At 41.3% G+C, this 127,320-nt stretch overlaps 6 protein-coding genes across 10 annotated transcripts; 2 read left to right on the top strand and 4 right to left on the bottom strand.

Annotated features, from left to right (window-relative positions):
* Window positions 1-1,115: 1,115 nt before the first annotated feature.
* rwdd3 (RWD domain containing 3) lies at window positions 1,116-6,180 on the bottom strand. Of its 2 annotated transcripts, none has more exons than XM_071472964.1 (5): window positions 5,943-6,174; window positions 5,278-5,510; window positions 4,876-5,097; window positions 1,612-1,730; window positions 1,116-1,519 (listed from the first exon to the last, which is right to left on the bottom strand). In XM_071472964.1, exons 1-5 carry the CDS (start codon window positions 6,025-6,027, stop codon window positions 1,405-1,407), a joined length of 774 nt encoding a protein of 257 aa, XP_071329065.1. In that variant the 5' UTR covers window positions 6,028-6,174; the 3' UTR covers window positions 1,116-1,404. The 2 variants fall into 2 exon arrangements, with proteins under 2 accessions (XP_071329065.1, XP_071329066.1); XM_071472965.1 differs by having other exon boundaries at window positions 1,266-1,519; window positions 4,876-5,094; window positions 5,943-6,180.
* Window positions 6,181-9,006: 2,826 nt separating this feature from the next.
* On the bottom strand, window positions 9,007-19,692 carry LOC139615108 (apoptosis regulator BAX). Its single transcript, XM_071472942.1, has 6 exons — window positions 19,463-19,692; window positions 15,908-15,956; window positions 14,274-14,435; window positions 12,809-12,941; window positions 12,379-12,483; window positions 9,007-12,292 (listed from the first exon to the last, which is right to left on the bottom strand). Exons 1-6 carry the CDS (start codon window positions 19,533-19,535, stop codon window positions 12,194-12,196), a joined length of 621 nt encoding a protein of 206 aa, XP_071329043.1. The 5' UTR covers window positions 19,536-19,692; the 3' UTR covers window positions 9,007-12,193.
* A 14,374-nt stretch (window positions 19,693-34,066) lies between these two features.
* On the top strand, window positions 34,067-107,362 carry ano1a (anoctamin 1, calcium activated chloride channel a). 4 transcript variants are annotated; one of them, XM_071472888.1, is made up of 27 exons: window positions 34,125-34,195; window positions 36,244-36,576; window positions 46,911-47,065; window positions 64,632-64,979; window positions 69,497-69,595; window positions 70,407-70,558; window positions 72,760-72,814; window positions 73,302-73,353; window positions 73,634-73,689; window positions 73,854-73,895; window positions 76,493-76,557; window positions 76,899-77,033; window positions 79,997-80,157; window positions 81,736-81,821; window positions 82,789-82,800; window positions 84,821-84,892; window positions 91,458-91,532; window positions 93,082-93,283; window positions 94,733-94,844; window positions 95,028-95,085; window positions 96,197-96,297; window positions 97,420-97,562; window positions 102,191-102,343; window positions 102,550-102,602; window positions 102,929-103,113; window positions 103,298-103,403; window positions 104,296-107,362. In XM_071472888.1, exons 2-27 carry the CDS (start codon window positions 36,507-36,509, stop codon window positions 104,536-104,538), a joined length of 2,991 nt encoding a protein of 996 aa, XP_071328989.1. In that variant the 5' UTR covers window positions 34,125-34,195; window positions 36,244-36,506; the 3' UTR covers window positions 104,539-107,362. The 4 variants fall into 4 exon arrangements, with proteins under 4 accessions (XP_071328988.1, XP_071328989.1, XP_071328986.1 ...); XM_071472885.1 differs by lacking the exon at window positions 34,125-34,195 and adding an exon at window positions 35,149-36,096; XM_071472887.1 differs by lacking the exon at window positions 36,244-36,576 and having other exon boundaries at window positions 34,067-34,195.
* On the bottom strand, window positions 49,340-51,586 carry LOC139615126 (uncharacterized). Its single transcript, XM_071472966.1, has 3 exons — window positions 51,429-51,586; window positions 50,477-50,793; window positions 49,340-50,349 (listed from the first exon to the last, which is right to left on the bottom strand). The coding sequence occupies exons 1-3, from the start codon at window positions 51,461-51,463 to the stop codon at window positions 49,982-49,984; spliced, it is 720 nt and encodes a 239-aa protein (XP_071329067.1). The 5' UTR covers window positions 51,464-51,586; the 3' UTR covers window positions 49,340-49,981.
* Window positions 107,363-108,296: 934 nt separating the features above from the next.
* Window positions 108,297-112,441, top strand: fadd (Fas (tnfrsf6)-associated via death domain). Its single transcript, XM_071472902.1, has 2 exons — window positions 108,297-108,737; window positions 111,861-112,441. Exons 1-2 carry the CDS (start codon window positions 108,440-108,442, stop codon window positions 112,136-112,138), a joined length of 576 nt encoding a protein of 191 aa, XP_071329003.1. The 5' UTR covers window positions 108,297-108,439; the 3' UTR covers window positions 112,139-112,441.
* Window positions 112,442-113,265: 824 nt separating this feature from the next.
* LOC139615080 (high choriolytic enzyme 2-like) lies at window positions 113,266-120,610 on the bottom strand. The gene is made up of 9 exons (XM_071472903.1): window positions 120,542-120,610; window positions 120,333-120,336; window positions 120,109-120,186; window positions 119,828-119,983; window positions 118,194-118,314; window positions 117,764-117,942; window positions 115,990-116,071; window positions 114,214-114,338; window positions 113,266-113,386 (listed from the first exon to the last, which is right to left on the bottom strand). Coding segments are annotated over exons 1-9 (807 nt in total). The 5' UTR covers window positions 120,602-120,610; the 3' UTR covers window positions 113,266-113,384.
* Window positions 120,611-127,320: the final 6,710 nt, after the last annotated feature.

The raw sequence follows: 127,320 nt of genomic DNA, 5'->3' as shown, positions 1-127,320 counted from the left end.
TAATTCCCTTTTACCTTGGAGTCCCATTACCACGATGAGGACGAGGACTGGGCGAAACATGACGAGAGTAGCGCCCGGTGCGGACTCTATCGATCAGTCAAATTATCAGCGAGTCGATCAATCAATCGGCGGCTGTACTGAACACGTACACATGCTCTTCACTTTCTGCACACCTTGATAAAATCACTGGGATTAGTTTCATACAGCTCCTGCCGCTACCGCTAACGAATAAAATGAGATCCCTCTTCGGGCGAAGCAGAACGTCACAGGGCGCTGACACACTCTGCTCCACCTTTCCAAACTTTTTAAAAAATAATCTTTGTTGTAGTTTGTATGACAGTACACTGCAGATGCAGACCAACCATCTCCTTCTCAAGCTGAACAAACTTTCTTTGGCTGTATGAAACATCTGTGGTCATCACACAGCAGAACGATCTCTGGTTCTGACAATTTCCACATCTAAATAAAGGTTTATCTACAATAAGTTCACATTTTATATGAGAGGAAAGACTATGTCTATTATCACACAGGATTAAGATATATATACTAATCATGGGGCAGTTCTCTTATAATTCTAGACATATTTCTAAGATGTTTGCCTCAGCCGCCCACCCTGAGCCCAGTTGTTGGAGGTTTCTTCCTGTTAAAGGGAGTTTTTCCTCCCCCCTGTCGCCAAGTGCAGCTTTTTGTGGGAACTGTTGAGTTTTTCTTTATAATAAAGTCAGGTCTCGACCTAACCCTGTTAAGTGTGGTGAGATAATGTAGATTATGATTTGGTGCTATACAAATAAAATTGAACTGAATTGGATTGATTGGTGGTAGAACAATGACTGAACACTATCCATGCCTTTATCACAGCTCCAGTGTACTGTTACTCTTTATTTTCAGGTCTTCCCCGGTCTTCATGATCTAAACTGCGGCTGGATGAAAGTGAGAGCACATCACTCCAGTCTTAGCATCTCTTCACTGGCTACTGTACACTATAGAATTCAGTTTAAGACCTTGCTGATGACTTTCAGTCTTAATGTAGGCATGCTACAGGCCTGAGTCCTCAGTCCTGAGTCTGGACACATGCAATTATGAATGTGAATTGTTATCACTGACAAATCAACAGAAACAGCTGAGATGAGCTTTAATGGTACAACACTCATCTGTACAGTTAACCACAGATATCAGTAAAGATATGTCTGTTGCTCCTCTCTCAGGGCAGCAGTCATTCATCAAGGAGTCAAACATCAGCAGTGATGCTGTCACTGTGTCTGTTGTGATACATTGTGTTGTAGTTGTGTAGTGATGTATGTTTATGTTGGTTGGTCTTCCTAGTTGTGCTGAATCTGGATTTGTTGAGGCTCTTCTCAGTCCAGGTTCAGTCACCATGGTAACCCTGGTGACCGTGGTGTGCTCTCAGTCAGTTAATGATGGCAGTATCTGGTGGTAGAGCTCCGTCAGGTGGAGCTCCTGGAAGACTGCAGTCACCTCTGCTGATGACTGGTACTCCTTCACGACAAACCTCTGGAGTCTGACAGAGACACAGACACACACTGTCAGAGCCTCAGTGACACCACTGCCCTTATTCCAGGTCTCTGCTACATCAGAGTCACATGATCATACCCATGGCCACAGGAGGAAGACGAGGGGGTTTCGATGACAACCTTCATCATCCTCTCCTTGCATTTCTTGCCTGAAGAATCCATGTCCACCTTCACTGTCTTCAACAGGCGACAAAACTCCTGATGAGACAACGATTGAAACAGTCAGTACACACTGCACAGGGCATGGCAGCAGTCATGGCCAATTTAGCAGTCGTGGACTGCCCCCATACACGTCCCAATACAAATTTATTAACCCTTTAAGCACCATAATAATAGATATATTTATTAAAACGGCTGGTCTTTTTTGTCTATTTTTGTCGATAATTGTGTCAAAAAATGCCCTATGTGTAAATAATTTACACCCTTTTTCCAGGAGAAGTAGAACTTTCAAAATCTGTCAAGTATTTACCATTCTTATGTAATTAAATACCTAAAAAGCTGTGTGTTATGAGAAGAAAAAGACAAAAACAGAATTGAATTTTCTTCAACTTTCTTTTTATAAATTCTTGAAAAGTGCAGATTGAACATTTCTGAGATTGCAAAAATCTAATTCAGGAGGAGTTACGGTAATTTGAAATACACATGCACCGCGGTGTCACCGGTGATCCCCGTGGTTGTAAAAGGGTTAAAAATCTGTTGTGGCCAGTGTACTCTTCTTTGCTGCAGTTTGTTGGGGTAGCAGCATCAGAGCCAGCAACACCAACAGACTCAATAAACTGATAAAGAAGGCTGGCTCCATAATCAGCTGCAAACAGGACACTTTTGAGGCTGTGGTGGAGAGGAGGACACGGAACAAACTGTTATCCATCATGGATAATCCTGACCACCCTCTCCACCACACACTGGACAGACAGCAGAGCACCTTCTCCAACAGACTGTCACAGCTTCATTGTCACAGTGACCGATACAGAAAATCTTTCCTGCTCCAAGCCATAACACTATACAACAACTCACCTCACCTCTGTCTAGTATTGTTTACAACCCTGGTCTTGTATTTTTCATATTCATATTATTATTATTTGTTATATTTCTATCTTGCATAGTTTATTGTTGTATATATTTTTGCATTCTATTTTATGTTGTACAGTGTGTTCTTTATGCCTGATCACCTGCCGCTGTAACACAAGAATTTCCCAGTTTGGGATCAATAAAGTAAATCTATCTATCTATCTATCTATCTATCTATCTATCTTTCTATCTACAGTCAGGTCCATAAATATTGGGACATCGACATAATTCTCATCTTTTTGGCTCTAAACACCACCACAATGAATTTGAAATGAAACGAACAAGATGTGCTTTAACTGCAGACTTTCAGCTTTAATTTGAAGGTATTTACATCCAAATCAGGTAAATGGTGTAGGAATTAGGAATTGTATTTGTGCCTCCCACTTTTTACAGGACCAAAAGTAATGGGACAATTGGCTGCTCAGCTGTTCCATGGCCAGGTGTGTGTTTTTCCCCTCATTATCCCATTTACAAGGAGCAGATAAAAGATCTATAGTTCATTTCAAGTGTGCTATTTGCATTTGGAATCTGTTGCTGTCAACTCTCAATATGAGATCCAAACAAACCCATCAGAGAGATAGCAAAAAGATTAGGTGTGGCCAAATCAACTGTTTGGAACATTCTTAAAAAGAAAGAACGCACCGGTGAGCTCAGCAACACCAAAAGACCAGGAAGGCCACGGAAAACAACTGTGGTGGATGACTGAAGAATTCTTTCCCTGGTGAAGAGAAACCCCTTCACAACAGTTGGCCAGATCAAGAACGCTCTCCAGGAGGTAGGTGTATGTGTGTCAAAGTCAACAATCAAGAGAAGACTTCACCAGAGTGAATACAGAGGGTTCAACCACAAGATGTAAACCACTGGTGAGCCTCAAAAACAGGAAGACCAGATTAGAGTTTGCCAAACAACATCTAAAAAAGCCTTTACAGTTCTGGAACAACATCCTATGGACAGATGAGACAAAGATCAACTCGTACCAGAGTGATGGGAAGAGAAGAGTATGGAGAAGGAAAGGAACTGCTCATGATGCAAAACATACCACCTCATCAGTGAAGCATGGTGGTGGTAGTGTCATGGCGTGGGCATGTATAGCTGCCAATGGAACTGGTTCCCTTGTATTTATTGATGATGTGACTACTGACAAAAGCAGCAGGATGAATTCTGAAGTGTTTCAGGCAATATTATCTGCTCATATTCAGCCAAATGCTTCAGAACTCATTGGATGGTGCTTCACAGTGCAGATGGACAATGACCCGAAGCATACTGCAAAAGCAACCAAAGCGTTTTTTAAGGCAAAGAAGTGGAATGTTATGCAATGGCCAAGTCAATCACCTGACCTGAATCTGACTGAGCATGCATTTCACTTGCTGAAGACAAAACTGAAGGGAAAATGCCCCAAGAACAAGTAGGAGCTGAAGACAGTTGCAGTAGAGGCCTGGTAGAGCATCACCAGGGATGAAACCCAGCGTCTGGTGATGTCTATGCGTTCCAGACTTCAGGCTGTAATTGACTGCAAAGGATTTGCAACCAAGTATTAAAAAGTGAATGTTTGATTTATGATTGTTAATTTGTCCCATTACTTTTGGTCCGTTAAAAAGTGGGAGGCACATATACAAACTGTTGTAATTCCTACACCGTTCACCTGATTTGGATGTAAATACCTTCAAATTAAAGCTGAAAGTCTGCAATTAAAGCACATCTTGTTTGTTTAATTTCAAATCCATTGTGGTGGTGTTTAGAGCCAAAAAGATGAGTCATTGTCCCAATATTTATGGACTTGACTGTATCTATCTATTTAAATAATCAGATATAAACCAATATCCAATTTTAAAACTGGTATTGTAACTGAAACATGTCAAACTGACCTGAATCTAATATAAATCAGAACTCAGGACTTGAATCGAATCAGTGTCGATATTCAGCCTCATTGATGAATCATTCAAGTCAATTTTGATTTAAAAAATCCAACCTTCTCTGCTTTAAACCAAAAACAATTTAACAATTGATCTGTGATGAAGATGATGTTAACTGCAGCAGTTTCACACTGTGATGCCTGGTGCATTCACTACAGCACATGACAGGACAAGGGTGTTGTTCTTCTGGTTTATACGAAACATCTTAATCCTGCTGTGAGCCACATGCTGCCTTCATCACACTCATCTCTCTCCAGGATAAATTCACGTTAGGATGATAATAATGCAGTAAATGTGTGTTGATGTATTAGTGACATACCCTTTTCAATCAATAAGCCTCAGAGTTAAACATGGGTCAGTACCTTGATGTCAGCTCTGGCTCCCTGCAGAATAACCAGGATACCTCGTCCCAGTAACAACCTCCCAGTCAGCTGCAGTTGCTGGGTCCAGCGCTCCAGCAGTGCGATGTATCGATTCCTGGATCGGATGTGGTCCAGAGACAGCACCGCAGTCCACCTCTCCTCTCTCTCTTTCACCTCCTCCTCACCTCCTCTGCAGTCCTCCGTCACCTCCGCACTCTGCTGCTGTTATACATCACACATCAACAACATCCTTCATGATGACTGGCTGATATCCTGAACTTGTGGCCACACTTCGAACATACAGGGGCTGAGAGTTTACACACAATGTTTATCAAATGAATAAACTGAATGCTGTGTTACAAGCTGAACTCCCACAGCTCGTCAGACATCAGCCAGTTTTACCTGTAACCAGTCTACCAGCTGATGCACCATTGGCTCTGGTGGTAAGGCTGCAGCTTGGTCCAGCAGCTTCTGTCTGATGCTATGACACTGGGTCCTAGAGAAAGCAGTGGAGGAGACAGAGATATCGGGGGGGGAGGAAGGGTAACAGGGGTGCAGGTGGAACAACAGACTCAGGTTCAGCCCTGTCTCCCCTCCAGCAGTGGTATTGATTTGGACCAGGAGTCCATCCTGCGCTGCAAGGTGAACACAGTCATGTTACAGCAGTGCTACAACACCAGACAGCAAAATGAAACCTATGGCCCACATACGGTAATTCCAAATCTGGGCAGATTCATGTCTGTGTGGGCACCAGAATTGTTCCTGATGTGGAAGTAGCATCTGGCAGTTATGTTGTATATGGCCCAAGTTCAGGCCGTGGAACCAGGCGTATACTAGGCCAGAAGAAAACAAGCAGGTGGCCCATGTATGGGCCGGATTTATTTTGCTGTAGCTACAAAATGGCAGAGTTCACCCTGGAGGTTTGAAAGTCTAACGTTTGAATGCTCAGTGTGTCAGGAGCAGCTGCAGCGTCAGGGTTAGTTATCTGTTCAGTACATTAGCGTTAAAGTAACAGGAAACTTGTAATTTGTGTTGTGTTTTTGACAGTGAGACGTTCATAGACTCACCAGACTGCTGGATGAGCCGGAACTCTCCCTCTCCGCAGTAAATGGCCGATAAAACTGAAACCTCCTCTACAGCAGCTTCAGACATGATTAATGCCTCAGCACCATGACGTCATCTTCTATTTAACAGCTTTACACAGGTGACATGCCGTTAAACACTGATACATTTACTCATTTTCAGTGAATCCACTCGACGTGTCGCTACTGCACTTGTCCGCACCTCCGTTGTCCGGGTAATTTCAACATCGTGATCATCAGTTCCGCTCCACAGGGAACAGGAAGCTGCGGCCGAAAAGTATTTAAAAAACATTTTTTTTCTCTCCTTTGAATCAGAAAATTCTGATAATTAATATGTCATGCACAACTATTTGAAAAAGTTCTACCGGGTGAAACAAAAACATTACACAGATCTGACAGTTATCTCCTTTCTCCCCACTTTTCCTTTGTCCTAAGTGGAAAACGTCATGAGGTCAAAGGAAAGATGTGAAGAAGAGTTCACGAGGAAAAGACACCTTGGAGAGTCACTGCAATGATACTAAAAAATGTTCTTTTATGACAAAGCTGAAATTATTATTATTATTATTATTTTTAGCACGCCCCAGAAAAATCTACAGGTTTAAAAAGTTCTGTAACAATATCAGAATCAGAATCAGAATCAGAATCAGAATCAGAATCGGTTTTATTGCCAAGTATGTTTCCACATACAAGGAATATGTGCTGGTGATTGGTGCAATTGGGGGTCAGGGGGGATCAGTGACAGTGGGGCTCTCTGGCCTTGTTGATAAGGCTGATAGCAGATGGGAAGAAGCTATTTTTGTGGCGAGAGGTTTTGGTCCTGAAGGACCGCAGCCTCCTGCCAGAGGGGAGTGTCACAAAGAGTTTGTGTCCAGGGTGGGAGGAGTCAGCTACAATCTTCCCTGCACGCCTCAGAGTCCTTGAGGCGTACAGGTCCTGGAGGGATGGGAGATTGCAGCCAATCACCTTCTCAGCAGAGTGGATGATACGCTGCAGTCTGTTATTGTCCCTCTCCGTGGCAGCAGCGTACCAGATGGTGATGGAGGAGGTGAGGATGGACTCAATGATGGAGGTGTAGAAGTTCACCATCATAGTCCTTGGCAGGTTGAACTTCTTCAACTGCCTCAGGAAATACATCCTCTGCTGAGCTTTTTTGATGAGCGAGCTGATGTTCAGCTCCCACTTAATGTCCTGTGCGATGGTGGTTCATATCAATATCAGTTTTACAATATGTGCTAGCACTGTGTTGTACTCAAAATGAAACCCTGCTAATATTAAAGTTTTAACAAAGAAGATAAGTGTTGCTGAGGAGTTTAGATGTGACGGTGGTGACAGGACAGGATTTATCCTCAGAGGAGCATGAAATATGTTGGTACTATGAAATAACTCCTGTCAGTTACTGAACTAAACAATGGTGAATGAGAACACACCAATTGAAAAGAATTTTTAAAAAACTGTTTACACAAATAAATCCAGGTTATGTGGAAAAACAATCTGGAAAAATAAAATTATGTATCTCAGCAGCAAACAGCAGATACACACAGTCAAGTCCTTAGTACTTACTATTTCAAGTTTAGGTTTCTTTATACTTCCACTCCACCACATTTCAGAGGGAAATGTTGTACTTTCTTCTCCACTACATTTATTTGACAAATTTAACGTGATTACTAGTCATCATAAACATGGCTATCAATAAATCAGTGTGTAGCTGTGGTGCCATTTCCCCTCTAAACTTTACCCCAAAAAAGTTAATGATTTTATTTTATTAAATGATCCAGTATTCTCTGAAAAGATTTATGTAGGAGAACTTTTGTTTCTTCTTTCCCATGAATCATGAGACAGCCCCTCAGATTTATCTGGTGACCCTTTGGAGGGGTGTGACCCTTAGGTTGAGATGACGAATTTAAAGCATCTCCACTGCATTAGTAAAATGACTTGGGATCAACCATCTGATGATGTCAGAATCGGTCACAGGAGACGGTTACCATGGTGACTGCTGCTGCTGATATGTATGTACTTTTTTAATGCAGGACTTCTGCTGACGATGAAGTATTTTTACATGAATGTTTTGGTGCTTTTACTTTTACCACTGTGCAGAACTGGGCTAAAGAGAGGGAACATAGTGGTGACAGACTCCACGTGGATCAACACAGTGATAATGTGTAAACAAGACAGAGTTTGGTAATTATGTGCCCATGGTTTAACAGCTTATTTCTGTGCTTATAGAGAATAAGTTAGCTACAGCTGCTGCAGCTTGATAAAAGATCTGTTACAAATTCACAGAAAATATTGACCAGACACACTCACACATACAAAACACACAAAAGCAAAACTTTTTTTTTATAAGGCCTAAACGCTGAGTCAAAGCTGTCTCCACACCACCAGAAAAACATTCTGTGGGGAAATACTGTATCCTTTATTTGATCTGAACTTTAATTCATCAAAGTTAAAGAAAACTGAGTTTAAAATATGCTGGAATTAGCTCAGTCAGTAACTTCCAGTGATTAAAAAACAGGAAGTACTGAGGATCTAAGCTCAGCAGTTATGGCCTTGCTGGGGACTTTTTAACCCTTTTTATATACAGTCTATGGTTAAGACCTCATGTCAGGGCTCCACTGGACCAGAACACATACACACACATACACACACACACACACACACTTATACTTCCATCTTTGTGAGGACACTCATTGACAAATTTTTTAATTATTTTTTGGGGCTTTTTATGCCTTTATTATAGCTTAGTGGAGACTGACAGGAAAGGGGGTAGAGAGAGGGGAATGACATGCAGGAAAGAGTCGGACCGGTCGGGAGTGTGCTCAGCATGGTACACGCCCTAACCACTCGACTACCGGGCCGCCCCAACCTAAACCTAATTCTAACCATAACTCTAAAACCAAGTCTTAACCCTCAAAATGTGATTTTAAGGTGTCTCAAAAAGTAAGGACCGGCCAAAATGTCCTCACTTTCCCAAAATGTCCTCACTCTGTCAGTAGAATACTTTTTTTGGTCCGTACTATGTAGCAAGTACAAGTACACACACACACACGAGTGGTAAAACACATGAAATTTATTCACAGAAACAAGAAGATTCCAATCGGATCATTAAAATAATCACCAGGTTACATTAAACCACAGAACAGAAGACAAATAGTGTGATTTCCCTCTTCAGAGTGCAAGATCACTGGGTAGTAAAAATACTTGACACAAGCTTATGTGGTGCTCGATAACACCACAACTCAGTTGCCATTGAAATCATCCAGTTTCCATCAGACCACCTGATCCTGACACACACACAGCGAGTAAAAAACATCCGTTTAAATAATCACCTTTTATCTATAAACCAGTTTCCCCACAGCTGTAAAGAATGTTCCCTGTCCTCAGGTGTGCACCTGTTTTATGCAGAACATTATTAAATGTAAAAACCACAGGACATAAATAGCTTTTTTTTGGCAGCAGTTGCAGAGGTTGAAACATCTACCAGGATCTGTTCATCATGAGAACTCACTGGTGTGAGAATGAAGTTTGAAATACTGCACAAAGCAACCGCTGGAAAAAGAGAAGTAGACTCTGACAAACAGTACTACTCTGTAATATTGTAAAAACTTTTACTATGAGCTACACACTGTTTGTCTCCGTATGTAGACAAAGATGATGCAGGCGATGCAGGTGACCACCTCAGCTCAGGACACATCTGTAAACACTGATCACATGATACAGAAGAGGAGCTCACATCCACATTATTATACAGATGATTATTTTATCAGCGTTCAGTGAGAGACAGAGTGTCAAACAACAGGAGGAGTGTTACTGTGACTGTAGGTGGTTGCTCTGTTTTCTGTCAGCAGGTTAAATGTCGACACTTTGTTCTGTAGCTTCACCTCTCGTTCTTTAGTATTTTAATCATGTGACATGTCAGTCTAACAGCAAATTCTTCCTCACTCAGATCGCTGATGATGATGATGCTCATGCTCAGAAACATCTGTCACACTCATTGTGTGAGTGACAACATTTGCGCTCAAAAGGAAGACGATCACAGACAGACAGGAGAGGGAATGAGCTCCAGCACTTCAAAATGTCTTAGCACAGTGGGCTAATGCTAACCTGACTCCACAGATCTGGAGAGACTCGCCTACATATTTGAGCTAGATGTGTTCACAGTACAGTAGTAAGTCAGCTGATAGAGTGAGTCTCTGTAAACAGAACCAAGACCAGGACTAAAGTGTCTGAAACAGAACTTCACTTCTGATGAGTTGCAAGGTGGAAGGATGCATTCGGTGTCCACAGTCAGTGAGAACTAAGTCACATTCATTAGACAAACGTTAGACTGTTAGATGAAACTCTGGTTGAGTCGGTATAAAAGATTAAAAGAAGTGCAGGACTGTGTGCTTCAAGGGTTAAATCCTGTAGCCAACACAAGCTTAAGATGACACTTTGTAGAAATCCAATGACACAAGAATCAGAAACTTCAGATACTGGGTCAGTGTGAGACTAGGGCTGGGTGTCGTTCAAAAAACAACAACAACAAAAATACATTACAGAGGCAGAGGCTAATTGTGAAGAGAAAAAAACAAAAGATAACTGCTGTTTAACCAGGACAAGTCAACGGACAAGCACAAGCTAACAACCGTATGTTAGATAAAGTTGGTCACTGTTACTGTCAATCTTAATGCATTTCACCTTTTGATTTTCTAGCTAGCTATATAGCCATATAATGAGCTAAATGAGCTATACGCAAACAATATTCCAGATAAAGTTACATCCCAGTTTGTGATTGGCGCTGCATCCATGTTAATTTCAGTAGCCTAAACAACAAAGTACAAGTTAGCTGAATTTGTTTGCTAAATGTTAGCTTGCCTGCTACAAACACAGCCACTGCGCTGTCTTCAGTAATATCAGATGATGAGGAATCCAGTGGCGATGAAGGAGGCAGACTTGACTGAGAGGAGAAAGGCTTTGGTTTGTTGTTCTTACAGTCGAACAGTAGATCTTGACACAAGTATACTGCATGCTTACTGGCTCACAGACGCTGAGATTTAATGTTTGGGTACTGAAATCTGGCACCGAGAAGGGAGAGGCATAGGTGAAACTAGTCACATGGAGCTGGTGAGACTAAATGGTACACAGCCATTGTTAATGTGGTGCTACCCATGCTATGACAAGCCAAAATGCCTGCTGGGAAAACAGCCAGCTGCAACAGTGAGTCACTCTGAATGTTTTGCTTAGCCATGGTGACCAAGGAGCGATGGAAAATCATGTTTTCATACAAATGAAGCACAAATAATTCAAACTGATGACACTTAGCCAGGACAGCCCTGTTTCCATCCATCTTCTTAAACCAGAGCATCCTCCCACTTTGCAACTCTTTTAAATCCTGTTGAAGTCTGTGGAAAGATTTATACCTGAAGCACCTGTCGTGACTATCTACCTGAGCCTGAGATGGCCCCGCCCACTGAGAGAACAAATAAACAAAACAAAACAAAACAGGAGGAGTGGTTCACACAGGTTTTCCTCCAGATGTTGCAAACCACTGGCCATTATGCAGGTCTCAGCAGTTAGTGAAACCATGACGTGTGTAAAAAAAAAAAAAGGCACCGACCTGGTTCACTGAGGAGCCAACATAGAGTCTCTCGCCCAAAAAACATCTTTAAAATCTGAGGCACAAGCTAACGTGATTCAACTACAGTACATTCAAGTCACTGATTTGTGGAGGTTTCATTGGCTGAATTAAGATGCAGCAGATGTTGGTTGGTGTAGTGAAGTGTTTTCATGTCCTCTCAAGACCAATCCAAATTCCCCTCAGACCCAGGACCTGGGAAAACTTCAACTGGTGAAGACCTGAGACCTGGTCCAGGTAGGGTCAGGTCCACTGTTAAGAAACACCTTGTTCTGCTGACAGCCACTGGTGCACAAGAGCTGAGATCCTCCATCGTGGCTGCTGGACGCTGTGCTACAACCGCTCTTGTAATTTCATGGAAGGCACTGAAGAGTTGTTGGTGAAGGTGAGAGAAATGCCCGGAGCTGAGCCAGATGGTAATGCACTTTTTTTGTTCTTGGAAACCTGAGAAGAGAGGAGGTTTTCCCGCCTCTAATTACAGTACTAGACCTCCTCTGGTTAACAAAATGGAGGTTGAGGAATGGTTGTAATTAATGTCCAGAAACCGTCTTTATTAACAAGCTGCGTTCACCCTGGATGTGGGACTGCAGCGCTGATTGGGGGGTTGTGAGGTCTGACGGCCTCAGCGTGTCTTCCTGTAGTAGACAATGGCCGCCACCAACACTACTGATGCTACAGTGGCGAGTGTCCTCCACCGAGAAAAGCCACGGATCACCCCCTCCTGAGAAAATCAAGAGAGCAGAAATTAAGGGCTTTGGATCCTGCAGACCAGTTCTTAAAACTCTTTACGGAGAATGCAGCACTCACCCAGCCTCCCTGCTGAATGAGCCAGGAGTAGAGTTGCTCTCTGATGACCTGCAAGACCCAGCTGATGACCATCCTGATGTTCTCTAGATGGTTTGTGGTCAGCGCCTTTAAAAAAAAAAATTAAACGTCCAGTCACAACAGCCCAGAAGTTTTAGCTACTAAAACAGCTACTCAACATGTTTCAGTTGATTTTTAGTCCAAGAAAAAACTATAGGTAAAACTTGTGAACCCAACCTTGACAGAAATCAGGATTTCCAGATCTAAGTGGCACTAAGGTGAGATATTTCACTAGGGAAAAAAATCCAGATTTTATCTCTTGAAGGGTGACACACTTGTGAATTGGGTGTCCATTGGGTGTCCCTAACCCTAACCCAGCATCATAATGGAAACTGCTACCTGGCTCTGTGACACACCTGTGTCAGTGTGTTACCTTGTGTATGAGTCTGTAGGCCAGATGGAAGAGGGCCACCACCCGACCCCAATTGATGCCATCAGCAAAGATGCTCCTTGACACCTGCATGAAGATGTCCTGAGCACAGTTACCCTGGACCTGGCTTATGAGTCTGATGGGAGGAAAAGGACAGTTTGAAATTATTTGATTTGACTTCACTTCAGATTTCTCTCAAGTTTGTCTTGCATCACAAGTAGTATTCAGTAGATACAGACAGGTGACAGCTTAAAGCTCCATCCAGTCTAAAGGTAGATGTCCATGTGTTTGTGATTATAAAGCAGGTCTAGGTTCTATATTAATACTGTGAAAGTATCAAAGCCTCAGTCCACAGAAAAAAATGCACACAGCCTGTATTCAGAAACTGAGCCTTAAAACCAGCCATCAGGACTTCTGGAACTTTGTGATGTCACAACAAAGCAGTCACCTCACTCAGCCACGCCCCAAGCCCCGCCCACCTGGACCCACCATCCAACCTTGCAGGATTTGGTTTCTGTGAGTGTTTATTGGATAATTCAGAAAACAGTCAGCCAATCAGAAGAGAGACTCAGAGCCTCTCTTCTGAAAAAAATGTGAAAAGAAAAAGAAAATGTGATTAAATTCATCTGTCTTGTATGTAGCATTGGAGCAGTGTGTAGCTGGACTTTGACAGAAATGTCAGTAAAGTGTTTGATAAACACCACAGACACCAGAGGAGTCTCTCATCAGCTGATTTGAAACAGCTGTTTGTCCTGCAACTGCACTCAGACGTTGATTTCAGTTGAAAGACACATCTCAAACTCAGGCTTCCCCGTTGTAAGTCAAATATGGTAAGTCTTATCCCATAAATGTATATATTTTCTGAGAGAGGGGATTCTGCTGAACACAGTGATATAAAATATTTGTCTATGGTGTCAAAAATGTGGTAGGTGCAGCCTCACTTCCTGTTTTTCTCCTGATTTTCTGATTTCACATTAGAGTGAATGGGGCAGTCGGATGATACTCCTGCCACTTTGAAGCTCACAGTTCAAATAGTGTAAGTCACTGAGCTTTGGTCATCACATTGTATGAAAGAGGACAAATCTGAAAAATGAAAATGATGGGTAAAGAGTGAAATTTGTGGCCGAGAGCACAAGGTAAACAGAATTTTCATTGAGCAATTTAATGCCTTCTCCCACTCTAGCTGCGATGTCATCCACTCTAACCTCCTCCCATATAAACTGCTTTGTCAGCAGTCCCACCAATAAATGGAAAACAATTATAGATAGATCTGTGTTCAGACGACGGCCATCATCCAGCATACAGACAATTGTTCTGAGGAGTTTCTGCCACAAGAGCTTTGTGCCAATCAAAGAGTGTGAAGGAGACGCCTGAACTGTAGACTAACATTCAATCACTGTGACCATCAATAAGCAATGAAATCTTGGACGACATGCAGAGTGATGTATTGGTGCATGATGCCGCTCACCGTTGGAACTCAGCGTTCCTGTTCAAATCATCTGCGATCTTGAGCAGCTGTTCCACCACCTCTTTGATTTGTGGATCCTGGTGTTCATCCGGTCTTCCTCCCAGATCCTCGCAGCTTACATGTCGAGCGGGGTCATCCGCATTTATACGCTCAACCACATACCTGCAACATAGAAAACAATTGTTTTGTACATGACTACAGAGTCCTCTTCTCACAAACACGAGGCAAGTTTTTTCTTCATGCTATGCTAGCATCCTAACATTAACCGCTGTTTACCAGTCTAGAAGAAACTTTGTGAGTTGAGCATCAAACATTCCTTTACTCACCAACAGCTGTCTCCAGAGGTGGAAAGCAATGCTGATGTTCTGTCTATCACTTTTCTTCTACCACTTTTCCACCAAAATGAGCAGGTAAATGCAGGTTTTTTAAAGGTGGGTCAACCAGCTAATAACAGCCAATTGACCCCTTTTCCACTGCCAGTCGAGTTTGTCTTTCTGTTCAGACTGAGGACACACACAACTGCAAGGAGTGATGTCATCACATGCACTTAGAGTACACACACAGAAGCAGTGCAGAGAGAGTGAGATGCTAGCCGCCCTGCAAACTAGTAAAACGGATCTGTCAAAGTGTAGGAGCCTCTGTGTGAGACACTGGTTTTAAAACTTATTTAGACAGCTCATTTTGTAGGTACACTCACTCTTTCATCGCTGAGCGCAGTGTAGCTGCTGTTTGTGGTGTACCAGCACCTGCTGGACAGGTGACAGGTGTGTTAACAGTGTCTGTGCCCTGAAAGACGTTACAGCAGGAAAAATGGTGAAAATTAGCAGGTTTTGTCCGGGTGTTGTGTTTACATCGATGCTGATCAGAGCAGGAGCCAATAAATACCCTCATTTATTGCAGAGTCATGTGACTCGTGTGTGAATGCCGACTGTAGCCTTTTCCAATGCCGACAAAAGCCAGATGTTAGCAGGTTTTTTCACCAGTGGAAAAGAGGCTTTATTCTACTGCAGTTAGCATGCTAGCCAGCTAGCCCCAGTCTGGTCAGTCTGTCTCATCAATTTCCAATACCGAGTCACTGCAGCTTCAATGCTGCTCTGAAGATGTAGCTGCTCAGAGGTGGTGCTATAACCTCCTGTGTTGTAAACACAACTATGGCTGAAGCACTTGATAACACTGGTGAGTAAACAGCTGTTAATGCTAACATTAGCTATGAAGCAATAGCAAACAAATTGCTTCTTTAATGGAAGTGTTCTGTGATCAGTCAGAGACGTGGGCTGGGGATAAAAAAACCAGTGCTTTCATGTCATATATTATATAATTATAGTGAGTCCAGCTGGGATCATGAGTAAACTCAGATGAACAACACACATTTTTATAGTGAGGTGACTGCAACAAACCAAATATGGGGAACAACATCTGGGGAAATAACTGGTAACTAATGATAAATAATTAAATGAAACTAAGCTCCAAATTAGGAATAAAGATTAAGTGTTCAGGTGGTTTACTGCTCTGACAAATATTTCATTGCTCAGCTCACAGCTGAACAATGAGCCATTTTAAGACACAGAAAATCAATATGTGGCGGTCAGTGTTGGCATACAATTGATGGTGGCATGAACAATGGTGAGACTTACCCTCTGAGGACCACTGCTCCCTGCTCCAGGATGGGATCATCGATGACATCTGGAACAGTCAGATCAATCCACACGATTACTTCAATCACTGGACTCTTGTTCTGTTATTTTACCTTTCCAGGTGATGCAGACGAAAGACGTGTCACACCACTTTCATATTCTAAATCATCTCAATACTCAGAGGTAAAACACTGACAGTCTCCTGCTGCCACTGTGACAGAGAAACAGAAGCTTCTTGTTATTGTGGGAAAAGATGTGTTGATTTAGTGTAACAAGAAAGCATATAGCATTGACCATCATGATTTTCATTATTATATACTACTACATTATATATTATAATCACAAATTGTTATTATTACTAAGCTGTTTGTGTATATACACGTACACTTAAATATATGACTATATAACATTTTGCTCATTATTTCGTTTGTCACATTGCCACTATTACCACATTATTATTATTATTAATATAATATAATTGTTATCATATTTATCAGTTTAAACTGTTCAAAAGAGCAGCGACCAACACTCAGCAGTCAGTTAGCGACATTTACGTTGGCACTGCTGTTGTGGTCCGGCCAAAAACATACTGTTATAATGAGGAAAAAAATTAAAGGAAAGTTTACATTACAGAAAAGAGTCAGAGTAGCTGTTTTATTGTAAAGTGTGTTCTTGGTCTCAGCACATTCTTGCCTGTGAACGTCTCCTCCTGGGCTATCAGAGCCATCAGCTGTGCGGGACTGCACAGAATGCACAGAAGCATCAGTTTCATGTCTCAAGTTTGAGAGCAGCAGCATCACCGTTGTGTGTAAATACAGACAAATCTAACTGATCACAGGAGGACACTAAAAGATGCTTCCTGCCCTGTGGCTTGATTCCTAACAGAAGTTAAATTCACTGATGATACCACCATCATTGGCTGTATCACAGATGGAAATGAGACAGCCTACAGGGAGGAGATTACAGCATTAACATCATGGTGCAATGCCAACAACCTCCTGCTCAATGTAAGCAAGACCAAGGAGATGATCGTGGACTACAGGAGGTTCCAGAGAGAAGGACACGCCCCCATCTACATCAAGGAAGACACAATGGAGAGAGACAGCTACTTCAGGCTTCACTGATGTCATCATATAGACAGCAAGACAGCGTCTCTTCTTCCTATGGCGAATTGGCATGGACACCAGGATACTCACTTTTACAGGTGTACCATCGAGAGTATCCTGGCCAGGAACATCACGGCCTGGTACGGCAGCTGAACCAGTCAGTGCTGACTACCATCGAGGACATCTATAACCAGCGCCGCAGGAGGAAGGCACAGCGGGTCCTCTCCGACCCCAGCCACCCCAGTCTCATAACCCAGCGCTGTTTCAATTGTTTGGTCTTAAAGTTTATTTATTCGATCAAGAGTTGAGGTCTATTCAATTTATCTAGTGTTTTATTCTATTTTATCCAGAGTCCTACTTTATTTTATTTTACTTACTTACTTATATTACTATATTTCATTTACTGTATAAATCCTCACTATTCTCTTATATTTCTCTATCTTTCTTCTTATGCTGCTACACAAGTTGAATAGACACTGTACACAAAGAATTTCATTACTAGTAATGTTGTGCATGTTACTCTATATGACAATAAAGAAAAAAAAAACTTTCACATGGGAATTGAACACCGCTCAATGGCCACTAGATGTCGCTCAGCAACCTAACTATGGGTCATAATAACCCGCTTCACAGACAACCTGTGGGCTCGTCTTCTACAGGACAGTCTCCGTTTGCCTGTTGATTCGCAGTTACAGACTTCATGTGACATTTGGCAGTTTCCATATGATTTCAAGGAGGATCTACTTTCAAGCAATCACTGTAATGAGACAGTTCATTACATTGACATGACTGATTTTAGTGTATGAAATTCACCTACAATAGCAGAATTAATCATGTGCTTTGGATTGACAATCAAAGTATGAAGATACAGTTTGTTTTGAAATTATAATAGTGTGATATTAAAATGGACAAACAGAGGTCTAACCTGTAAAATTGTACAACAGTGCTAAATATTTGTTTGTAGTCGTTACTTGTTCAGTTAGGACATCTATGAGAAGGACAGACTGAAGACAGACTGATCTGAGCTCTGTTTGGGAATGAAAAACTACCTCTGGCTACCAGACGTGTGGCTGAGGATGAGTGAACAGGTGTGTGGATTCTACTTCATTCAGTCTGTCCACATCAGGGAGATAACAACGGCTGACAGCTGTCTGCACACATCAGGCTGATCGACACAAACAGTGCAGAGGAATCAGTGACACACTTTCAGTTTCTGTCATTGAAATGTGTGCCTTTATTTAGCTGAATCATCTGCTGCTGACCATCCATGGGTAGCTTTATGGGAGACATTTATTTATTTTTTAAATATAGGCCTACAGATGACAATGTCAGTGATGGTTTGCACTGATGTAAACTTAGAGAAATATATTTGTATCATGTTTTAGCTGTTTTGAATTTACCATGAAAATAAACGACTGCTCCACAGTAAGTGAGGAAATGTGTTTTCACAGCTTGTAAAGCCCTGCTCTGTACATGGTTTTAAAATTAAGGAAACAACAGGAAACATTCAGCGCTATGTAGAAGAGCTTTGGATTTCCTGGATACATTCTGAGAAGCTTTAGGAGGTCATCCTCAAAACTACACTGTTTGCTGTCTAAATGTTTCCCTACATCTTTTCAAATATCTGTGAAATTCAGAATTGTATTAAAATTGTCTTTCAGAAGTTTCTCTTTCGCTGTTTTCGTGTGACGCCATCTTCCTGAAATGAAAATGATCGAAGTGGAAATTATCCTATCGGTCGAAATCCCGTGAGTCATCTTCATTCCCGCCCCTTAACCCCGTAATAAAGCTGTCGTCTTTGTCCGATGGTCACAAAGCTCAGGTCTCAAATGTTTTCCTATTTAAAAGATCAGCTGTTCATCAAATAAAGTCTGAGGGGAGCTCTCCGACAGACCCGCTGTCCTCTCTGAGTGGTTCCTCACCGGCCGCAGTGAGCTGACCCGGGGCAGCGGGCCTGGGATCTCATCGGTTCTTTATAATGTGCACATTAAATCGGCATACCGCCAGTAAGCGAGAGTTCACATTTGTCCCAGTTATTTTGATCAACAGTAAGTTGAACCAGCAGCACTGAAGCGGCTCTGACAGACAGCTGCTGATACTTAAAGCTTTTGTTTTAAGGACAGAAACTCTGACCCTGCACTGACGCCGGACCCCTCCAGGTGTGTCCTGTAGGTCCCCTTCCGCGGTCGGGGTTAGATCCTGACGCAGCGCAGGTAACCAGTTGAGGGTCGGGGAGAGGTTGGGGTTAGGTTAAACACCGGGAAAACCGCCGGGTGGGGTTAGGTTCAGGTTCACATCAAGAAACATGTCAATGGGGACACATACTTCGGCTCATCGGGGCCTCCATTCCTTTCACAGGAAACTACTCTTTGAGTCAAACACTGACGGAATTCAACAAGTTGGTCGGTGCCGCCTCGGCTGAGAGTAAACCTGACATGGCTTCACATACCTTCTCCGCCCGCGGCGCCGTGAGGCTCCTGCTCTCCGCCGTTTCTCTCCTCTTCCCCTCGGCCGTCAGCCATGTCTCGTCACCGTATGTCCACTGCGAACCAGGAATCAGAGGTTTTCCTCCAACATCTAACGTCAGCTCGGGCTCCTACACCGAGCAGCGTCGCTGTTCCGGACCGGTACTCTTCCGTGAGGCTTTCAGCTTTCCACACGAAAACACGGAAGTGACGCGGAAGAGAGTGGTGGCGACCGGCCCACTGTACACACACTGTATGTGTCTGATGTTTTCAGAAAATAAAGACCCCCCTCATTTCAAACATCCCCGAAATTCCCTTCGCAGTTCCTCATGACATGGTATATATATATTTAGGAAAATCACATTTATATGATTTATATGGTCTGATTTTAATCCAGTATGTCCAAGACCTAACCTTCTCCTTTTCCCTTTGAAAGTCTTCACCTTAATTCGTTTCTGTATGCCGTGATAGTGTCTCTCTTTTATATCTGTGTCCCACTCACTACCTGTCTTATTAACCATCAAATTGCCCAAGGGGAACTATTAAGATTTCATTTAAATTATAATTTAATTTCAGCACTCTCTTTACAGCCCTGTCTGCTTTTCATGACCTCCACACCAACATGAGCAGGAACCCTTTGGTGCATTAGCTCAGCATCATTTTAAACTTAACTCTTATTGTTTCCTATAACTGAAACTGTTAGAAGCTGCAATAGAGTCTGAATAAACGACATCTCAGGCTTTTCACGTCTTTTATCCATTGTGAACCTAAAATTATCGAATTATCAGACCCAGGTGTGTTCATCCTTAGTCCCGCATGTTCACTCCCTGGATCTTTAGATCTATCAGTAAATATTTGCATATAGTTATATAATAATTCCTCTAAGCATAATCATGAACCAAATGTCCCCTTTTGTCTAAATTCCTTTCAAACCTACTCTCTTCTGTTCCATTAGTTCAGTCCACACTGGGCACAGAGAGGAACATGAACCTACACACAGTATAGGGCCCACACTTTAACAATATTCTGCTGCTGTATTAATATTGCAACCAAATTATTTGTCTGCATTAGTAGGAGTTCTTTAATAGCACCAATTGTTTGTTTGATCATTGATTGATCGTTTATCTGCTCCTCCTCCATGAGATTCAACACTGTTTTACATTTTCTTCAACATGAGTCCTCCATATACAGTTCTCATTAAAGCATGACCCCTCTCCATACTGTGACCATATAATCAAATTTGCACTTTGTCTGACCTTGTCTTTCTGGTAGAGAACATGCAATTTATTATACTCTAACAGAATACCTTAAACACATTTTATACAATTTAAGAGAGATAGGAAGGTCAAACAGCAGCAGCAGCTGTGGTACTTCCAGCTAACCTCAGCTGCCACTGAATTACCACGGCAGCTGCCATCACTGCAGAGGAGATGCTGCGGCATCATTGACATATTTGTGGCATCTGCTGGTGGTGCCTAAGTTTATAGCACACACACACACATAAATTCTAAGTAAACAATATTTTAGTTATGCAGTTTCCACGTGTGTAACATTATTTTAGTGGTGTTTAAAGATCTCTGCAGGAGATGCCATGGTGTCTGGTGCATCTCCAGAGGCTGTGGCAACTGGTGGTAACTGGTCTGAATGTTGTGGTTGATCGGTGTACATCTGTGGACTGGTGTGAAAGAGTTTATTCTGAAACATCAGTAATGTGATTTAAATCCTATTTTGTAGTGTCAGTTATTTTCACAGCTTCATGGCTTGACTAAGTAAAAAAAAAAAAATCGTCAACCAGCCACAACATTAAAACCAGTTAAACCAGTGTTTTAATGTTGTGGTTGATCAGTGTGAAGTTGCCACATGTGTGTAACATTATTTTTCACATTTTTAATAGTGTGGGGAGGGTGGCAGGTGGACCTCAGTGCTTGTGTTGTTTGACAGTTAAGTGTTAAGCTGCAGTACCTCCAGCAGAGGTCAATAGTGTACTGTGTTCCAGTGCTGTGCCTTGCTATAAGAAGATTATAGCCCTGTGTTCAACTGTTTCACAGCTTAGTGGGAGATTTAAGGAGTCCACTCACCTGCTAAAGAGTGTCAAGTGCCACTAGATGATCTTTGTGTCCCTGCTATAATCCTCATTTCAGACTCTCATAACAGCTGTAAGGCCAAACTCTCACTCCCCATCATTATGCAGCTAATGCTCCTGCAGGTGATGCTGCACGTTGTGGCACTAGATTAGCAAGTGTTCTGCTGATCAGGGACGATAATAATAATAATAATAATAATAATAATGATTATATACAATAATAATGTATACTGTGACTGAGGTACTACAGCTGTGGCCTTTGTCCACCTCTGGTCTCATTTGACCTAACTGATGATCTGAGCTGAAGACCTTGAAGATGCACAGACCACATTAAAATAACTAACTCAACCAATTCAACTCTTTTCATCATACTGTGATTCTGCTGATTGCTACACTTTATTAAATGACAGTGAGACAGATCTGATTTCATGGGTTGATATCTAACAATATATTTAACAATATAAACCCACTGTAAGCCACCACATGATGGCGACAAGGAACCACAGATCTAACTCTGTGTCAACTTCAAACACCTTGATGGACTGAACACTGTGTAGGTGAGTGCTGGTGGAGCAGTGTGATGATGTGGTGATCCCTGGTTTATCTGAACTGATCTTTACTCCAAATATAGACCTGTTCTCCACCAGTGGCTCCAGAGCTTGAAATAAAAACATGAACCACTTGGATTGACTTGGTTGTGTTACAAGACTTCAAATCACACCGACTTGGAGTGACAGCAGGTTTGATTGTGTTCTGACATGATGAATTATTTTAATTCATTTTCAGTTTTCTTTCTGTGTCACGCGTTAGTTATGTGCTGGACCGAGTTCTGGGTGAAGCGCAGGTGTAGTTTCCAGGTTGCCAGGTTTGGTACCATAATAGGTGTACAGAGACCTAGACCTGTGCTCACAGACTGTATCTGGCAACCAGTTTCAGCACTTTTTGCAAAACCAAGCTGTTTTTACGCTTCTCTTCATGTTCAGGTTGTATAAACTCGTTATAAACTTTTATTATTAACAGATCAAAAGTGTGGAGGTTTTGTGCTGATGACAAGATGACAAGCACTGTACTTAAGTACAATTTTAAGGTTCTTGTACTATTTGAGTATTTCTATTTTATGCTACTTTATACTTCAACTCCACTACATTTATCTGACAGTTTTAGTGAAACAAGTAAGATACTGTATGGACTGTACCACTTAAGTTTACTTAGCCTCATTAAGGCATGCACCTGTAATGTACTGGGTTTCCTATAATTGACCTGGAGAAAAAGTTGACCCCCCTGATTGTCCTTGTATAATTCTCCCTCTGGCCATAGTTGAAAACACCATCTGAAGCAAAGCATTTTTGCAACAAGCCATTAAACAGACCAGACTGATGAAATCTGTAAATAACACTCAAAGACAAAATCAATAATGTAGTCAATAACAATAAATTAAAAACAGCAGCAACCACAGAGCGGGCGCTCTCAGAAGAGTAAAGACCATTGGCCAGCATTAGCAACATTAGCATGGAAACAGAAGTAGCATTCAGACAAACCAAACTGCTCATAGACAGATTAGCTCTCTCTCTCTCTCTGTCTGTCTGTCTCTCTCTCTCTTATATATATATATATATATATATATATATATATATATGCCTGTTTTAAAACTAAAACTTATTAGTGAGGATGTAGCCTGAGTGATGACTGATAATATACACACACACACACACACACACACACACACACACACACACACACACACATACTTGTACTTGCATCTTTGTGAGGACACTCATTGACATAATGCATTCCCTAGCCCCTTACCCTAACCTTAACCATCACACCTGAGAGCCTAACCCTAACCCTGACCCTAACCTTAACCTAAACCTAATTCTAACCATAACTCTAAAACCAAGTCTTAACCCTCAACATGTGATTTGAAGGTGTCTCAAAAAGTGAGGACCAACCAAAATGTCCTCACTTTCCCAAAAGGTCCTCACTCTGTTAGTAAAATACTTTTTTTGGTCCTTACTATGTAGCAAGTACAAGTACACACATATACACACACACACACACACACACACACACACACACACACACAAACACACAGATGCCTGTGTGTTTGTGTGTGTGTGTTTGAAAATGTGTGTGATTAAATAACTCTGTTGAATCTGCATATAGTAACTTGGCAGTCATTTCAGTTGTTGCACTGTATGTAAAACACACACAAAGTTGCCAAGTTGTGTCCCATCACTCCAGACCGTCACTGTCTATCTGTGAAAGACTGTGAGAAAATGCCCCTAATCTCACTGTCGGCTGCGAAGGGGTCCAAACTAACAGCATGTTTTAATTTCAGCCTTGTCATGACAGGAAGTCTCTGTGTGTGTGTGTGTGTGTGTGTGTGTGTGTGTGTGTGTGTGTGTGTGTGTTTATGTGTGTGTGTGTGTGTGTGTGTGTGTGTGTCTGAGAGCGAGAGAGAGCGACGGAAAGATAGCTAGAGTGTGTGTTTGGAGGAGTGAGGGGATAACAGGAAGTGGAGAGGATGGTGCATGGGAAACAGTTAATGGAGTTATTTTTGCTGGGGACACTGGTGTGAGGAGGGCTACTTGACCTAGGTCCTGTTCACACTGATGCTAAATATGGCAACCAGTACTAATATTAGTGTAACCAGTCATCTGTCACTGGGTGTTCATAGTTCAGCTGTGGTAAGAAATGAGCATTAATGAAAGACAAGGACACAAATGAGCTTCAAAAAAGCAAATTAAGTTTGTGATAAAAATATTACATAACGTATGATTTTACTTACAGGAGTCATTTACACTGGGACTTACATATTTCTGTAACAGTATCATTAAATCAGGTTAACAGAGACAGTTCCTTTTTCAGTATTTAATCTACACAATGCGCAAATGATATGGGGGAAACTATACAACTTCAATAACAACTGCTGTGAGTCACACTTTTTGCAGAGTCACTGTGGCATCAGTGTCAGAAATAAGGAAGAACGGAGCCTCTTCATTTTAAATGGCTGGAACAAAACATACAGTAACTGCAAACATAGAAAGAGATTTTCTTCATCTTCCTTGTCTTTATGGAAATATGTTTTGAGCTTGTCGGAGTTGTGTGTGTACCTGCCACCGATCTTCAGGCTGTATCCTGCCTGAGGCTTATAGAAGCACCACAGGCAAACAAATGTGGGAGAGGACAGACGGTTCAGCCAAAGTGCAATAAAAATAAAAATAAAAAAAACACAGTTTAATGATCGGTGTGATTTAGAATGAACTTTTCTTACACCACACCTCCATGCCTGCAGAAATTGCAGATTTCCCACAACATTGCAACACCACTGGAAAAGCCAGTTTAGGGAATGAAAACACTGTTTAATGTAAGAGCAATTTCAACACTGTAACTTTAAGAACGTTTTCTCTTTGGAGCCACAACAGGAAGTGGTAGTTATAGATCATCAAGACCCAGGGTTAGGAGTCCCCTCTCTCTCCCATTCCCGCACTCTGCCTCTGTGTGTATGTGTGTGTGTCTGTCTAGATGATTCACTTTCACATGTATTGATTGAAAACAGTCATGTTCAATCAGCCATCCCTGCTCATCATCTTGACCCTAAAGCACATTCACTTTAAACTGTGGGATAGTGATATAGTTAAAATGCATTCATTAATATGCATCTGCCACTTAGGACACAGATTTCTGGCCTTCAGTCATTGAAAAAGAGCAGTGAAAGGGTTCAGTATTCATTCAGTGGAGACACTGAAACATTTCCTAGAGCAAAGTCTCCTGGAAAGAACCTCAGAGCAGGGTCTTGTTTATTCATCTGTTTGTGCAGAACATTTCCACACACAGCACAAATATCTGCTTCACACTGATTTGAATTCACTTAGATTCAAATGAACAAGTGCAAAATAATTGTTGCCTTAACATCAGAGTGTCTGAACTGTATCAGCTGCCAAGTGTAGCAAACACTATATAAAGGGTGAGTGAATTTGACTGTGTTGAGGTCAGAAGCACAATATTTCTTTGTTAAGGTGGAGGATGAGAGATTCCTGAGAAAATCTCACCTTTGCTCTTCAAACACGTGTGTTCACTGTTTTCCCTCATAAACAGCCTCATGAGGACAGAGAGGTGGGGATGTTCGGGTCTGTCCATAACCCTGAAAGACGCTGCTGTGCATAAAGAGTCAGGTGGTTGGATGTTCCAGGTTTGGCGACAAAATCAGAGTCACAGAACTGTTCCACATGCCTTTAAGTCACCAGGCAGATGAAAGATCGGTGGCTTGTTGCCGCCGAGGTGCAAGCCAGGACTTGATAAACCCCGGGACCTGATGTTGAAATTTAAGTAACCCAAACTACTTGACAGAGAAAGGTTATAATTAAAAGACACAAACCCTGACAGCTGAGAGAGGGAGGGACAACAAGCAGAGGACAGAATCAAACTAAGAAACTGGAAATTGTGTGGTTCAGCTCTGTGTTGGAGAGGCACGACTGATTCCTTGTTGCCACACTCCCCCTAACCCTGAGCTTTCATTTTAAGGGGACAAGCAGACCCAAACAATGCCAGTAAGATGCCTCTGTACAGTAGTGGTCCAGCATTCAGGCCTGTAACGCTCTCTCAGTGTATGCCACCCATGACCTTGGCCTCTTTGGAGGATATGGTGAAGGACGATTCATCTGACCACATCAGATCTGCATCTCTGTAGAGCACCTCTGAACATGTGGACTCATCTCTGTTTCAGACTCAGTCTGACTACAGTCACATCCTCAGTCACCTGAGGAAGAGATGCTCTTCCTCTTCTCTTGCATATCTCGCTAACACACGAAATGTCCCTTTGACTCTGTTTACTGACATCTGTCCCATAGACCTAAATGCAGATGTCACTTCAGTCTCTGTTACTATGGAAATATGAAGCAGCTTCATCAATGAAACCTCTTACAAAGTCACTCAGACCTTTTCCTCTTGATACAGAATCAGAATCAACTGGACCTTCCCCAGGGCATGATGGGATGTTAACTGCTTCATTATACCCTGCAGTTCACCTGTGTTGAAGCATTTGCATTTATGTTTCTCCATTGCCACTGATTGATTCTGAGTGGCTGGTGTGGACCAACCAACCACCAACAACAACAAAAAACAAATCAATCAATTAATTAAAAAGACAAATATATTCTCACTGAAAATGATGTAATCTTAATTTTAAATGTGTTTTATTTTTGTGGTGACCTGGATCCAAATCAGTAAACTTTAGAGGAGGTGGTATTCCTCACTCATGGGGTGGGGGGCATGTCCACCTGAACTAGCTTCTGTGCAGGGCAACATGTGATGTGCTGACATGAGCAGCCACAGACTGACAATCTGGGGGCAAAGTCAACAAAGGTGCAACAACCTGTTCTGTGTACTTGAAGTAACAGGACTAACAGGGGTAGAGGTACAGAGAGCGCCTGTGCAGGTGGAGTCTCCTGAGGCTGAAGAGGCACACAGAGGACCAGAAGACACTTCTGCTACTAATTTATTTTGAAGACTGTCCTCCTTTCCCACACCACAGTGAGGACATGTTAATGATTAGGACAGCGAGTTAGTTTATTTTATTTAATCCTGTGTTCCAGCAGGCTGAGCTGCGTTAACACAGCCGCCTGCTGTTCAGCACAAAGACAAACAAATCTTCCCTTTTATTGTGATGCTGCCAACAGCACCTGTTCTGAGGAAGCTGCTGTCATCAGAGCCGCTCCCACTTCCTTCACCACACCTGGTTTAAATGCTACAACTCTTGGCTCAGCTTCAGCGATGACTCTTCACAGCTCTGACTCACAGGGTTGAATATACTTTATATATGTGTAGTGACAACAGGACAAAAGACTTGTCTTGAGAATATGTGTGTGTGTGTGTGGGACAATGTAGGGGAGGCCCAGGATGGTTGTGATACATATTGTCTCAGCGCCTGTCACTCACAGAATCTTTGTGATAGAGCTTCACCTTTTGACACAAAGTCCCTTATTTTTTGTTTCCATCTTCACCCTTAGCACAGAATTCATTATTCATTGATCATTTATTCAAAGAGTTGCTACAACCTGCAAATTTAGCATTTAGCAAACAAATTCAGCTAACTTGTACTTTGTTGTTTAGGCTACTGAAATTAACATGGATGCAGCGCCAATCACAAACTGGGATGTAACTTTATCTGGAATATTGTTTGCGTATAGCTCATTTAGCTCATTATATGGCTATATAGCTAGCTAGAAAATCAAAAGGTGAAATGCATTAAGATTGACAGTAACAGTGACCAACTTTATCTAACATACGGTTGTTAGCTTGTGCTTGTCCGTTGACTTGTCCTGGTTAAACAGCAGTTATCTTTTGTTTTTTTCTCTTCACAATTAGCCTCTGCCTCTGTAATGTATTGATTTAAAAACATTGGTATCGAAAAAAGTACTGGTATTGAAAAATTTTGAACGACACCCAGCCCTAGTCTCACACTGACCCAGTATCTGAAGTTTCTGGTTCTTGTGTCATTGGATTTCTACAAAGTGTCATCTTAAGCTTGTGTTGGCTACAGGATTTAACCCTTGAAGCACACAGCGGTATCAATTGGTATCGAAAAAGTATCGTTCAGGAACTTGTATCGGTACCGGTACTGGTATTGAAAAATTTATCAATTTATTTACATTTTTAACAATACCCAGCCCTAAACCTTCCCCCACTGCCGGGGTAAACTGTAACACAACCCAGGTTAAGTTGTAAGATTGAGGAGTTAAAAATTCAGACCACACCACAAAATCAAAGTAAGTTTATTGCACATGTGCCACCATTTCACCATCTTCTTGTGGTTAAAAAAAAGCTCATCACTGACTTTTAAAGTTCTTTAAGGATGACTGTGATCACAACAATCAGCTGCTGTCAATACAATACTAAAACTTTAAGATTTAACTCTCACTTTTTCTCACCCACTGTCTTGGCTGCTGAGAGTAGATATAAGTGTTTGGTTGTCATTCAAGGAATGAGCACAGATGAACAGATGAGACTGTCTAATCTGAAGTGTCATGTTACATCATTCTAACTTCAACAATATCAGTTCAAGTCAAAATATAGATTTGACAACAAAAAACATGTATCTCACTCAACCAGAACTGAAAGCTAGTGTAAAAATATGCGTTTCAAGAAGTTTTTTAAAAATGTTCCAGAGCTTTGGGGCTGCAACTGAAAAGGCCCTGTCCCCTTTGTTTTTCAGTCTAGATCTGGGAACATGTAATAAAAGTTGGTTTGATGACCTAACAGCTCTAAAAAAAATTTAAAGATCTGCAAGATACGGTGGCGCCAATTCATGAAGATCTTCAAAAACAAACAATATGATTTTAAAATGAATTTTATAATGGACAGGAAGCCAATGCAGGGAGGCCAGAATCGGAGTAATGTAATCATGTCCTTTTGCTCCAGTTAAAAGGCGAGTGGCTGCATTTTAAAGAACCCGCAGGCAACGGAGTAGAGAGTGATCCAGCCTGACCTACAGAGAATTACAATAATCTAAGCACGAGGAAACAAAAGCCATGGGTCACTCCCAAAGTCCTGTTGTGGTAGGTAGGCCTTCACCTTTGCGAATAGCCTCAGTTGAAAGTAGCCCATCTTAAGTACAGAGCTAATCTGAGTTTCAAATTTATCACCTTTATTTAAAGTTTAAACCAAGGTTTCTGGCTGTTGGGTGGCAAAATTAGGCTAATGGACCAACAGCACTGTTATAGCCATCTTAGAGAGTAGAGTGCCCACATACAATAATTTCTTTTTAATTTGTTTAAATTAAGGAAATTTATCTCTGTCCAAGTACATATGTCTTTAAGACAGCTCTGTAATGACTGAATTGAAGCAGAACTATTAGCTTGAATGGGCAAATAGATCTGCAAATCATCAGCGAAGCAATGGAAGGAGATATTGTGTTTTCTGAATATTGATCCCAGTGGTAGCAAATATAATGAGAAGAGGATGGGGTCTAAAATAGAACCCTGGGGCACCACACAGCTAAGAGGGGATGCTGCTGAGGAATACTGGCCTGGATGAACAGAGAAGCTCCTGTTAGACAAATAAGACCGGAGCACTTCAAGTGATTTCTTTATATTGTTGGTAAAGTGAGTTGTTGAATGAAATAAATTACACATTACATTATAAATTTACCAAATATAAATAGTCTTTTAAAAAGTTGAGCTACACAAGGGAAAGAAGGCTGGGGTCATTTTGCAACAACACATGGTCTCTTCCGTGTGTAAGGTTAGGGTGTGGCGTGTAAACCAACACCCAGGGCTGTGAAAGTCTTGGTATCAGTGAGAAAAACAATAGGCAGACTAAGCTCATGCTGATGCACAATTCCCTTCTCTCCAACTCCGCCCCACCCTCCCCCTTACCTGCAGCACCAGGGGGGCTTGAATTTCAACCTGCAGTCCCCCCACTAGTGTCCACACTGACACCTATTTGGGAAATATTTTGGATTTGCTTGGATTTGCTCTGTGTGTGAACAAATGGCTGAAGCTGTGGTCAGTCAGGTTTGGTCACTTTCTGAAATGCATTCTCTCTGTGAGGATTCACGGATATATCAACACTGTATGGATGAGTGCACGAGTGTGCCCTGAATACAGGCAGAAAAAACTCTCAGTCCTCTGCAGGCAAGAAACACTGACTTTACGTTGTTATGACCTGGCTCAAGTGATTAGGATTCATAAAGAATATTTCTATTAAACTAAGTTAGACTATGTTAGGAGTAAATCTGGAGTACAGTGAGTGGTACAGTTCAGTTCAGTACAGTACAGTATGCATTTCCATTTGTGAATGGTACCAAAACAAACCGACCTGTCTTGTACCATTTTTTGGCACCCTTCCGTTGAGGTACCAAGCATAATGGTACGGTGCCTAAAGGGTAGAACTAGACCAGGCTAGACCCACTGTAGTCCATTGTTTGGACAACAGAGAATCGTCACTTCCATGCAACAATGCACCATTTTTAAATGAAGAAGGAGGACTGATGCTTTGTTGAAATGAACAGCCACATGCTGAGCAGAAAAGAAAGAGCAATGGATGTCCTCCATTGTTGTTTGTTGTGTTGCATTCGTTGTCGTCACAACTTTATGATGACACGCTACTCATCTTGCTGACGCGACTATCAACATCTGGCATGCACCCATAGACTGTACACCCTGCCTACCAAGTAAGGGTACTGTTTGCAGTCGGAGCGCAAGCCAGGTCAGGGCGAACTGTGCCGTACTGAACTGGTACACTTGGTGGAAACACACCATAAGACAACATAACCAAACCCAAAGCAAGGCGTTCCTGCAGCCAGGACTTGTACACACACTGAGCTGTTCCAGATCTACCAACCAGCTCCCTGCAGGCCAAGAGACACAGATCAGTAAAGGAACCCCAAAGAGGAGCCTAGGCCTCAATCCCAACGTTTGTGTAAAATTCCTCACCGGTTTGACATCTGCTCTCCTCTGAAGGGATCTTTCACACAGGCCACCTCACTAAGCACTGGCAAGCTTTCATCCATGTGATGACACAGGCACACAAAAATAACACACAGATTCTTCCTCCTCCTGTAGAACCCCTGCTGCTAAAATGGTAAATAGAGTGTTGGGGAGTTACTCATTACATGTAACAGGATTAAATTACAAAATAAATTTAATTATAATCTGTAACTGAGAAAGCATCATAATAAATTAGGTACTAATCAAAATGTTGATTATAATGCTGATTCTTTTAGCAGGAACTCCTACTGTCAGCAAATGTGTGGACAACTCAGGTCAGACAGGTGACAGGTGTGAGGTCTAATGACATCACTACCTTAATCAGCCGTGTGTTTTCGTTAGATGTGAACTAGGAGATGTCATCATATGCCACCAGAAACAACTCAAAGAAGCTTTGACATGAGGACAGGAGGTGGAGATGCAGGTCGAACCATCAAAGCCACACACCTGCACAACTCCTACGACTGTAGCAGTACTACTGCTACTATGGCTACTACCACCTCTGCTGATACCTCTACCAGGATTGCATGATTAGAGATACTGCTACTGCTCTCCTGTGTTAGCTTCTCTACATTGGCTCCCTGTAAAATCCAGGATAGAATTTAAAATCCTCCTCCTCACCTACAAAGCCATTAATGGTCAGGCACCATCGTACCTTGGAGAGCTTATAGTTCCCTATTTTCCCAATAGGACACTTCGCTCTCTAAATGCAGGTCAACTTGTGGTTCCCAGAGTTTGTAAGAGTAGAATGGGGGGCAGAGCCTTCAGCTATCAGGCTCCTCTCCTGTGGAACCAGCTCCCAGTGTGGGTTCGGGAGGCAGACACCCTCTGTACCTTTAAGATCAGGCTTCAAACTGTCCTGTTTAGTAAAGCTTATAGTTAGGGCTGGCTCGGGTATGTCCTGACCCATCCCTGAGTTATGCTGCTATAGAGCTAGACTGCTGGGGGATTCCCATGATTCACTGGGCTCTCTCTCTCCCTCTCTCTCTCGATTACTTTATGCCATTAATTTGTATTTTTTTCTCTCCCGTAGTTTGTGCTTCTCCTCTCTCTCCCTCTCTCTGTCCTCATTCTGCAGGTCTCTCTGCCTCTGGAGCAGCAGGATCCAGATCCACCACTACTCATCTTTACTATTAACCACTGTTATCTATCATTATTATTGATAACACCATTACCTACACAGCTGTTCCTGGTCTCTCTCTCTCTCTCTCTCTTTTCTCCTCTCTCCTCCCCCCACCCCCCCTTTTTTATCTCCTCCTAAACCCAACCGGTCGAGGCAGACCCCCCCCACCCTGAGCCCGGTTCTGTTGGAGGTTTCTTCCTGTTAAAAGGGAGTTTTCCCTCCCCCCTGTCTCCAAGCGCTTGCTCTTTGTGGGAACTGTTGGGTTTATTCTGTAACAAAGTAAGGTCTTGACCTGACCCTGTAAAGAGCCTTGAGATAATGTAGATTATGATTTGTTTGCTACCCTAACTACACATGCAGCTACCTGTGGCAGTACAAAGAGGGGAGGTGCAGCAGGCAGTGGGATGCAGGCCTACCTGGGCTGCAGGTAGTGATGCTGGTTCGGGGCTGAGACTGAGTCTGTAGTGGCCTCACACCTCATTCCATGCAGTGGAGAAAGTGCGGGAACAGCTGGCAGGCCTGGGGGCTGTTTCCTGCGCGTGATGCTTCATGTAGTGTTTCAACCTGTGTGTGTGTGTGACACTTCAGGTGTCAGGATTAAGGTGTGATGTGGCTGTTAATGTCTTTATGGATTTCAGACCTGTTTATCTGAGGGCATCTGGAAGTCAGTCGGAACGTTCATCAACATACCAGGTATTTCTAGTTTTTTTTACATTTAATCAGTGTGTATTTTAATCTTTGTGTGCTGCTGATTTTTGTGTGTCTCTCTGCAGAGCGTCAGTGGTCTATTGGCTACTGTGTGTGTTTTTTGTCTCTGCCTGCTCCACCCTGGAAGGTGAGCTGGTGGTGGGATCTGGGTGCTGCCCTGGAGACGGACCAGTTCTCTTTCCTTTCTTGTGTTAATCTGCTGCTTCCCCCACCAGTCAGTTTTACTTGACGGTTTTGGCTGCGTCCCATCAGGCTGTCAGGGCAGGTTTAAGTTGTCATGTGGTGGATAATTGTTTGTGGTAAAAATAATTACACATGTAAACCTGTTTGTGTACAGTGTTTACAGTGTATCCAATATTAAGATGTGACATTCTGTAATGAAAACTCTTTACCTGTGATTCCTTGTGCTTTGACCTGCTCTGGTTGTAACATACAACAATGACTGCACTGCTGTTGTGTTCATATACCACTAAAAACAACACTCACTATGTGTCTTAATGTCTGCTGCTATAATAAATACAAAATATTTATCACCATTCTCTCCAATTAGGATGAGTATTCAGTATTAGTGATGTCATTAGTCTGTAGGTGATGTCATATGGATCCAGATCAGATTCAGGACAGGTAGACGACAGGTAGACGTCCTGCATGTTGTGCTCCTGCAGCAGCAGGCAGACACACTTTGAATATGTAAATATGCATGAAACATTTGGTAGGAAAACACACAGAGGAGAGACTTGTTGTTGCTTGATTGTGTTGCCGTGTGCAGTTTGTGTGATGAACAGCGACATCCCACATATAAACTCTACCTGTTTGTTTTTGCACTGGATTCTGTGTCAAGACCTCTCACAGGGAGTTCAGGGGTGGGGTCATGTTTCGGAACTGGAAAACTACCAGGCAGTCCCTGCAAGCCCACACATGTTTGTGCAAGAATGTCTTAGCAGACTCCCCCACGTGTGTGTGTGTGTGTTGGAAATTACACTTTAGTCACATTATAAAAGATAAGAAATAACAGCAGGTCTCAGATCAGCTTCCAAGTAAAGGTGTGGACCTTACAGGATGTATACAGTAGGTTTATTTTAGAATCACAAGTCTCACATCTGTACAAAGTCACGTTGCATAACACCCCCCCCCCCCCCCATCAGTGACTTCATGTTGTGTGGGAGGAGAGACTCTACCTGAGGAGGCCGGAAGCACTGCCTCCTCCGCCCTGTCTGCACACAGGTGAGTGGGAAGTGTTACCTGGTGAATACCTGCTTATTCCTTCTTACCTTCCCTACACACAGCGCTTCTCTTCACCTCTGGAGGAAAAAAGGTAAATATTCCCTTCATCTTCTTTACCTGTGTCAGTACCCCCGGCACAGTTTTACTGTGCTTTCATCCATTTGTTCTGTGCAGCTGTGCCCAGTTTGACATGATTTCTCGTGATCTGCTGCTTTGTCTTTGAATGGCTGCTCCACGGTGCGTGGACCTGCGGGCTGACCGCAGTACAGACAGGCTCACGTGAAGCCTGATTGACGCCTTTAGCCCGAGGGGCATTTCTGAGCCAGGAGGTTTCCCGGCGCTCCATGACGCAGAGACGCGTTTATTGGTCGATCAGAGAATAATGGGTGGGAAATTACGATATATATAAATAAATATGACAGCAGGCAGACTGAGTGGAGAGGAAACAGTGAAGAAATGTTCCCATTAGAACGTGAAGTAGAACGTAGATATTTAGAACACACTGTGTCTGTATCCAGCAGCTCATTGATCATATCAGGACCAGAGTGAGTGTTTTAAAGATCTTAAGAGCCGCGAGCCGCTCCATCTCTTCGCGAGACCGCACACGCTCGTGCGCTCCGATCACCCCCTCGCGCCCACTGGGAGAGCTGAGCGCGAGTGGGCGGCACCAGCTGGCGCGCTCATGCTCGAGCTGGAGAACGATGCGATGCTGCCTTCGCGTCCCATAGGAAGTAACAGAGCTCACATGAAGAAACCGGACAGGAATGTTCATTTTCCCATCTCTCCTCATCTTTACATGCTTGAAAAAGGAGGGATGCTGTGCAGAGTATCTGGGGCCGATTGCACAAAACACCTTAAGATTTCTACTTAAGTATGGCACTTTAGGTTTAGTTTCTCCTTAGGTGAGGGAGTTACACATTGCACATATTGCACATAATCTCTTAAAAGGTTTCCTTAGTTAAGGAAAACAGTTAAGGCATTTGCAGCAGTGACAGAGAGTCAGAGGCACCATTAGTTTTTTTTATTACTTTGGTCACTAAGGTATTTTGTGCAAGAGATTAACTGATTTGATGTGATTCCTTAAGTATAAGACTAAGGTAAGGTAAAAACCTTAAATACTTCAGGGAAGGGTGAAACCTAAGGGTGTGTTGTGCAACTGTTTTTATTTTAAGGAAACCTTAACTAAGTCAAGGAAAATGGGTGTTTTGATTAATTACCCCCTGACTCTTAGAGAAGTAAATACAGGTGATCTTTGACACCCTCAGAGGGTTAGGGTTAGGGTTAGGGTTTGTTAAAAATATCCTTTTTCACACACTATAAACTTTAAATCTGCATCACAAGTCTCTACTCTGCCATTCAAACGTTTTTGAACATTTACATGATCTTTTGTAAAACTGTATTATGTGGTTACAACACTTCCTGCTGCTCTTAACGCTTCCAGAAGCTTCAACCACCCACATGAAAAAATAATCCAATGCCTGAACAATAAAAAAAAGATCCTAGGTTGTTACAGGTCTAATCGAGGTAAATCACTTGTTCTTGCTCTTTTTGTGAAACACAAGCAAAACAATGTTAGAGGAGTCTCTTGTAGTTGTTGTTGTTAAATTACGTTATCTATTAAACCAGAACAGTTGTTTATCATTGATCAAAACAATTTCCTAAAATGGTCCAAAAGAGCAGAACCTGTGTACTCCAGCTGAACCAAACAGAGGTTAAAGTCATGAGCATTTGTGGAAAGCTACACAACACAATGCAACGCAACGCAACACACGTTTCATGTGATATCATATATCCACTGCTGTAACATCTGATCTTTTTTTGAAAATTGCAAACTTGGCCGTGAGAAGCAGGTGAACAGTCTGGCAACCGAGTCGTGGAAAGTTAGCAGAGAGTCCCGCATTCCTCGCTCTCCTGTGGACCTTGAATGCAACACTACTGAAGCTCGTTTTGGCACGATTTCTCGCTGAGGCTCTGCGCGTTATCTCTGCTGCTGTGAGTGGATCAGCTCATTTACTCAGCGCGGCTCCTCACACACGGAGGAGACGCGTTTTAGAACAGAACACAGTCAGAATGACAGAGGATGTCATTTATTCTGGTTGATTTCAACATGAAATAGCTGCTCTATTCTTCCATTGACAGAAATAGACATAGACACTTCATCTGGACAAAATAGTTTGTTTTGGACACATCTGACAGGAGACACTGCGGTCTGTCAGCTCTCCATCAGCTCTCCATCAGCTCTCCAGGAGGATGAACAAGTGGTAGTTCTCCGTTCAGCGTTTCCATGCAACAAGCCACATAGAGCACGGAGGAATAGATGCTGGTGCAACGAGCGGCGGCGCAGTAGCCTGGATCTGGTTTGGGGGGTCTCTGTAGGAACCCGGAGCGGCTTTGCAAACCCAATGGAGCGTCAGTGTGATGGAGAGGAGCCGCTCGGGGGCTTAAACCACCACGACAGAGCAGAGGAGCCCGGTAAGCGAGCGCTTTGCTCCTGCGCACGTTTCTTTACGAATTTTGCAAGAAACGCAGGAATATGATGATGATGATGATGATGATGATGATGATGATGATGGTTTGTGCGTGCGCGCTGAGACATAGCGTAGCGAGAAAATGAAAGCTTTGGATCTGTTTCACTTGAGTTGAGATTAGTGGGAGACATCCTCTTCACATCCCCTCTGATTGGCTCAGGTGGACGTGGCTATTTTAATGAGGCACATGAGTCTACCTGGTGTTGATGTGGAGGGAGCCCTCACGTCAGAGCCACCTGAGCTCATCCCAGTCATTAAGATGCTGAGTCTGACTGCTGGTCATTTTAACACGCAGACATAGTGTAGGCCTTTTCCTTTAACCTTAACCTTAAAGGGATAGTTTAGGTTTTATTTGTTTCGCTTTGCTCCACTGGAGCCAACCTGACCTCATGGGACATTTGAACAATCTATATGACAAAGGATTTAATGTGTTTACGTGTAAACCCAACCCACAACTAAAAACCCACCTTAAGGAAAACAGTTTACCCTGAACCTTAAAGGGACAGTTCAGACTTTTTCTCATAGAGCAGAATGGTGGTCACACACGCTTACACACAGACAGTGTGTTAGGGGGAGGTGAATGATGGGATATAATCTTGGCTCTCTGTGTTCAGTGGACAGACTGGTCCGCTGCTTGACGCAGGAGCTGGAGGTGTGAGGAGGCAGCAGCTCCTGATTATTCCAAAGTTGTTGCTTTCACATGTTGTGTTTTCTCAGCTTGCCTACATTAGCCGCAGCCTGCGTTATGGAGTAGTGAACTACATACATCAAACTGGTAGTTTAACTACATTTTGCAGTAACTTGCTGGTGTTCATAGTGATTCAAGTAGTTCAACTGTTTTTTTTACCAGTTTTTGTGTAGTTAACAACTGAAACTATACAAACAGTTAAAGGCTATAAAAGGAAAGATTAAAATTTTTTTTTTATTTCACCGTTGATTCTCTCTTCCATCCTGACCGCTGTGAAGGCAGCCCAGGCAATGCATTTGTTAACGGTTCACTGTCACACCCTTGACCATTGTGTAGTTCATGTGCAAAAGCTGAGGGCTTGCTCAGTGCTCACACAGTGACAGCATCATGGATGAGGAAGAATCACCATGTTCACACTGAAGCTGTGACTGCTTATAAAACCAAAGCTGACCTTACACCACTTTCCCATCAACACTGGAGTGTTTTACTTTTTGGTTTATGTTGCAACCTGTGAACAAGAAGGTACTTTTTGTGACTTTGTATAGTTTTGTATCACATGCACATTTCTTTTTTTAACACAGTAGTTTGAATAACTTTTTATTCGCCAACACTGGTCACAGGTATACCTATCAGGAGTCACCCAGTATTGAGTTGGGGGGTGTTTGAATTGCACATCTTGTGGAAAGCTGTGTGCAGCAACTGAGACTAAGCTAGCTGCTGGCTGGTCAGTAATTCCCTCCCCTCTGTAGGGGGTGCTACTTCTTAAATCACAGTGTCTGGTTTTCTATTTCTATGTGTGTTCAATATAAAAATGCAACCTGTGGGGTGGATGGATGCAGAGATGTTTAAAGGAACTTGTGACAGAGACAAAAGTAATGAATGATGTAATGTACTAGTTTGTTGATGAGTAATTAAATTAGTCATTGCTTCTTAAATCAGTAATGTATAATGAGTAATTTTACCATTTCCTAGTAACTTGCCTCTGAAGTTCACATGGTGACCATGTTTTGATCTCCACCAGCTCCTGAGGGAAACATCTGGCTCTTTAGCTGCTAAACGCTCCACTGTGTTCACCAGCTGCTCTCTGACTGAGTCTGTGCTTAGCAGGTAGTGAACTAACTAAAACAATGAGCTTAAAGAGGTTTAAATTCTCCATAGAGTAACTGTAGAGTTATTCTAGTTGTGGCAGGCAGGTTGGTATGTGTGATATGAACACTTTTTAATTTTCTTGTTTTTTTGTTTTTGTTAACAACTTATGACAAATTTGTGCCACAATTTTACCAAAACTTTTAACTGTAACCCTGAAGTGTTACATCATCATGCACCATGGACTAAACACATATCAGCAGTGTTGGAGGGGATTCATTGCCTCCTCGAACATTTCCATTTGTCGCTCAGGAGGAAGTGAGTTTCTGTCAGAACAGTATGAGTATAAGCTCAGGTTACAGTATAATACAGAATAATATACAGTGGTCATATGGAGAAATGCTCTAAAACTGACATTTCAGTTTCTTCTTCTAATTGTTATACCAAAGTGTAACTAAAAAAGATTTTATTTTGACGACTTCCTGTTCCATGTTTGGCTTCCTCAGTTATTAAGAACAATTATTGATGCACTTTTTACATAGCAACATTACCATGGAATGAGATGTTCACACGCTCATGTTGATGTAACCAATATTACTGTGGCTTTACAGAGCATTCAAACAGATGTACACCTGTCACCCCCATCGTAACCATCATTATCATCATCATGATCGTTTATTTAATCCTCAGTTTATTTCATTTACAGTGTTGCCGAGATCACAAGGCAGTATTGCAATGTAAAAAACTGAACAAGTATCAAAAATGTACATTTGAAACTTGGAGCTTTTGTTCCAGCAGTTGCTGAAGGAGTGTAAGTAGTTGAAGTATTAGCTGTAGGACTAGTAGCAATAGTTTGGAAGTAATGTAACAGCAGCAGTAGAAGTACTTTTTTAATGTAATTGTAGTGTAATATTAGATTCTAGTGCGACAGCAGTATACCACAGTGGATACAGGACTGTTGGTCTTGTTTACAGACCAAGTCCTGTTAGCATTAGCGGCTGTTTAGACGGACATGACACGATAGTATTGTAGCAGTATATTTATATGTGTTTGGGATGTCTAAGATCTGTGTTTGGAAACGAGGCTGTGATTAATGGCTTACATATAAAACTTGACTATACTGGCTTTATTGCTGACTGCTAAAACAAAGTCTGAAATTGAGCTTCATCGATGGAAATACCAGCAACTAATCTGCATTGTTGGCATAAATGATGTACAGAGTAGGTGAAGCTGCCAGAAGTGAAACAGGACAATATATAATACAAATATAACTCAGACACAGCCAAACAACCATTAAAATGGTAAGATTTTGCCAGAATTTTAGTTAAAAAAGAAAGAAGTAACACTATCAACGGGGGGGGGGGGGGGGGGTTGAAATACCGCCACCTATGGATGTGAAGAAAGTAGCATGGTCTTACACATTATACCTTTAAATATAGAAAACTTATTTTTAAGCAACATGTTATATATCCCCACAGTTACCATGATTTTTTTGGTTTACATTTTTTTGTTTACTGCAGATTAACTTCTGGCTCAGGCTTGTCACCTGTACCGTTATTACTGAATGGACGACATGATGAAACAGTTTGTCTGAACATTTTTATAACATATCCTCACAATTACTTCAGGTCTGGTTTACATTGTGTAAATCTATTGAAATTGAGACTGAACTATAGAGAAATAGCTATTTGTGTGTGTGTGATTCTGTGTGTGTGTCTGTCTGTGTGGACTCAGAAGTTGTCTAATCAGCTGATCTGAATTAGCTGAATATTTGTCTGTGGTGTGAAAAATGTGGCATCTACAGCGATTTTTAAAAAACCCTGCTTCCTGTTTTCCTGATCTTCAGTTTACATTAGAGTGAATGGGGAAGTTGATGGTACTCCTGTCACTTTGGAGCTCATAGTTCAAATTCTCAAAGCCTCTGTGACTTGGTAGTCACATTGTATGAAAGAGGACTAATTTTCCTACAATCTGGGAAAAAATGATGCGTGTAGAGTGAAATTTTATGGCTGTGAAGACAAGTTAAACTGAAATTTTGCAGACCAGTTGAACACCTCCTCTCAGCGTGATGTCTCCACTGTAGCTGCGAACATTGTCATGAAAATGTCACTGTGTGGAAAACTATGAACAGGATTTATAAGTTGAACAACAACCAAAACTGAAGGAAAGTTTCTGAACAAATTGAAGTTTGAATGGATTTTTGAGCTGAAAGTATGAATGAGTATGAGAGGCTGAAAAACATATGAAAAACTGTGAAACACTGGAGATTTCATCCATTCACCTCAATGGAAAAAAGTTTCCTGCCCTCATTTTCTCATTACTCATAGACTGAGAATCATAGTTGACCCCTGTAGCATCTGTCTACACTGTATGCTTAATTCTGGTTGAAGCGGCAGTATGGACTGGAGACTCCCACTAAAGACTCAGAGTCTGGAGGTCTTCATTTGTGAACGTTTAATGATAATTCCTCAGCAGATGATTCAGGTGATGACCCATATGAGGGACGTGCATAGATGGATATGTTGAGGTGAAGATGTGAGGATGTGGTATGGAAATAATACAACATTATACTTTAATTCACCATGAAACAGTTGTAAACAATTAAACTGAAGACTATCTTGTAAATCATAAACATTCAGTAGTCATAAACTGACAGGGATGAACATTGTAATGGCTCCAGTCACGATATTCTAGCGTGCTGCTAACTATGGAGCTGATAACGTAACCTCGCTATGAATGAGAAAGTCCGCTAGCATAATGCTAACGAGCGTTACAGAGTGACATAACTGCCATTTAGCGTATGAAATACAGTAGGATTTACGTCAATAAACGGGTGGAGATTAACAAGAGTCAGTGAACATCACTTAATATAACTTACATATCATTCAGTGACGTACATCAGGAAAATTATGTTAGCGACTTCATAGCGTGTAACACATTGACCAGACGGAATGGAAAGAAGGACAACAAACTTAAGTTCTGCCCCCAGTCTTTCTAACAACCCCAGACATGTTTATTATTCAATTATATGTCTCTTTTACTATTTTCCCAAGTACTGAGTTTAAAGGACTGGAATGCTTTGATAAGTTGTTTTACAAGTGTTACACATGTCATATGAATATTTGTAGTTGATATGTGGTTGAAATCGGTGTTGATGGCTGTGTAAACACACTGTCAGTTCACATCACTCTCAGAGTCAACACTACCAACAGAGGCTGTGACATCCTGCTGTCTTTATTTGTCAAACCAGCCCTCTGTAACAACGGGAACAGCAGGAAGCTGTGCCAAGTTTATACTTTAAGAACTTTTTGTGTGGAAATGAAATGATCTCTTCTTTAATCCTTTTTTATTTAATGTGTTTAAGTGCTACAAATCCCGAAATGTTACCATCCTAACAAACTGATTTAGTATTTTTGAAGTGGGTATAAATATTAAAATAACACCTTGTACACAGCCAGATTTAAATGTCAGACAGGTGGACTGATCCAATGTTGATTTACACTGAAAATATATTGTGTTGTCAAAGTAAATACCAGATCATCTATGCTGGTTGGCGCCTGTCTGGGCGATGATATCATGTCTGAGGCAGGGCTGTGTTGTTATGCAATAGATGTAACTACATATAATAAACCCTAAAATATAACAGTTTGATATTGTTATACATTATACAGTATCTGAGATAACTTGTGACTTGGTGCTTTATGTATAAAAACCAACACAATTAATCTACGAAGTGCTTTATTCATACAATGAAATGTACATAAATTACTAAAACATGTGGTGAGAGTTGCATGCTAGGATTACATGAAGTATGCGGAGGCTTGTGTACTGTACAGAGTCAAACTTGTCATGCCAGACGTGTAACATCAAGTTGGCCTTAGGTATTCTAATCTGCAGCATCTAAACAAACCATATCTGTTCCTCATGGTTTCACCTGAGGCACCGTCTTACCTGGGCGTTACCTCACAGCTTTGAGGTCAGTGTCGCATAAACGCTCAAGATTTGGTGTCAAATTAATTGTGATGCATTGGTTTAACTGCTGTAAAGAAATAAGCTGGTGCAGTCTTTGTCCTCTTTTGGTTCCAGTGAAGGATTTCCCTCTAACTACTGATGCCCACTGTAATGCAGTGAAGGCTGGAACACTGTGTGGTCTCATGTGGAATAACCAGCTTTATCAGAGAAGGGACTCTGGTCTAGATGAAACTCTTTCTACTTGGCTCCATTAAAAATCCAATCAGCAACTTTGTGCTGTTACTTAATTATTGTTGGTTATATTTACTTGAGGGTATCCATAGCAACAATACTTAGGACTGGTCACGTGGTCTTGGCTGGGAAGCCAGTGAGGGATGTGTCTTAATGCTGTTTGTGCACATTTGTAGCCACTAACGTGAAGCTGAAAAGAACCACACAGCTCTTTTGGTGTTGTCTGGTTCTGGAGGTTGGAATTTAAACAATCCACTCTGACATTAAGTAATCTAGTGCTGCTTTCAAGGACCACAGTCTGTGTTTTATGCCATTAACTAAATGGCTCATACTTCACTTGCAGCAAGTAACTAGCGTCAGGTCAGGTCAAGATGCTTTGAAAATCAACTTGCAGGGCCTCAATACAGTTCATCATTGATTGTCCAGTCGCTCTTAAGGTTCACTATGAATGAGCATCTGTCATCGTGCAAACGTTTTTTTAAAAAGTTCATGTTTTACTCTTCTGTGTTTTATCTGAAGTGTTGATCTCCATCAGAAGATATATTTGTGGTTTTAAGAACCAAAAACCATCTCAGTGTAGTTTTACATCTCCTCTCTCAGGCTTCTCTCTGGAGCTCTAGTAACAACAGGTCAGTGAGCCAATCAGAAGAGAGGATCTGAGCCTCTCTGTGGACTGAGGCTTTGATACCTTCACAGTAATAATATAGAACCTAGACCTACTTTATAATCAATAATACATTAACATCTACCTTTAGACTGAATGGAGCTTTAAAGTACATGTAGTAATTTTACAAAAACAAATTGACAATTAATTTTTACTGTATTGATTATCTATTTGCAGCAATGTTTAAGTGATGACAAAAGGTCAAAGATCAGCATAATGTAAGGGGCGGCTGTGGCTCAGGAAGAGCAGGTCGTCCACAAATTAGAAGACTGGTGGTTCGATTGCCAATTTGAGGCCCCGTGTCGAATTGTCCTTGGACAAGATACTGAACCCCAAGTTGCCCCTGGTGGGGCACCACTCATGGTATGAGTGTGATGTATGAATGTCTGAGTGAATGGGTGAATGTGGCAAGCAAAAGTATAAAGTAAAGTGGTCAGCTTTATGAAGCTTTCAGCTCATTGTTTTGGTTTTACAGCCCACAACTTTTCGTTCCCAGCACCAGCAAGAAGCTATTTAGTAAATAATCTCTGATGAAGCCTCTGTCCTTCACCTGCTCACAGCCAACAGCAGACACAGTCAGTCAGATAGCAACTGGGGAACACAGTGGAGCATTTACTGTAGATATTTCCCTCAGGAGCTGGTGCAGAGCTAAAGATGGAGTGAATATTGGATTTAGATTCATCAGAAAACTCTCAGCAGGTATTCAAATTATATTTGATTTATAGTTTGTTATTGTTAAAGGGCACCAACATGCTAACATGCACAGAACGGTCCTCTCAGCTACACTGAATTTTAAGCAGACGCTGTTCCAAAAGACACTGTTACCATTTGCCTGATTTCATTGATTCTTGCCACAGTCACACGCTCACAGTGTCTGGAGTGAATGTGTGGGAATATCATTGTGTGTGATGTAAAGTGCATCCCTCATCCTTCAGATGTAGGTGGACAGCTGAATCCAGACCTAAGGAGCTGGCTCTCCAGCTGTGTACACTACACTGCTCTGCTTCTGCCTGGTGATTGGTCCTGTCCTGTTTGGTGTTTGTTAAAGATCCTCCTGAGTTTTCAGATACTCCAGCACCTTGAGGAATGACAGATGGTGCTGTTCTGTTTGTTGTTTTTTTCTTCTCTGTCTGTTCTGTACCTCCTTGTTTTTTTGACGAAGGCCCAGTTGGGTCACCACACATCTTGACGTGTTTACCTTAACGCTGAAAAGGGGGCGGTGCCCGATCTTTGAGTCCGCCTACAGGCTCAAATTGGGCCTTAAGAGGGACTACATTTATATGGCGCTTCTCTGGCCTTAACGGCCACTCAAACTGCTTTTGGCTCCGAGTCACATTTACTCATTCACACAGTACATCTCTATCACATATGCATACACCAATGGCACATCGGGACCAATTTGGGGGTTAGTGTCTTGCCCAAGGACACGTGTTCCTTGTCCCTCCCCTTGGCTTCTGTCCTTGTTCTGGGCCTGATGGTGGAGCGCTCTGTTATCCCAGCTCATGCTGCAGTAGGTGGTAAGAATCAAAGAGTGAATATTGATCTGTTTGTGTGTGGGTTTTCTCTACAATTCAGTGTAGAGGCTTCTGTCATCTTCATGTACATGGCACAGTCCAAGAAGTCCAGACTATTTCCTCTAATGTCCTCCCACTGTCTTGTGAAAGCTTCCACCTCCTGGGTTCTGACTTTGACCCAAGTATCATCCACAAATCTAAACCAGTGGCTGGGAGCTGTTACTGTGAAGGAGACCAAGGTTCTGCTCTCTACTTCCTCCAGGTAGAGATTAGCCACTACTGGAGCCCATGGTACAGCCATCTCTTTGCCTGTAGGTGGGGGTCAGGCAGAGGTGGTGCAGGGCACATATGTGGTCTGGGGGGAGGTTGGCTCTGTCTGACAGAGTGCTGCTGTCCTGCAGCAGTCTGCACTCTCTCTCTCTCTCTCCCTGCCTTTCCTGTCTATCTCTACGACCACTTTCAAAAAATAAAGGCAGAAATGGGAACTGACAGCACAAAACTGTGCAGGTGAAATATTTCTGGCACGTACCTGGGTCCTTTAATCACTAACAGTATTTCACTTACAGCAGTTATGAAGCTGTGTAAATACACTGTATAAATATGTCAGCTGTAACAACAACAACAACAACAACAATAATGATAATAATAATAATCATCATCATAATAATCATAATAAGCTACACAATTAAAGGTGCTGGACAGAGCCAGGCTGTCTTTGTGTTGAGCTAGGCTAACCATGTCCTGACTCTGCCCCTTGGGACTGCGTCAGGACTGCCTCATTTCCTGCCTTGTGTGTTTCCTGCCCTTTTGATTGCCTGCCCCGCCCTGATAGCTTTCACCTGTTCCCAGTTACCCTCTCCTTCCTGGTGTGAGAGCTTCATTTCACAGTGATGAAGGTGGTCCTGCTGAGCGGTCTGTGTCACCTGCCTGTCCCTGAACATGACAGCAACAGTCACCTCATTAATCACACTGATCTGCCCTCAGCTCATTGAGTAACATGATCAGACTCATGACTCTGGACCACTGCACAGAGGGAACTTTCTTTACAGAGGAACATCTCCTAATACAACAGGACATCAGTATCCATGGTAATAGCTGTTTCCTGTTAATGGCACATCCTGCAGAGCGGCATCATATGAAGTCTTATTATGTACTGAAGCATGAGGACTTACTCTTATTAAGGACTTGAATCTACATGCACTCCTTCCAGACTTGTGGACTGGACCTTGTGAAGGGGATACACTTAAGAACTCAGTGGAGTCCATGGAGGCGAACTGACATTTTTGACTATATAACACATCTTGGAGTATTTTTCTGAATGGCTCTTAATGATACTGATAATGACAGTTTATGTGCAGGTGGGGCTGCTTTTTGTAGTATAACACACATGGTGTGGGTGGTGGTGACATGATCCCTTTACATGAGGAGCTTTACACTGTACATGGACAGAAAAACAACCTTTGTAAAACCAGCAGATCCAAATATCAAGTAGCTTAGGCAACAAAAACACCTTCAAAAATTGATACTGTACAGATGAATATTATAATAACTTTATTTTTAACATTTACACATCCACATAGTTGGGTGTGCCCATGGATGGGTTACTGAGTGGGGTTACTGAGCACAGGGACAGGGCCCCAAGGAATCAGGGGGGCTCTGGTCCAGAGCCTCAGTTTGAAGCGACTGTTATTATTTGTTGTTGGAAAGTCACATGAGTTAAAAGTGAAGATGTTTCTGATCAGTCTTTTCATAATGAGTATTTTCCACCAAATCCAATGCACAGTTTTTTTAACTTCATATTATATATATATTGTGTATATATATATATATATATATATATATATATATATATATATATATATATATATAGAGAGAGAGAGAGAGAGAGAGAGAGAGAGAGAACGAGAGAGGCTGCAGAATGACAATGTCTTCTTCAGTCTGGGGGTGTTGTTCTGTGTAGGAGGGGGGGGCTTTTATCTGTCTGTTCCCATGGGCCCATTGTCTGATGATGTGTCCATGACTATGCCTTGGACACATGCAAACTTTACATTCATCATGGGCAGTGCTATCATCAGGATAATAACACACAGGGCTGATGTCAGTTGTCTCTGATCCTCCCCCAGGTTCTCCTCCCCTGGCCCTTGAGCACTCAGGCAGTCGGCAGCAGGACGAGCCCACCATGATGAGGAGGAGCGACAACTACCTGCCAGTGCCTGGCGAGGAGAAGAACCTGGACATTGACTTTGTCAACACCAAGACCAGGAGCAGCGAGTCCATAGTAAGACATTACATCCACGTGAAGCACAACTTATGCTCACTGGACCCCGGAATGGTGGGATAGCATCAGAAACCCCCTCCCCTCACGTCAGAAAGGGGGTGTCTGTTTCTTCTAGTGCTGCTGGGTTATGGTTATAGTTTGTGGTGTTGGGCAGAGGTTTTTAAACTGTGATACTGTGTGTGGTGAAAGAGGTAGGCACATGCAGGTGATCCGAAAACAACAGGAAGTTAGTTATTTGTTTGTTCCGCTCAGTCATTGACTGACACAGCTCATGGATGACACTGAATTCCTGATTTCCGCATTTTGTGTTAAATGTCATTCTCCTTCACACACACACACACACACGTTACACACATTTTAGAACCACTATCATTATCTGTGATTATCTGTTATTGATAACATGTTCTTTTGTTTCCTAAAGAGTAAATACAACCACAGATCCTGACCCTCTGTAATGTGGTGTGCTCTGTAGTGCATCATGATCCAGGGGTAGTGGGAACAGGGGTGATCCTAGGGTTGCCGAATGAGTGGGGCTGGAGCTGGGGCAGAGCAGGACAGGCAGATGTTGGAGGAAACGATGATCTAAACTGGAATTACAGGCGAGGACTGAGCTGGAAGTGGCAGATAACTGGAGACCTGAGGGTTAGACAGACAAAGCACATGGTCGTGAGTGGACTGAATGACTGCAGTTCCTATAATGACCACTAGAGTCTGGCTCCAACAGTGAGTCAGTCCACATAGACTTCCATGTTAAAATGTCCAACTTTACAGCAGAAATAAATGTGTTTACAGCCTGGGACAAAAACTGTGTTGGTCTCTAGAGCTAATTTCCTCTTTCATGACAACTATACGGGCTGAATTTTATAGAATTCACCTGTTTACATTTTATTAAGGACTAAAGTTATGGAGAATTGAGGGCGTGGCCTCTTGGAGTGACAGGTGGGGGAGTGTATGCTTTGCACAAACCAGCTCCACACATGCCCCACCTCTTTGCCCATTTTTGGATTAGCTAGGAATTAGGGGCGGAGTCAGGCACTGCCAAGATAGCGACAGTGGAGCAGCTCACTCTGAGCTTCAGAAACCTGTGGGTGACATCACAGAGGCAACATCCATCTTTATTTATAGTCTATGGGACAAACAGGGAAGTAGACCCACTGTGGACAAAGAAATCAAATGATGGAGGAAGACACAGGGATCGAGGGAGGGAAACAGACCAGCATCAGTAACTGAGAGTTTTTTTTTTTTAAGTTATTTTTTTTGGCCTTTTAGTGCCTTTATTGGATAGGTCAGTGAGAGAGTGACAGGAGGGTCAGGGAGAGAGGGGGGATGACAGCAGCAAAGGGCCGCGGGTCGGATTCAAACCCAGGGCTGCTGCTTTAATGGTACGCGCTCTACCAGGTGAGCCACCGTTAACAGTGTCCTTCTCACTTATTAGTTTTTATATTTCTATTTATTATATTTATTGCATTCATAAAATGTATTTGTTGGCTTCATCATGTCTAATACTTTCCTGTATTGTGGTGTGTATTATAACACAGCAGTGGGCAGGGCTGTATCCAGCTCTACAGCCTTCACATCTGCTTTTATAATCACCCAGTGTCAGGGGAATAGGAAATGATCTGTTTTACTTAACTGACTAAAATGTAACAGAGAACTTGAGCATCAGTGTAAAGAGCAGCACTTAAACCAGCACCTGAGCTGAGGGCTATTCCTGAAGCTCAGCACCACTCTTTAATCATACAGCCTCCTATCATCATGACAACCAACACAAGAGAGAGGCATCTACACTGGAGAACAAAGATCTTAATGAAAGAGGACTAATGGTTCATACCCTCATTAGTGGCCCTTAACAGGTGCAGTGTTCATTACAGCTCACAGTATAAACATATTATGGGATGGAATAAACCGAAAACCAATAGCTCTGACTGATGCCCCTCATTCTTCAGCCGTAACAACGGTCACTCTAAAAATGTTCAGTTTGACCTGAGGCAGGTGCTGGAGGAAAGTTCATGGGATTATTAACAGAGGTGGGCGAAGTACTCAACTTCAGTACTTAAGTGAAAGTACAGATACTACTGGTCAAATGTTACTCCGCTACAAGTGAAAGTTGTCTGTTCAAAACTCTACTTAAGTGGAAGTACTGAAGTACTTGCTTTAAAAAATACTTAAGTATTAAAGTACAATTTGAAATTGCATTTGTAAGGTATGCCTGACTAGCTTGTAGAAGCCGCAGAATAAGGAACACTAGAATGTTACAGAATGAAGCAATCCAAATGAAATAGAAAATAGTTTATTTTCCATCAATACTCCCTCATTTAAAATGAAAAAGGTGAGAACATTGCCCCTTAAGCACAGAATCATGGGTCATGTTTGAATTTTTTAAGCATATACATACCTATTGTGTACACAAAGGCTGAAATGCATCCCTATGGAGAACACCACATTCAGCCTGAAAACTGACACCATTATCCCAGCGGTCACCGACAATAAAACTTGAAATTTCACCAACTTAAAAAATAAAAAGGCATATGGTTTGTTTATTGGCAAGGTCTAAGTGTAACGGCTGTTTCCTTTTTTTAAATTGGGATTAAAGTGATTAAGTAGAACAAAAAAGCAAGTGCCAGCTAATGACAAACACAAAAAATCCTGCCATCAACTCAGTTTGCTAGAGACTCTTGAAAAGGTCACATTCTCCCTCTCCAGATATACATTTGTGTACCGTCTGTATACATCAATGAACATAAATCAGTGTACTTTTAAACTGGCTTGACTAGCTAAACGGACAGCTGTTAATGCAACAAACAATTTATCAGAGGTCCAACAGTGGCAATCTACTCAACAGGTAGCCATTTAAGTAAACAGAACACACATGGCTAGTGTTTATAGAGTCAGACGCATCAAATCTCAATTGTCAAGTCAGTTGAAGTTGTAAAAGTCCTTATTCAACTTAAGCAGAAGCTGATTCTCGAAGTTGCGGGAGCTGATGGTTGCCCACTTTGGCCTGAAGATCAAGCCAGCTGCACTAAAAAGCCTCTCACACGCTGCAGAGGCTGGCAGGGCTGTGTTCAACTTAAGAGAAAGGCTACATACAGCAGAATAAGCTGTTAACATGGTCACACCCTCAGCTGTACATGTAAGGTATGCATCCAATTGTTTGATGGTCTCCTGTGTGTGTGTATGCCTGATATCTGAGAAAAAATCCTCTTCATCAGAAGTGCTTGAGGAGTCAACAGGGTGAAGGCCTTCGTCATGGTCGGGAAGATGCTCCTTGATGTAACCAAGGCCTAAAAAAAAAAAAAAAAGAATATAGGTTCACCATACTTTATCATTACATCAAGGAGCTAAACTATGCAAGTTAGTTTCAATGTTTCAGAGTAGGCAAAATTAGGACATTTAGAACATCTTCCTTACCAAGCTTGAGGATATTCTCATCAGTAGTCCAGGAGGTTTTGAACTTTGGGTTGAGAATGGCGGCTGCAATAAGCTCCCGATCACCCATCATGCCGCCAAAACGTTTGCTCAAACCACTCAGAAGGGCCTCCACAAGTGGCTTGCAGAATCTCAGTGATGGCTTCATCTTCTCAAGCTTGGTGATGATGGTGGTGATTGTAGGGAGCAGCCATCCCATTTGAACATCCTTTTCTCCTTGCAAGATGTTGATTGCCTTAGCAACTGGGCTCATGGTGGTGACGTATTCACTCAAAAAGGCCATATCAGCTGGACTGTACCTAACATGCAAAAAAAAAAAAAACCCTCAGATTACACATGAATTACACTTAAGGTGCCCAAGAGATCCTGCATGATGTCACTTGTCAACGTTCCACAAAAAAAAAAAAAAAAAAAAAAAAAAAACCTATGCTACTCAAAACCATGCTGCTAAAGTAGCCCCTTAAGATTCCACGTACCTCTAGCGGGATGCTGTCAAAGTCGCTGAAAACACTTTACTACAGCACTACACTACTACGACAGTACAGTGAGCCTTTAGTAATACATTACAACTTAGTCATTGCCATTTTACTAACAGCACATTTATTACAGGGGCAGAATCTTAAGGGGTTAATTTTGCTCATGCCCACCCATCCGTAGTGCATGCTCACCAACTTACAGCCCCTGTGATGTCTCCAGAGACCAGACTTTCACTAATGTGTTCAGGGGCAGATGGCAAGCTAAATCAAGGGAAATGCATATGATGACAAAAAAAAAAAAAAAAAAGAAAACGTGCTAAAAACATGCAAGATCTCATAGGGCATCTTTGAATTAGAACATTCTTTTCTTCTGTTACCTATTCACAAATAATGTCTAACAGGCAGGTAATGTGGCAAGCATTTCTATAGACAATGAAACCATTAAAAGACAAACTTACATAGGAACTTTGAGTTCAGCACAGACAGCCCTCATGGGTCCTTCTCCTTCATCTTTGAGGATTCTGACGATGCGCTCCACAGCCAAATATAAAGAGTTCCATCTTGTCTTATTTGGCTGTACCAATTGCAACTTGCAGTGCTTCTCAACTGACTCTGCAGCAGGAGTAGACCTCAAAGTCTTGTTCCAGAGAGCCTGGGACTTCGTGAAGGCTGACCTGGAGAGCTTCTTGTAGGCCTCTGCACTGTTCGCATTCTCAACATCCACCGTAGAAACCAAATTGAGCAGGTGGCAGGCGCACCGATGATGCTTTGGTAGTTGGTACTGGAGGCCATCATCTTCAGCCATGATCGCTTCAACATCGAGGAAATCGGTCTCTTCATCAGATCCATCAGAGCCATCATAGTCACCGTCTCCTTCCCCAGTTTCCTCCTCAGCAATGTCATTGTGGTTTTCATCCAGTCCAAACTCACGAAAGGCTTTGAGAAAATTTGAACCGTTGTCAGTTGTGGTTCTGACTACCTTCTGTCGGATTTCATACTCCGTGTGTATGTCATTTAATGCACTTGCTAAGGCATCAAATGTATGAGGACCCTTAAGTTGCCTACAAGCAAGTGCCACAGAATGTCTTTGGAAACTGGATGAATCCAGCCAGTGTGCCGTCACGCCTATAAAACTCCTCCTTCTGGCAGTCCAACAGTCAGTTGTTGTGCCGATGTAGGCAGTCTTACTCATTGCTTCTTTGATCTTTGCTTTCATGGTCATCATGGCGGGGTCAATTCTGCGGCACACAGTAGTTCGAGACATTACAACAGCGTTTGAATTCAAGTCCAGGACTAGGGTCTGGAAAGATGGCTGTTCAACGATGGAGAAGGGTTGGAAACCTTTAACAATGAAGCGCAGTATAGAATTTTCCACCGTTTTCTGAGACACTTGCCTTGTTTCCTCAAGCTTTAGTTGTTTGACTTTAGATGCCGTTCCAGGCTCAGTTTTCCTCTTGGAGGCATTTGAGGTTAGTTCACAATACTTTGCCAGTTGACAACTGTGTCTCCTCTATAAAAGAATAGAATTTTAGTTAGCCAATTCAAATCACCACAACCACCCTCCCCCCTCAAATCCAACCAAGACAAACCATATTTAATTATACATTAATCAGATAGTAGTAGCAAGAGTTTTAGCCTATATCTTAGTATACGGATAAAAACAATTCAACCATCAAGACCATGCAGCATGACTTGTTAAGTAGCCATGCTTCTAAAGCAAGTGTTGCTACTGTACAAGAACAAATGGTTTAAAAAAAATCCCTTCTCTCTATACTACAGCGAAGAGCATTCAGTTATTCTCTGAAAAGTTTGACAGAAATGTCCAACTTTATTTTGAAGTCAGATTTATCTGAGCCGTCACATATGAGAAACACTAGGTCTACATTTCAATAATAATAATAAATCATATTAATTTAAATTAAATCAAATGAAAATGGCTGAGGTGGAGGTATAGTAGCCTTTCCCAGAATCATTTAGTTATTTCCTATGTATATCTCAGACCTTGAGGTACTTAAACAATTTATGTACAAACATTCCACAATTTATGGTAAGTAATGTTGAGCCATTATTTTTGCCTTCCGTAGAAGTCCTGCGTTGTGTTCATTGTGGCTCAGTAGTTTGTATGGACAATGCTTCCCCTTTGTGGAGATATAGGTCGAATCCGCGCTACCAGCCTAATAACCCATTTACTTCCCGCTTTCGTTTCATCAGACAAATATGACAACAGCCCGCAGCCAGGGATTATTGCATGAGAACAATGACTTAAAATAAATACCATATTACTAAACCACGGATTAATGTAGAAATATAGTCTACTACTACCGTATATTAAACACAAACGGGCCACTCCACGTTGCCATTTCACTTCTCAGGATTTTAGGCTAGATAGTTGTTCAGTAAATAGCATTGTCGAGAGCACACGCCCCACGAGGTTATATTAGACCACTTTCTAACATATTCTGCAGATTGGTATTGCAACACTAAAATAAATGTCGTATAGACACGGCAACAAGCAGTTAACCCGTGCAGACCTTGTGGTTTTGACATTCTAAAGAATGGTGTGGAAAGCTGCCAGAGCTAACACGAGCTATGCTATGGACCGTCGGCTGTAGGCAGCCAGAGTTCGTAGCCACAATTCATGAGAATTAGGTTTCACGATAGAAACGACAGAAGAGAAATGTCATGATGAGACACTTCGTCCAGCACTACTATTCAGTCATTCTGTCTGACCCCTGGAGCATCACATTAAATTCATGTTATTAGCGTAAATGGAAGTGCATAAAAGTAATATGCAGTGCGTTGGCTTGGTAGCTAGTCCAACCTGCAGTAGGCTGTGTCTAACGAAATGACTGCCCTGAAGTACTGGAACAAATTCTCTTAGACAGGCTTCAAGATTACATAATAACTACTGATAATCAATTTGGTTTTAAGAATAAACATGGCACAGATTTATGTATATTACAATGTTTATGTGCTTCCTGGATGTGACTAAGGCTTTTGATCATATCAATCACAGAAAATTATTTGCTAAATTACAGGAGAGGGGAGTTCCTCCATATTCGATAAGGTTTTTGCGTTTTTGGTATTCACATCAGACCATGCAAGCTAGATGGGGTAAAAGTATATCTGCACCCTTTCAAGTCAAGGTAGAATACTGTCACCTGTTTTTGTATATGAAAGATCTCTCTAATAGGCTCAAAGAGTGTCAGACTGGATGTATGGTTGGGGATATTCTTATCAATCACTTGATGTATGCTGATTACTTAATAGTTTTCTTCCCCTATAGTGTTGGCTCGTATGCTAACAATATGGTGTGCAGTTTGACATCAAGTTTAACCCTAAAAAGAGCTGTTATGATTGTTAAAACCAAAGAGGATTTGAGGCAAAAGTTTCCTAAATTTTACACGGCAGATCAAGAGCTAAATGTAGTAGACAAAGTACGATATTTGGGTCATATCATCAGGGATTACTTAAGTGATGATGACAATGTGCAGTGTCAGTATTGCAAATTGTATGTACAAGCCAATATGCTCGCACAGAAATTTCATATGTGCACAGATGATGTTAAAATAACCCTTTTTAGAGCCTACTGTACTCCACTCTATACAGCTCACTTGTGGTGTAGTTACAGTAAAGCAAAAATGAAAAGGCTTCAGGTGGCATTTAATGGCGTTCAGAATCCTGCTTAAGCTCAAAAGATGGACAAGTGCTAGTCATATGTTTGTGACAATAATGTCCCCAATTTATATGCTGAAATAAGAAATTTTGTTTTTAAATTTATGGTTCAATTAACTGATTTAAAGAATGAAATCATAATTTCCTTAAGTGAACCTACAAAAAGTGACACAAGGTACTCCTCTTGTTTTTGGAAATACTGGAACAGATGTCTGTATGTATTATGATCATTTCTGTTGTTTATCTTATTATCTACTTTTTTATTTTATTTTGTAACTGATATGGACCTTTGTGTCGGGAATAAAGTAAGTAATAATCTCTATGTAAAGATATAGTGTAGTCATGGCGCCCTAACCAGAGAACGAAGCCACACCCCCTCTGTGTGTGTTTCTCTGCTCTTTGTTTTGGTAGCTGGTTTGGCAGCGCGTGCATTTAGGTGAAACCGCATTTACGTCTAAAAACATCTCAGACAAAGAAAGAGATGAGTACAGAGCACAGGAGGACTGACCACAGGGAATAACAGCTCAAATCCCAGTCCGGCTGGTGGACAAGGAGAAAATTAGCTCTAGAGACCAAAACTTATTTTTTTACCAGGCTGTAAACATGTTTATTTTAGCTGTAAAGTTGGATGTCTAATGTTGGAATTTATGGGGATTATCTAATTTTCAGAGCCAACCTCATTTGGTAATTAGAGGAGCTGCAGTCTTGAAGCTTTTCTATGTTTGCTTTAATTTTCAGTGCTGAAGGTTGTAACGCGACTGGGGCCCATCACACTTCCGGTTCTGAGTCATAGTCTTTATATTTTTATCGCCCTTATTTAATTTGGTTATTTTCTCCTCAAAAGTTATAAAGTAAGGCCTTCTGGGAAATCCTAATCTGACCAATGAGCTGCTCCCTGTCAATTTGATTATTTGTGAGTTACATCTGTATTTTTGTCAACCTATTAGCAAGAAGCGAGTTTTTCTGTTAGCAGGAGAATGTTTAACAAGTCCAAACAAAAAAGTGGCTTTAGGAGACAAAGGATAGAAGAGAAGAGGAGGAGTTTATTGCTGAACTGGTCACAATAGATAAGATTTTACTCACCAGGCTTCAAGTTCATCGACTGCTAGCATTTGGACTCTAATCTTAGCTTGGCTATGCTCCGATTAGAGAACAGCAGAGTCAGGGTCTGGACTTGAGCAATGTTGTTAATGACTTAGGGAGGGTCAGGTGGATGAACTGCTGATGAGTGAGTTCAGGTTTCTGTTTTTTTGGATTGGGGTCAGGGGTTTAAATCTACAGCAGTGTAGCTGTTACCTCTCATGCTGGACAATGCGCGGCTACTGTGATCTGTGTGTGTGATAACCTGTGATCAAGTGCCGTCATTCATTCAGTCACACTGTGTAGACCTGTAATGTTGTGACTCACTGTGTAAACTGCCCTTGTGTTGGTTTGTTATTGTTGGCTGGAAGTTATTTCAGATGTTTGATAGCTGCTGTGCTGAGTCCAGGCTGTTAGAGCACATCTGATAAATCTGACACTATGGTTCGTTTGCAGGATGGGAGTTGTACAGTGAGCATCTCCATGGTGACATCGACATTTTCTGGGCACAAGAAAAATATTTGTACCACAGCCAATCACAATTATGTTACTACAGGATGGACACAAACACAACTCTATGTGAATGCTACTGTGTATCTGCTGTTTGCTAACACATTCACCACATCATAACTTAATGAATATATCACTGTTGTGTTCACAGCTTGTTGCGCTGTCCCCCAAATGGTTAATATCAGTGAGTGCAGGTTGAATATTAGATGCTGTTAATTATCCACTTTATGGCCCAATCAGATCAGATCAGTTTGAGCATCACCATTATTCTTGACCTTAACAAAAGTGTTCATGATGAAGTCTTATATTTTAAAACTTATTATGAGGACAACAATGCATAATCTAATGTCTTGAGAAATTAAGATAATCAGGATCAATCAATCTGAAAAAAAGACATGAAGATAATGACAACATGAAATCAAACCTAACAGAAAAACAGCCAAGGCCAGTTTCAGTGCATATGAAATAGGTTTTAATAGTTAATTTGATTTTTTTTATATATATATCTGAAAATTAAGCCACTGCCTCTTTCATTTTAGTGTGATGAAATATTTTGAAGGGTCAGTGTCTCACTTGTCTCATGTGGCATTTTTCCATGCTGATTTCTTTGGTTTTATTTCCCAGGTTTTGAGATGTCTGCTGTACAGTTAACAGACATGTAGCTGTTGCATTTTTAGATTTAATGTAATTTAATGTTGTGGCCATCATAATTTAAATTTGATTCACCTCTATTATCTATCTGTCAATCACTTTGTCACCAGTGGGTATGCAGCATCGGGATATATGTATGAAAACATAAAACACAGGGCACATAATAAATACAACACCAAGACCAAACAATAATTCTGACATTCTGACAGGATGGACAATCTGAAGGTTCATCCAAAACCTGGTCAATAGAACAAAAACACCACCAGAGGGAAGTAAGAAATTTTTTTTTTTTTTTATCTGCGTGAACAAGTGTCACTGTGCTTTGTCACTGCTCACTGCTGCTGTGTAAAACAGTACTGAGAGGAAAACTGCTGTGTGCATGTGGAAGCCCAGAGGAGAGGAGAACCTCATTTCCCAGTGACTTGGTGAGAAAAGAGTTCCTATTGGTGGATGATGCATACACCACCACATCCTCATGCGCCCTCCGAGAAGTGACCTCTGACCTTTCCAGCTATGACTACATCCTGTTGAGAGAGGGCTGAAGATGAAAATGTGCATGTGTGGTGGGGATGAGGCTGGGGGCCATATACAGTGTACACACAGGAACACACACTGCTGCTGAACAGTGGGTTGGTGGCCGTCATGAGGAAAAACAAACTATTGTGTAAGTATTGGTTTTGTGGTTCACTGCTGATCTGTGACCATGAAGGAGTTTATGACTCTTTTACTGACAGCCGACTGTCTGATCTTCAACAAGTCATTTTCTCTTTATCACTGTGTAAGCATCAGGGTATCAGCTGCTTTTAATGCCGTCTCCCATTCCCACACACTGCAGTGTCACTTTAGTGGGTACATCTGTGTGGTGCTGGAGCAGAGGCTGCAGCCACAGAGTCAGAGGATAAATCCATGAGGGTTAACTAAAAGTAAATCTTTTTACATTAAATGTCATTATGTTAGGTCCATCGTTAAGATAAAGATATTGATTAGAGCAGCTGTATCCATCACATACAGAGAACTACTGTAGTTTGCCCAAACCCCTGAAACCCACTAATACTCTGGGCTGGAATATTCCCCGTCCCAGGTTTAATGTGTATGTTTATTTGTGGTCATTTCATTGAATGGAATATGTACAAATGGAATAATAAAGAGGTTAAAACTAGATTTTGACATAAGTCCCATGTTTGGCATTATTAGCTTATTGATTATTGGTTTTCAGAAATTCACAAAAATATTAATATGAATATTAAATATTTACTTTATAGAAGATTCCTGGAGAAATTTTGACTGACATGCTGCTGGGTATTTGTGCTAATGGATGTGAGAGAGCGCTGCAGCATAGCCGGTGACAGTGGCATTCATCTAGGAGTCCCTGAAGCACCGCTGGGGATAGTAACTGTCTGTGTTTGTCTTTTGTGTCGCTAGAAACTACTTTTCTACCAGTGTCTTTGTGTGTGTGTGTATGTGTGTGTGTGAGGTGGCAGTCCCATAACTTAACCCTCGCTCGCCGTTCATCCTTCTCGACCTCCTCCTCTCTCACCCTGAGCCTTGACTAGCTGGTTAGCAGCCTACCAGGTTGAAGTCAGTGTCTGAATCCTTTAAGTCGTCGTTCTTGTCGTTAACTGTTAATCTGCTTCAGAATCGAATTGTGCACTGAACAGCAGTAGCCTAGGTGAAGCCTAATATGTGAAGCTGAAACAAATCCCCACCTTTTATGACAGTCACAGTCTGTTTACATTCAAGAATGAGGGCAAACTCGTTGCTCTCACTTAACATTTAATATGATAATACATGATTATATCCGTAATTTTTTGAAAATCTGATTTTTTTTTTACAATATCAAACTGACAGTCTCACATTAGGATGTAGCTAATATCGAAATACTACTACTATTACTACTACTACTACTACTACTACTACTACTACTACTAATGATAATAATAATAATAATAATAATAATAATACGACTAATAATAATAATTGATGATAATGAGATAGCAACAGAATAAATTGTAGTCACGCAGATATTCAGGCAATGTGATAATAATAGTAATGTATGATGATGATAGTATAATATAGGACAATAATATATAATAGTGGAAATCATGATGGTTAATATTTTATTCGTGTTGTTAGGATGGGGGTGAAGAGGGGCTGCACCAGAACTCCAGAGAGGCAGGCAAGGGGGCCCCAGCCCTCCACCCAGGGCTGCAACCAGGGGTCCCCATGGCGGGCAACTTTTTTCTGCAATTCTATAATTAAAACAAGCTTTTAGCTTTTATTATGAAAAGTTCTGACAGGAAGTTCCATAGGTTCTGTCACTTGCTTGATAGACCTCTGAATAGCAGACATATGATGTGATGTGAAAAAATAACACAATGAATCAGTCAAACATATATATGTGATTGTGACCACACATAAGGTAAATTTACATTGAATTTTTATTCATCAGTTTCTTAAAATTAGTCTTTGATTATGTTCTGTCCGCCATGTAATGGGTTAGGTAAAAAATGGCCTGAAGCCAAACTTACTTACTTATGATGGTAAGAGGTGTAGTGCTGTTTGTTTAAGTACCTGACCGCACCTATGATGTTCACACTTGCAGTTAGCCATTTTTGGCTCAGAGGTCTCAACTCGTATTCGACGGACTGTCATGACATTGGGAACAGATAAATATGTTCTTTTCATACCAGGATGGATTTAATATCTTAGATAATTTCATCTAGTGCCTGATGACCACTACCATGTTTATATTTACACTACTTCACTACCCATCTTTCAGTGTGGTTTACTTTATAATGAGCTTCACAGCCTCATAGAGATGTTAGTGTGGCTCTGAACTTAGTCTTGTTTAATGTTGTTTAGACACACTATTCAACAGCGGACTATACTGCAGCACTTAATTCATTTTTATATGAATGTGTTTATGAAGACCACTTACCATTTATTTTTGCTCTGTTCTATTTTTCTCTCTTGTGTCCTCCTGTTTTTTGGTGCCATAATTAACACAGTTCCCCCGAGCATGATAAATGTTCATGTAATGTAATCACAACAAAGAGTTTACACAGTGATAAACAACCAGCCTCATGTTCTTACTGTGGGTCAGTGGAGGCAGCTGAGGTTTGACCCTGTGTTCCTCACTGTTGTGTCAGAAGTGTGTCACTACAACCTCAGCCAGCACACACACACACACACACACACTGAGCAGTGATGTAAAGCTCAGCAGAAGCCCTGGAGGAAAATGCACCCGGAGAGTTTGACACACACACACACACACACAGACACACACACACAGAGGCCTACAAATAGAGTTTAGATCATCCAGTAGTAATGACTACACTCCGGGGTATCATACTGGACGAGGTCGGACAGAGGGCGTTTTACACTCAGATCACATAAGAAAATAAACTGTCACCACGGCTGGTTGTGCTTCAGTGATGAGTTCAGGTGTCTCTCCACAGCCTGTTGTTCTAATAAGGAGTTCTGCTGAAACTCTTCTATGTTATGTTTCAGCTGTGCTCAGTAGTAGAGTTCACTCTTTGCTATCAGCACGTTCATCTCCTAATGTGTGAAAACAATGGACAGGGAACAGACATGTCTTCATTAAGGTTTAATAAATGAGACTATTGAATGCCCACATTTACTGATCATGACAGTAGTAGTTTCCTCTGCATCATTCATGTCTTGAGTGCAGACGTTCTATTTTTTTTCTGTTATAAAATGCTCTAAACTCACTCACTCATCTGTTCTAAGATTTTGGTCATAGCTGTCTTCTTCAAAAGCGTTATCATCTGACCTACATACAGGTCTGTTGTCAGTGATGTGCATTATTGTGCAGTACTTTGTTCAACATTACATAACTTAGGTCTGCAGATCCCATTTTCCTCCCAGTGAGACACAGTTTATTCAGGAGGCTGGTTGTAAAAATACTCAACTGCATCTCAGATCTAACAAACAGGTCATTAAGTACAGTCTTGCAGTAGTTAAGTTAACTGGTTTCACTAAACTAGTCTAGTTCTTACCATGTGTCATATGTAGTATGATTAGGGCTGTCAAACGATAAATTTTTTCTTCATTGCCATTAATCGCTGAATTTCAATAGTTAATTGCGATCAATCACATATTTTATATCATGACAAAATTTCTATTATTTTGCATTTCAGAACTGTTTTCTTGCTTGACAACACATAACTGCTAGAAGCTAATGTTAGCATGTCTGACGGGTAATTATGAAGATGTCTGATCATTTTTTATCTGTAGATGAGCTTGATCTTCATCAACGACAATTCAGGCATTGGACTGCAGGTCTCCTGACATGCCCCCTTATGCAGACGGGAACCGTCCCTTTTTTGCTCCCATAGACATGACTTGCCATGAAGTATCTTGCTCCGCCATGTAAAATCTTTGTAGGAAGTGTCTGTGGCAGCTTGACAACAAGTAAGAGTGCTTCAAAGGGTCAAAGAAGTAGCAGCACCAGTTACGGTGTAAAATAAAGAATCTTTGCAGCACGTGATTGACACGATAAAAAAAAAAAAAAAAAAAAGCCTTATACCCGGCCCTTAATCTCATTGCGATTAATGAATGAATGAATGAATGAATGTCTTTATTGTCATTGCATGTTCACATACAACGAAATTTACCCTCTCATAAAAGAAAACTCCATTTACTCTACTTATAACACACTCTCACATACACACACATGAAATAGAGTAACAGTTTAAATTCAGTAAAATGTAAAATAAAATAGAATAAGAGTTTAAATACAGTTTAAACGGTTTAAATCCAGTAAAATGTAATGTAAAATAAAATAGAATAATGGTTTGAATCCAGTAAAATGTACCGTAAAATAAAATAGAATAACAGTTTGAATACAGGAAATTGTAATGTAAAATTAAATAGAAAAATGGTTTAAATCGAGTAAAATGTAATGTAAAATAAAATAGAATAGGAGTTTAAATCCAGTTTAAACAGTTTAAATCCAGTAAACTGTAATGTAAAATAAAACAGAATAACTGTTTAAATCCAGTAAATTGTAATGTGAAAAATAGAATAAGAGTTTAAATCCAGTTTAAATGGTTTAAATCCACTAGAATGTAATGTAAAATAAAATAAAATTGAATAATGGTTTAAATCCACTAGAATGTAATGTAAAATACAGTGGAGGAAATAATTATTTGATCCCTCACTAATTTTGTAAGTTTGCCCACTGACATAGAAGCGAACAGTCTACAATTTTAAAAGTAGGTTCGTTTTTACAACGAGAGACAGAACATCAAAAAGAAAATTCAGAAAACCACATTATACAAAAGATATAAATTGATTTGCATTTCATTGAGTGAAATAAGTATTTGATCCCCTGCCAACCATTAACAATTCTTGCTCCCACAGACTGGTTAAATACTCCTACTCCTTAGACACACCGAAAAAAAACTTGCAGCAAAGACATCTGTGTCAATCAGTCACCTGTATAAAAGACACCTGTCAATGCAATCAATCAGACTTCAACCTCTCCACCATGGGCAAGACCAAAGAGCTGTCTAAGGACATCAGGGACAAGATTGTAGACCTGCACAAGGCTGGATTGGGCTACAAGACCATAGGCAAGAAGCTGGGTGAGAAAGAGACAACTGTTGGGGCAATTATTCAAAAATGGAAGAAACACAAAATGACCATCAACCGACCTCGTTCTGGGGCTCCACGCAAGATCTCACCTCGTGGCGTATCACTGATCATGAGGAAGGTGAGAAATCAGCCAAGAACTACACAGGAGGAGCTTGCTAATGATCTCAAGGCAGCTGGGACCACAGTCACCAAGAAAACCACTGGTAACACACTACACTGCAATGGATTAAAATCCTGCAGTGCCAGCAAGGCCCCCCTGCTCAAGAAGGCACATGTACAGGCCCGTCTGAAGTTTGCCAATGATCGCCTGAATGATTCAGAGAAGTCTTGGGAGAAAGTGCTGTGGTCAGATGAAACCAAAATCGAGCTCTTTGGCATCAACTCGACTCGCCGTGTTTGGAGGAAGAAAAATACTGACTATGACCCCAAGAACACCGTCCCCACCGTCAAGCATGGAGGTGGAAACATTTCGCTTTGGGGGTGTTTCTCTGCTAAGGGGACAGAACGACTTCACCGCATTGATGGAAAGATGGATGGGGCCATGTACCGTAAAATCCCGAGTGACAACCTTCTTCCCTCCGCCAGGGCACTGAAAATGGGTCGTGGATGGGTCTTCCAGCACGACAGTGACCCAAAACATACGGCCAAGGCAACAAAGGAGTGGCTCAAAAAGAAGCATATTAAGGTAATGGAGTGGCCGAGCCAGTCTCCGGACCTTAATCCCATAGAAAATCTGTGGAGGGAGCTGAAGCTTCGAGTTGCGAAGCTACAGCCTCGAAATCTTAAGGATTTGGAGATGATTTGCAAAGAGGAGTGGACCAAGATTCCTCCTGATATGTGCACAAACCTGGTAATTAACTACAAGAAACGTCTGACCTCTGTGCTTGCCAACAAGGGTTTTGCCACCAAGTACTAAGCCATGTTTTGCCAGGGGATCAAATACTTATTTCACTCGATAAAATGCAAATCTGTTTATGTCTTTTATTTAAAGTGATTTCCTGGATTTTCTTTTTGATATTCTCTCTCACTATTTGAATAAACCTACCATTAAAATTATAGACTGTTTGTTTCTTTGTCAGTGGGCAAACTTCAGCGAGGGATCAAATAATTATTTCCTCCACTGTAAAATAGAATAACGGTTTGAATCCAGTTAAATGTAATGTTTAATAAAATAGAATAAGAGTTTAAATCTGGGGGGGGGGGGGGGGGGGGGGGGGGTTCTGACAGTGAAGAAAACTCAGAATAATGTGGGACTCATCTGGAGAGGTGATTTAAAAACAGCTCACAAATATATAGTCAGCAATCAGGAAAATGCAAAACATCGTCAGCCTTGTCCTTTAACTGTGAAAAGCATGTAGCAGGTTGAGGGTAAGGTGGTATGGTGGTGTACTACACTGTACTGCCTCATGGTTTCTTATTCTCTTGGTGCAACAGTCTTCATAAGACACAATACACCAGATATACACAACGTATGAGATGACATTTGGAATACTGTGTATCAATATATTGCGGGCTTTTATAATCCCCAGTGGTACGAGGACTAGAAGGCACCTCAGTTGGTGTGAAACATAAATGCGTTTCATCTTGTTGCTGTATACTTCAATAATTCATGGCCCAACACATAACATGAATCAGCTCCAGGGCACATGTTTGTTGTATGTTGCTCCCTGTTGAACATGATGTTGTATACGATGGACAGTGGATTGTCTCTGCTGGCCTTGTCCACTGAACGTCTCTGGAGACAGTAAATAGTTTTACATTGCTAGTGTGAAAGTATATGATGCCCTGGAGTGCATTAGTCCAGTGAACCATAATGTAAATACACTGCAGAGAATGAATAAGATGAAGTACGTTATCTGCTATCAGAATCAGACTGTGAAGAGTGCTGGTGAGTTGTTCAGTCACTGTTATTTAAAATCTATTTAATAATAATAATAATAATGACAATACAATAATATTCATAATAAATAAGACCTAATGTGTGTGTGTGTGTGTGTGTGTGTGTGTGTAATAAAACTGACCCGTTTCACCACAGACAGCAAAAACTTGCAGTATTTTGTTATAATTAAATCAAATGAAATGCTTCCATCCATCCTCAGTGATGATGCTTTGTTTCTGTTTTCTAGCCAATGAAGAACCTCTATGCAGACGATGTCTCGCCCCTGTATCCTCCAGTGGGCCCGTACTTCTCTGATGGGCGCCGGCGGGTGGACTATGTGCTGGCTTATCACATCCAGAAGCCTGGCAGCGTCCGCCGCCGCTCATCCAGGTTTGGCGAAAGCAACTTCATCCGACGGCTTCGCCGCAGCCTGAGCATGAGGAGCAGCCGAGCGCCGTTGCAGCCAAAGGAAGACCCGGAGATTGCTGCCCAGGAGCAGCAGACAGACTACCACGAGGATGACAAGCGCTTCAGGCGGGAGGAGTTTGAGGAAAACCTCCTGGAGACAGGCTTGGAGCTGGAAAAGGATGAAGAGGTGAGAAAGGGGGGAGGGGTGGACAGAGATGAATGTGATGTGACAACAGGGCAGGCTCAGCTGATGTGGGGAACCTGGCTCTCCTGGGATCTGGATCTGAATTCCATTTCTTCTTCTCCACTGCCTCACAGTATCTTCTGAGTTCGCCTCGATTAGGGGGAGACCGGGTATGGTTGTAACACGTTTCAGCACCTATAAGTCACTAAATTTTTGAGCTAGAGTTCTCAAACTTTTATACGGAGTACCCACATTTGTTTACTACAAATGAAACCAACTCAGATCTCTGCAAGAATATCACAGACCTCATTGGTTGATGTGAAATACATGGTATTCCTTTGTTACAACCTACCCTGGTTGTGGGGTAGGTGCCAGGATAAGTTGCAACAATTAGAAAAAATAAGCAAAAACGGAGGCCGCACCAATGTGATATGCTTAAAAAAGGGGTTTATTGAAATAAAAGACTCAGAAGATTTTGTGTGTGTGTGTGTGTGTGTGTGTGTGTGTGTGTGTGTGTGTGTGTGTGTGTGCGCACGCCGATTTGTGTAAATTTGTCTTCTAGAACAAACTTTCTTTACGGTTTGTGTGCTTAATGAATACTCTGCTACAATGGGTTCCGGTTTGTTGCTGCTCTGGTAACTTGCACTGGGAAGATCACTAGATCCCTGGTCTCTCAGCTTCTGCAGTGATCTATAGTATCTGCTCAGTGCTTTTGAAATTATTGACAGGCATACCTCTGTCAGTCTTTCTTTTTCACTGCCTAGGCATTCTTTAAAATTATTAAAGATAAATAAAATGTTATTAGTGGTATGAGGAGATGGTTGTAACACTTTTTAAATATGCGTTATAACCCACTCCATTGTTGACAGCCATTGTTTAGCTAGCTGTATTAGTATAGTGGTTTGAAATTAGCAGGTGAAAAATGCATCACATTTTGCCCAAGAAACTGCAATTTAATAATATAAGTGATATGATTTCATCTGCAGTAGAAAACTCAACCGGTCGAGGCAGACGGCCGCCCACCCTGAGCCCGGTTCTGTTGGAGGTTTCTTCCTGTTAAAAGGGAGTTTTTCCTCCCCCCTGTCGCCAAGCGCTTGCTCTTTGTGGGAACTGTTGGGTTTTTCTCTATAACAAAGTAAGGTCTTGACTTTCCCCTGTAAAGTGCCTTGAGATAATGCATATTATGATTTGGCGCTATACAAATAAAATTGAATTGAATTGAGTAGTATAGGTACTAAATGAAATAAAGCATTGGTCAAAATTTTTTTTTCTTTCCTCAAAATCAGTTTTTTCTGCATAGAATCTGCATGTACTTGTTTCCAGCCTTGATAAGCACCACATGGGATCGGGGAGGAAGAGGGTAAACACTGAAATGATCATGTGACTCCTATCTTATCCCTGATTGTTGGGAATGCTGGTGTTACAATTCTCCCCATGTTACAACCATACCCGGTCTCCCTACCTTTTAAATCCAGTAGCTGATCGGATCAATACGTCAGTTGCTGTCAGAGTGTTTTTCCTGATTATCCTACTCCACAGATCAGACTGACTGTTGTCATCTCTTATTTAGCAGCTCAGGTACATTTAGACTCAGAGTCAGGCAAAATACTGAGCCCAGAATTATCATTGGTGTGCGTGTGTGTGTCTGATAGAGAGCACACACTGTATGACTGTGTGTGGGTGTGAATGGGTGAATGTGACCTGTATTATACCAGGTTAGACGGATCAAGGACACATCTGAGATCAGACCACATTCTGAGGTGGTCTGGACCACATGTGGCTGTCTGAAGGCTGATGTGCCCTGGGCCACACTGAGGGACTGCCTCCTCTGCTGACATCCTCTGGCACAATCTGATTAGGCCCAACACAGTTTATAATGAACTGAACATATTTTACTATTTCGAATGGATAAAATCTTATTTCAGTGTAGAGCTGTAATTTGATCATCCCCTCTGTTTCCCGTTCTGTCTGAAAACAACAAGACATACTTTTTTATTTGCATATAGAGCAGGAAGCGAGATCTGATCACAAGTGGTCACTTGAGACAGATTTTAAAGCCAAGTCTGAACTGACATCCTTGCCTGAACTGAAGACTGATGCTAAGGTCTGAAGAGGGCCAGAGAGATCTGATCAAAAGTCCACAAGACCTGATGAGACTGTAATAGACTCACAGTTATTCAGAGAAGATTCATGAGCCCACTTCATAGTGAACGTGTATTAAAAATAGAACTGATGACGTGTCTGATGTCATCTATGCAGCCAATGAAAATCACAATTCAGACACTTCGTTTTGTCTGTGTGAACATGCTCTGGGTAGATGTTGTGTCTACATTTGAATGATGTAGTAACATTAACATCAGATGTGTTTAGAGTTCATTAAAACAAACCAGCTGACTGATTTAAGTTGGTCACATGACCCACATCTCTGAAGCGACTCCATATTATTCAGTTTATTTTTCTGCCTTATCTAAACATGGATGTATGCCAGGCCGTGTTCCTGGTAGCTCTGCTGTCACTGCTGAGTTTTTGCTACGTGAGTGATGCCACGAACACACACACGTTAGTTTCCATTAAAAAGCTTTTTGTCTTTTTTTTTTTGTGCTGAAAAATTGAATTATACTTTATCTCTTCACATGAGGCAGCTCGATTCTTAATATATTCTGAAAAAGGCTTTTAGCAGCACTAATAACATGACCACCTACAAAAGGAGAAGCAGGAAGCTGTGTGAGGACAGTCCACATGGTCTCAAACTCTGGGCTGCAACATTCAGATAGGGGTCTACGTGGACCCCTGCAGAGGTGGGCTACGTCCACACTGATATAGTTTCATTTTAAAACAGTTTTTAAATGATTATTTTAGCTCCTTATCAGAAATAATCTCCATCCACACTAACACTCCTGAAAAAACACATCGCATGACCGTTCAGTACACTGAGCATGTGCAAGACGATGTAAACAGGAAGTAGATTGTGTCCTCTCAGTTGGTTAGTTCCAGAAATCCTCTGAAGCAGGAACAGCAAAGACAGTTGTAGAGTTAAAATACATAACTGAGTTGAACAACAGCTGCTGCAAAGACAACAAGGTCAGTAACATTTTAATTCATTATCCATGTTGTTTCACCACTGGTAGTCCAGGCTGATAAGAGCCAATCAGGAGCCACCATGGGTGTCTACTTCATCATTTCCAAAGGTCTTCTGTCCGTCCAGACTACAACACAGCCCTGGAGTTTTAGACTAAAAAGGGTCCAGCAGCGTTTCTGAAAGTCTCTGTTTTAGGGGCCGAAGACTCTGGAGGAGAGTGGATGGAGGAGGAAACAGAGGAGAAGAGACAAGTTTAAAACTGAAATGAAGAAGAAGAGATTAGTTTAAAACTAAAATGTAGAAGAAGAGATGAGTTTGAAACTAAAACGTAGAAGAAACAAGTTTAAAACTAAAACGTAGTAGTGTGGACGGAGCCTCGGGCAGAAGAATAAATTTATATCTAACCCTAACCCTCGTGGCCATGTGAACGCAAAAACAACAAGCTTTACTTAAAATTTGATTCAAGAGTAATTATTGAGGAAATTGAGATACAACCTAGAATGAACCCAGAAAAACTACTGACCAACCACAGAAGAAGAAGTGATTTGTCTTGACCCTCATGTGTTTTTCCTTCAGCACAAATTCAGTAGATTTAGTTAATGATGTTCAGTAAAAGTTACTTCTTATAACATTAAAATAATCACAACAGTTGTTGATAACAGAACAGTGAGACAGTAAAACAGGTTGAATTTACAGCGCTTTTAATGTTTATGCAATTGGCTAATGTTACATTAAGATTTTTAAATTTGCACAGTTACACAAAGACACACATAGTCATTGTCCCCAAATATTGACTTAGAGGAGCAGATCAGTGACAGTGGTTCTTATTAGTCAGCAAAATGATTTACTGCAAATCCCTTTAATAAACCTTGGACGTACTTTTTCCTTCCAAGAAATAGTTAAAATGCATTTTTACTAATCAGTTCATATCTAGTTTTGTAAATGTAAAAGTAACTAATTGGTAAGAATTACACACTCCAGCTTCTGTACATCATCAGTTTCTTTCCCAATTTACAGTTTATGTACAACTCAAACCTCACATCTTCTATATTCCTGTCAGCAGTGTTGTATCTTTGCTGCATCGTGTTCCTGCTGCAGCAATTTACAATTTATCAGCCACTGCTTCTAATCAGGAGGAAAATAAAGCGTTTCAACATTTTACCTTGAAATATGTGGTATGATATATACAGTGCTCTTAGTCAGCAACTTTGAATTGGATGTTATGTATTCCTGTATCCAGACAGGTCAGTGTACTGAGCTGTGTGAAGTGAGTCTGGCAGTGAAGGAGGGTTTACATAAGTGTAGAGGCTGCAGAGATAATCTCATATGCAGCAATGAAGATGAGGGTTTGTGTTGAACATGTCAGTGGTTCGGACATTTGTCTCTGCAGTGGCTTCACAGAGAACTGTATTTAAATATCCAAACCCTGGTTGTGTTTCAGAGTAAGATCCCTGGAATCGGCTTCTTGAAGATACACGCTCCTTGGAATGTCCTGTGTCGAGAGGCTGAGTTCATGAAGCTCAAAATGCCAACAAAGAAGGTACTCAACCCATCAGCAGCGCATGCACCCTGAGGCTGAGTTGAGGAAGCTAAAGCATGTGAAGATGAATGTTTCCTGTTGCTCTGTCCTTTGCATTCATGTAGCCTTATAGCACCCTGATGGGGCCCATTTGTGGTGACAGCTAATATAATCCTTGGAATGAGAATTTGATAGAAATCCAATGTGAATGCAGAATGCATGAATAACCGTCAAACATTTGTCAAGTGCCACAGGGAAGACCGTGCAGTGCAAACCTCACTACAATTGTGATGAGGTTTAAGTTGTACAATAGACATATTGGACATTGGCACAAAGTGCAAAACATCAGTCCAAACCCACCAACCGCAATATACCACCAACAAATAATGTCAATCAACCAGCCGACAGGACTTCTGGAACTTTGTGATGTCACAGCAAAGCAGTCACCGCCCTCAAAGCCTCTCTTCTGATTGGCTGACTGACACATTGTTACTACAGCTCCAGAGAGAAGCCTGAGAGAGGAGATGTAAAACTACACTGAGATGGTTTTTGGTTCTTAAAACCACAAATATATCTTCTGATGGAGATCAACACTCAAGATAAAACACTGGAGATGTTAAAATATGGACCTTTAAAACCAGATCAACAGTACATTAGCCAGTTCTAGGTTCTCTACCACTCCACATGGAAATGTGCATTTCTTTGCAGACTATACCATTTTATATATTTAAGCCCTTCTCTAATCTGACCACTGTAAACCTACATGTATTTCATATCATTCTTATTATATACCTTAGTATAAACCTTGACATACCTGTAACATCCTCTACAGGTGTACGATGTGAAACAAGGCAGTAACGTGGTGGAAAAGGTCCGACTGTTCATTCACAAGGTCACTGCTCCACTCCATCCGAAGGTGGATGCCACCAGACAAGACAGCATCAAATCCCTCTCTCACCCTTTCTCCAGGGAGAAGCAGCATCTGTGAGTCGCAGCTTTTTACTTTCAGTCATAACAAAAGATTCTAAAACTGACCATAATATTTCTGACATGTGTAACATGCACAGCCGAAGAAGGTCAACATCTCAGACCTAATGTTTACATCAACAATCACAGTTTGACCCCAGCTCAGTTTAATCATCAATTGCACTACTGTTATCTGTTACATATGCAGAGAATCTGAAATCAAACTCACAGTGTCAGCCTCTGTATTTCATGTGGTTTCACCTCTGAGCTGAAACAGGCAGGGGCTTTCATTGTTGGAACAGCTCACTGAGGTAATAACCACAGAGGTGGAAATTAGAATAAATCAAGGTGAGTTAAAACCTAATGCTCTCTGCTGAAGCTCCCAACCCCCAGGAACAAACACTGCTAAAGAAATTAACATTTTTATTGATCAACAAAAAAATTCAAGGCATTACTTTACTGGTGCTTCCTGTTCAGTCCCAACAAGCAAAACCAGTTTAAAAGCAGCCTGAGCAGGAACATTGGTCTCTGTCAGGATGTATAGAGCAGAGAGTGGGTGGTGAACAGCTATATTTACAGCTCTGACTAACAGCTAGCATGAAGTCTCCCTCCACATATTTTCATCACTCAGTCTTCATCAGTTTCTGAAACCCTCCAGGTCTGTTCCCTCAGATTAAGACTAGTTCTAGATTACAGTATGAAGCACATGAACTTAATCTAGCTTCATAAAACAGGTGTTTAAAGCTGCTACATTTAGACTAGTCATGAATTCAGTCATGTGATTTCCTGGACTGAATTACAGCATTAACATCACATTAATGTGTCAGTGAAGAAGATGACAAGCAGCAGCGGCAGCTGCAGAAATGCTAACTGTCTGACAGGAGTCTGAACACAACGTATTATTTTGGCAGATATTGTGATTGCAATTTCAGTTGGGTGGCTGTTCATGCATTTCACTTTTGCTGAATAAAACATGAAAATGATGATGATGTAATTTTTGTAGGGTCTTTGACCAAACAGACATGTTCCTTTGCGTCTGGAGAATTTGATTTGTAATCCAGGGCCGTCTCTGTAGCACCACAATGCCTATGGTCCTAACAGTGCACAACAATGTGACACATTTCACCTGTAAAAAATTGCAGCTCCTGCGTATTTGGCCTTATTGCAATTTTGATTATTGTGCAAACCTAATCAGCAGCAACAAAATTTACACTTATATCAACATATCTGACAATAGAGTATATTCACACTGGACATGAGGCGATATCAAAAGTATAATATTTTGATACAGTCCAGGTCAAATATGGCGATATATGATATTATTGTACATTGTGATATCTAACGATATAATTATTTTTTTTGGTTTATATTTCAGTAGTTTATTCATTATGTTATGTTTCAAATTGTTTTGATGTTATGAAAAATATTGCATATGGAGGGAAATATTGTGATATTAGATATTATCTAATATTGGTTCAACCCTACTGGAGGTATCAGCTGATTGAACAAAACGTTTAATTTTCACTACTTCAATATCTGCCCATTGTAAATAGTATTGTCTTACATATCCCACCTTTAAGACACATCTCCAACATTGGTTTAAGTTAAACCAAATCTGTGATCACTTTTGACTCAGCATGCAGCAAAATACATTCGTCCTTTTATTTGTGTACTTGTGTACTTTGTGTAGAAGAGATAATAATGAGGAGGTAGTGAGAGTTTAGACAGAGGTCACTGACCTCAGGACCTCATTGACCTCCGAGACCTGTCCCTGCACTGCACAGTATATAAGAGGTTGGTGGTTCGATCCCCAGCTCCACCAGTCCACATGTCAAAGAGTCCTTGAGCAAAATACTGAAACCCTGGCATACACTGTTTTGTAATGTCTTTGTTGTTCCACATTTGGTCCTGTTTGTATCGGCCGTTCCGGGAACCTGAAATATTGACACTGTTCACAGGTTTGGGCTTAAAGGCAGTGTCAACATGATTTAGTCTGATGTGATTTTTTATAATGGCAGAAGCCACTTGCAGAAGCATTTTATTAACAACATTAGTCAGCATCACAGAGCCTCAGCGGAGGATAGAAGTCGTTCATTCTTCTCACCTTTTTCTTTCCAACATCCACTGAATAAATCATCTCCTCCAAATGTGCTACCATCAGTCTGAACTCTCACTGCAACTGCAACTAAAACCAGACCTGCTGTGCTTTTCTTTGGCAGGTTTGACCTGTCTGACAGGGACAAGTTCTTTGACAGCAAGACCAGGAGCTCAATAGTGAGTATTGGTTGAGTGGATGAGTGGTTGGACAGTTGACGTGTGGGATGTCCTGAAAAATAACAGCATTGTGTGTGTGTGTGTGTGTGTGTGTGTGTGTGTGTGTGTGTGTGCACACCCTGTGCTACCTGATGTGCACTAGCTGTGCGACTGTGTGAGAAGATGAAAACGTTTTCTGAATCTGCTTCATACATATGCTGCTGCAGTGACACACACACACACACAAACACACACACACACACACACACAGGAGTTTGTGGGTAATGTGATCGACGTCTCATTATTGGATGAAGCCTCGATCACCGCAGCCATTGGATTCCAGCTCTGTCTTTTACACTGAGCCTCCCTGAGGATACACACACACACACACACACACACAAAACACGATTTCACTTCTGCTATTACACAGGTATACAACATGTCATGCACAACTCATCCTCCCGTTTTCAAGCCTGAAATCATGAGCTCTTCTTCTTTGTGACATCAGGTCTACGAGGTACTGAAGAGGACAAGATGCACTAAGGCCAAATACTCCATGGGTAAGGCCTCAGCACATCTGACACTCTGACATCTGTCTGAATCTGTTCTTATGACTTCATTCACCACCATGTCTCCAAAGCCTTGATCTGGTCGACAGTCTGAGCCACAGACGGCGATGGTGAAGCTCCAAAGAGAAAATGTATCATCAGTCATTTCTGGGTTTAACTCTCCTCCAGAGCTCCAGAGTCCCCATCATTGCTCTGCATGTGTGTTTGGTTTGTGTGTGTGTGTGTGTGTCTCCTGGAGTATAATCCCCCTGGATACGTCTTTTTCTTACAGGGATCACCAGTCTGCTCGCCAATGGTGTCTACACGTCTGCTTATCCTCTGCATGATGTGAGTATCACCTGCAGGTCTGAGAACAGCTGATAATCAGCTGTTTATGTCCAGAGAGAATTATCACACTTCAGTGAGTTTTAATCTGAAAATCTTTCTGACAATTGGCAGCTCAGTATTTTGTGTTGTGTTGTTGTGTGTATTCATGTGTGTGTGTTTTACAGGGAGACATCAAGGAGGCAAATACAGAACCTAATGACAGGAAGGTAAGTCAGAGCCAGTCCGCACTGGGTCAATAAATTGAACCAGATGTCACCAACACCGTCAGTCCATTTACAGACACTGTTTCATCAATCGCCTTAAAGAACTCACAGTTCCAGAACCCGGACCAGATCCAGATGTGGTCTCCAGCCCAGGGGTTCTGATATGTGATTTAGTCACTGGACATATTATGGAAATGAGAATAAAAAGATGATTTCACTTTCATCAGAAATTAAATTTTCATTGAGAAAATGTTTGAGTTTGAATCCATGATTTCTGATAGTCACAGTTCACTTCCTACTTTTAATAGACTTTTTATAGCTAGAGATTCACACAAATAATGTTACATAATGTATTTGACAGCAGTAATATACCTTTCTACCATCACAGTAAAGTGACTAAATGTACCCCGATGGTATCAAATGAAGGGAACTACGTCAGTTTGACTTAAATACATTTGAAATACAAATTTCATGTCAAAAAAGATTTTTATTCTTAAAGTGAAGGTGCGGCATAAAGCTAAGATAATCCCGGTCCAGCTGTAACACTTAACCTATGGAGGGGTAGGCATACGGTGGCCCCAAAGGTCAAAACAAAACAACAATTCACAAAACAGAACAACAGTTGTTGTCTGAATTGTTTTCTTTTTGCGAAATGTTGTTCTGTTTTCTGAAATGTTGTTGTCTTTGACCTTCAGAGCCACCATACCAGCATTTAAAATTATTCATTTAAAATCATAGACTGTATATAAAAATTGAAGTTGCTGCTTATTTTACTGAATATCCTAATCCATAATTCCTCATCTTTCTATATTTTTCTTTATATTTTACTTATTTATTGGTATGAACCAAAAGAAATCCCTCATATATGAAATCCTACTTGAATAATAAACCTGAGTCTTATTTTTAATTTTTTTTTTACCACGACTGTGACAATAGGACCCACACGTGTCCATTTAAGTGAGGCTTGTCTCTAATTATGAGTAATAAACCAGGACACATCACCATGGTAACTATGGAAGTACAGGTCTACCTATATTAAAATGAATACAGTAGAAATTTTCATTTTCTACAATTTCATTTACGTGCATATGATGTTTCACAATACATGCAGGAGATGTACACAAATGATCACACAATATAACACAATACTGCACCTCCATACTGTGACAGGAAAATGGACAAATGTAGCAGAAACAGATCACAATTGTTCTCAGATTGTATTCCCATCAGTTTTCCTCATGAAGATTAAATGTCTAAAAATGTGTTTTATTTTGAAAATGAAAATGTGAGTTAGTTTAGAGGAGCTTCTCTTCCTTTACGTCCTGAATGCAGCACAGTGATGCCATGTCTGTAGGGGACTGAAACACGCCACTCAGTTAGTTACACAGCTTTGAGCCTCCCACCATATGAGAATAAAATTAACCAGACAACTGAAGAGAAAACCAGAGTCTGAAGTCATCTCCTCCTCTGCTAACACTCTCCATAATTATACTGTAGGCTGTGTGTCACTAAGACAACGGCCTCTGGAAAGCTTCAGCTTGGCGTGTGCGTGTGTGTGTGTGCCGTCTGAACGCTCCTATGGGCTCCATCCTGTGCCTTCATTTGTCACCCTGCAGCCTGCTGCCCTGCCTGTGAATGCAGTGTGTGATTGTGTTTTTAAGTGTTTCACCATCTCACAGTGATTTATAAGCTCTTTGTCCAGAACAGACCATGCACACAGAGTGCAAATCCACTCAGCTGTTTGAGGATAACTGACCGCACAGCAGTCTCTTACATTTACTACAATTTATATAATTATATAATACATCATATCTATAATTACTACTGCATTAATACTTCATATACTTCATCCATGTCTTTTGTTATTATTGTAAATATCCCACATCTTTGTTGTAAATATTTTATCTTAATTTAATTTTAATTTTTAACTTTTAATTTTACCTTTAATTTTACTCTAAGTTTATTTATGTTACTGTTTTGCACCAAACACCAGAACAAATTCCTTGTATGTGGAAACTTGTGAAATACTTGGCAATAAAACTGATTCTGATTCTGACATTTTATATTCAACTTTGAAAAAGATGCTAGAGATGAACATCAATCAAAGATCGAAGGTGCAAACACAGCATTGAACCAATAAAACTGGTTTGAAGGCAGTTAATACATCAGTAATACAAAAATCAGCTTTTCTACCATAATCATGGAAATCACAACATAAATCCAGGCTGCTTTAATTTGTATTTTTTAAAATCCTTCAGTCCTGAATAAACCACTGCTATGTCTTTCTTCCTTTATTTTTTAAAATGTATTTATTTTTTATTGTGCAACATAAAGAAACAGAGAAAAACAATTATCAAAAATCAGCAATGTAGAAGGAATGCAAAATCATCAGAGGACAGAAACACTTGTTTTTCTATAAGAGAATATACATTAGACTAAATTTATCAAATGAGTAAATATGGAGGAACTTTTTACTTTAACATCATCACCAGCAGATTTACTCAAATATGACACTTATAAAACAGAAATAATTGCAAGTGAAGGTCTGTGTCTAATTTATGATATGAACCATGGTCACTGACTCCTGCCTCTCTTCACAGCTGCTGTACGAGGAGTGGGCCAGCTACAGCGTCTTCTACAAGTACCAGCCAATTGGACTCATCAGGTCAGTACTCCTGTCACACGTGTCCCACCCTCAGCAGTAACAGACTGATGGTCTGACACACTGTGGTCAGGGAGCTGATGTGACAAGTCACATATAACAAGCAGCCACGATGCAACATGATCAAATCATCAGAGCAGCAGTTTTATTAGAGACATTTGCAGAAATGCTGCAGAAAGTAGGATGGTACATTCAGTGGTGGAAGTGATGGTTGATGGGTAAATCACCTCCAACATCCAAAAACAGCAGGAGATACTGGCTGTGATATATTGACTAACATGATCTGATCATATGGACCATGATTAAGGGTGATGTTTTATGACCCGTGGTGTCTCTGCCCACAGGAAGTACTTTGGGGAGAAGGTTGGTCTGTATTTCGCCTGGTTAGGAGTCTACACGCAGATGCTGATCCCTGCAGCCATTGTTGGAGTCATTGTGTTCCTCTACGGCTGTGTGACCGTCGATGACAACATACCAAGGTACACACACACACACACACACACACACACACACACACACACTTGCACCACCCTAAGGTCCACAAACCACAAACACAGGAAGCAGCACCCCTGTTCCTGAAGTCAAACACTACGAGTACCTCACAAATTGAACCCACAATATTCACAAATGTCACAGATAACAGGTACGGTGGTAAGCTGGTATATTCACTCAGCCACCCTGAACCGCCGACTCGCCAGGCCTTTAAACACTTGGTCCACAGAAGGACAGCAGCTGTTCAGCAGCAGGAACTTCAGCCACTCGAAGGCCCCGCCAATCCTGGGGCTGGATCCACAGATCCTGTTTTGCATACTAGTGGACATAGTGAGGCACACAGGGGAGGGTTCCAGCTGCAGCCATAACAGGAGGTTCAACCAGTTATTAAATCCAAGATTCACTGACTGTTTCCTTCAGCTCTTTGAATTAATGGCTGTTTAATAAAGATACAAGATCACAACTGTTCGCATGTTATTAGCTCAGGGACACCGTGGCCCTGTTCAGACCTGATATTAACTTCTGTCTCAGGTGATCCGATCACAGCTCTAATTTCAGGTGTGAACCCAACCAGGTCACATTGAGGAGGCAGATGTGTCCTCAGTGGTCCAGATACAGGTCCAGATGTGAACCTTTCAGTTCCAAAATAATACTATTAATATTTTTTTCAGTATAGTGGGATATATTAACAAGTTCTCAAATGTCATGACTTTTTGCTGGAATGAAACACAGAGTAAAATTCACCAAGTTGTCACCGTGATCAAAAACTGTCTGATCACAGACGAAGAATCTGACCACACAGTTTAGAACAGCTTTGACACAGTTTTCAATAAGACGTGATGTGGACTCAGCTTTGTTGGCAGCAAAAAGTTCTGTGAACAACAGACATAATTAATTAAAAACAAAAAAGTTTTCAAGTGCATTCACCTTTTGCTTCATCTCATTCATCACTGCTGTTGATCATTGAGTCTGAAATGTGATATTTGACTCAAAATTGTCAGAAAGTTTGTTTCACCTGTGTCCAGTACAAATTAAACTGTTAGTAGAATCACTGGCAGATGATTTCAAAATAAGAGTTGCAGACTCAGTAGCAAAGAACATGACTTGTAAAGATGGAGACATCTGCAGTGACTCCACTTCTTCCCATAATCACCTGCTGAAGCCTAGGTTTATTGCCACACCAGGTGCTTACAGACTGTACATGCACATAGCATGTCTGTATAATATGATGATACAGTTTGTTTAATGAGGCAATAAAAATTTCAACCTGGAGAGATTTTACCAAACAGCTGATGCTGCAGTAACTTTCCCCTCATGGAAAAACTAGGTTTACACTTGGTTTAACATCAGTGTGATGCAGAAGCCATTTATAAATCGGGTATTTTATTTGCTGAGACCCAACCTGATAGGTTTCATCTAAAAACTGTTTCTCAACTGATTTACTATCAAAATAAATGTTGATTTCACATGTTACAGTTCATAATACTGTGATTTTATCCAGATCCAGATCAGTTTGAAGTAACTCTGAGCCCAGTGGATCACTTTAGGGTCAGGGTTGAATATTAGGAAACATAGCAGATCTGCTGTAAATAAACAGGACCAGGTCTAAACCTGGTACATGTCTGGACCTCCTATGATCAAATCCTGGATTTATAACCACAACATCATCCAACAAAATCAGTGAAAGACAAAGACTGAGCTGTGATTTCAGCTGATTTACTGTAAAATGATCAGAGAGGAATTTAGAGGAGACAGACTCTCTTTTGGCGTGTTTCCACCGAGTGTACCAGTTCAGTACGGTACAATACAGCACGGTACAGTTCACCCTGGCCTGGCTTGTGTTCCAACTGCAAGCCGTACCCTTACTTGGTAGGTGGGATGTATGCTGGATGGCAATAGCGGCATCAGCAAGACAAGTAATGTGGCATCATAGAGGTGCAATGACAACAAACCCAACACCGGATATTTAAAAATGGTGCGTTGTCTCATGGAAGTGATGATTCTCTGTCGTCCAATCAATGGACTGCAGTGGGTCTAGCCTGGTCTAGCTCCACCCTTTAGGCGTACCATTTTTTGGCACCCTTCCATTGAGGTACCAAGCATAATGGTACGGGACAGGTCAGTTGTTTTGGTACCATTCACAAATGGAAACGCAAATAATTGTGTACCATACTGTACTGAACTGAACTGTACCACTTGGTGGAAACATGTCATATGTTATCTGGATCCACCATAGTTTAGTCTGACCTGGACTCCAGAACCTCACAGACATTTATCAGAGGCAGCTCTTTATGTCTGACTCCTCTGTTTGATATGTAGAATTGGTCTCAGCTGGAATTTTTTTTTTTTTTTGGGGGGGGGGGGGGCATTTTTGCCTTTATTTGACAGGACAGTAGAGAATGACAGGAAAGGGGCAGAGAAAGGGGGAATGACCAAAGGAAAGAGTCAGGCTGGTTGGGAGTTGAACTGGCACTCGCATGCCATCGTGCCGCCCCTCAGCTGGATTTTAGGACGAAACTTCGTTTTCAGTCATTCCTGTTTGTTGTGTTAAAGTTACTGCATTACGTGTGACTACAAACTCAACACATCCTGTAATTATTTCAAATTAAATGTCCTAGTTTTTCAGTGGACAGAAACCTTTTATTTCTTAACAGGGCTTTTATTGCTGTGCTGCAAGAAGTGTATTGTCTCACTTCCTGTTGCTGGTGTTTCTGTTGTTGACATTTTATTCACATCTACTAGTTTCTTTCGCAGTTAGCAATGACCTCATTGCTAACTGCAGACAAGAGCTGATTTAGAAACACAGAAGACTGTAAGCACACAGAAAGGACTCTTAACAGGCAACATGTAGAAGTACTCGTTGTCCACATTTTTGTTTTTGCCTTGTAATCTTGTACCTTACTCCACCTCTCTGAATTCTTCTTGTGTTCCTCCGCCTCTGTGTTGTCAGTATGGAGATCTGTGATCCCAGGAACAACATCAATATGTGTCCACTGTGTGACCGTGCCTGCAGCTACTGGAAGCTGGTGACGGCATGTGGCACGGCTCGAGCCAGCCACCTGTTCGACAACCCAGCCACCGTCTTCTTCTCCATCTTCATGGCCCTGTGGGGTAAGGGCTCATTCACATCTGATCACACAGACAGAAACTAAAGGGTCCAGAAGAGACCAGTAGATGTTACACATACAGGCTGTGCAGCTGAGCATCGCTGGGTCTGATCCAGCTCATAGATGTAATCCCTTCAGCTTTAACAGAAAACATGGACACAAAGGTAACTTATGAGTAAACACAGCCAGGCTTCCTCTGATGTCCTGCCAAACCTCACTGCCATCTGTCAGCAGCAGGCAGGTGCCATGTGTTTAGATGAAGCTCGTGTCTGACAGAGACCGCCATCTGGATTCACCTCCTGGAGACCTGATGAGGGAGAGTTAGCATGAGACTGTGTGAAGGCATCCTCACTGAAAACTGTATCACTGCATTAGCAAAAGACACGTCCATGTAGACAAACTGAAAGTCACTCAGCCATTTGTTAACAAAGAAACACCCAAACATACTATTTATGAATCACAATCTGATCTGGGGCCAATTACACGAAACACCTTAAGTTAAGATTTTCCTTAGTCTTGCTTAAGGTTTCCTTAAAATAAAAACTGTTGCACAAAACACCCTCAAGTCTTCTCCTTAAGGTTTTCTTAAAATGTTCACTTAATTATTTCAGGCTTTCTCTTTATCTTAGCCTTATATTTAAGGAATCACTTAGTTAGACCGTAAAGACCTTAGTAATCGAAGTAATAAAAAACTAAAGGTTCCTCTGACTCTGACTGAACTCAATATGTTGAGTTCATGGTGATGAATGAAGAACATGAACTCATCCCATGAAGAGTAGGAGAACCCAGTGGACCCTAAACCATGAGGAACCAGTTCTACATCGCAGATTTGACCTCAGGTCAGTTAACGATCTGTCTGATCATCTACAGTTGGATTCCTCTACTATCCATAGCTCTACACTTTTATGTCACATGATCTGTCCAGTCAGGTGTAGTGGAGGTGTTTAATGTCCACAGATCAGCAGGTGTGCCAGGTCATATGATCAGCGGTGGGTCAGGTCACATGATAAGTGGTGTGGTGGGTCACATGATAAGTGGTGTGCCAGGTCCTGTCAGAACAGGAGGATGAGAAGCAGCGACTTCTTTAATGTTAACAGCTTCACAACGGTGAGAACAGATATCACAAGCGCTAATGGCAGCAAATCAACGGTCTCCATGGAAACAGTAGAATTTTACTGCTGTAAAATCTCTTTCACTGCTGCAAATACCCATACTTTTTTCCTTAACTAAGGAAACCTTTTAAGAGATTCTCTGCAACACCCTTAAGTAACTCCCTCAGCTAAGGAGAAATTAAACCTTAAGTGTCATACTTAAGTAGAAAACTTAAGGTGTTTGTGCAACCGGCCCCTGGTCACCAGTGTTGTCCAACAACTATTAAACTTATAGTTAAACTTAATTAATTCTGTTATCATGGAGGATTCCTGTTTGTGCAGATTTGTACATTTGTCTATCTATATTTTACATACAGAGGACATGTGTTCAGACAGACTAACAATATGAAAGCATGCATGTTGACACAGTGGTAGTAAAAGTGTGGATGTGTAGTCAGAGTGTATCTGAGCCTGTGTTTCTCTGGTCGCAGCTGTCCTCTTCATGGAGCACTGGAAGAGACGACAGATGCGACTCAACTACGTCTGGGACCTGACGGGCTTTGGTGAGGAGGAGGAGGTGAGACACCGCTACAGGTCACAAGATACACCTCCACGGGTGTCAGGCTGGAAACAACAGCTGGGAAATCAGATCATTGCTGAGAGATAGATTCCATCCAGCCAAGCGCGTGTTAGCTTAGCTTAGCATAAAGACAAGCAGAAACAGTTGGTTTAGCACTCTCCATAGGTAATGACAGTTGTCTACCAGCACATTTATTATCTATTTATATTTTATCTCCAAGTGAGATATAAAGTGTTAGTCAGTGAGCTGTAGAAGAGTTGGTTGTTGTAGTTGTGGACCTTTGGACAGAGCCAGGTTAGCTGCTTCCATCTTTATTCTGTGCTAAGCTAAGCTAATTAGCTGCCGGCTCTGGGTTCATATTTAGAGATGTGAAAGTGAACACTTCCCAAAAAAATGTTTAGTCCATGTCTGTGCTCATCGTTTCATTGATTGTGAGCCATGATATCTAATTTCAAATTATATGTCCTTATAAAAATAAAGGAAAAGATGAAAAATCAAACAGGACTGAACCCCTGTCTGCTGGGTGAAAATCTCACCTGACCTCCCACCTTCAGAACGTTGCCGCTCCCCCCTCTGACTCTGTATCAGTCTCTTCTTCTCCAGCAGCTCAGATTATCAAACTGAACCATTACTCCTGACGACACTTTTATTAATGCAAAGATTTTTTTCCACCACACTTAACTTAAAAGCAGTGTGTCAGAGTGATGAGGCAGAGGTCAGGATGTGCCTGTGGATGCACCTCCTCTTGTCTTCAGTGAGTGAGTCAGCTCCATCCAGCATGTTCCCACACAGACAGCCTCAGACGTCAGTGCTGAACGTCCTCTGTTTAAAAACCATGATGAAACAGAATAACTGCATCTTGGTGGAAAATTTTCTTCCTTTTCTTGGATGTTTTTATCTTCAGAGATGATGACAGCTGACTGACTTCTTCTTCTTGTGTTTTTGTGTGTTTTGTGTTTTATAGGAGGAACATAAGGTTTGGATCCTCATATTTAAACCTCTTTCTCATTGACTTCCTGTTTCAGATCTGTTCTGTGGATGCTGTTTCCTAACACTGAACCTTTCTCCCTAACAATGAGCCTGAGGGCTTTTCTTCACCTCTTTGCTCTGGTTTTTTTATGTAGCTCCTCTCGTTCTCCTTCTGATGCTGGTCATCCTGTCAAGTCAAATAAAAGAAGTGAATGAACCAGAGCTGCCCTGATGCTTCAGAAGCAAGTTTTTAATTCAGTGGCAGCATGCTGGAACATTTCCTCCTTCAGTAACTAAAGTCTCCTGGATAGAAAAATGTCACAGGTTACCAGCCTCAGTAGAACTCAGTGTTGTTCAGGCCTCAGTCCTGCAGGTTCAGGTTCCTGCTGGATCACTAGTTCAGGTTTTTGTGTCCTGACAGCACAAAGAAAAAAACTCCTGGTGGCTGAACTTTAGCTTTCCAGCTCCTTACAAATGGTGCAACATGATTTATAGAACTAGTACAACTTGCTTAAGGTGACTGAAGGTTCCAATAGGTTATTGAGAAATGGCCCAATCACAAAAGTGGTTATCAAAGGAGACCCGGTCCAGTTTTCTCCTCACCCCTGAAAAGTTTGTAAACCCTCACAGTCATACAGGACCATGAAGTACCCACATATGGCGTGTTTCCACCGAGTGGTACAGTTCAGTTCAGTACAGTACGGTATGCAATTATTTGCGTTTCCATTTGTGAATGGTACCAAAACAACCAACCCGTCAAGTACCATTTTTGGGCACCTGAGCTAGACCAGGCTAGACCCACTGCAGTCTGTTGATTGGGCGACAGAGAATCGTCACTTCCGTGCAACAATGTGCCATTTTTAAATACTGCAGTCTTTTCTCCAACAAAGCTTGATGCTTTGTTGAAATGAACAGCCACATGCTGAGCAGAAATAAACGAGCTGCTGGATGTCCCCCATTGTTGTTTGTAGTGTTGCGTTTGTTGTTGTCGCACCCTTATGATGTCATGCTACTCGACTTGCTGACGCGACTATCGCAATCAGTACACACAGTACACCCATAGACTGTACACCCAGCCTACCAAGTAAGGGTACTGTTCGCAGTCAGAACACAAGCCAAGTCAGGGGAAACAGTACCGTACTGTACTGTAATGAACCGGTATACTTGGTGAAAACACACCAATAGTTTACCTGGTCCAGTCCATGTCCACAGCTCACCCACATGGACATGTGGAATAGGAGGACTTGTCCCATCCTTTAGGAGCCCTGAAAAACCGGTAGTTTGGGCAGTCATGAGTCTCAGTGCTGCTTCTAGCAGGTGAAGAGCTGGTGAACAAACCCGAGGGGAGTGAGCGTTTGTCTTTCTTTCATCAGGTGCACAAACACACCTTTGTCTGCTGATGTGTTGGTAACATGTTGGCTGACACGTTCAGTGAAAACTTCATGAGGTGACAACCGTCTCACCTGAGCTGTGTTTTCAGGTGATGCAGCTTCTCTTCACTCTCATTTCCTCCTCACCATGAAACAATTATTTAACAACAGCACATGGTAGACAAACCACAGTGTAGAGCTTTGTGTATTAAATGGAATCTGTATGTATGTCACTGCAGACACACACATACAGGTTCAGGTAGCCAGGCTTAGCAGAAAGACTGGAGGCAGAACGTAGCTTAGCCTAGCTGTTAGCTTGCTAGCTAAAAACATATTTTCAAAGCAGAGGGGAGTACCACCTCAGATATACTGATTCAGCTGTTTAAAGTTAAAGTTCAGGTTGATAAGTTGAACATATATTACGGCTATTTACAGCAGCTTGTGCGTTAAAAACTCAACACTCTGGGTGTCATTTTCTACTTAATCTTTTCATGGTGGGTCAAAGCTTTTGTCTCTCCTCTTGCACTTGAACGCACCATGCTCACTTCACTGTTCATTTCATTTCTGAATGAGCTGCCCTCCTGTCCAGCTTTCTTACTGCTCATTAACACACAGCTGTATCAGTGACTGAAACATCTGGACCGGTTTCTTTTACAGGATCACAATCGAGCGGAGTACGAGTTCAGGGTCATGCAGAAGACGATGAGATTGGAACATTCGACCCCGAAGGTAAAAATGATGCAGTCAGATTGTTACCTGTGTTTAAACCATAAACCCTCAGTCAGGTGAGTGGAGCTCAGACACAGTAAGTATCTTGTGGCTCTCTCTCTCATACATCTACTCTGATCTGGCACCTGCTGTGAATTGTTCATCCAGTAACTGTGATATTCTTCTCATGTCATCGTCACTATCCATGTTATCATCCTGCCAGATGTTTTATTGATCACATATTGTTTGTCTTCATTAGTCTTCCAAGTTTCATTTGATCCAATGACTGAGCATTGATTAGTTAAATATAAATGAAGATGATGTTTCTCTTTATGTCAAATATAAATATTTGTCTTAGTAACTAACTGTATTTGACATGACTACCAGTCATTTTCTCAAACTGGACATTAGTTTTATATCTGATTCATTTTTAGGCAGCTGTTGGTTTCTCATAAAAAGCAGCCCCACAGCTCTGCAGAGGTTAAAATCTTTACACAACAGTGTTGTGTTTCCTAACCTGTTGCTGACACTGACACCTATACACTTAAATTAAGTGACTTCCTGCTCCCAGCTGTATCACTTTGCAACAATAGTGTGACTCTGAGACTCTGTGGATTGTTAATACAGTTTAACGTCTCTGCTTGATGATTTTCTTAACAAACTGAAATGAAGCGAAACCAGCGGCTCCCTGGAAATCATGAAATAGAGCAGCTGAACACTTGTATCACATTAAACTCACCACTTTATTCTAGAGTTTTTCCAATACTAGTAAGTAAGTCTATGCATCAATCTGATACCGTGTCATTTATTAATAAACGTCAAAGTTTCACACCTGGATAAAATGACTGTTTTCCTGGAAATCAGTTCTTCTTTACTGATCTCTAACAGTAGCTTACACAGGAAGTTGTGCTGTGCAGCCACTGGCAGCTACTCTTACAGAGCAGAGAGGAAGAACTGATTTCCTGTAACTGGTGTATCGTTAGCTGTTAACAATATCTTTATCTTTATTTAAACTCGAGGGTCATTGAGGGCAAGGCCCTCATTTACAATGACGTTCAGCAAATCCAGACAATAAAAACATACAAGGTAAAAGAGAAACAATCAATTAAAACAAACATATAAATACAGTTAATAAATAATGTACAGGAAATCAATTAAAACAGGTACAAACAGAAGTTAAAAGGTCAGAAATTGTGCATTTAAAATGACCAAAAGTTAACAATGCATTAATTTTTTAAGTATTTTGTAGTGAGTTCCAAATGGTTGGTGCAAAAAAGCTAAAAGCAGATCTTCCAAGTTCAGTATGAACTTGATGGACATGGAGAGTAAGCCAGTCTTTGCTCCTAGTGTAATATGGTCCAGTGGACCAAGCTAGCATGGATGTAATATATGAAGGCAGCTTCACAATAAGGGCCTTGTAAATGAACAAATGCATATGCAAGTCACATCTCTGAGAGAGAGAGAAGACCACCCAACCTTTTTGTACAGGATATCACAGCATAGGGGCTTTAGAGTCACAGCCGAAGCATGCCTGTACAAGATATCACCATAATCCAAGACTGATAAAAAAAGTTGCCTCAACAAGGGTTTTTCTACAATGTAAACGAAAGCACGATTTATTCCAAAAGAAAAAGCCAATCTTTTGTCTTAGTTTACTCACCAAATTTGATACATGAATTTTAAAAGAATTTTAAAAGAAATTTTCTCATCAACCCAAATGCCAAAAAGTTATTTGTATACCAAGACTCTTGCAATATTAGTACCATTTCCTGTGGTGATGATGAAGTTATCCAAATTTAGTATACTTCAGTATACAGCTGATAAATATTCATATGCAACACACTGTTATAGGATCAGTGCTTGGTATCAGCTGATACACAAGCTCAGGTACCAGAACATTTCATTACTTTATTCAGATGCACCTTCTATAAGTCAACTGTGATGAAAACTTTTCTGCGACATTTCATCCAGAGTTGCATCTGGAGAGAAGGACACCAAATAGTGATGAAAGTAACATATAATCATAATACAGTTTTGTAAACACTGCTCCTCCTGTTTCAGGCTCTGAGCTGAGCTTACCACAACAACTACACTGTAAAAAAAAAGGTTGTTGCCTTTATTGTCATTCTATTCTATTCTATTCTATCAAGAAACCCAGTTTCTACACACAACACATCACAATTTTTCAATTCAATTCAATTTTATTTGTATAGCGCCAAATCATAATATACATTATCTCAAGGCTCTTTACAGGGTCAGGTCAAGACCTTACTTTGTTACAGAGAAAAACCCAACAGTTCCCACAAAGAGCAAGCGCTTGGCGACAGGGGGGAGGAAAAACTCCCTTTTAACAGGAAGAAACCTCCAACAGAACCGGGCTCAGGGTGGGCGGCCGTCTGCCTCGACCGGTTGGGTTTAGGGGAAGATAGAAAGAGGGGGAGGGGGAGGAGAGGGGAGAGAAGAGAGAGAGACCAGGAACAGCTGTGTCGGTAATGGCGTTATTAATAATAAAGACAGGTAATAGTAATAGTAAAGATGAGTAGTGGTGGATCTGGATCCTGCTGCTCCCGAGGCAGAGATACCTGCAGAATGAGGACAGAGAGAGGGAGAGAGAGGAGAAGCACAAAACTACGGGAGAGAAAAAAAAAAAACAAAGTTAATGGCATGAAGTCATTGAGAGAGAGCGGGGGAGAGAGACAGAAATAGGGAGAGAGCGCCCAGTGAATCATGGGAATCCCCCAGCAGTTTAGCTCTATAGCAGCATAGCTAAGGGATGGGTCAGGACATACCCGAGCCAGCCCTAACTATAAGCTTTACTAAACAGGACAGTTTTAAGCCTGATCTTAAAGGTAGAGAGGGTGTCTGCCTCCCGAACCCACACTGGGAGCTGGTTCCACAGGAGAGGAGCCTGATAGCTGAAGGCTCTGCCCCCCATTCTACTCTTACTAACTCTGGGAACCACAAGTTGACCTGCATTTAGAGAGCGAAGTGTCCTATTGGGAAAATAGGGAACTATAAGCTCTCCAAGGTACGATGGTGCCTGACCATTAATGGCTTTGTAGGTGAGGAGGAGGATTTTAAATTCGATTCTGGATTTTACAGGGAGCCAATGCAGAGAGGCTAACACAGGAGAGACGTGATCTCGTTTCCTCGTTCCTGTCAGTACTCGTGCTGCCGCATTCTGGATCAATTGGAGGCTTTTTACTGAATTTTTGGGACATCCTGACAATAAAGAGTTACAGTAGTCCAGTCTTGAGGTAACAAATGCATGAACTAGTTTTTCAGCATCCTTTAGACATAGAATGGGTCTGATTTTAGCAATATTGCGCAGGTGGAAGAAGGCTGTCCTAGAGACTTGCTTTATATGTGAAGTAAAGGACAAGTCCTGGTCAAAAATGACACCAAGGTTTCTGACTGTAGCACTGGAGGCCAAGGTGATGTCATCCAGAGTCAGTATATTATCACATAGTGTATCTCTGAGGTGTTTTGGGCCAATTACAATAACTTCAGTTTTGTCTGAATTTAAGAGTAAGAAATTACTGGTCATCCAGATTTTTATGTCCTTAAGACACACCTGAAGCTTGGCTACCTGGTTAGTCTCACCTGGCTTCATGGATAAGTACAGCTGGGTGTCATCTGCGTAACAATGGAAATTCATCTGGTGCCTCCTAATAATGTTTCCCAGAGGAAGCATATATAGACTGAAGAGCATTGGTCCTAGCACAGAACCTTGTGGAACTCCATGACTGACTTCTGTGATGATAGAGGAGTCATTATTAACATGAACAAACTGGAGTCTATCTGACAGATATGACTTAAACCAGCTTAGTGCGGTTCCTTTGATGCCGACCATATGTTCTAGTCTCTGTAATAAAATCTTATGATCAATGGTGTCAAATGCGGCACTAAGATCTAGTAGGACAAGTATAGAGACAAGTCCATTGTCTGAGGCTATGAGGAGATCATTGGTAACCTTAACCAGAGCTGTTTCTGTGCTATGATGGACTCTAAAACCTGACTGAAAGTCTTCAAACAAACCATTCCTGTGCAAGTAATCACATAACTGGCTTGCAACGACCCTCTCAAGGATTTTGGAGATAAAGGGGAGGTTGGATATAGGTCTATAATTGGCTAAAACATCAGGATCAAGAGTAGGCTTTTTAAGTAGAGGTTTAATTACTGCAACTTTAAAAGCCTGCGGTACATAACCAGTTGATAAAGATAAGTTAATCAGACTTAATATAGAGGTGTCAAGTAAAGGAAAAACCTCTTTGAACAACCTTGTTGGAACAGGGTCTAGAAGACAGGATGATGGTTTAGATAAATAAACTGTTGAAGTGAGCTCAGGGAGATGTACAGGAGAGAAACAGTCAAAATATAAGCCAGTTACAGTGGACTCTGAGGCTGCTGAACTGGACAGTACATCTGAGCCTGCTGTGGGGAGGAGATGGTGAATTTTTTCTCTAACAGAGACAATTTTATCTGTAAAGAAGCTCATAAAGTCATTACAACTGAGGGCTAAAGGTATAGATGGGTCAACAGAGCTGTGGCTGTCTGTCAGCCTGGCTACAGTGCTGAACAGAAACCTGGGATTGTTCTTGTTTTCTTCTATCAATGATGAATAATAGGATGTTCTGGCTTTACGGAGGCTTTTTTTATACGCCAACAGGCTGTCTTTCCAAGCCTTTAGAGATTCATCCAGGTTAGTAGAACGCCACCTTCTTTCTAGCTTCCTTGAATTTTGCTTTAAAGCTCGTGTTTCTGAGTTGTACCATGGAGCTAGCCTTCTCTGACTCACTACCTTCTTCCTCAGAGGGGCTACAGTATCTAGAGTTGCACGCAGTGAGGCTACAGTACTGTCAGCAAGATCATCAACCTGTGTGGATGTGAAGTTAAGAGAGCTGTTTCCTACAGCATTGATACATGGCAGTGGGCTAAGTACTGATGGGATTCTTTCTTTAAATTTGCTAATGGTATTGTCAGAGAGACACCTGCTGTAATAGATTTTTTCCCCAGATGCTGTGTAGTCCATGACTGAAAACTCAAATGTTAACAGAGAATGGTCAGATAAAAGAGGGTTTCTGGGAGAAACTGTTAGGTATTCAATGTCAATCCCATAAATCAGAACCAGATCAAGGGTATGATTAAAAGAGTGAGTGGGTTCATTAACATGCTGAGAGAAGCCAATTGAGTCTAATAATGAATTAAATGCATGACTCAGACTGTCACTTTCAACATCTACATGAATGTTAAAATCACCCACTATGATGACTTTATCTGTGCTGAGAACTAACTCAGATAAAAAGTCTGAGAACTCAGATAAGAACTCAGAGTACGGGGCAGGTGGACGATATACAGTAACTAGTAGGACTGGTTTTTGTGTCTTCCGGTTTGGGTGAGACAGACTAAGAATAAGGCTTTCAAACGAATTATGATTAACCTTATGCTTGGGATTCAGTAATAAATTGGAGTGATAAATGGCTGCCACCCCTCCTCCTCGGCCTGTGCTTCGAGGGATATGAACGTTAACATGAGTGGGGGGTGTTGATTCATTTAAACTAACATATTCATCCTGCTGCAGCCAGGTTTCAGTCAGACAGAGCAGATCAATGTGATGATCAGTTATCAGATCATTGACTAGTAGAGATTTAGATGAGAGTGATCTGATATTCAATAATCCACATTTAATTTTCCTGTTATTTGGTTCTGGACTAACAGTTGTGCTAATTTTTATTAGGTTTTCATGTCTAACTCCTCCTCTGTTCACTTTTGATTTATTATATTTAAATGTAGGTGGTCGGGGGACAGACACAGTTTTTAGGGGGTGAATGGCAGCGACTGCTCTAAGAGAGGCGCAGAGAAGAGTGTAAGACTGCGGCTCTGCCTCCTGGTCTGCCACACTGGACAACACACTGTCCATCATCAGTTGACAGGAAACACACAATCAGCTCGGACAAATGGAGCAATTAAAAGCAGTGGCAGCTTCATCTGTGTTTTAACATGAATGTCATCTCCAGCTGTGTGTGTGTGTGTGTGTGTGTGTCTGTGTGTGTGTGTGTGTGTGTGTTGAAAAGCACCAACACATTTAACATGACATGTCTTATCAGTCTTTACTCTTTTGTCCTGTATCAAGGCCATGACTTCCTTTTCATTAAATACACAAGAGGACACACACACACACACACACACACACACACACACACACACACACACACACACACTGTGCGACTCCAGTGAAGCAAAGGTAATTATGCCCCAAGCTATCGGGTCACATTCAAGCCAACTGAGAACTGGGTCAGAGAGCCCAAGTGACTCTGTGTGTGTGTGTGTGTGTGTGTGTGTGTGTGTGTGTGTGTGTGTGTGTGTGTGTGTGTGTATGTGTGTGCTGTGTACATCTGTGTGCCCAGGGCATGAAGAGCTGCTGCTGACAGGAGACGGTCATGAGGCTGTCGCAGCAGAAACACACACACACACACAGCTGGAGATGACATTCATGTTACAGATATTACGTGTACTTAATATGTGTGTGTTTATGTCTGTGTGTGTGTGTGTGTGTGTGTGTGTGTGTGTGTGTGTGTGTGTGTAGGGTGAGAAGGTGAAGCTGACATGTACAGACAGACTGCCAGCTTACCTGACGATGGTGGTGATGATGTGCTTCCTGGTGAGTCTCAGTTTCCCTCCACAGACATTTTAACATTTGAGAGCTCAACGACATTAAACACAACACCAATGAAAACAGATTAAAGTTTAGCTAAGTCTCATGTGTTTGTGGTTCTGTGGGTATCAGGGATGGGTTATGTCAGCTGGTTCTGTTCTGGATTTGGTTCCTGGTTCCAAATATCTGTGTAACTGGTAAGTATCTTGCACTGTGTGCGTTGTGTTTTGATGAAGGGGCCAAGAGCAGGATATAGTTGGAGGCGATCTCCATTTATTCTGACAAAAGAGTTTGATAACAAAATCCTCCAGTCAGTTGTGACAAAGCCCCTACACCAGTGGTTGGCAGCTGGCGGCGCGCAGGCCAAAACTGGCCCACCAGCAATAATATCTGGCCTGCCAGATTATTTTGAGAATCCGATTTTTTTAATCTGATAATATCAAACTGTCAGTTTCACATTAAGATGTAGCTAATTTCGAAATAGAGAATCTCCTCCCACCTGAAGATGCTTATTATACTTTTATCCACGTTGAGAGTGAATGACAGACACAACCTTGTCACATCAGGAGAAGCACACAGCGCCTGGGTCTACAATAGGCCGTCATAGAAGTAACAGTTACCCACAGAATCACTTCCTCTTTAGCAATTTTGTCTACAAAATAAAAGCGCAAGAATGTTCGGGTTTTTTTTCTGCAATTCTATAGTTAAAACAAGCTTTTAGCTTTTATTATAAAAAAGTTCTGACTGGAAGTTCCAAAGGTTCTGTGGCTTGCTTGATAGACCTCTGAAATAGCAGACCTATGATGTGGTATGAAAAAATAAGTTCAGTTCAATGAATCAGTCAAACGTATATATGTGACTGTGGCCACACGATAAAGTAAATTTAAATTGCATTTTTATCAATCAGTTCACTTCAAATTAGCCTTTGATTATGTTCTGGACCAACATGTAATGGCTTAGGAAATAATTGTCCCAAGGCCAAACCTACTTGCCGACCCTTACCCTACACAAATTAGATAACACAATATGTTAGCATGCTAGCGATTTAGCTCATAAATATAAACAGAAAGGCTAACACATGGAAATCTCTTGGATCACAATGTCATCGCTCACCTCTCCCATGGAGTTCAAAAACAAAAGGGGAGTGGTAAAGGTGGGAGACCCCAATAAATTGTTGGATCTGATGACATCCAGCTTGATTTATGTTTGACTGAACCCACTGAATCACCCACTACGACATGCGTCATCCATCTGCACTGCTACAGTGGGAAACAATGAATGTATAATTTCATCACCTATTCCTATTGGCTGGTCAGCAGACATTGGTTGTAGCTGTGCATCATAGGACCTCCATATATTGCCACGTTTCTTTTGCGTCTGTCACCTTGAAACTGCTGATGTCAACCAGACCCACACCCATGTCTTCAAAACTTGACCCACCTGAGCCTTATGGCCTAAAACCTGAAACCCAAACAGGGTAGTTTTTATTCATCAACAGATTGACTGTTCTTCTCTTCCTCCTCTTCCTCCTCCTCCTTCTCCCCCTTTCTTGTAGATCCTTGTGACGTTTGCCATAGTCTTTGGGGTCATCCTGTACCGGATCAGCATTAAGGCAGCCCTGCACATGAGCACCTACCCTTCAGCACGTTCCAACATCAGGGCCACAGTGAAGACCACCGCTGCCATCATCAACCTCATCATCATCATCATCTTAGATGAAATCTACGGCGCCATTGCCCGCTGGCTCACAACACTGGGTGAGGAACATGACGCTGAAGACTGAGGGTCTGTGTTTGTGTAAAAGTCTCGTTCTGATCAGATGTGTGTGTGAGTGTTCTTCCCTCACTGTGATGTTTCAGTTTGTTGGAGGAAAGTTTCTCTTAGCTCAGCTTAAATCTGAATTTAACACACACACTACACCTCAGCAGGTGTTGTTGTTGTCTCTTGATTTTACCACAAACTGTGTGCCTCATCACAGAGGAGATTAGGTCTGTCCAAAAAGTCTACAGATGTCACTGACTGCTTTATGAAAACACTAGAATGATCTCATGTTTGTATCCCTACGCCTCTCTGACTAGTGTGAAACATTTGTGTGAAATTTTGTCATAATTGCTGTGTGAAGCCTGTGTGAGTAATGGCTAAAAAGTGTTTTGTGAGGTCACACTCAAATTGAATAATTTCATCCTGGATTCCGGGTGAACATTTTTACCAAATTTGAAGAAATGCCTTCAAGGTGCTACTGAGATATTATGTTCACAAGGCCTAAACCGCATTTTGAGAGGTCACCATAACCTTGACCTTTGACCTTTGACCACCAAATTCTAATTAGTTGATCCTTGAGTCCAAGTGAACATTTGCACCAAATTTGAAGAAGTTCCGTCAAGATGTTACTGTGTGAATCCAGTACAGACCAGCACAGAGCCTGTGACCCAACAGATCGAGAAGCCTGCAGGCAAATGAGAGCAGGTTGTTGCAGCAGCTGCCACACATCTCACTGTGGGATCTGCTCATTGCCTTAAGATCAAACAGCCTCATTATTTTTTTCATGTGGCTCATTTTTACCCTTTTTACACCAGAATTAGCAGGTATATGCAGGTTTTTTGAACATGGTTGAACCTGCTAAAAAAAAGGCGATTGACTCCTTTTACACTGCCAGAAGAGTTTTCCTGAGAGGGCACACACAAGTGCAGGGACCAATGTCTTTACATGCAGTTACACACACACACGTACACACCGACACAGGGAAGAAACATTGAGCTGTTAGCTGCCTGCAGACTAGTGAAACTGATCTGTAGCATCTCCTCCTTGGATTGTTTCTCCTGTCGGTGTCGGAGCCTCTGTGTGAGACACACAATCAGTGATTGTGTGTTTTTGAAACTTATTACAGGGCTGCAGCTCACTCTGTCATCCCAGAGCTCAGTGTAGCTGCAGTGTCTGGTTTAACAGCACCATGCAGGTGACAGGTTTGTTTACAGTGTTTGTGCTCTAAAAGACTTTATTAGCGTGTTCGCCTGTCCACTGCATTGTACCCCTTTCCATTGCCGACAAAAGCCAGATGTTTGGGGTCTTAGCAGGTTTTTTGACCATTGGAAAGAGAGGTTTAATTGTGAACAGTCTAATTTTTTCTTTACTAGAAACTGAATGTGAATCGTTTTACTGGATGAACTCCTGTGAGAGGTTAAAGTCACCTGTTGTCTCTGTTTCAGAGGTGCCAAAGACAGACAAGAGCTTTGAGGAGCGTCTCATCTTCAAAACCTTCATCTTGAAGTTTGTAAATGCCTTCACACCCATTGTGTACCTGGCCTTCTTCAGGGGCAGGTAAGGAAAGACGTCTCTCTGCTTGTTTTTGTACATTAAATCATTTCAACCAAACTACTGTGGGTCATTAGAGATGCAGATACTTTCATCTGTTGACTGTGCAGGCTTGAACACAGTCACCACTATACTCCACGTGTTTCCTCACCTGAATGACAACATGTGATGGTTGTGCTTGGTCCACAGGCTTGTGGGGCGTCCTGGAAAATACTTGTACGTTGTTGGATCTTACAGAATGGAAGAGGTAAACCCTGTCTGTGGCCCATGGCCCCAAACCCATCGATCCCTAATAAAGACATAACTCTGTGTCTCTGGTTTAATCCACATTTGTGTTGTAGTGAGTGTTTGTGTGTTCATGGTGATGAAGGAACATGTCACCCAGTGCCACAGTGCAGTTCACTGATGTGTTTTAATAGTTTTTGGAAACAATATAACTCAGATGAATTGTGTGTATATCACACACAAAACACTTGTTAGTTGGAGACGTTCAGGGTTGGTATTGGTGTTTTTGTGTGACAACTTGGCAAAAAGACAAAGAGTTATCCTTTAAAGATTGATCAGATAGGAAGTATTGTTCTGACATGACTGTAATCAGATAACATGTAATGTTCCCCACTGGACCAATCAGTGACAAGTGTGTCACTGTGTGTGTTTATTCACTGCTGTGTCAAAAACTGTGATGGCTGGTTGAATTTATTTCAGGTGTTATGAGTCACTATCAGACTGTTGTGTTGGACCAGTTGTGACATTAACAGATAGAAAATACAATCCTGATTGAGAAACCTGGATCAGGCCTTGGCCCCACCCACCACCTGCTTGCTCCAGGTCTCCAGGTGAAAGAGCGGAGAGTATCAAGGTTAGAGGAGGAAACATCAGAGACTCAGCCACAAGTTTGAGCCTCAGTCAGACCCAGACTCAGATGAGGAGTCTGTTGAGACCAGAATCAGAGACTAGCAGACGGATCAGAACAGTTAGCGTAGTTAGCAACTTTTATTCGTTTATGTTGTTTGTTAGCTTATAACTGGCAGTGGCTGACGCAGTGTTAGTGGTTGTGCTAATCCTAACTCTGGCTCTCTGTACTGACAAGGTTTTAGGTGTATCATTTATATCATTTATAGGTATATTTTAATTTTGTAGTACTGATGGAGAACTTAATAAGAAATTTCTTTAAAATAATATTTTAATGTCAGATGTGAACTCCTGTAAACACGGAGCTTTTGTTCCTCTGTGTATAAATGTGGCTGTCATCTGTCTCTCTCACTTTCCTTTGCCCACTCTCTGTAAACTTCATCCTCCTCTGCCTCAGTCTGATTTCCTTTCACCTTCTGACACCTGTTCACCTGCTCCCTCCCCAGTGTGCCCACGCAGGCTGCCTCATGGAGCTGTGCATCCAGCTGTGCATCACCATGCTGGGCAAGCAGCTCATCCAGAACAACCTGTTTGAGATCGGCATACCGTGAGTGCAGAGCATACACATCACGGCGTCAAGTCACGCAACACGTTGCGACACAGACCCGCAGAGGACGAGCTGAACAACACGTGGGCTCAGAGCCACAGAACACATTATGCACACCCACTCAGAGAGGAGTCATTGAAATGCCAGGTTTTCAGACACACTCACCTGGGAACCAGACTTACCTGCTGAACCCTGGCAGCCTGCAGTTTTCTCTGTTTAGCTTCATCCTCACAGTGAACTTCATCAGAAGGTTTACTGTTCTGTTTGTACATACCACAGCTGTAATTCAACAATAATACATGACTGTATCAGCAGTTATCCACCAATAATCCAGATGAGGTGTCACTAAACACAGAAGGATTAAAGCATTAAAAGATAAAACTCAGGCCTCAGGTCACTGAAAGTGCTTGAATTGATATGTTTTGTTCAAGTATAGAAACTGGAGTTTATATTATATATATATATATATACACACATACATATTAACCTAACATTAGTAATCAGGTCTATAGGATGGTGTCTCTGTCTCTGTTGCTCAACTTACACAGTATATTGTTTGCTGTGTGTGAGACCACAGTCGAGCTGTGCTGTAACAGAAGCACAGCTGAGACATGTTTACACTGTCTCCTTTTAATTGTGAGCGTCTGTAAAACTGCTGGTTCACACTGTAGAAGATCTCAGTGCTGTGATAGTAATTAATTGGGTTTTTTTAAATTTGACTTCATAATTTCAAGAATGATGAAAAAAGAAGGATCTAATCATATTAAGATTTAGATAAAAATCTGATTAAAATGGCAAACAAAAAAATGTTCAACAAAAAAAAAGAAATGTGGCCAAAGAAGCATGTGAGTGAGTTTTTAATCATTCAATTAATCATTTTCCTTTCACAACCTTACTGTGTGATGAATGTGATGAAGCCATGTCACTACACATTAACCACCTTTTAGATAATCTTATACACATGTTGGATAACTATACATTACCTGTGTCCATCGGAGAAAGGTGAGGGCATTCCAAAGCTTTTTGGTGTATTTATCTTTAGTAAGAGTGTGCTTTGATGTTATAAATCCTGTGTGTATCAGGCTGTAGGAACTCAGCTATCTGTCTTCTCTCCACCTGCAGGAAGCTGAAGAAACTGCTGAGGAAGAGGAAGTCAGAGCTGGACTCAAAGGAGGAAGAGGAGCTGAACAAAACGCTGCAGCGCCACGAGAAAGACCACCTGCTTGGTCCATTTGTTGGCCTCAACCCTGAGTACATGGAGATGAGTGAGTCTAAACACAAACACACACACACACACACACACACACACATACATACATGTAAGACAGTGTCATCAAGCTGAATTAGTTCATATTAAATACATAATTAATGAGTTTTAACAGCAGTTAAAATGAATGAACATTGAACGAACATTCACCACAGAAATATGTCTGTTTAGTGTCTTGCAGCACACACTTATAATAAATAATCAATAAGATGCTGGTTAGTGTTGGGATGATGGGAGTTTTATTTAATGTGATGTTGATCTACTTAAAAATTCAACAAGACAAAAATAATTCATTTATTGTTTGGTTGGCTCTAAATTCTTGTTAAGGATTAGTGGCTACAGTGGCTAGGCTAACAACAGCCATGTTAGCTAAAGCTAACTCTAATATTAGCTTTGTTTGCATCGGCAAGGATACATGAAATTATTATTATTAAAAATAGAGTCCTGTAGTGATGATGTATTTTTGTAGTCCAACCCATCATCATCTGTTTCCCTGCATAAACAGCTAACAGGATTTCTCTGCTGTGTTTTGGATAATTAGAGAAAATCAGCAATAGTTTCTGATCCTGACAGGTTTTGTTCAGCAGGATAATCTTCAGTAATGACACCACTTTATGATGTTTGAAGCCTAAATACAATCAGCAGCAGTAAAAAGCTCATGTTAGGCAATAAACCAACTTCACCACTGTCACATGACTTCACTATCACCACCGCTAAACTTCAGCTTGTAGTTTGATTTAGCTCTGAGCTCTTCTACAAAAGCCTTTCCTCTGACAAAGTTAGAGAGCGAGCAGAAAAACAACGAGGCTGTAAAGGTGGACTTGTGAGGAGATTGGTTTTCATGTTGAACTGATGACATTTAATGTCCCCGACAACCTCTGTCGTCTCATTTAGACACTTATTAGCAACCGGCCTTATTTAACAGACGGAGAAGCCTCAAGAAATCGGGACTGGGGGATTTACTGACGGATTTGATGTCAGAAAATAAAAACTGAAAATGTCTTGAGTTGGTTTTAAACACAGACCTGATTTCAGTCATCAAGCAGAAACACATTCAAACAACCAGAGACTCAGGACCAGGGAACAGGAAATGATGACATGAGACTGATTTAGTTTTAGGACTCAATCCTGAAGAGTGTATCACACACACCCCAACAACAGAGAAACTTAAACACTCCTTTATTTGTGGTGTTGTGTTGCACTAAAACAAAGACAGAAAAAAATATACATTTACACTTAGTACTTGTTATAAAACTAACCCACTGACTTTCTAAATTTCTTCTTCCCCCTGATCCTGCCTCTACCTCACCATGGGTGTAAAGAGGGTGGTGAGGAAAAACTTACAAACATTGGGATTCATCAGGAGTGACTGGCTGAGCAGTCGATCGAGAACCTGGCACCTGTCTGTTTTTTGTATCCCTGTTGCTGTCAGTAAATTACACTCAGCATTTATGTTGAGTTGAGATATTTGAAATGAGCGGATCAGAGCTGCCTGATTTAAAGTGAACATCCTGTCACCACTGCAGCCTCACCAGTCACCACTGAAACATACCAACAGCCACTGTTGGGGTTTCTTGGTCTGGACATGTTACTGAGTCTGTTCTGTTTGGCTTCAGTTCAGGTATTATGTGAATGAAAATTCATTTATAAAATCTTTGACTGTCTTCAGGCAGTTTGTAGCTTCACAGCAGTTTTGCTCCCCATCCTCATATCCTCTGAGGGTCAGAGTGAGTTATGTTGAGGTCATAACGGCTGCGACCACCTCAGTGCTCAGCTTCTACGCACCAACAAACACATGGCTCCTGTTTCTCTGCCACTGCCTCATGTTTGACCTTTGATTGACTAAGCTCTGTTCAGCTCAGTTTGCTGGCTTCAAGGAATTGTTCCTCTGATAAAGACCAGCTGAAAACAAACTAACCTCTCACTGTGTTCACCTTTAAGTGTAATAAACAAATCCAGTTTTATAGGATACAGTCTGTGATGAAACCTTGGCTTAATCCCTAACCCTAAACCTCTGTTGCTAACCCTTGATCCAGATCCTCCAGAGAGAGAATTACTGCTACATCAGTGTTAGGCCCTTGATCAATATTTACCATTTAACAGAAAGGTTGTTACAGCAGCTTTACTCCACTCAGGTCCTGAACCTCTGAGCTGTGACCAGCAGCAGATAAATAAAGTGACGCCTCACACAGCTGCTGTAGCATGGGTCAGTCAGCTGGAGCAAACTGGTGAATGATGTGAAGAATGAGCATCAGGGTTGGTTCCACTATGCAGCCTGTTTGATATGTAACAGATTAACATGTAAATCATTTATCCTCTAATGAGTAAAGATTGAATCACTTTTCCATTATTTCAGTCCCTTTTCCTCCCACTTTGTTCGGTCTTCCTTTCCTCGTCCCCTCTTTTTATTGATATTATTATTAATTAATTAGAGTCCTTACTGTGTAGAGCAGGGGGCAGCAAGTAAGTTCCTAACCCAATACATGTTGGGCCAGAAAACAATCAAAGGCTAATTTGAAGAAACAATAAAAATGCAACTTAACTTTCCTTTATTGTGTGGCCAGAGTCACATATATACGTTTGACTGATTAATTAAACTGCTGTTATATTTATGTACCACATCATATGTCTGCTATTTCAGAGGTCTATCAAGCAAGTGACAGAACCTTTGGAACTTCCTGTCAGCACTTTTCTTTGCTTTAGTAAAAGCTAAAAGCTTGTTTGAACTATAGAATTGCTGAAAAAAACGAACATCTATTGTAGAACTAGGTGCTGTGTGCTGCTCATGATGTGACATGTTCATGTCTGTCATTCACTCTCAACATCAATAAAAGTATAATAAGCATCTTCAGGTGGGAGGTGATTCTCTATTTTGACGTTAGCTACATCTTAATGAGAGACTGTCAGTTTGATTTCATAAGATTAAAGAAAAAATCAGATTCTCAAAATAATCTGGCAGGCCAGATATTATTGCTGGCGGGCCAGATTTGGCCAATTGCCGACCATTGTTGTAGTGGTAGAACCCTGTTGTTTTTGCTTTTTCTTTTCTGTCAGATTAGTCTCAAATTCCCATGAGCAGGAATGAGGTTGAAACATGAAATTTGGCACAAAGACTACAAATCACATGCTTATGCTTCCTAAGAAATATAAGCCCAATTGGCCGCATGGTGGCGCTGTTCAAAAATGCAGTATTGGGAAGGTCATGCCCCTTACAGCATTTTTGCAATGGACTTCAAATTTGACTCACATAAGTCCAGATCCATGTCCTCCACAAAAGAAGTCCACATGATGGATTTTTTGTTAATTTGCATATTGTGAAAAACAGTAAAGTGAATAAAACATCTTGAGTTTTTACTTTAGCACCACCAAATTTGGTATACAGCCGTATAAATGAGCAAGATCTGTTGTAAAACATGGCCGCCATCAACCAAAATATCTTTGCAAAGGCGAGGCTTGGCAAATGTTGGCCCTAACCTAATCTTGGTAGATATCTTAAGGCTGTGGTTAGGAATAGGCCTACCAAAGCATTTTGAGCCCAACCCATAGGGGGCACCACAAATGCCACAAATTTGTATCTGGAAACTCTGTGGTATTAACCAAAATCTGAAGTGCCATATTGATTGGTGCAAGGGGGCATGGCCGATCACATATTTGCTTGTAACTCAAGATGCCTTTGAGTAATCCTGATTAAACTCACTGGATACGTCCTATGGTACCTCCCCAACATAGATACCAGGTTTCATTCACATACCAGGTTTCATTCACATCTGATGAAGGGGGAATGTAATGTTGTGTGCTCTGTAATCGTGACACAAGTGTGTTCATACTCGTCAAACAGAACTAAAATACCTGAAGTCCTACACCTGCTTGTTGCTGCTCTGTGGTTTATTTTTTGCTGAGTCAGCTTCTTGCTTCTTTTGATCTCTAAAGGGTTAGAACCCATGAATTGCTGCTTGTGGCTTTAATTATTATTATGAATTATTATTATTGTATCCTCTTCCATCTGATATCAAACAGTTCATCCTAGATTCCTAATCCTGTGATTTATTATCTCCATTTTATAGATTTCATTAATGGTATCCGTCCATTTGCTTGGTTGTGGTGCCCCTGGTTTCTGCTTTTGAGAGGGAAAATGTGTCAGACTGTGTTTTAATTGTTAGATATATCTAACTCGTTTGATCTCATGTTCACCAGTGTTTTTCTGATCAGCTGTTGAGTAGCGACATATGAGAGTGGAAGCTCAGCAATTTTAAATGAAGTCATTATTTTGTTTTTCAGCTTTTAATTAACAAGTTAATCTGTTCTTTAAACTCTAAACAATTTTCATATTCAGTTTAACATGGTCTGAAGCTCATCTACTCGGACTTCCTGATTGAGAAGCCTGGATCAGGCCTTGGCCCCACCCACCACCTACTTGCTCCAGGTGTCCAGTTGAAAGAGCAGAGAGTATGAAAATGGTTAATCCCCACAAGTTGACAGAATTGGTTCTTTAGGTTCAATGACGTATGAATCCCTGGCTCAAAAACTGTTTCTATTATGTCGTCAGGCTTGGTCACTTGGTGGATCACAGATCAGCTGAGTTGTGTCAGCATCAGTAACCTGTGCTCCTCCTGTCTGTTTCTGTAGTCATTCAGTTTGGGATGGTGACTCTCTTCGTGGCCTCCTTCCCCCTGGCTCCTCTCTTTGCTCTTCTGAATAACATCATCGAGATTCGCCTGGATGCCAAGAAGTTTGTTATGGAGTTGCGCCGGCCGATCGCAGCCAAAGCCAAAGACATTGGTAGGTGTTTGCTGCCCCAATTGCATTAATAAACAAGGAAGCGGATCTCTTTCACATTGATCTGTTCCCAGAGGTGTTTTCAGCTGCACTACCTACATCATCTAGATCCACTAGATAGCATCTGTGCCATCTAGTGGTGACATGTTGTCACTGTTCAGTATTTGCATGTTGAAACAGTTGTCTCCTCTTTTTTCACCTCTCTGCAGGTATCTGGTACAACCTCCTGAGAGGCCTCAGCAAGGTAGCAGTCATCGTTAATGTAAGTCTTAAATATCTTATATATACCATCATGTAGACACAGGACAGGGCCGTAGAATGTAGAAAATAGTCTACAGTTCTGGGTCATGTCTTAGTTTAAAGACTGTCTTAAACTGTCTACAGTTTTGATTTAAAAATAACTCAGGGATGTATAAATGAAGGGGTCGGGCCACACATGGACCACATGCCTTAGTTTGCGCACCCTTAGACTTACACACAGCTAGAAAATGAATTAAAATGTTAGTGTAGTCTGTGTCACATCATGGAGCTGTTGAAATGTGGAGGAGTCCATTTATTTGCGGGTAATGAGCAGTTTTATCTCCTCAGGCCTTCGTCATCTCCTTCACCTCTGACTTCATTCCTCGGCTGGTCTACCAGTACATGTACAGTCCCGACGGCACCATGCATGGCTTCATCAACCACACTCTGTCTTACTTCAATGTCACTGATTTCCAGCCGGGCACCGACCCCCTGGAGCCAATGCACCTGGGCTACAAAGTAGAGATATGCAGGTATGAGATGAGATCTGATGCACTGAGTATACTAACAGCTTGTGTATCAGGACAGTGTTTGATATATCATCATCAATATGTCATTATTTCTCATTGCGGGGATAATAACAGGTGGAAATATAAACATCTGTTAAACTATGAAACATCAGATGAACCCTTTAAATGTTTCTGTCTCTGTCTCCAGATATAAGGACTACAGAGAGCCTCCCTGGTCCAGCACTCCATATGAACTGTCTAAGGAGTTCTGGGCCATTCTGGCAGCCCGCCTCGCCTTCGTTATTGTCTTTCAGGTTCAGAAAAACACAGTACACAACACACACACATACCATATGACTCCACATGCCCTCAAATAGGCACTACTCACTATTGTTCACTATTTATCACTGTTGCTTTAAAAATAATTTGTTATTAATTAATGTATGTGGAATAACATAATGTCTCTGCTTCTGTCATAATAATTTTACCACCTGCCCTGCTGCAGGTCTGAGGTCAGTTAAACACACTGTGACCTTTACTTTGTCTGCTAGAGAACAATGATGAGTTGGTTTTCACACTGTGACAGTCATAATCATTATTCCTGAGACTTTTATTATTGAGAGTTTTTATCTAATTTTCCTGATCAAAATCAAAATGTTGAGATAGATAGATAGATAGATAGATAGATAGATAGATAGATAGATAGATAAAAAACTACTAGGAGATGTAAAACTACACTGAGATGGTTTTTGGTTCATACAACCACAAATACATCTTCTGATGGCTATCAACACTTCAAATAAAACAAGAAGAAGAGTGAGATATGGACCTTTAAGATGTAATATAAATGTATGAATGTGGACTGTGAGACCTTTTTAACAACTTCTTACAAATGAAACATTTTCTTCATAAACAATAAAACACACTCAGTTCAGTACAGTCAGGAGTTTTAAAGCCACAGCTGTACCCGGTCTGGTATGACCAGTAGCTTATGGTGGCTAATGTTAGCAAGCTTTAAATATTTGCTGCTGTTACGCTGCTTCCACCAGGTCACAGATGAACAGTTTTGTCAGTCAACAGTAAGTAAATCAAGATGTAAACACAACGTGGTGGCTGTTCAGCTAAAGTTTGCCAGTCCTGCTTTAATGTTCTTGTGGCAGTGAATCTGTGGTTCCTATCTGAGGTGTTGATGTCTGTTCTCTGCAGAACGTGGTAATGCTCATGAGTGACTTTGTGGACTGGCTGATCCCTGACATCCCCAAGGACATCAGCCTGCAGATCCACAAAGAGAAGATCCTCATGGTGGAGCTCTTTATGAAAGAGGAGCAGGGCAAAAGACTTGCAGCGCAGGACAAACACAACCAGGACAACTGCACCACCCCATCATCGGCCAGTCAGAGCCCTCCGCAGCCCCGCTCACGTCCCATCTCACACACTAACTGCTGTTAACTGCAGAGGTCTGAGAAAACAAGCACAAAAAGCAACAAGCAAACACCAGTACCAGTAGACAGACTGTAAATGAGTGAACTAGCTGCTCACAGCTGGCTGCTGAAGGTTATCACAGGTAATCCAGTAACACATGATCAGTTTGTCTTAATTAGCCTCTGCTGCCATCACATTGTTCAGGAATATTTCAAACCTGAACTTTGAGGTCTTCACATCTGAATTCCCTCTATGTTTCTGCCTCTTCTAACGTGTTTGTTACATTTAAGATCAAATCAGACATTACAGCGCCAGTGCCACCAACCAAACATCCATACTATACTTAAAAAAAACATGATTTATTGGATGTAATTGAAAGGAACAAGCCATTAGCCTCACTGGGGGAGTGTCCCTGTTGATGTCTGAGAACACAGAGCCAAACCTGCAGCCATAGGTGAACCGTGTTCATACATGTCATTTCTCCCATGGGACTTGAATGCAGCTTTTGTATTGAAGACATCCTCTGTCGTCCGTTCAGATGGTCCTGCTGAGGAGGAAACCCCCCCCCCCCCCCCCCCCCCCGCCATTAATCTGTAAAGCTCACACAGGCCTTTTTAAAAAAAATTTTGCACAGTTCTGTACAAATGCAGGAATTTCTTGATGTGTTGTCTTTGATGTGTAACAGTCACATGTGCTCTGGTTGAGGAGGACAGCAGTTCTTGTTACATTTGTGTTGTGTACGAACAAACAGCCAAATGATGCTCAGCAACTTCATGCCTGGAAAGCACAGTCACATTATTATTCACTGTAATGAACTGGAACATTTATAGCTTAAACACAAGGTGACGTTATGATGTCATGCTCCCTCTCACCCAGATGAGATGCAGTGGATACTCACCTGCAGTTCACCCTCACTATCATCTGACACTTGCCGTGGAGAGACATCATCTCCTCACAGTCAGAAATTAAATTTATTAATTAATTATTTCCTCAGCAGAACAATCATAAAAAAGAAAAACATATTAGCTGTGTCCCAGTTCAGGGGAAAGACACAGTCTTTAAAAGTGTTGCCCTTTGACCCATTGAGACAGTCTGGTCCCAATACTTACATGTAAAAGTGTAATCCTCAGGCTCTGCATCGGTGTTGTTTGCTCTTGAGATAAGTTGGGCAACTTGGGATCTAACAGGCGGATCCTTTGTATTTGAAGGAGACTTTGAAATGGGACAGTCAAGTCACGCCGCTTTGATGCAATCAGATGTCAGACACAGCCTCTGAAGGATGCAGCCCCTGAACTGGGACACAGCTGTTATCACCTTATGTTGAACATGTTTTTGAAAGCACATTAGCACAGCTACAAAGCTGTTATCATCGACCTGCCTCCAAATGAATGACTGTGACTGGTAGGTGTATAAATATTGTGATGTGTCAGTGTCATAAAATCCACTCGCATCCGATCATGTTGTTAAGACGCTCAGCTTTGTTCGTCAGAGGCCTTTGTGGAGTTAAATCTATTCCCCACGCAGCAGTTAGCGCTGGAGTTAGCAGCTGTAAATGAATTTAAATGTTTGTTTCACATGCTGCGTACTGACAGGTTCGTAGAGGTGTACTTATCGTGCTCATGTTGTGTGCTGTCGTACTCATATAACAGGTGGAACTGAATAATCTGCATATTAGTGTGAAATTCTGATTGAAAGGGACTTTGCACTTTGTTTCCTCTGAATCTCGTGACATCTCTGGAAAGCAGCAGCAGCGTGTTGCTCCAAGGTCACAGCTTCAACCCTGCCTTATATTCTCCTACCTGCTACCTGACCCATGACCTTCTCTAAACCATCACCACCTCATTACAAAGGGACACAGTACGTCAGTCAGACCAGGGGAGGCAGCACTGTTTCCTTATTATTAACTTGCCTTGGCGTTTTCCTGAAGCTGCAGCTCTTCAACTATTCAAGAACAAAAAACAAATATTGTTACTGTTATTATTATTATTATTATTATCACTATCATATATTTTTTGTATTGACCAAACTGCAAAAACACACGTGGGAGCGACTGGAAGAACGTAAATGTACAGAGACTGTGATGTGCAGACATGCGTTCAGTCTAGTCATCAGTGTGTCGTATTACTGCCCCCTGCTGTAAATATTATGAACTACCCCAAACTGAAACCCTCTGCCCAGACTGATAGAATGTATTACTGAATTTGTAATTTTAAGTCATATATAGATTAGATAGACATCACATTTAGGTCAAACAGTTGTGTATCTATTTCATTGTGCATTTGTTTTTTTAGTTTTATGACAATGTATTTCAAAGAGCATCTAATGTTTTGAAAGGGGACCACTGATTTACCGCAACGACTGTCTTACAGCATCAGTATGGACCTACTGTACCTGGAGGACACCTGGGAAACACCTTCCAGTGCAGCCAACAGTCACATGACTTCTGTCCATGGTGTCTCCAGCTTATTTGAGCAAAAACTGCACATTTAATGTTTTGGGTTTTTTTTTTTAACCAAATCTTATGCTGTTAAGTCTGTGTCTGTTCATAAGGTTGGTGTTGATATGCAGTGATAGGTCATGAAAAATATTCTCCCTCAGAATCTCTTATAACCTGATGTCATGTGACGACCCCCATCTGATGCCATGTTGTATTTACAGCATCAATAAAAACGTTACAAAGTGTGACATGCTAATATCTATAACTATGTATGTCAATGCACATTTCACAACATGCATGATTGTATATGCACGTATAACAGACTTGTCTCTGATACTTTGAGTCTTTTTTTCTTTGAATAAATGAGCAACAAGCTCCTGGACTGAACATGTTCATTAAAACTCCTGCATTTCACCTGCTTCTGCTGCTTTGATTCATTCTCTATAAATTAATGTGGGACTTTTATTACCTTTCTTTGGGGCAACAGAACTGACTATCTAACTGAAAGTCTGACTATCATTCATCTTTTGTCAAATGAATTAGACGGAATTAGACATCTGCCATCAGATGTGTTATTAACACCATATCAATATTTCATTTTTTTTAATATCACAGTTATCATCACCCTTTGTTAACATGATTTATATTTTTATTAAAGTTGTGTTGAATCAAATGACAACAAGATAAAACTAATGAAGTACTGTCCTTGTGAAGGAGTCAGGTTGGGTGTCAGGGACATAACATACAATATATTTACAGTTACAGTTCCATTAGTCCAGCATTTAAGAGATAATGATGAAATTGGTTATTGTGTTCTATTTTTAATATGAAAAGCTTTGGTGTTAAACTGTGCTGTATTGTTGATTAAGTAACTATTTGAGTCTAGAAATGATAGAGATACAAATGTTGTATTTGAGTCTTTACAACAGTACTGCTTTACTTTTGATTGATGCTCTCAACATATTTTAAGAGGAATAATAACTGCACACAAAAATGTAGATTTTTTTAAAATCTGAAAAACATGCAGAGGAGGAGAGAGGAGAGCAGCTCTAAGGCTGGGAGGGGTCTGTCTGCAGACTACACTGAACTGTGCAATTCACACAGAAAAACACGAGTTGTCGTCTCTAGCCTATAGTGCTTACTCTTGTTCTGGTCTCGGGGGTCTCCAGGTCTCCTGGTCTCCAGCTCTTCCAGGGGGGATTTTAAAACCAGCCAAGAGATGTAAACCTCTCCAGCGCACCCTGGGTCTCCCCCTGGTTTAAAGTACAAGTTCATTTACAAACTCATCTGAGATCATCTGAGTCCTGAGGTTAAGACCAACAATGTACAAGTCAAAAAGATAAAATCAGGATCTGGATCTGATCCATGACCACACAGAGTCTCACTGGAGCCTGTGAGGCTGGAAGCAGACACAGACAGAAACGGAAGTGAAAGTAATAGTGAAGTGTTTCCTAGTTCAGAGATCAGATCTAAGACCGGTCTATCAGAGACATGAACTCCTCGGACTTTCAAGCCGTCTTACTGAAGATCTCAGACCAGCTGTCTTCCGAGGAGCTGGACAAAATGAAGTTCCTGTGTCAAAACGTGATCGGGAAAAAAGACCTGGAGAAGATCAGCACCGGGTCCAAACTGTTCCAGCTCCTGATGGAAAGAGGCAAACTGGGACCCGACAACACCGAGTATTTGTCCGAGCGCCTCCTCAACATCCAGCGACACGACCTGTCAGACAAGCTATTCGGTTTAGACGGCCCCGGAGACGGCGGAGACCGACCGAACGACACGGAGAGAGGTATGACTCAGGACGGGGGGCTGCTACTGCTGGTACCACTACTGTTAATAACAATAATACATTTTTATGAGTTGTGTGAACTGAGCTCACGGATACAGATATAGTAGACTGTGTCCGACCTGACGTCAGTTTATCAAAATTGGAAACAAACGCAGCTACAGGCTCAAGCTGCAATGCATGAAGGGAAATGAGTGTGTGAACCTGCACAGGCGTGTCCGCAGAGGCAGCTCACTTCGAACAGCTCAGAGGCCAGTGTGGTGGGTGTTTTTCCACCTCCTGACCAGGTGCAGAACTGGCAGGTGCCTGTTGGAACCTGTCACACGGTCCAGGCATCAAAGTATAATCCGTTTTTCATTCAAAAGCAAAACACGAAAAAACGGAAACAGCGCCCCTTTTTCCTTTTTTCGTTTTAAACCAAAAACGGAAAAACGGTTTTTGCTGTCAGCATCAAAAAAACGAGAAAACGAAAAAACCAAAACCAAATAACGGCCGAAATTTGGTTTTTGCAAATTCATTTTTTCGTTTTTCGTTTCTTATTTATGAATATGACGGCGGACAGACCGGAAGCGGAAGTGGAGTGTAAAACCGTCAAAATAATAGTTTAGCTTGCTGGTGCTAACCTCTTAGCATATACTACCGTTCTCTTTCTGCACCGTATGGTTCACATTTATTTTACTTCTGTGAAACTATAACAGCTGGTTGTTTGGAAGAACCTGATAGGCCTATAATTATCATTTTAGCTGAGTGTGTGAATGCACTTTGTTGAAAAACTTTACCCTAATTAGCTAGGCTATACGTTCCCTGCCTAAATTAAGAACATCTATAAAGTCACCAGCAGAGGTCAAGACTAGGCTACATTATTGTAACAGGCTAATGATTTTGAAAATGAGAATTTATGACTTAAGTGCAGTTGATGTTTAGCCACAGGGTGGCGCAGTTTTTACATGAATAGTAGACCTGTGCTTTACTACGGGGGATGATGGCCAACACAGCCAGGCTCTGTGTTCATGATGCGGCTCAACAAAACCCAAATCCCCGGTCAGACCGAACTAGTATCACGGCGGTGATGAGCTGCGCCTGTGATTTCAGCCGGGAGGAGCAGGTTGATTTAATGGAGAGCTGTGAGGAATAGCCTACAAAAACGTGATCACAGCCAAAACATGACAAGAGATGAGGCAAGCTTTTAATTTCTGACAGCTGAGCATTGCACATTAACCCTCACCCATTTAAACAAAATAAACGATAGCCAACAGCTGTCTGTTTTCTTTCTTCTTTTTTAAAGTGTTGTACTGTGCCAAATAAACAAATGCTTTTGCTCTTTGCAGTTGTGACAGTTTTGTGTAGGCTACGTGTCAGTATAATGAAGCAATTTTACACATTAATTGTCTCTATTCTTGAAATTGTGTATATACATCAGACTTCAAAGGAAAAAAATCATATTAGAGATATTTCTGATCTAACCCCAACATTAAATGGGTTCTGTAAAATAGACAAATAATAAACAAACTGTCTGTCTATCTGTGCTTGTTTCTTGTATTTTGATGTTCTTGTTTTTTGTTTTTTAATGCTGACAAGAAAAACGGAAAACGGATCTGTTTTTCCGTTTTTGGCTTAAAACGAGAAAACGGAAATACCATGTTTTCATTTCTTTTTCAAAACGAAAAACGATTTGTCTGAACGTACATGGACCTTACACGGACACACGACAGTGTTCCTCTATGTTCCTGCTCAACAACTGATCGTCAGTTTAAAAACTGATAAGAAGCTCAGAGGTAAAATGTTGCCTGTGCTCAGTGAAGTCAGACTCATGTTCTCACATACACACACACACACACACACACACACACACACACACACACTGTAGTGACTGTTGTTATACACACACACCAGTCATTTTGATGAAGGAAGGAAATGGTTTCTGTGTAAGAGATAAATCTATACAGACAGGATTTTAAGTGTTAAGGTGATGGCTGAACAAGGTTCCCACAGGTCCTTAACATCCTTGAAAGCGACATAGCAACAAGGATCATTGAAGGTGCTTGAATTTATATATTCAGTGCAAAAGTAGAAACTGAAGATCTTTTGTGTTTTTTAACTTTAGTAAATATGTGATGTCAGTGTAACACAACAACAGTTTGTGTCAGTGTAACACAACACAGTCTGTAACAGTGTAGCACAACACAGTATGTAACAACACAGTCTGCATCAGTGTAACACAACAACAGTCTGCAAGAGTGTAACACAACACAGTCTGTAACAGTGTAGCACAACACAGTATGTAACAACACAGTCTGCATCAGTGTAACACAACAACAGTCTGCAAGAGTGTAACACAACAGTCTGTAACAGTGTAACACAACACAGTATGTAACAACACAGTCTGCATCCGTGTAACAACAGTCTGAATCAGTGTAACACAACAACAGTCTGTAACAGTGTAACAAGTCTGCTTCAGTTTAACACAACAGTCTACAAAAGTGTGACACAACACAGTCTGTAACACAACGAAGTCTGCATCAGTGTAACACAACACAGTCTGCATCAGTGTAACACAACACAGTCTGCATCAGTGTAACAACAGTTTGCATCAGTGTAACACAAAAGTCTGTGACACAACAACCTTCTCTCTCTCTGTCTCTCCCTCTCTGTCTCTCTCTCCCTCTCTTTCTCTCTCTCTCTGTCTCCTGTTTGTTTCTCTCTCTCTCTGTCTCTCTGTCTCTGACTGTCTTTCTCTGTCTCTCTCTCTCTCTCTCTCTCTCTGTCTGTCTGTCTGTCTGTCTTCTGTCTCTCTCTTTCTCTGTCTCTCTCTCTTTGCCTGTCTCTCTCTCTCTTTTTCTCTCTCTCTCTCTCTCTCTGTCTGCTTCTCATTATAAAAAGTCGCAGTGTTGTAACAGTAATTAACTTGATCTGTGTATCAAACTGTGCTGTGTTGGGTCCTTGACTTTGAGGGAATTGGGCCTGAAAGTCCTTAAAAAGACCTTGAATATGATGTCTAAGAAGATGTAGCTTTCTGATCGGGTTGGATCAACTGACTCGGAACCAATGAGGCCTGTTTCCCAGTTTCCCCTTGTGGGCCTACAGAGGTGTTTGAATAGTAATGTTTTATGTTTTCTCTTCTTTTAGCAAAACTGGAAGTCGCCACACAAGTGATTGCAGAAAATCTGGGACGGTCTTGGCGTAAACTTGGCCGCAGTCTGGGTGTGACTGAGGTCAAGCTGGAGTCCATCAGCAAGAGGCATCCCACTGACCTGGAGGAGACGGTGGTGGAACTGCTGAAGGAGTGGAGGAAGAGTCGAGGAGCCGAGGCCCGAGCAACACAGCTGATAGAAGCTCTGAGAGCCTGTCAGTTCAACCTGACTGCTGATAAAGTGGAGGACAAACTGAAGACCTCTGGGCACTGATGAAGATCCACAGATCACATGAGACTGAGATTAACTCTGGGAATGAAAATGAATATCAATTTATCAAAAGAGGAGATTTATACAAACCTATTAAAAAAAAGAAAAAAAAGAAGCATGTTTGTTGAGGTGAATAAATTGACTTCCTGAATGTGATGGCAGATAAACCAGAGGACGTGACAGTGTGTAAAGTGATCACAGCTTGTGTCAGTGTCAGAGCTGACACAGGAACAGAATGGTCACGTGTCATGTTTTTATCTGGAGATGAAAACTAAGATTTATTAAATAAAGGTAATGAAACTGAAATGAGAAGTTTACATGATGATGTGTCACCTCATGATCTCCTGTTAGTGTCAGTTAGTGTCATCATTAGAGGGAACAGCTGTATAGCATGTGGTTGTAGTGACACCACTTTAAAGACCTGTGAAAATGAGAATGATTTTTTTAGCATCAGTGGAGGTGTGAATGTAGATCTATTCATCTATTTGACAACACATAAGCTGCAAATATTCATAACACAAACACAACAGTGTTTTCAGGGGACACAAAAAAGTGATGAACCTGGCTGGGACACACTTGCATGGGTGTATTATAATACAAGTATTATAATAATAACTAAATAATATTATTAGAATTATTTAATTGTTATTATAATACATGTATTATTACAAATGCTGGATCATGACACAGACTAAAATTGTCTCTACATGAATAAGCTACTGGACAATTTGAATTTCCCTAGGGACTATATTAATAAAGTTTTTTTATCTTTAATAACTAAATATTATAATTTGAGTTATGCATTTATTATTGTATACGTATATTATAACACGTGCTTTTAACTACAAAAGTCACAACTTGAATAAGTGTGTCCTACCCCCTGTTTACAGTGTCTGTGCTAAGCTAAGCTAAGCAGCTGCTGGCTGTAGCTTCATATTGAACAGACATGAGACATTAAATTTAATGCTGGAAGGTAAATGAACAGGGATGAGTTGTAACAGTTTTAACAGAAAGCAGCTTTATTTCCTGATCTGAGGCTGCTCACACTGATGACTTAATGTGATTTGAAAACAAAATTAGATTATCTGTGAAATCAAGTGTCTTATTAACATCATTGAACAGCAGGCAGATTTTATGGTTTGAAGTTTGCAGGTTTATTGTTACAGGACCGTCCAAACCGCCGGAATTCCTCCTCTCCCTCATTTTGCTCTGATGTCATCCAGGCAGCAGGTCAAAGGTCACATACAGTCTCTGCAGAGCAAATGCATGTCATTAGGGGACAATGCAAAAGTTGGACTGGTAAATGCTGTGTGAATGTTGTCTTTTCAGACATCACTGCAGCACACACATTCAAACAGCTCAGGTTCTACTTGTTTGTGACTTACAGTATTTATGTAGTAAGATATCCAGGGAAACAATGAGCCCACATGGTTAACGTTAAAGGTTCACATTGATGAAGTCTGTATTAAAACAATACTCATGCCTACTATGCGAACACTGAAAGAGTTCTTGTTGTGATCACTCCTCCTGTCCACACTGACTGGGAGAAGATTTCATTTCCGAACCTAGTTTTTTTTTCCAACTGTATATCTTTCTTCCTTTGTCATGCATGTTTTCATTTTTACTTATCTAACCTTTCTGAATGCAATCATTCAGTACAGCCACAGTTACTCCAGGGGCCGGATCCATCTGCTACCATTGATGGCTTTCATAGGGTTCAGGTGGACAGGAGGAGAGGCACTGGGTGGCGGTCCCACCCTGATCACATCATGTTTCTGCTGAGGTCTGAACTTTCAGAATGCAAACTGCGAATATTTCCCCCCATCACATGCGTGGGAAATGCATCACAGACAAGTATAAATAGGAGGAATGATTGTTGAATGATTTTTGTTTTAAGACGGTCGTGAAAAAATGTGAACCCAGCCTTTAAAGCCAGTTGAATACTATTGTTGCACTGTAAAGACCCATCAAGCATTGGTTGGAGTGTATAGTCAGCAGGGCTTTACTCGGACTCTGTTTCTGTGTCTTCTTTAACGTCTGTAAGTTTCTCTTTGGTCCAGCTGAGCCACAGTACTTACAGCACTTGTACAGCCTGTTCAGCCTGTCAATGTCGTTCTTGCTCATCTGGGTGGCCTGGCCTAAGACCACGTTGCTGTTGGGAATGGGCACCATGGTGGGACGGTTGTTCTTAGAGAAGGCGTACCTGGAGAATCACAGGAACCACAATATCAGGCTGGTTTGGTAACTAAGTGAGGAGTAGTCCCAGATACTTCTGGTCATTTTACTGATTCGTGGTGTAGTGTGACCTGAAATGTGATTTAAAAGCAGATTTGCTGGTTTTGTCTCACTGATAAGCAACCTCTTTCACAGGGCAGTCTGTCAACCAGTCAACTATATTATTATCTATTATTTATCTTTTTAAGTATTTTTACTGACATATTGCAGTTTTTATCTCTTATACTGTCCACTTTACTGCTGACACTGTAATTTCCCCCAGTGTGGAACTAATTATCTTAATCTTAAACCAATAAAACTTCACAGACCCTGATACAAAGTACTTATATATATATGCTATCTATATATGCTTCCTCAAGGAAACATTATTAGGAGGCACCAGATAAATGTCCACTGTTACGCAGATGACACCCAGCTGTACTTATCCATGAAGCCAGGTGAGACTAACCAGGTAGCCAAGCTTCAGGTGTGTCTTAAGGATATAAAAATCTGGATGACCAGTAATCTCTTACTCTTAAATTCAGACAAAACTGAAGTTATTGTAATTGGCCCGACACACCTCAGAGATACACTATGTGATAATATACTGACTCTGGATGACATCACCTTGGCCTCCAGTGCTACAGTCAGAAACCTTGGTGTCATTTGACCAGGACTTGTCCTTTAATTCACATATAAACCAAGTCTCTAGGACAGCCTTCTTCCACCTGCGCAATATTGCAAAAATCAGACCCATTCTGTGTCTAAAGGAAACTGAAAAGCTAGTTCATGCATTTGTTCCCTCAAAACTGGACTACTGTAACTCTTTATTGTCAGGATGTCCCAAAAATTCAGTAAAAAGCCTTCAATTGATCCAAAACGCGGCAGCACGAGTACTGACAGGAACTAGGAAACGAGATCACATCTCTCCTGTGTTAGCCTCTCTGCATTGGCTCCCTGTAAAATCCAGGATAGAATTTAAAATCCTCCTCCTCACCTACAAAGCCATTAATGGTCAGGCACCATCGTACCTTGGAGAGCTTATAGTTCCCTATTTTCCCAATAGGACACTTCGCTCTCTAAATGCAGGTCAACTTGTGGTTCCCAGAGTTAGTAAGAGTAGAATGGGGGGCAGAGCCTTCAGCTATCAGGCTCCTCTCCTGTGGAGGATCCAGATCCACCACTACTCATCTTTACTATTAACCACTGTTACCTGTCATTATTATTGATAACACCATTACCTACACAGCTGTTCCTGGTCTCTCTCTCTCTCTCTTTTCTCCTCTCTCCTCCCCCCACCCCCCCTTTTTTATCTCCTCCTAAACCCAACCGGTCGAGGCAGACCCCCCCACCCTGAGCCCGGTTCTGTTGGAGGTTTCTTCCTGTTAAAGGGAGTTTTTCCTCCCCCCTGTCTCCAAGCGCTTGCTCTTTGTGGGAACTGTTGGGTTTTTCTCTGTAACAAAGTAAGGTCTTGACCTGACCCTGTAAAGAGCCTTGAGATAATGTATATTATGATTTGGCGCTATACAAATAAAATTCAATTGAATTGAATTGAATTGAATTATATGCAGTAACAAGGGAGGTGACAGATAAAGGAAAATCAAATAAAGTTAATGACACAAATATGAAGTTGCCCATACCTCTCATACTGCATGACAGAGTTGTAGTCATAAGGAGTTCCCTGGTTCAGAGTATCAATCTTGTAAAAGTTGTACTCCATACCTGTAGATATGATAGAAAATATTCATATTACATCACACACACATTTACAGTTTTAAAGTCTAATGCAAAGATTTGAATTTTAGCTCAGTGGGTGAAAGAAAGACTCATTAGCATCCTCAGGTTGTGTAAACTGTTCTGAAACCTGTATATATCCTTCTTACCTGTAATTGTAAATATTACAACATATTTCCCATATTCATGCCTGGAAGAATCTTAATACAATTTCAGACACACCTAAAGTGGACTATACCATTTCTTAACCTTGACCTCTGCTCCTGTGTTTCACACAGACACTGTAGCTAAATGACAGTAGCAGTAGCTAACTTATTTAATACAGTACTTTTACTTTCTGAATTAGTATCTACAGAGGAACATAAATATTAGCTAGTTTCTAACTTTATTCTTAAATTACAGTTTAGCTTACTAATGTTAGATAGTATCTAACTTTAGTGTTAAGTTATAGTTTAGCTAACTAATGTTAGCTAGGTCATGGTGCACCCTTTAATTTCCAATGTTAGCTTGTCATTTCATGGTTTAGTTAGTCTTTTACCTTTTTGATATTAGCTTCTATAATGGACACTTACTTTGTTTTCACTCAGGAATTTTGGAGTTTTATCTCTTGGGTCTAAGTACAGGACAATTTTAAGGTACTTGTACTTTACTTGAGTAATTTCATGCTACTTTATACTTCCACTCCAACATTTAAGAGATAAATATTAGGCTTTTTACTACATTTATTTTACAGCTTTAGTGAAACAAACAATATAGTGTAAGGACTGTAACACTTGAGTTCACTGAAGCGTGTGCCTGCACTGTACTGGGTGCCAGACTTCTGTTGCCCTCCTCATCTTCCTCATCTCCTCATCTGCCTAGTCAGCAGGCTAGGGGCACCATGCTTTATTAGCCACTGCATAGCATAGCATACCCTAATAACTGTCTGTGATAAAGTTGCATTTTGGCTAATGTAGGTGGCAGATTTGGACAAGGAAGAGGAATACATGGTTTTAAAAAATGATACATCTGGTTCTGCTGCATCAGAATTATGCTTTTTTCAGTTTTATATAAATGGAAAGCTAAATTGCTGGAGTAAACTTTCAACCAGCTTTTGAAGGCTAAAGAAAAAAAACATTTCATTAATGTGTTTGCGTGATTGACAGGTGCCTCAGCCTATCAGAGTCAGCCATGGTGTCTCCCCTTGTGTCAAAGCAACTGTCCTTCTGGTCATGAGAGTAATCAGGTAAACTTTTCTCCCCTCCCCAAGTTTGATGTCAGCAAGTATGAGCAGGCCAATGCTGATCGCTGGGCAGTGCGTCTCTGTTCGCTGACCTTGTACCTGTCAAAAGTCTATATATACTTATTATGTTGTCCGTGTTAGCATGAGTCCATATGCACATGCACATAATGAAAGTCGCACTTCCCAGCAGCAACCCCTGTGGGATCCAGTCCAGACAATATATCAGCGTGATGACTCCTCATAGACATATATAATTTTAATGATGTAGTCTCTCAGTCAAGGTTTAGTACAGCTCTGGGCTGATGCAAGATGGAAAGCAACCAACTGACCCCCCCGCTGATTGGTCACCTTTTTCACCCTTGATGAGTTTGCACCCTTGCAAAAAATGAGACTGTTGCTGCTTCCAGAGCAGCTAAACAACAATACAAGTCATGTGATAGATGCTGGAAGTATCTGACCGTCAATGATGTTGTCCCAGTACACCTGGATGTAGCTGTCCCTGTCGGAGCGAGTCTGCTCATGGTTGAAGCCGAGGGCATGGAGCAGCTCGTGCTGGACAGTGCTGTGATAGAGACAGCCCTGACGGCTCAGAGAGACGGTCTGACCGCCGCCCTGACGACCCACATATGAGTAGCAGCTGTGGAAACACAAACATGAAGCAGTTTGTGGAAGATAGAAATATACAATACTAGATATTAACATGAAGACCTTTACAGGGAATTGTTACTATAATTTACAACCATTTTATTGTATGCTGCATTCTTACAAATGTTTTATATCTAAACATGCAGAACTTTCTATCAGTGGCTTCTTCAAAAGGTGTAAACTGGTGGAGCAAAAATTAAAAGCTCACAGAGCTCCTGTGTGTGTCTGTGGCTGAGAACTCACCCGTTCCTGGACTCAATGCTCAGCCACTCATGGTCACCACTCTGGTAGGGTCTGAAACGGATGCAGGAAACTGAAGAGAAGGACTCCAGTCCACGAATAATGATGGCCTGCTCTCTGGAGGCTGGCAGGTCAAACACGGAAGGTTGAGAAGGTCTGTGACACCACTGTCTCCCACTTACAGCCTCATGAATGTTATAGTTTACATGTAACCTATTTAAGTTACTTATTCATGTTCCCTGGCCTCAAGTAACTTTTAGTTACTGTACCGTTCTCCAATGAAGGCCAGGTTGAACCTGTAATATGTTGCCATGTTTGCACTGACATGGAGGAAAATACTCACATCCATTCATTAGAAGCCACACCAATCTGTAAAAATCCTCCAATAAAAGTGAATGTGCTGCATTAAAATTGTGCTTTCTCACTTCTACTGTGATATACTTATAGATTATTATGATTATGATATGAATAATATTACTGTACATATCAATCCATTGGTTTATCTATCTATTAGCCATTGATCTATTGTTATTAATATAATATAGTGGCACAATAAATATAATGTGTGTATATAGGTATAGATAGACAGATATAGTTTTGTATATTTGAATGCACTTTACTTAATTTCGTACTCCAGCAGTTTATTTATATGTTTGCTTGTCGCTTTGGTACTACGTTTTTGTTTTGTTTTTTTTTTGTTGTTTTTTTTTACAAACCTGCTCTTAGTGTATAAAATCTTAATGTTGGAATATATATAGGTGATAATGTGATCCATCTACATGCATATATACAGTCTGTATTTGGGGAGGTTTGAGGGAGAGGGAAAGGGAAGGGATAGACCCTTGCTGGGCCACCTGAATTGCCCGCCACAAGGACCCCTGGTTGCAGCCCTGGGTGGAGGACTGGCGCCCCCCTGCCTGCCCCTCTGGGGTCCTGGCACGGCCCCCTCTTCACCTCTCCACTATTATATATTATTGTCTTATATTATACTATCATCATATATATATATATATATTATATATTATAATTAAATATTATATCATTGCTGTCATTTTTACAATTATTGTAATGTCTAGGTTATCATTACTATAATACCTATAATGGTATAATAATCATTATTATTGTAATTACTATTATTAGGATAAACAATTAGCTCCCACTAATCTACCACACACACACACACACACACACACACACACACACACACACACACACACACTTACATAAATCTTATTTTATGTACATTTTATTTATGTTCAATGGTCACAATGTCCTCTGTCTTTTTGTTTTCTCTGTTTCTCATTTTATGTTGCACAATAAAAGAAATTGTGCTGCTCAGAAAGGGCACAGAAATATTATCAACAGAATCGCTCTTGAGAGAATATAATAATAATTATAATTATAATTATTATTAGTAATATAATAACATTAGTATTATAATAATTATTATTAGTGAATTGTTAAAACTGATGAATCATTTTACTGTTGTTGCTGGTCGCACTGGAACTCGTTCTATTTAATATACTGTTGGATTGTAATAATCATATGTTTTGTATGTGAAATCCTAATGTGCTATGATGATGGTGCATAAATAATTATACACTGTAGCCTTTAATAATGAAACTGTTACTGCTTACAGTAGTGGTTGGCGATGTAGTAAGGGATGTAGACCTTCCCATCGCTCCACTTTCCCCACAGGCAGCCTCTGGAGGTGCAAGGGTCAGCGTTCCTGTCAGCCTCAGACTTGATGGCGATGTCGCCTCCGATCAAGGTGGGCTCATCAAAGTCGGGGGCTGCAGAACCAGCATAGGAGTGGAGGTGAGTCAGAAATTCATCACAGATCCACTGTTGTTATTCAATGGTTTGGTGAAGGTTGGGGGGTCAGAAACAGAATAAGGAGTTATGGTGAGGAGCTCACTGCGGTCTCTGTTGGCTCTCTCCAGCAGTTCACCAACAGAAAGCTCCCTGGACGTGTCCTCGTCAATGGCGGCGACCTCTGCACAACATACGTGACACTGTATGAGCTGTATGCACCATCACTTTGAACAATTGCGCTTTGAATATTTGAACTATACATATAATATATAATAACAGTCTTTATGCGAAGCTGGATAAAAAAAGGGGTTATAATTTGATTCTTACCTTCCTGTGCTCGCCCAGAAGGACATGGAAAAGAAGAGAAAGACAAAGATCAAATCTAACTCAGCTCTGCTCTGAGAAACCTGAAACCTGCAGGTGAGGAGGCTGAAACAGTTCATTTTATGGAAAGCTGACATGTTGAAATACGAATAAATAAATAATTAACTCTTAAATAAGTAAATAATAATAAGGTGGTTTCTGGAATTTGCTACCTCAGCCCAGGAAGATGAGACAAGCAGCAGGGCCACAAGAGACCAAGAGAAAGCCAACATGGCTGCAACAGACCTAGAATAACCAGAGAGAAAAGGAGGAAGAGGATGAAGAGGGAAAGGAATTCAAAACATCCGCAGTGGAAAACTTTGAAAAAATGTAAATAATGTGTCATCAAAAATAAACCATCCATCCATGTTACATTACAGTGTGTAGTGGTGTGGGAGGATGGGGTTCTTACCTGAGAACCTGGACAGTGTCCTGCTGTCTCCCACTCAGAGTTTTTATACTGTTCAGATTCTCCAAGAACCAATAAACAACATGACACATCCAAACCTGTACATGGAAACTTCTGTGTCCTTGTAACCTGTGTGAAACATTGCATCTGTCACAAGTGTGTGTGGGTGGGTGCATGCTTCAGAGGACAGCGCTGCATTTCTCTGTAAAATATGTCTGAATCTCTTATAATATAAAAGACTGGTGGATGTGTGAGCAGAAGAAACAGACTCGTGTGAAGAGTGGAGCCTCCAGATGCTGAATCCAGCTGCAGGGACACAAAAGCATTAGTGAGATCAAGTGCTGGTGCTTGTAATGATGTAATGATGGGCCAGCCCCCCCGTCTGTGACCCCAGTCCCTGCAGACCAGTCAGGTTCCTCTTCTGTAAACTGGGAAACTTATTTATTTGTAGACACCAGACCAGGCCATGCCCAGACTGAAACTAAAGGCCCTGACCCTTGAGTGTGAACACAGTGTCCACATACTTTTGGCCATGTACTGTACTCTGTATGGGGTGTTTGAGTTAAATTTCCTCCTGTTTTATCTTAAATTGGTTGTTAAACTGAGAAAACAATCGTCCAGTTCTCATGACACTGTAGGTGTTCACATGTCCATTTAAAAAAAAAAATTCAATTCAATTCAATTCAATTTTATTTGTATAGCGCCAAATCATAATATACATTATCTCAAGGCACTTTACAGGGTAAGGTCAAGACCTTACTTTGCTACAGAAAAAAACCCAACAGTTCCCACAAAGAGCAAGCGCTTGGCGACAGGGGGGAGGAAAAACTCCCTTTTAACAAGAAGAAACCTCCAACAGAACCGGGCTCAGGGTGGGGGGGGTCTGCCTCGACCGGTTGGGTTTAGGAGGAGATAAAAAGAGGGGGAGGGGGAGGAGAGGGGAGAGAAGAGAGAGAGACCAGGAACAGCTGTGTCGGTAATGGTGTTATCAATAATAATGACAGGTAACAGTGGTTAATAGTAAAGATGAGTAGTGGTGGATCTGGATCCTGCTGCTCCAGAGGCAGAGAGACCTGCAGAATGAGGACAGAGAGAGGGAGAGAGAGGAGAAGCACAAACTACGGGAGAGAAAAAATACAAAGTTAATGGCATGAAGTCATTGAGAGAGAGAGGGGGAGAGAGACAGAAATAGAGAGAGAGCGCCCAGTGAATCATGGGAATCCCCCAGCAGTCTAGCTCTATAGCAGCATAACTAAGGGATGGGTCAGGACATACCCGAGCCAGCCCTAACTATAAGCTTTACTAAACAGGACAGTTTTAAGCCTGATCTTAAAGGTAGAGAGGGTGTCTGCCTCCCGAACCCACACTGGGAGCTGGTTCCACAGGAGAGGAGCCTGATAGCTGAAGGCTCTGCCCCCCCCATTCTACTCTTACAAACTCTGGGAACCACAAGTTGACCTGCATTTAGAGAGCGAAGTGTCCTATTGGGAAAATAGGGAACTATAAGCTCTCCAAGGTACGATGGTGCCTGACCATTAATGGCTTTGTAGGTGAGGAGGAGGACTTTAAATTCGATTCTGGATTTTACAGGGAGCCAATGCAGAGAGGCTAACACAGGAGAGATGTGATCTCGTTTCCTAGTTCCTGTCAGTACTCGTGCTGCCGCATTCTGGATCAATTGGAGGCTTTTTACTGAATTTTTGGGACATCCTGACAATAAAGAGTTACAGTAGTCCAGTCTTGAGGTAACAAATGCATGAACTAGTTTTTCAGCATCCTTTAGACATAGAATGGGTCTGATTTTAGCAATATTGCGCAGTTGGAAGAAGGCTGTCCTAGAGACTTGCTTTATATGTGGAGTAAAGGACAAGTCCTGGTCAAAAATGACACCAAGGTTTCTGACTGTAGCACTGGAGGCCAAGGTGATGTCATCCAGAGTCAGTATATTATCACATAGTGTATCTCTGAGGTGGTTTGGGCCAATTACAATAACTTCAGTTTTGTCTGAATTCAAGAGTAAGAAATTACTGGTCATCCAGGTTTTTATGTCCTTAAGACAGACCTGAAGCTTGGCTACCTGGTTAGTCTCACCTGGCTTCATGGATAAGTACAGCTGGGTGTCATCTGCGTAACAATGGAAATTCATCTGGTGCCTCCTAATAATGTTTCCCAGAGGGAGCATATATAGACTAAAGAGCATTGGTCCTAGCACAGAACCTTGTGGAACTCCATGACTAACTTCTGTGATGATAGAGGAGTCATTATTAACATGAACAAACTGGAGTCTATCTGACAGATATGACTTAAACCAGCTTAGTGTGGTTCCTTTGATGCCGACCATATGTTCTAGTCTCTGTAATAAAATCTTATGATCAATGGTGTCAAATGCGGCACTAAGATCTAGTAGGACAAGTACAGAGACAAGTCCATTGTCTGAGGCTATGAGGAGATCATTGGTAACCTTAACCAGAGCTGTTTCTGTGCTATGATGGACTCTAAAACCTGACTGAAAATCTTCAAACAAACCATTCCTGTGCAAATAATCACATAACTGGTTTGCAACAACCTTCTCAAGGATTTTGGAAATAAAGGGGAGGTTGGATATAGGTCTATAATTGGCTAAAACATCAGGATCAAGAGTAAATAATGTTGATGATGAAGACCATGTGATATGATAGAAAGCAATAAAACAGCCACTAAATGGACCTCATATCTAAGGTCCTTTATAAATGTTAGTAGTATAATAAATTACACTGCAGAATAATAATGTATGTGTTCACATTGCTGTATTTGTTGATCATACTGTAGTGTGACATATATCACATATCTCATGTCATATAATAGATAAACATACGCAAACAGTGCATGTTTCTTGATGTGAAAGCATCAGTTTTTTCTGAGAAGCCTGTAGTGTTACTGCTACTGTTGCTTCACTGCCTCCAGTGAAACACTTCAGTATGCTCGTGCAAAACAGGTCTGTGGACTGATTGATTTCATGTAGGTATTTATTTCAGTGTGTTAAGTTTAAAAGTAGAGGAATCAGCCTGTAAAATACCACCATGTTTTCATGGGTTCTAATATTTGGAATTTAACTTACATTCCCAAAAATACTTCCTCAGACAGTGCACTTGCACATGATGAATCAGCTATCGTATTATCTCCAGCACAGTTACATTAAGGGTGTGTGTAGAGGCTTTGAAGCTCAGCTGGGCAGGCAGATATGGGACAGGGGTTACACTTTGGAAATGTGGACCTCAGGATTTGTAAAATCCTGCTCTTGTCCTGGTTGAGCTCAACAACAGTTTTTACTGGATCCTCCCTGACTTAGGGAGTCTGAGTGTAAAACATCTGTTTCACTATCTGAGAGAAAGAAACACACACACACACACACACACACACACACACACACACACACACACACACACACACACACTCTCCTCTGCTCTTATCAGTGTGAGACATTCAACACACTGTTGTGAAAATGAACCCACCCACAGCGCAACATTTCCACTGTGACAAGGCCAGACGGATAAACGTGTAACACAGTGTAGTTAAAACCAACCAATCATCTCCAGATCAGACAGACAGTATCTTCAGTCATTATTATATCTTGTTCTTATTAAACTGATGCTCTGGATCAGAACATTCACAATTTTATACAATAATATGAATGTAAGGTTTAGATGTTAATTCATGTTGTAGAACATGTGAGTTAATGCACTAAAATATATTTACAGTGTTATACATTTAATTATTTACACATTTATGTTTACAGCTAACTATTTATGTATTTATGTTTGCAAAATTATTATGTATATATTTACATGTGCATCTTTAGAAACAGTTACAGTAACCTCCTGAATGTATTTCTCTAGTTTTCTTCTCATTTACCTCAGTCTAAGTCCTTCTTGTTTTTGATTGGTTACTTAGCGACATGTGACTTACAGACAGTAAAAGTCCCTCAATTTTGTAAAATGATATCACTGAAATGAAAGTGATGTAATTGTATAACTTATTATATTAAAAATTACATTAATTAAATTAGCCCCCCCAAAATACAAACACAATCATAATGAATACAGAGCACTGGCATCCTTAAAGACGATAATCCATATCAAATTATAAATTATTCCCACAAGCTCTATTACCTCTATTGTTGTGGACATTTGTATAAGCCTGTAGATTTTTTTCTTTGCAGCCTCTCTCATTCCCAAACTGAAAAAAGCATACACTGAAATAGACAGTAAAGGTTAAGTGTAGATCATTTGTCAGGCAACAGGAGAATAAAGTGAAGTTTGTAGCAGGTTGTATTTTGTCTGGTTAAAACAGTAGAAAACATGAACTTGCTCTGACACTGAAGTTCTAAACCGCTCGACTTCAGAGCAGCTCTCCAGCTCATTCCTGAGCGCACACGTGGTTCCCGCAGACAGTGCAGACTTCCAGTCATCATCACATCCTGTTGACAATTAATCTGTGTCTCTGACAAAGTACTGTGGGTTATACCTTAATTGAAATGGATATCGATCATCATTTATTGATTATTCAAGATCATATTTTCATCCAGGTGAAAATGTATTTCCACGTGTTCCTCAAAAACACGTCTGGAGGCTTTCCTTTGATGTGAAACTACTCCTGTAGTTTGTGCTTCTCCTCTCTCTCCCTCTCTCTGTCCTCATTCTGCAGGTCTCTCTGCCTCTGGAGCAGCAGGATCCAGATCCACCACTACTCATCTTTACTATTAACCACTGTTATCTGTCATTATTATTGATAACACCATTACCTACACAGCTGTTCCTGGTCTCTCTCTCTCTTTTCTCCTCTCGCCTCCCCCCTCTCCCCCTTTTTTTATCTCCTCCTGAACCCAACCGGTCGAGGCAGACGGCCACCCACCCTGAGCCCGGTTCTGTTGGAGGTTTCTTCCTGTTAAAAGGGAGTTTTTCCTCCCCCCTGTCGCCAAGCGCTTGCTCTTTGTGGGAACTGTTGGGTTTTTCTCTGTAACAAAGTAAGGTCTTGACCTTACCCTGTAAAGTGCCTTGAGATAATGTATATTATGATTTGGCGCTATACAAATAAAATTGAATTGAAAATTGAATTGAATAGATGTCTACATAGTAAGCTGGTTTTTAAAAGTTTCCAAAGCAGTTAAAGCAAACAATTGTCTACAATGGACCAATCCAAAATGAACAACCCTACCACCATCACATCTGAGGCTATTTTGCCCATAGTGAACAAATATTTTAATAGATTCTCTGCAGTGCAGTGGAGCCTGTTAGCTGCAGGGATCAACCACTCAGCCACATCAGCTATGCTGGCTGATTTGTGTACAGAAGTGGTGCAGACACTCTGTACCAAACACTCTGTGTTATCAAACCAGTGATCAAGGAGAGCTTCTGCAGGAGGGAATCTCTGGCTGATATGAGCACATCTTTGGAGAACCTCAACACACATGTGGGAGACTTGCTGTCTGGGTCCTTCACTGTCGCTCTTCATGTCCCGCAGGACAAATGTGAGAGTGCTGAACAGCTGACAGCACTAGTCGAGAGGGGAGTTTCACAGAGGTAAACTCCATTGTACCTGAGGCCATCAACAGCTCTGTTTGACCCTCACAGCCTGCTGTTTTTGTCAGTGGCTCTGTGTCCAACATAAAGTCTCTTCATCAAATGGTGTGTCATGCTACCAAATGTCTGAAAAGATGTTTGGATCATCTGAACTCCCACTGACTGGGATAGTGTTGGCGGCCAAAAATCATTGAGTCTGCCCCTACAAAAGCTCTGAGTAAACACCAGCGATCCTTGAAATAGAGGAACCAGAGCAATGTGAAACACCTCAGAACGTAAAATCTGACTGACATTCTCATCAAATGGTCCAGTGAAACAGACACGGCAGAAGAGGGCAAAGATACTCTCCCATCGCACTGGAGGCTTAGGATGCAGCATCTGGCATCGTCAAAGTTATAACAGAAGACCTGCGTTATGATAACTTTGAACATGTTGCTGGTTGCAGCTCACCAAGACCTCATTTCAATGTGAGCTAAGTTTTTAACAAGGTCAGAGAGTTTTTTGCCTCACAGACCAGACATTCTGACAGCACTGTCAACGCCAACCAGGTACTTCGCAAATGCACCTTTTTCAGCTTTGCCCAAAAACAATTGAAAAAATGATGGCAGAGCTGAAGAGCAAGTTCAAGACAAAAGACCCAGAGTTCCTGGTGAGTCTTAAGCAGGGTTCACCATCCCCTCAGCTCATTTTAGACGAATACCTTATACCAGGCACTGTTCCAGAGTCTCCCAGGGTACACCCAAAGTGCCCAGTCCAGTCAGCAGGACAACAATCTTCAGCACGACGTCAAAGTCAATTAATTTTGACAACATCAAAACCAATGTTGACAGTTTGTTTGACAAGCTACACCATCCAGAGGATCCTGCAGCACATGTCAGAGAAACACTGGAAGACCTCAACACCAGAGAAAACAACTTACAATGAGAAAGTGTCTTGCACACTCATTAACATCGAAAGACATGATTACAAGTATGTTGACCGCACA

The sequence above is a fragment of the Trachinotus anak genome, unplaced genomic scaffold, assembly GCF_046630095.1.
Source record: "Trachinotus anak isolate AG129_WGS33_773 ecotype Australia unplaced genomic scaffold, CSIRO_AGI_Tana_v1 ptg000042l, whole genome shotgun sequence".
Lineage (NCBI taxonomy): Eukaryota > Metazoa > Chordata > Actinopteri > Carangiformes > Carangidae > Trachinotus > Trachinotus anak.
This window is presented reverse-complemented; position numbering and strand designations above follow the sequence as displayed.

Excerpts from the sequence above, each read along its gene's own strand:
- rwdd3 (XM_071472964.1), bottom strand. The coding sequence starts at position 6,027 with ATGTCTGAAGCTGCTGTAGAGGAGGTTTCAGTTTTATCGGCCATTTAC. Across the intron at positions 5,511-5,942 it reads CCGGCTCATCCAGCAGTCTG|CGCAGGATGGACTCCTGGTC; the intron begins GTGAGTCTATGA and ends TTCACCTTGCAG. Across the intron at positions 5,098-5,277 it reads AGCTGGTAGACTGGTTACAG|CAGCAGAGTGCGGAGGTGAC; the intron begins GTAAAACTGGCT and ends GATGTATAACAG.
- LOC139615108 (XM_071472942.1), bottom strand. The coding sequence starts at position 19,535 with ATGGCTGACGGCCGAGGGGAAGAGGAGAGAAACGGCGGAGAGCAGGAG. Across the intron at positions 15,957-19,462 it reads CGGCGCCGCGGGCGGAGAAG|ATGTCATCGATGATCCCATC; the intron begins GTATGTGAAGCC and ends TGACTGTTCCAG. Across the intron at positions 12,293-12,378 it reads TCATTCAGCAGGGAGGCTGG|GAGGGGGTGATCCGTGGCTT; the intron begins GTGAGTGCTGCA and ends TGATTTTCTCAG.
- ano1a (XM_071472888.1), top strand. The coding sequence starts at position 36,507 with ATGGAGCGTCAGTGTGATGGAGAGGAGCCGCTCGGGGGCTTAAACCAC. Across the intron at positions 93,284-94,732 it reads CCGCTGGCTCACAACACTGG|AGGTGCCAAAGACAGACAAG; the intron begins GTGAGGAACATG and ends TCTCTGTTTCAG. Across the intron at positions 94,845-95,027 it reads CTGGCCTTCTTCAGGGGCAG|GCTTGTGGGGCGTCCTGGAA; the intron begins GTAAGGAAAGAC and ends CTTGGTCCACAG.
- LOC139615126 (XM_071472966.1), bottom strand. The coding sequence starts at position 51,463 with ATGAGGGCTGTCTGTGCTGAACTCAAAGTTCCTAT. Across the intron at positions 50,794-51,428 it reads GCTGAACTCAAAGTTCCTAT|GTACAGTCCAGCTGATATGG; the intron begins GTAAGTTTGTCT and ends TTTGCATGTTAG. Across the intron at positions 50,350-50,476 it reads TGAGAATATCCTCAAGCTTG|GCCTTGGTTACATCAAGGAG; the intron begins GTAAGGAAGATG and ends TTTTTTTTTTAG.
- fadd (XM_071472902.1), top strand. The coding sequence starts at position 108,440 with ATGAACTCCTCGGACTTTCAAGCCGTCTTACTGAAGATCTCAGACCAG. Across the intron at positions 108,738-111,860 it reads ACCGAACGACACGGAGAGAG|CAAAACTGGAAGTCGCCACA; the intron begins GTATGACTCAGG and ends CTCTTCTTTTAG.
- LOC139615080 (XM_071472903.1), bottom strand. The coding sequence starts at position 120,601 with ATGTTGGCTTTCTCTTGGTCTCTTGTGGCCCTGCTGCTTGTCTCATCT. Across the intron at positions 119,984-120,108 it reads GAGAGCCAACAGAGACCGCA|CCCCCGACTTTGATGAGCCC; the intron begins GTGAGCTCCTCA and ends CTGGTTCTGCAG. Across the intron at positions 117,943-118,193 it reads AGCATTGAGTCCAGGAACGG|CTGCTACTCATATGTGGGTC; the intron begins GTGAGTTCTCAG and ends GTGTTTCCACAG.